Here is a 144179-nt window from a genome sequence, read left to right on the forward strand (position 1 = left end):
GCATGTAGCCAGGTTCTGAGCTGGGATGGTGCAGTGAGCTAAAAAACGGTGATGGATCAAGCCTTGATCTGTTGACTGGGTACGAGTGTTCTGTTTAATTCAGACACTCTGTCCATCACCACCCCCTTTTCTGAAACTTTTCGAAGGATGGCATTTTTCTGCTCTTAGCCAAGTGTGCCTGCAGCTTGTCTCTAATACACATCTGTGGTGGGTGACAGCTGGTTCTTATGCATTCCCTCTAGACAGCCTCACACAAAGGGAGCTTAGGTGTGACTAATGGGCCATCAACATCCTTATGGGCTATCCTGGACAGGATGAGAGGGAGGATAGGATAGGTAGTGTCCTGTCCCCACACAATAGACCCGGTAGGCACCGCTGGGTATAAAAACTGGACTTCTGACCATACCAAGTTAGTACATTTCTAGACCTGTGGATATTCTGACTGGAAGAAGGACTGCTGTGCTGCTGTAGGACTGCCACTCTGCTGGAATTTGTTGTGCTGATCTGCTGCCTTCCTAACCACATCACTTGAACCCAGAACCAAAGTGACTTCTAGAGCTTTCTGGCTTACCTCCGGTTTTGAAGTCTCAGGGACATCAAAGACTTCCAACTCACCCTGCTACAACACCTGGGCTCTTCCATCTGTGAGCCTTTACCTGCCAAGTGGTGACAACCCAGTCCTAAACCCTTGGATCCTTGGAAGTGGGTATGAAGTGCTGCTCCAGCAGAAATCCTCACCGCCGTTATCTCCATCAACGACAACTTTACTGCGCATTGCCTCCATTTCAAAAATATCTTTGACTTTGCATGGCTTGGATCTGACGCATGGCCTTCATCCTGCGGTTCAACAACACATTGCCTCTTTGCTTATCACATCACCGCTCCGTTGACAACACAACTAAGGTACTTTGCAGCGGGCCAAGCCTGGTCTTTGTATTTGGCCCACGCTCCATTGGCTAGATCAACCAGATAGTCCATGTTAGAGCTTTAAGGGTTTTAAGCACTATAATTCAGTAATTTTGTTACAAATTGATAAAGTTGGTTCTATTTATTGGATTTTAAATGTTGGTCTAGTTTTGTTCATCACATTAACCTCTATCTGTTTCTCAGGAGGTGCTGTATCTTTTTGTGTGGTGTTGTCACTGTTCTACCCTTTGAAATATTGCCCAAATGCTTTACACATTGCCTCTTAATTTAAGCCTGACTACTCTGTGTCAAACTACCAGGAGATGAGCATAGGTTTCTTTGGGGTGTATTTTGTGACTTACCCTAAGGGATTCTTGCTTGGACAGAGTGTATATATGCAGCCATCCTGAAACCCAATGTGTTACACTGCAACTTAAACTGCAACATCATTTTCGACTGTTTATAATAGTGCATATACCTAAAGTTGGTTAATGGTTTTACCCCATTTTTATCTGGACCTACTGGCCAGACTACTATTGTGACACTTAGATGATTATTTATGACATTGTGGCACAGCACAGCAAGTCACCTTGCTGTGCTGCGCCACACAGAAACAGCAGGAATGCGCTGTATTTAAAATAATACAACACATTTCTGTCCTTGTCCTGCACTGGCACCACTTTGGCTGCCTAGCACCAACACAGGCACCTTTGCACCATGGTGCAAATTTCCCTGTGTTGCATACAGGATTGTTTTTCTGAAGGAAGGGGCACCTTCCTGCACAAAAATAATCTGAGAGGTAAATTCCTCTTTTTATGTGTGCTGCAGAATGCAGAACACATAGAAAAAAGAAGTAACAGAGGGGAAATTGAGCTATTTCTTCCGTTTACGCCTCTCCTCAGAAGGCATATCTTTTTAGAACATTCTCAGGTTTACCAGTTCTGATAAATCCGAGAATTCATAAAAACCATGGATGTTGCATAGGAACAACCACGCAACACCCATGGAACAACCCCCTTGCGCAGGGTAAGGCAACGCAGCGATTTGCACTGCGTTGCTCTTCTCAAGATTCATAAAGCCACTCAGGGTCACACAAGGTGGTCTTGCAAGGCTTTATAAATCTAATTTTTGAGTTGCATTATTCTTGCTCCACGTTGCAGGGGACAAGAGCACAACAACGGGACACATAAACTTGCCCCGTAATTCACTGCCTTTGGACAGACCTTATTGCTGTTTACGGTTGCTACTGCTATTGCCCATTTACTTTGCCTTATTCCCCATTGCATTGAGACTCTTCCTAGTTTCTCGAACTTCTCTTCATGGGAAGTTATGCTTTGACCGATCATAACGTTTTAATTTAATTTTGACCTTTATGCTTGCTCTCTCTCTCTCACTCTCTCTCTCTCTCTCTCTCTCTCTTGCTCTTTCTTAAACCCTTTCTGGGTTCCGACTAACACCTTTCACCCAGTTCATAGGGATTCTTCTCTTATGGAACACACTAAATGCATTTTATTATAATCTCAAATTAACAATTTTTTCAAATTCTGATAATGATTGTATATTGAAACTCATAGGAATAAAACTTATGATTTTGAATAAAGATTATTTACTAAACTTTGACTAATAAAACCCTTAAACATTTCAATTAACTCTCATTATTGACTGAACTAAAAGGAGAGATTGTGATTACAATGTATGTGATGATTTGCTCTTGATCTTCTCAAAAACAACAGCGATGATTTGCTCCTGATCTTCTCAAAAACAACAGCGATGGTCCGTGCGACATCATTATTCAACAGAAAGTCAGGATCAGCCTTGTGTTTGTCCTGTCCATGCGCATGGGAAATTAAGTGATTTGCCTAGAATTGCAGGATGTTGCACCAATGTTGAGGCTCGAACCTGTATCCCTAGCTCCCAAGTTGTTAGCTCTGGCCACATCATCTCCTGTGTAAGATGGTAAACCCATTTAATTTAAATTGATTCCCACACCCGAAAATCAGGTAGCAGAGGGTCAGTTTACGTTCTTAGAAGAGAAGCCATAAATACTTGCCCAAGTTAGAGTAATGCCCGAGTACCAAGCCCCATTGCCCAGAACTTGAAGACTGACGAGGTGCAATTTTCAAGTTTAAGTTGCGGTATTAACCCCTTACCTGCTGCTGTCGGCCAACGGTCGTCACAAGCACTACCTCCCCAGTGCTGCGCACGACCGTTGGCCGACGGGCCAGCATTCGTTCTTTGAACGTTCAGCACTGGGCGCTGAACGTTCGACGCTCTGATGAGGTTAAATGTGGGTTTATTTATGTTTGTTTAAAGTTGCAGAATTCTGTGTACAAGAGAAATTGTAAAAGAGGGTTACCAGCTAAAAGGAGTGAGATCATATGTCATAGTGTGTTGTGGCTGGTTGGTAGGTGTACTGCCACATTGTGAATGGTTGATGATGACACAGAGTGCCACGCTGTGATAAGTCAGTTGTTGTTTGTGTGCTGCATTGAGATTCGTTATTGAGTCTTGAGGAATTTAAACTGTGACAGGATTGGAGAAGGCGATATTATATTTATAGAATAGAATCAAACAATTGAATATGGAATTGAATTACTGAACCATTTGTTGTTAAACTTGAAAATGTCTTATAGGATTTAAGCATATTGTGGGAGGTAATGTTACAATTCCAATATGGGAAGATGAAGTGGCACCTACCAAGTATACACCTGCACATTATATGACAACAACATTGGGATTGGATACACATTTGTGGCATCATAAAGGGTGCAAGATTACTGAAAATGAGAGTACTTTGAGATTTCTAAGAAATGATAGATTTGAGTTGTGAATTATTGACAGATTGAAGGAGAAACTGTACGAAAAAAAGCCACCACCTATACCCACACAATATGAAGCATTTCACATTTGAGAAAAGACTAAATGAGAAAGAGAGAAATACCAGAGTAAGACTAAAATAGCAGTGCATAATTATGCAGATCCTCCATGTGATGAGGAACAACAGACATGGAAATCCATAGTCAGAACTAGACTATACCCAGCTATTTTTAATGAGAAGCAGAAAAAGAAAAAAAAACACGTTCAAAAGAAGATGAAAAAGATGAGAAGAATACTGATACACATAGTGATTCAAGAGATGACATATTGGATGTATTGTTAGCTGGCATCCACCACCTTACTTAGGGGCATATTATCAATAACAGCGTTAAAATTATTGCTGCTTTAGCGGCAGGAAACTGCAGATAAAGCGGCGATAATGAGCTTAATAATAGGCCCTTGTGAATACCCATAGAAGCCCAGGGTCTGGTGTGAACCTCTGCTTCTATGGGAAATCACAAGGGCATATTATCAAACCCATTATTGCCGCTTTAGCAGCAGTTTCCTGCCGCAAAAGCGGCGATAATTGTAATGGCATTCTTGATAAATTGCCCCCAAGTCCCTACAACTAATGCTGATAATAATAATACAACAACTAGTACTATAATAGCTAATGCCCCTGTTAAACAGAGTGTAATCCAGATTGAGAGAACATTTCAGACATTCCATGTTGCTCCTACACCTGTTGGTATAACATCAACTGTGCTTACACCACATGTTACTGCTTTGATTGTGAGTGTTCTGGTACAAATAGCACAAATTATGACTTTATAGACAGTGACATGACCTGTTGCGACTGCCCCAATAAATATTGCTCCAAATTTAGGAGATCAAGGAGCTTTAGGAGTCACTGCAACAGAGTTCATCCCGATTTTTCAGAATTCACAGATTGTTGCCTAGAAACCACCACAAACAATTCAATCATTGAGAGAAGGGGGAATGATTGTCTTTACAACACTAATAACCCAGAAAAAGACCGATATATTTGAAGATGGGATTTCTGCACCATGATTTGAGGAAGCTGCAAGACTTCAAAAGATAGAGAGTGCAGAACAACATGTTATCCCAGAATCTGAAAAGGAGAGACCCCTAGGTGTATCGAAATTAAAATTTGAACTGGAGGAGATTATTCGGGATGTTTAGGAATTTGACCATTTGAACCAGTATCAAGAAAACAATTGATTCATCTGCATAAAGAAATTGCAAGGGTGCAGCAACTGCACATGATAAATTAACTGATTTGGCCCAAAAATATGATGTCAATCGTTTAAAACGTTTTCTTTTACAGAAAAATTACTGGGTTCAACTGGATGATGGAGTTATTGAGACAATGCGTTCTTCAGGAATGAGATCACACATAATAGAATAAGTCAAATGAATACATAATTGGGGTGATTTTGAAAAATGATAGAGTAAATGGTCAAAGAAGCATGAAAAGAAAAAGAACAATTTGAGGTAGATGGGGGAAATAAAAAAAACATGAATCTGTTACCATTATGAGTATGAAGCTTTAGCTTATCCATTGAGGAGATAGAAGGTGTAGTGTATGTTCACGTACCATGTAACAAAGGTGATCTTGCAGCATTTAGAAACTATTTTCTTTTGTTTGTCAACAGATAGTTTTGGATGGTGGCGAGTTCCAAAAGGGTATATTAGGAATCCTTTCATTTTAAACAAGTTTTATAAAAGAATCTGTAGCCACCGCAGATGCCTTAAAATCTAGTTCTTTTGCGATACATTGAAGACCTACTCATGGCATCAGAGACACTACAAGCTTGTAAACAAGATACAATTACATTATTGGATCACCTGTCCGACTGTCACCAGAATGAGTGAATGTGATTCTGAAAATGAATCAACGTTTTGAGAATGGCTGGCTACTGCATGCAGTGGATACTGAACATTATTCTAGCAGCTAAATCTCTACTGAGGATAACACACAAAGATGTGCCTGAACCGCTTCCTGGGACAACGATTGCTTGAAAGCTTTCCTAGAACTGAAAGTCTGGAATGCCTGAGTACAAAAATAATGTTACATTGTTTTGTAGTGAGAGGGAGGGATGTGCTCTCTCAGTGCTAACACTGATGCACAGTGATGCTCAAAGACCTGTGGTTTATTTCTACACCACATGTGACACTATAACCACAGGACTTCCAGCTGCCCTAAAGCAATTGCGGCTGTTGGTGTCAGAGTAGTGAGAACATAGTGATGGGACGTCCTTTAACTGTCATGGTCCCTCACTCTGTAGAAATATTGCTTACCAGAATGAAAACCCACTACATGACCCACAATAGGTTCACTAAGAAGGAGCAGCAAATATTGGCATCGGAGAATGTGAAATTAGAGAGATGCCTAAGTCTGAATCCCTCAACACTTCTGCACATAAATGACATTGTTAGTGATGAAGTTTACCATGATTGTCTGAATCTCATGGATTCATGCACCTAGTCAAAGGCTAGACATTAAAAATGAACCACTGAATGAGCCTGGCTGGGTAATTTTTGTTGATGGCTTAAGTCTGAGAAACCACAAAGGCACCATGGGAGCAGCTTATGCTGTCTGTAAAATGAATTATGTTGTGGGAGCTTCATGGCTTTGTGGTGTTACCTAAGCACAAGTTGCAGAATTAATTGCCCTTATAAGAGGTTGTAATTTAACAGCCCAATTGAGGGTGACTATATTTACAGATTGTCAGTATGGCTTAGGTGTGGTCCATGATTTTCGACAGTTTTGACCACAAAAAGGTTTCATTACCTCATGTGGAATGCCCATATGAAATGGGGAAAATATGGGAAATTTGCTTTAGACACTTCAGTTGCCAACAGAAGTTGCAGTGGTTAAATGTGCAGCTCACAGAAGTTGCAACTGTTACACTGCAGATGGAAACAGAAACGCTGAAGTTGCACAGTAATGTGCACTATTGGCCTGCACATTTAAAGGAGGTTACACAAGTGAACCTGGGGTGTACCCTGTCTTTTCGATGTCGTTGTCAGAAGCTTATAGATGGAAAGAGCTCAAAAGAGTGCAGGAAAATGTTTCAGCGCCTTCAATGTGGTTGGAGCAGGATGTTAGAAAAGTGCTGATTATATTTGGATCTCAGCTGATGGAAGACCAGTTTTATCTGACAGTTTGTGCTTCCTATGACACGACATTCACATGGACACACAAATCAAGGGAGAATTTGGTTTATTTCCAGATTCAGGATCTAGGGAGAGATTGGTTTAATCCCAAATTGAAGATGCTTGCAAAAGACATGTCAATTAATTAACGTAGTGAAGAAACACCTGTCACAGTGAGTCACATAGAGATATCAGGTGGTCCCTTAAACCGTATGTAAATGTACTTCATTGAGATAAGTCCTGGTTATCGTGTGCATTTTCTCTTGATGAGTGGAAGCCTACCCAACAAGGAGAAATGACAGTCTCACTGTAGCAAAACAGTTATTGAGAGAATTAATAACCAGGTACGTTCCGAATGCCGGTTTTTCTGGAGTCAGTACATGGGACTCATTTCATAATGAGGTCCTGAGGATGCTTTGTGCAGCATTACAGTTTAAGCAGAGATTTCACTGTAGTTATCAACCTGAAGCTTCTGGTACTGCTGAATAGCTCAATCGAACCATAAAGTTTCATTTAGAAAACGTTTGTGCTTCTACATCACTGAAATGGCCTAATGCTTTGCCTATGGAGTTAATGAGTATCCGAAGTATCCCTGCAAATAAAACTGGATCATCCCCTCCTGAGATATTGAAGGGGTATGTGATGAGACTGCATGCTGTACCTACAAATGCACTTGTGAGCATTACAGATGGCTGATATGATGCTTTCTCTTTCCCACCAATTTGAAGCTGTTACACTAGATCTGCATAGAGAACAGTGCCATAACCTCACTCCTGGGTCGTGATTAAAAAGCATGTTCAGAAGACTTGTCTGGAACCAAGATGGAAAGGCCCCTTCCAGGTGATCTTAATCACAAGCACTGCTGTTAAATGTGCACGAGTAGCGAACTGGGTGCATGCTTCATAAACCTGAAGAGTAAGGAATCCAGGTGAAAAAATTGTGTTCTTTGTACCAGAACAGAGATCACCACCAGCTTAATGACTGCAAGGAGCAGTATCACAAGAATCACCACAACAAGGAGAACAAAGGGATGAAGATTTGCAGATAGTTACACCAATCCAAGTTGCTATGATTTCTCAAAGTGGCATAGAAGTCTCTGACGAAGAAGAGACCAAACCTCAACTTGATTAAGCAGTTGAGAATGCATCAGAACAAACAGAGGACCTGTGTGAAGGAACAAGTACTGAAAGAAGAAGAATCACCCACAATGCTGAATGGCCACAGAACTCTAGTCAAAGGAGACTGAGAGCAGGTGTGTTTGTTGATCAAATACCAATGACTATCACTGAATAAACAGTCCAGTAGTGCAAGTGACACAGAAAAAGCTCAACAAAGACTGAGAAGATCAAAATGAGCTACAGTGCCTTGTCGAAGAAATTCAACACCTCAATGGACATACTTTGTAAATCAAGTGCCAAATGTGTCAGCGGATGAACTGTGTGATGTGAGATCTGAACTGTTAGAACCCCCATGATATCATTTTATAAACAAAACTAAATAAATCTATTTAACAAAAAAATTCTAAAAAGAAAAGAAAGGCCTGAAAGACATTTGAGATGATATTGATAGAGAAAGGGCAAAAAACTGAAATAAATTATTACATTTTTTGTTTTAAAAAGATTTATCAAGGCCTAAGGTTGCTGTTGAAGAGTAGGGATAACATTTAGAAGAACACGGAGTAGGGTTAAGGTTGACTATATGAACATTGCTGAAGAATAAAAGAGTGTGTTTAAAAGAGACTGCTTAAACAAACACATCACAAAAACAAGACTGCTTGAGAAGAATATGAACTGAAATACTGACTTATTGCTGTATATTTCTGCTTAAAGGATCTGACTACAGACAAACATGTGTTGCCTTAGAAATAGAAGCAAGATTTTTATGGGTATTGTCATTCGGCAATATTAGTAATAATAATAATATTAGTTGGATTTTACTTTACATTCGATAAGGAGATTACATCTACACATGCACCTATGACATTTACACACACAAGAGATAAAGAGCAATTGAAAGTATCATTTTTGAATTACAAAAAGGAGGATTATTCAACTAATATTTACTCTAGATTAGTGCAAGAATACACAAAGGCTATGGACGCAAAGGATTGTTATGTCTTCACCCACTAACCTTCATCAGCTGCTGAAGAACTGACTTATCACCACATACCTTTGTCATACGCATTCTCATGTAGAATATTGCTTAATTTAGTTTAGAGACAAGAACATTGTGCATATTTTTATTCAAACTATGACTTAGTGCTTTCTAGAGTACTGTTGCAGCAACACATGAATTTTCACCCATAGGACACAATTTTTTTTTTTTTAAAACCTTTATTGCACTTGTATAGTACACAGCGGAATGCCTACAACCCAACGGGTCGGCCGCTAACACAGTTCGTGATTCAAAATGCAGCATTTCAAAATAGACATTAAACCATCAGCTCTGTATAAATCCAAAGAAGGTCGCTGCGAAAGAAAGGTGCATCTCAGATATCTGTATTGACGCTGGATGAGGTTTTTGATTTAACTTTTTTTGAAAACAACAACATTCAACTTCAAACGTTAGGAATAGTATTATGATCTTGTATGAATCAACACAGTCTGAGTTACAAGTACCTCTTGGGAGAGGCCTACTCTAGTTCCATATCCATGTGCTCGATCGTTCCCCACTAATCTTACCCTTACATCCACCCCCGCCTCCCGCTTAGCAATTCAAATAGGAGATCTCGTACAGTAACCTTGGCTTCCCCACTCCTCGCTATTCTCCCTTAGTTTTACCCCTCATCCTCATCCTCGTCGGAGACATCCTGATCATCTTCCAGCAGGGGGTCACAAATTTCCCCCCTGTACACATTCCATTTAGTCCAAATCTTATTCCACTTCCCTGGGCAGGCCCGGTTAGAATATACTGCCCTTTCTGTTACCATTACCCTGTCCATATTTAGACACCATTGTGACTTGGTCGGCATTTCTGCCGCACCCCAGCGCTGTGCGATGTCTCGTTTTGCCACCATTAATCCTACCGTGACCCAGAGCTGTTCATGTCTGGAGAGGTCAGTAGGCTCCCATACGTTTACAAGCACCTTCGTGGGTCAGGCAACAGCGACAGGTCTAACGTTTGCGAGATTGTGCGGAGTATCTGTTTCCAGTATTCCCGAATCTTGGGGCATTCCCATATGGTGTGAAAAAATTTTCCTTCCTCCCCACACCCACGAAGGCAGTAAAGATGTGGTATCCTGTGGATGCGGTGTAGCATGGTCCTGGTGTAGTAAACCCTGTGTAGTATCTTGAGTTGTACTAGCCGCAGTCGGGCCGAGATGCCTACTTCCTTAGGGGACCCAAGCGCCTCATTCCACTCATGTTCGTCCATTTCGCTAGTGTCACCCTCCCATTTCGCCTTTAACAGGAGTGTCGGGTCTGGGAAGTTATTAAGCCGTTTGCGGTATGTGAGTGATGTTGCCCTTTCCATCATAAAATCAGTAAGGAGGCAGTCTTCTAACGGCGAAGACTCAGGCAGCGTCGTGTCAGGGGGCAGGGCTGCGTGCAATGCATGTTGTATCTGGATATACCTGTAAAGTTCCCTGTCACCAAGGTCGTATAAGTCTTTTAGCCGGTTAAAGGGTATCAAACCGTTCCTCTCCCAGAGATCACCCACCGTGGAGATCCCTATAGTGTCCCAGTGTGTAAAACCCTTACTGTTTCTCATGTTGCCCAACATCCGAGAATCCCACAGCGGGGTCATTTTGGTGATCTTCCCTTTCCGAGTGCTGCTGTTGCTGTATGCCACAATTGTACTGTCAGTCTAGTGGGCCCTAGTAAGGCATGAACTTTACGGTGATCATATAATGGACCCACAGGCTGTTCGTGCCCAATTGCGCCCTGTCGGTCTGGAACGCTGGCTCAGTTTGAGGTGCGTGAATCCACTGGTTGATCGGCTTAAGGTGTGCTGCCCAATAGTACAGTCTTAAGTTAGGTAATGCGATACCACCGTCGTACCAGCCTCTGTGCAGCTTGGATTGTGCAATGCGTGCAGGGAGGTTCCCCCATAAAAGGTTAGAAACCAGCGCTGCCACTTTCTGGAAAAACCTAGGGGCTACAGGATAGGGTGTAATCTCGAGGACATATAAAAAACGTGGCAACGCCATCATTTTATAGAGTGCAGCTCTGCCCAGGAGTGTCAACGGAAGACCCGACCAGAACATAACATCTCGTTTAAGTCTATCCAGGTGAGGCTTCAGATTCCTATCCATGAATTCCGTTGGATCCCTAGTGACATGAATGCCCAGATATTTAAACGACGAGCCCACTATCGCTAGTGGGCACGCCTCACCAAGGTTCGGGGCCTGCCCCTGCAAAACATACAGTTCCGACTTATTCCAATTCAGCGTATAGCCGGAAACGCTGCTGTGTGTGTCACAAATGTGCAATAAAGTCGGCACTCCGCATTCGGGGTCAGTTAAATAAATCAACATATCGTCTGCATATAAAGACAGTCGGTCCTCCCATCCCTCACTCCATGATATGCCCTTGAGGAGAGGTGAGGTCATTATGAGGGTCGCGAGGGGTTCCGAGGAGATAGCGAACAGCAGGGGTGATAAGGGACAACCCTGCCATGTGCCCCTCCCCAGCGGGAACGTGCGCGAGATATGTCCATTAGCTACCACGTGTGCCATCGGGTCAGTGTATAATAGTTTGACCCACGCAATAAAGCGGGGCCTGAATCCCAAGCGCTTCAGTGCCTCAAAAAGATATGCCCATTCCACCAGATCAAATGCCATTTTAGCGTCAAGCGCCAAAATCACTGCTGATGCGCTGATAGAATCTGCTCTAGCCAGCACACCGTGCAGCCTTCGCAGATTCAACCCTGTGTTTCTGTGTGGCATAAATCCGGATTGATCCGGGTGTATAATCGACGACAGATGGGGCAGGATTCTGGTTGCTAAGAGTTTAGCCAAAATCTTAACTTCGGCATTTAGCAAGGATATGGGGCGATAAGAGGAACACTCATCAGGTGGTTTGCCCGGTTTAGGAATAGTTACAATGGTCGCCGCTCGCTGGTCCGGCGGAAGGGAACCCTTCTCTAGACATTCCCTAAACATTCCCAGTAGATGTTCACTGAGGGTCCCAGGCACTGCTTGGTACCATTCAATGGGTATGCCATTGGGTCCCATTGCTTTGCCCGGGTTTAGTGCCCGAATCGCCAGTTGGATTTAATCGGCAGTGATGTCCGCTTCCAACTCATTTGACGCTTCCGGTGGCAATGTTTGGACCTCGATCGGAGCTAGGATGTCTTTGGCCATCTCAGGTGTGATCACACGTTCCGGGGTGTACACCCGCTCAAAGTGGGTCGCGAGTAGCTCCGTGATACGTCTTGGGTCTGTGTGTACCGCCCCATGTTCGTCTTTCAAGCGTTGGATCCCCCTGGAGTTACTCTCCCGTTTATCAAGCCATGCCAACATTTTCCCAGCTTTTTCACCCACCTCGTAGATTCTATTTTGAGTGTTGGTTATGTGCCCTTTTCCTTGGATGCGCAGGTGATCGTTGTATAGTTGTTGTTGAAGGGTAAGTGTGTGAAGGGTTGATGGAGATGGGTGCTGTTCATGGGCAGTGGTCCGTTCCTGTAAAGACACCTCCAGATTAACTAACTCCTGTGATAGCTGTCTTTTATGACCCGTGATGGAGTTAATGGCTTGTCCCCGCAGGACCGTTTTATAGGCTTCCCAAAGTGTCTCGGGGGAACTTACTGGGTGTATGTTTTCTTGGAAGTATTGCTTTGTTGTTCTTTTAAGGGCCTTGCGAACCTGTGGGACCCTAAAGTAGGTAGCATGAATGGGGTAGATGCGTTTGCGTGATCGTGCCTGAGAAGAAAGTGTTAGCGTGAGTGGCGAGTGGTCAGAAATCCCTCGAGGGTGAATCGCCATTGTGTCTATGTATTGGAGGCCGTCTCCCAGCGTCAGGTAGTGGTCAATGCGAGAGAGACTGCCGTGCACAGCGGAGTGAAAAGTGTAGTGTTTCGTACCAGGGTGCAAATGTCTCCAGATGTCAGTCAATCCCATGGCCGTTGCAAACCGCTGGAGGTAGGGGACTCCCCCCCGCCTGCACCGGTGTGGGGTGTCTATCAAGTTGTGTGTCCATGATTGCATTAAAGTCCCCCCCCCAGGATGATCTCACCCTCGGGGAGAGTCGGAAGGAAGTCTCCTAATTTTGGGAGGTGAACCGAGTGCAATGCCGTTGGGATATATACTGAGACCAGATTAAAAAGTTTCCCCTCCCACTGCCCCTGCAAGGCCGCAAAGCAGCCCTGGTCATCAGTCTTAGTCAGTAAGGGGATGAAACGTGCGTTTTTCTGTATCAGGATACCGGTCCCCCTGGAACCAGACGTGAATTCAGAGTGGACCAACATTTTATATCCTCGCCTATCCAAGGCCTTGGTAGCCCCCCCCCCCACTAGATGGGTTTCCTGCAGTAGGGCTATGGTTGGTTTTTGTCTTTTAATTGCAGTCAGTACCAACCCTCGTTTGACCCTGTCCCCAAGACCTCTCACGTTCCACGACAGCAAATGTAAGTGAGGGCACTGTGACCCAGGGTCCACCACCCCCCTTACCGGGACAGAATTATCAGCCATTAGGTACTACGGGATGCATGGTGTGTTGGCCAAGAAGTGGACCCGGTATGGTGGCTATGCCGGTGCATAGCAAAGAGCTAAGGGACATCACGGGGGCTTACGATCATTGTCCATCCCACCCATCTTGCATTGACTCATGCAGAAATTCCAACATTGTCCTCGACCGTATATATACATTCCTAACTGTAACAATACAACCCCCCCACACCCCCTCCCTGCTACCCTGCCTAACGGACTTTCAACTGCCCGCCCCCCCCAACTGAGCAGAGTGCTTAACCCATCCCGCAACCAGAGTACTTGCGTGTAGGGGGGAGAGCGTCTCCCCGAGCAGGCGGCATCCCTGCGTGCCGTTGGGGTCTTTCGTGCCAGTGTCCAATTGCAGCTATAAAACAGTGTGTAAATGATCAGCGATTGCCCTGTTCATGAGAATTGGAGTATGGGGTTCATTCTTCACCACCGGCCCCCGCAAAACCACGGGAAGGAGAGCTCTCCGCTCCTCCACGCCCTGACGTTTGTGAGCCAGTTCTGCTGTCGCCTCTGCGATCCTGGTTAGACCTCTGTCGCCTCCGCTGCTGGTCCACATTATGCCACCCCTCAAGTCAGTCCCGGGCCGCTTCTGGAGAATCGAAAAACCATACTTTTTTGTTCGCCACCACTCGCAGCCGGGCCGGAAAAAGCATCGAATGCGGCAGTTCCTTTACCCTCAAAGTTTTCTTTACCTCCAGGAATGTTCTGCGCTTTCTAGAGACCTCTGCCGTGTAGTCTGGGAAGAAGGCAATTCTTGAGTTCTGTATTTGGATCGGCGGCGCCACCCTCGCGGCCTGCAAAATGGCGTCGCGGTCCCTGAAATTGAAAGGTCTTGCCAGTATTGGACTAGGCGGACCACCTGTCTTTGGCTAGCCCCCCGGCACTCTGTGGGCCCGTTCCACTGAAAAAAAGTTCGAGAGTCCTTGGGGCTGGAGTCTGGTTTTGATTATTTCTTCCACATATAGGTCCATGGCGCCCTTGTCTTCGGATTCCGGCACTCCTAAAATTCGAACGTTATTGCGCCTGGAGCGCCCTTCTTGGTCATCCAACTTTTCTCTGAGTAGTTTGTTATCCGTTTGTAGCCTTTCCATCGCCGTTTGTAACTCAGACACGTCTTCGACCGATGATTTAGTGACAACCTCCACCTGCTTTACCCTTTCGTTCATTTTCTGGAGGTCCGCCAGTATCAGGGTGACTTCCGTGGCTGTCGCTCCTACCGTTGCCTGCACCTGAGCCAGCGCCGCCAGAACGTCCTCTAGTGTGGCCTTCTTCGCGCCCTCGGATTCCGACGTTTTCCCCGCATTCTTGCTCTGTTCTTGGGGAGGAGTTTGTCTCTCATAAGCGAATTTGGCCAATTTGGCCTAAGTAGTGCTATTCCTGGGGCCTCTGTTGGACATGGCTTTGGTCATAAGATCCTCTCGGACCAACGCAAGTCCATGATCAAATCAAGGAGGGCCGGTGCTACGTTATCTTGCCGTCGTCTGTGGGAAGTCGCGTTAGTCGACCATTGCAGTAGTAGCCACCTGGAAGGTCTCCAAGACCGCAGGTCTTTATCGCTCCGCCATGGCGGGCGGCTCCGCGGGGCGGTTGCTGGAAGAGCCCGGGGCACGACGTGCAGTCAACGCCCAAGATGGCGGGTCCGGCCGCCCGAGCCCCGGCGTTATCTGCGGTGCCTCCGGGCGTGATCACACGAATATCCACTGCCACAGGCCGTCTCGGGGTCCCGCTTGTATTACCGGGCCGCCGGGGGATGCTTACGGATTGTCCTGGCAGTGCGTCCTGGGCACCGGTACATCCGGCCAACCACCGCCGCCAAAAGGTTACTTCCGGCCGGGTCCCAAGTATACGCGACTCTGCTGCCTCCAGGAGAGCGCTAGGCCCCACCTCTCGCCGCTCTCTGCCAAGCGATGTCGCGCTGTTTCAGGGTCTTCGCAGTCACAAAATTGGACCACCGGGTGCTGCACGGCCTCTGGGTCCGATCCACCCCTTTAAGCACCTCGAAAATCAGGATAAATATGACGGATTTCAGTGGGAACCGCACCGTCACAAGAGCCTCTCTAAGCTGCGGCCGCCATCGTTGGCTGCTAGCCACGCCCCATAATAATGGACACAATTTGATAATATTTTAGACCATCCATACATAGTGTTAAGGCTTATGAAAACAATGTAACCTGTTTTATGAGTCCTTTAGAGAAAGTATTTATTATGACATTAGACTAACCTATCACAAAGTAGGAATAGAGAAGATGATGTTTTGAAAAATGTTTGGAAGAAGATGAGCTCAATAAGAAAATTGTTTACCCAAGGCTGAAAACAGACGACAAAAAGGCAACATTTTGTGGTTACAGAAGAAGAACTTTATCTAGATCTAGAAATGTAGGAATTAGCAGTTGCGAACAGATATTTGGACTAATGGGGAGCACATGGCAAATTTTACATGGAGAAGAAACTGCTATTCTAGCAGTTTATTTCATTTGTGGACAAGACGCTTACTTCCAGTTACCTGCTATTTGGGAGGGTAGTCGCTATTTAGTTGTATTGTTTCCTAAGACCTTTCATGTATATGAAATGGATGCATTAGCAATGACATCATCACACAGACACACATGTATTACAGAAGAGGGAGCTCAATTAGTGGGAGACATTTTGGGTGCAATCATCTTACCAGTAGGAGCCATACGAAAATACTCGAAAGCTTTCAACAGTTTTTGACAAGCTGGCAACCAGTACCTCTTGAGGTTTATTAGCTGGAAACACAAAATTAGTAACCATTGGATCAAAGGCTTTGAAAAATGGCTCAGCATTAGACATTTTACTCTTAGAATAATGCGTGTTCCTAGAGTATGTCAATGCTTTTACCCCATTTGTGCTGGATCTACTGGCCAGATTACTTGCGAGACATTTATTTATTTGCCTTTTCCCAGACCTTGTTGCTGTCTGTGGTTGCTACTGGACATTTACCCTGCCTTTTTCCCCATTGCTTTGATGCTCTACTGAGTTTTGCGAACATCTCTTCATGGGAAGTTCGGTTTTGAACGATTATGGATTTTTAATAGAATTGTGAGCTTCATGCTTCTGTTACCCAGTTCATGGAATAGGGATTCTTGGCTTATGGAACACGCTAAAAGCATTTTATAATAATCTCAAATTAACCATTTTTTAAATTTCTGTTAATGATTGTGTATTGAAACTAATACACACAAAACTTACGGTTTGGAATAAAGAGGATTTACTAAACCTTCACAAGTAAAACCATTAAAAACCTTAAATTAACTCTCATTATTGAATGCACTTAAAGTAGAGATTCATATTACGATGTATGTGATGATTTGCTCCTGATCTTCTCAAAAAAATGGCCAGGGTCCATGGGGTTGTAATATTGAACAGAAAGTGGGGTTCAGTCCTGTGTGAGATGTCAAATCGAGTTTATTTAAATTGATTACTGCCTCAGCAATACAGTATTAGCATCAGCTCTGGATCTGCTGGGCTTTGAGTCCCAGCTTAAAACATTTGTAGATATGCCTGAGGTCAAAACAACTGAAGCCAATATTTCAAAAAGGAGAGTAAAAAAACTCTTTACTACAAAAATTACTAGTTACTCCTGTCCTGTTTGAAGAAAAGTTGGTAATGCAACATTCTGAGAGAAAGTGGCAGCTATATTACACTAAAGAGGCAAGGGGACCGATTGCTTTTAGCAAAAAAACTTCAGAAGCGCACTTCCTTTAAGCAAAATGGTGTTTATTGGTGACCAAATTGGGCAGCCTGTCAACTCTGCAAAGGCATTGTTTCATGGGGTAAAGAATTGCACTAGCCCAAATTGACTACTCCCTCTATCCCTCTTCCCAAAACAGAGTTCATCTGATTTATGACAGTATCAGCGCTGCGCCTATTTAACAGGTGCTAATGGTCGGTGACACTCAGTTAATACATAAGTAGTCGGACATGATACATTTCCAACAATTATAGAGAGTAAGGTCCAGGCTTTGCTGTACTACTGTCAGGATCTCCTGCTGACATTATCTTGGGTTCTGATTTACAGGCCCTTTGCCCGCAGTAATACCTGCCATTAGTACTCAGTTGAATTCATCTTTTTTATCAGGTATAGTCCTGCAGTATTGGGAGGAAGGGTTTATTGACCATTTGTATAAATAAAATACTGAACATCAACGAGATTCCAATTATGAGCCTATTGCCCTCCACCTGGCCATACCTAACATTTTGGGAAAACAGATAGCACAGGGGAGGCTTCAAGACAACCTTGAAACCCAGAGGGGCATATTATCAAGGGGGTTTATCTCCGTTTTTTTGGCTTTAAAAGCCAAGAAAGCGGAGATAAAATTATCTCCCTATTACCTAGCTGCCGCTAACACCAGTTAGCGACAGCTAGTAGGAGATAGCGACCATCTTGGGCCCCACTTTGCATGTCAGTGATATTTATCACTAATGAGATGCAAAGTGGGCGTGTCAAGATGTTAGAGACTGAAAACAGTCGCTAACATCGCTATCTCCTATTACCAACTTTTGGAGATATTCGCGCTAAGCGGGAATATCTCCAAAAGCAAACACCTGCCCTGAGCAGTTCTTATCCATGTTATCCAATGGGAGGTGGATAACATGGCTAAGAGCATTAGCTCGCTAATGCATGAATATCGCTGACTTTTCAGCGATATTCATGCTTTGCGGCGATTTTTACCGCATTTGTGTTAAACCTTGGTAATACCAAGGTTTATTTGCGGTAAAAATCGCCGCAGCGCTGCGGTAAATTTTTGTCTCTAACCAAGCAATAGCGATAATTATCGCTATTGCTTGGTAATATGCCCCAGAGTTTCTTGGATGTTCCACAGGGAGGCCTCCAAAAAAGATTAGGAACGGAACATGTTTTAACAACATTTCTGAATGTGTTACAGATGGGCTAGGATACTAGCCACCTTCCCATTATCTTTTCCCTGTATATGTTCAGTATTTTTTATTTGGCTAATATGCATGGGTGGGGCTTTCCTGGTTCACTACTTTCTTATCTAGGCTAAATCAATTGTTGGGCCTACCATCCAGAGCTGAAATGATGCTAATTAGAATCAGCCTATTCAGAAGCCTTGCTAATACCGGGTTCTACCCTCAGTGCCTGGCGTGCTAGCTCGAATGAATAATAGCACAAAACATGACACTGATATTTTGTACTGCAGGAGGTGTTTGTTGTTGAGTTTTGTTTTCACTCTTCTGTATATTCAATTGATACGCATTAAATATGCCTGTAACCATGTCATGATGCAAAATGTATTGCATAAGCTGTATACAATAAAAAATCAATAAGTAAAGTTTTTAATATTTTTTTTAAAAAACTATCTGTTAAAAGAATTCAATTTTGTTACTTTCATATCTGCTGCTTGAAGCAGCACACATAAAAGTGACCAAATGGAATTTTAGGATTGTTTATGCGCAGAAAGGGACACCTTCCTACACATACACATTCTTCCCCTGCACACAGACACCCTTGCACTATGGTGCAAGGATGCCTGTGTTGGCGCTACACTGCTACATGGTGCAGCCTTGTGTTTCTGAAGTGGCGGAGTGAGGTGTTAAGCCATGATGGCTAACGCCGCACTCCGCCACTTTCTTGTACATATGCCCCAGAGTTTCCTATGTTTACATACAAACACCCTAAGCACAAACGTTTTTCAGAGGAAAACAGTCAATGCAATCTTATGGAGAAAAATGTGGTTATCAGTTTGTAGGTAAACAATCGGTGTTTAGGGTTGAGTTTCTGGGGTTAGAACCAGGGTTCCCCCAAGGGTCAGGGATGCACTCAAAAAGCACCCTCACCAGCAGCCAGATGAAGACTGCTGAGGCCCAATGTTAGCCTATTGGGTTAGAGGGCCTTCGGTTGGTGCCTGCTCTCGGGCAAGCCACAAGGTTGAGGTCCCAAAGCTAGACAATTATACTATATCAGTCTATTCTATACATGTTTAATAGAGTGTAAAATCAAATTTTTCACTTTGATATTATTGCACGAAAATATACATGTACAAACATCTTTAACACAATTACCGTAGATAATTGCTGCTTCATTCTGAGGGAATGTACATTGTTTGATCAAATAAGAAATTCCCTCGACCCCTGCAACAAACTCAACATCCATATATACCAACCAGGTTGAAACATCAACTTTACATAAGTGGAAAGACAAGACTTCAAAGAAGAATACTTAGAAAACATGAAAAGTAGGATCAAATGGAGTTGAATTCCATCTTATGTGAGTGGATCTTTCCCCACTAGCCTATAGATTTCTCGTGAGTCGTGCTATCACTATTGCTTTTTCCTTCTCTTATCAGTAAAGTGAACCTTGTACAATCTGCTATTTATTTTGTGTGCTCATGTTCCGACTGGTACTCTGGTGTCCCCTTTTTCATATAAAGATTCAGTTTCCACAAAAACGCTTATTTAATGATTAACAGGACATGCGGTAGCACACTTGATTAAAATCATAAATCCACCAAGAACAAAATGAAACTAAATAAACATATGATACACAAATGAAAAATACATTTGAAAACAGAACAAGTGGGTAGATAGTAAAAGGAGCAAAATCTGTTTTTTTGTCAATAAAAACATAAGATTATGTACCGTACTGACTCATGACGTCTAGAAATAATGCATGCAAAATTGTGACTTTAAAGATTTTACATCTGTAATTACGGACACACATAAAGCACCGGAGGGTGAAAAGTAAGAGAGGAAAAGCAATTATTTGCACTTTAAAACTTGGGTTACTGACTACAAACCTGCAGAGTGAAATTAGACCTAATGAAATTGACCACATTTTTCTGCTTGTTCAAGATCCTCTGATAATGATATCAGTCTATCCTGTAGTTTTGAAGAAAATACAAAGCCTGGAGAACTGGAAATTCAACTTTGAGATTGAGGAATGAGACCCAACCCAGTCATAGCCCTCAATATGTTAATTAAGCGGTGTGGTTGGGGCAGAGTTACATTTCCCATAACAATATAAATTATCATTGACACCTTACTTAGATGTGCAAGATGTGTTAATGGAAATCATTCAAACACAATTGTTTGAATAATAGTGATTATGTGCAAACTAAACATCAAATGATAGAGATATTTGAGTATAGATGACATGATAGTAAAATTGTGTCTAAAGCATGAATCCTGGAGGTGGAACATGTAGAAATCAGCCTGTAAAGGTGGATTATAAACTCTTGGGGCCTTATTTATTATGCATCGCTGCAACAAAGCAGCGAGGTGAAACTTCACAGTGCGCCCTCCTTGCTACACCGTGAATGCACCGTATTTACAGTACTGTGCATCATGTTGCAAGGAGTTAGAAATTCTTAAGGATTACTGACTTATCTGTACGCACAAAAGTGACGCATTGTTGGGGTATGTATGAAAACAGACGCAACTCCAGCAATGTGTCCCTTCAAATCGGGCAAGCCCTATGTGAAAGGGCCTGCATCAACCTTACACCTGCCATGATGCAGGCATACGGTTCTGAGACAATGCAGAATGCAGCACACAAAGAAAACAAAGATATTTCCCCTCATGTGCCTCACTTGCGCCACATGTGAACATTTTTGGCACTGCCTCAGATTTACGATTTCTCGAAAATCTGGGGCAGTGCCAACAAGCCATTGATGTTGCTTGGAACGCACCCAGCAACACCCAATGCACGCCCCTTTCATGCAGAAAACTGTATTAAAGGGAATCATATTTAGAAGGCAGCATTAAGCTCTTTGATGCATCGTAAATGTGGAGCAGGCTGCTGCGCCAAGAAACGTCACCAAAATTGACGTTTCGGCAGTGCAAGGAGCCTCTTAAATGAGGCCCTTGATGTTGCTCACATGCTCTCATACAAAGGCATGTCTTGCTTTGTGACTCTGCCTTTCAAGAGGATGTTTCAATCAGCAAAGGGAGTAGATTCTAGAGTTTGCAAATGGTACAGGCATTGTGCTATGTGTAGCAACAGTTAATCAAATGTGGAGATACATCTCCCAGTGTTATTGTTCTAGCCCCTATCATAACCCTTAAAAGGAGTATTTGGAGGGATATTTAGTAAAGTGTGAATGAAAGAAAATTGTTGGGTGTACTCAGCAGGGGTATACATCTCAAAACGCAATGGCGCCGGGTCCCTCGGTTGTGAAGGGCCCTCTTCATTCCAATTATAGCTTTTTTCACTACATTGCATTGGAGTGGGGTCAATTTCCCATGCTCGCTTTAGGGCCCATCGCATTCTTGTAGACCACGGATATGCAGGATAGCTCCAAGAGAAAGAAAACAAACTGAAAACAAAGGAAGAGTGGAATGGAAGTATAAGGTGAAAAAGAAACACAATTTAACTGATAAACCCTAGAGATGGAGACAATGGGCCCGATTCACAGAACTAACTTAAGACAAAATCCTAAACTTACTACTTTTGGTATTCACAGAAGTTAGGATTTTGTCTCAAGTTTGTCTTAAGACAGACTTAAGACAAAATCCTAACTTAAGTCTGTCTTAAGTTTGTCTTAAGACAAACTTAAGACAAAATCCTAACTTCTGTGAATACCAAAAGTTTAGGATTTTGTCTTAAGTTAGTTCTGTGAATCGGGCCCATAGTGAATTAAATGTTCATGAAGAACTTCATCCTTAGATAAAATGTGACAGAGCACCCAGACAGATGGGATGAAAAGATGGCATGAGAATATCTTTTACAGCTCTAGCTGTTAGGTGGAGTATCCTGTCTAGCTATTCATACTAAGGGGTCTTAGTTACAAGCCCCTTGCTCCACTCCTACGTCACTTTTCCAATGTTAAAAATGACGCAAAAGTGGTGCAAGGGACTTTAAATAAACCCCGGAATTCTTTAAACAAGTGCAAATGCTGGTCTGATGATGCTCCGGATGAATCACATGTTTTAGCACACTGTAAAATCTCGATATGCTCCTCCACCTTGCGGTTGTGTAAGTTCTCATTTGGTAAAATCAAACTATAGGTTAAAGGTAAAAGTGGGAGAAACTGTGCAGATATTTCCATGCCTAGCATGCGCACATCTTTCATGGTGCATGTGGATAAGCCACAGCTTGAAAATCTAATGCAAGGTATGGCTTCATGTATGATAACCAGGGGTATAACACTTGCCTCTGCAACTTCTACTGAGCTGGGGGGGGGACCGCTTCAAAGGGCGCCCAACCCTTATGGGACCTGCATACACATCTGTGACACATTGGAGACTTGTTGCCGCTCATCGAATTCTGCAAGGGTGCCCATTTTGGGGGGCGTGGCTTGGCGCCCGGCGAGGTCGGAAGCGCAGATGTGAGCGCTCCCGGTCGCTTGGGGTTTTCGCCAATTTCCACATCGTACCTGCACTTGCAAGACGGCTTCTCCATGATCGGAGACTGAAGCGGACGGAAAGCTGCCGTTTGGGAACCCTTTCGAGCGCCGGAATGCCCGTTTTTGGTGTTTTTGCGGCGGACGCGGCTGAGTGAAAGTCGTGCCCGCCATTTTGGTTTTTTTTTCCTCCTCTCAGCGCGGACTGCGGCGCTCACGCTTCAGAACATTGTGACTTTGCCACGGAGCCCTGCACAACGATATATCTTTCAAATGAGGTATTTCCTGCTCCTGCACCTCCTCACTACAAATGTCTCCCATATGCTGCCTATTAACGACTTTTACTGAGTTTACCTCGCTTTTGTATTGCATGGGCGGCCATTTTGAGTAAATGGACTTCTATCTCCTCAAATATTCTGCAGGTGCATTCAGACAACGTTCATTTTATGCCAATATGCGCTGCTTTGTCTCCTGCTTGTACCTCTAACAATATTTACTATTTGAAGCAGCTTTGAGCAAGGTTTTTCTTCGCTTTCCTTCAATTGCTCCCCTTGCACTCATGATGTTTTCTCCTTGATGGACTTCCTTTGCTTTACAAAGTGCCATCTCTTTATATCTCATCACCAAGGTAGCTCTCAGCTCTCGGCATCATTCTCTTAACCCCTTCAATTAAAGAATTGGTCGCTGCTTCACCTACTCTCCTCACCTCAGGGCATACTTGCATCCTGCGCAGTTTTTCATTTTGAAGCTTTAACGCACATTTTTCATTGCCTCTGGTCTTGTACTGGATAATATTGTTCTTCATCTTTATGGAAAAAAAGGCACTCTCTAGCACCTCCAAGCCTCCACGACGTGTCTTCATTAAAAACTCTAAAGTCTTTTCAGCGTTGGCGCACCTCGAGGCCTCCCAGGAGTTTCTCACTCAAATGTCGCAGTCCAACACGGAGCGGCCCATCCAACCTCCAGGAAAGGTCACGTCAAAACGCCTCAAAAAGGATCCTCCATCGCCAACGGGGTCCACATCGGCTGTTTCCATGGAGCTGGTATTGGAAGAAATTCGAGCCCTCAGACCCTTCATGGAGGAAACTAATTCTAAATTGCAGGTTCTAACTGACAATTGGTCTCAGATGGATGCCAGAGTAACCACAGTAGAACATTCCTTAACCGCTTTACAAGAGTCATCCTCCAAAGTAACACACATGCAATCTCAAGTTTCGTCTCTTCAGAAGCAGGTTGAGGAGTTGGAGAATCGTAATAGGCGCAACAATCTCCGCCTTTACGGCCTGGCGGAAAATTCTGAGGGGAATGATCCCATCGCCTTCTTCAAATCGTTTCTACCCAAACTTCTCCATCTCCCTGAGGACACCACGCTTAACATCCAGCGCGCACACCGGTTGGGTCGCCTTCCTTCTACTTCCTCTCCTTCTTCACGACCAAGGGGTGTCATCATGTACTTCTTAGAATATACTGACCTCCTCAAAGTTATTTCAGCAGCTCGTGCCTCATCTCGCTTACAATGGTCTGGTTCCAATCTTTTCTTTGCGCAGGATTACGCAAAAGCTACAGCTACTCGCCGCAAGGCCTTTTTGGACATGCGACCAGAACTTCGTGCCATTGGAGCCAGATACGGTCTTTTCCATCCTTGCCTATTCAGAGTAACCTACAACAACAAAACTACGACATATGAAGATCCTATTCGCCTACGGAGCTTTTTGAATGCAACTCAAGCCTCCGGCATGGACTTCTCAAGCTCCTCGTCAGCTTTCCCACCATGATTCCGACGTGATGAAGCATTGAAGTTTCATTCATTCTGCATGCTTGTCGTGCCTTGTTGAATGTATTTTTGTTTGTCTCTGCCACGTTTTTCGGCAGCTTTTGTTCTAATGTTCTCTCGCTCTTCCTCTCACATTGCTTTCCTTTATCCTTGTTCGTTAGTTAATACTGTTCATTGCCGTATACTTATGTACCTTTCTGTTCACTCTTTATTGTTGAATTCTCCCCTTCTCTCCTTTGTCTCATTCAATATTGTTTTTTCTCCCTCTTCCTTGCAGGTTTTATGATATATATGGCGTCATTCCCCCGACCTGTTGGTTCGTTTGCACTGGACGCTTGCCTCCTCTGCCTGGTGCTCCCCCCTCATTCATCTTCTCGCGTACCCCTACCCTGGTGATCAACCCTCCCCATCTTTACCCTCCGTAAGTATGTTTTCCCTATCTTCCCTGTTCCTCGCCTCCCTCCTTGTATCTTTTTCACTTCTATGTTCCCCGATTTTTTGTGTTTTACAGGTGTCTCTCTTTCTTGGTTTTCGAATACTCTTCTATTACTGCCCTCCGCCTATCATTCTAACTACTTCTTGGACTACCTTATCCTTTTCACTACACAACTCGCTTCTACATTCCTTTCCTTCACTCTTTTTCTCTCTTACTCCTCCTTTCATTCTTTATTATACTACGCTGACTTTCACCGACTCCCTCATTCTTCTTGGCTTTTTATGCTTTTCTTACTCATCTGGGCCCCTTTCGACTTTTCTTATCTTCTTCTGCTTTTCTTCTTTTTCTTCCCTCTTTCTTGATATGAAATGTCTCTTAAAATAATCACCTGGAATGTTAGGGGTATCAACTCGCCTATCAAACGACAACGAATTTTGTCTCATCTTTCTCGTTTAAATGTGGACATTGCTTTTTTGCAAGAAACCCATTTGTCTGCTGAAGAATCTGTTAAGTTGAAAAGAAGCTGGGTGGGTGATGTTTATTTTTCCCCTGGGGATGGCAAACGCAATGGAGTTGCTATTTTATGTCACAAAGCTCTCTCTCCTTCTATGATTGCTCAAGAATCGGATACTGAAGGCCGATGGACTTACGTTAAACTCTCTATTAAGAATGTTCCAATTTCTCTTCTAAATGTTTATGCCCCTACCGCTGGCGATCCCACTTTTTGGCACTCATTTTCCCAGCACGTCACCAGACTCATTGTTGATAATTTCATTTTAGCGGGAGACTGCAATCAGCCCTTAGATCTCTTTTTAGACAGAAACTCCAAAGCACATTTCATTCCTAACAAACCTCACAAATTCTTCTCCCAAACCATTTCCCAACATAAACTCACTGATGCTTGGCGTCTCTGTAATCCAAGTCTCCAAGAATTTACCTTCTACTCCCCATGTCATCATTCCCAATCTCGAATTGATTACATTTTTGTTACCCACAACATTGCCCAGACTCTCTCTTACGCAGAAATAGGTCCAATCTTACTTTCTGACCATGCCCCTACATTAGTTCAATTGGACCTTTTGCCCAAATTAACAGGCCCTAAACACTGGCGTTTCAACAATTCTCTTCTCCTGGACCCCAAATTTACTACTGCCTTCACCTCCTTCTCCCATGAATTCTTTGCCCTAAACGATAACTCTCCTGTTCCCAAGCATACTATTTGGGATGCTTTTAAAGCGGCAGCGAGGGACTTTATCATTGGCTTTGTTGCTAAAAAACGTAGAGCTGCTCGAGAAGCCACTAGAACCATCCTTCTAGATATTAAGAAATTGGAGCATTCTTATTTCACCTCCCGCTCACAGCAAACCCTAACCGCCCTTATCAACGCTAAGATGAAATTTAACAAAAAATCTACAGATGATGCATCATTGTATTTATTAGTCTCGTGCCAAGTTTTATGGGGGCAAAAACAAAGCTGGCAAAATCCTGGCTAATTATCTGAAGGTGAAACACAACAAACTAAACATTGAATCTGTCTACGACACTGACTTGAACCTTAAACACACAGACGTAGACATTCTCACTACATTCTCCACTTTTTATGAGACCTTATATTCTTCTGAAACTCACCCATCTTCCCACTCACTGGACGCATTTTTTTCCACTATACAAAAACCATCACACTTTCCACTTGACCTTTCTCAATTAGAACATGATATATCCCAACAAGAATTACTTAAAGCACTTCAAACACTCCAAAAAGACAAAGCCCCTGGGCCTGACGGCTTCACAGTTGAATTCTTTCTCCACTTTTCAAAGCTTCTTATACCCAGGCTCCACTCTCTTATCGGCACTTTCCTCTCCTTGGGCTCCTTCTCAGACGCCCATATCTGCCTCATACCCAAGGAGGGGAAGGATCCTCAATATTGCAAAAATTACAGGCCGATTTCCCTGGTCAATATTGATTACAAAATTTTCGCAAAATCTCTTGCAGTACGACTCGACCTTCTCCTCCCAGACTTATTGGGTGAAGAACAGTCCGGCTTTGTCAAAGGCCGATTTATCACTGACAACACCAGACTCTTATTTAACATTCTCTCTAAATCCCAACCTTTACCTCACCCTCTTGCGGCCATTGCTTTGGACGCTGAAAAAGCGTTTGATAGGGTTGAGTGGACTTACCTGTTTCATACCCTCCAATGGTTCGGTTTTGGTCCCCTTTTCACATCCTTAATTTCACTGCTTTACTCTAACCCGCGCGCAGCGGTCTGCGCCAATGGTCAAATTTCTTCATTTTTTGATTTAAAAAGAGGCGTTCGTCAAGGATGTCCCCTATCCCCCTTTCTTTTTAACTTGGCTCTGGAACCCTTCCTCTCCAAGCTTCGTCAAAACCCCTCCATTCAGGGCTACCAATTATTAGATTCCCACATCAAATTAGCGGCTTATGCGGATGACATTCGGTTATTTGTCTCCAACCCCTCTCTCTCCATTCCTGCTTTTCTTACCGAAGTCCATGCTTACTCCCAAATCTCTGGTTATAAACTTAATAATGACAAATGCGAGATCCTCCCTTTAACTAAATTTACATTTAAACCAGATTTTGCCACCTCCAACTTCACATGGAAACCTTCCCACATCAAGTACCCCGGAATGCATGCTGCCCCCACCATCCCGGATACCGTTTCCCTGTGCATGTCCAAATGTATTCAAAAATTGACAGATCTCACGTCCAAATGACATCCTCTTTACCTCTCCTGGTGGGGCCGCCTAGACACTATAAAAATGATGCTATCTCCCATTGTCTTATACACGCTCTCTAATATTCCGGTCCCCATCCCATCCAAAATTTTTAAACAGATTAACTCCATTCTAATCTCCTTTCTCTGGAACAAAAAGAGACCGCGAATGTCCTTGGCACGCTTGATTCGCCCTGAATCAGAGGGTGGGGTTAACTTCCCTGATTTCCCAGCCTATCACAAGGCATTCCAATTGAGACAAGCCTCTTTTTGGCTCCAAGATTCTGATACCCCATGTCCATTATGGGCCAAACTCGAACGCCTTCTTCTATCTCCCTTCTCTTTTTCCGAATACCTTTCCTTCTCTCGCAAACCCACATCTATTTCTACTCCGATTCATAAGTTTACCACAAAATTACTCCTCTCTTCCTCTCATTCACCCCCCACCACTATTGCTGATTTCCTATCCTCCCCCATATGGCATAACACTTCCTTACTCATCCGGGACAGACCCTTTTTCTGGAAATCTTGGCATACTCGAGGTCTGCAATGGATTTCCCAACTTTTCTCTAACTCCTCTTTCTTATCTTTTCATGAACTTCGCAGCCTTTATGACTTGCCCGCCTCCTCTGCACGTCAATATCAATCCCTTAAAGACACGGTTTTACTGAAATACGGTCTCCTCACTCAACCCAACCCTTCTTCTCCCCCTTCCAATCTCACCTCCTCACTCCACTTCTTCTTACGCACTGCACCAAGAGCTACCGCTATTTATAAATACCTTCACGCCAGCGAGGCTCCAAGACCTAAATCCAAAATCGAGGAGTCCTGGGAGCATGATTTGTCTGTCTCTTGGTCAGTTCCCTTCTGGGACAAAATCTGGACCAAACTCCGCAAATCTTCAAGGGCAGCAACACTCACTCAGACTTTATTTTTTATTTATAACAGACTCCTCTTCACACCTTCTGACCTGCACAAACGCTTTCCTGATACTCCTCACGCATGCTGGTCTTGCTCATCTCCACAAGCTGATTTACTCCACATGTTATTTTTATGTACTTGCGTTCGCAGTTTTTGGTTGCAGGTTTGGGCTCAAGTTAATGTGATTTTCCACACTTCTATCCCTTTTTCCCACACACATATTTTTTTGGGTAGCCTTTCCCCTTGCTGGGATGATGTTGACTTGCAACCCCAAATTGTTGACCTTTTACTTGCTGCTGCTTTCCAACAATTAACAGTTAACTGGAAGGATTTTTCCAAGATTTCTTTCAAAGCATGGTGGTTTAATGTGTGTCATAACCACAGGCTCGATACCACTCATGTTTTCCCGGCATGTTTGGCTGTCAAACGTATGGACTTATGGACTCCAGTTACGCTTTATTTGGACTCCTGCAGTAAACGTTTGTTTCATCCTCTACCTCCACAACAAGAGGTTCCCAAGCCCCCTTAATCGCCCGATACATTCCATTTCTCCTTCGATGTATTATTTTCTCAAAATTTTCTCAACGTTTTTATGATTGCCATATTTTATGTTCATGTATTTTTCCTATATCTCTTCTTCATTTATCAATTTGCACCCAGATTTCTTTTTTATTGCTTAAAAGTCTTTAAATTTGTATCCCATTGTATTCTGTTTTGACACCTGATTTTCTCATTTTATTACTATCAAATTAAATTCTTTTGAACTTAAAAAAGGGTGCCCATTTTGCCTTACACCACTGATATTAACCTCTCACGGGACCAGAACCGAGGAGCCATGAAGTGAACATTACCAGGGCAGTGTATGCAACTTAATCACAAATCCAGTTTCACATTTTCTGCTCCAACCAATGGCCTGCTTTGGGTGGATACCCAGTCTTATTACAAGTGCAGTATATCCTGTGGCCTTTGTAATAAGGCAGTCGGGCTATCTGTCACGTTTCTGATAGAGTACCTGTCTGCCAAACTCTAAAACAGGCCCCAAGTCTCCAGTGCCGAAAACATGTCTCATTAGTGGAAGTGTAAAAGGACAGGACATTACAGAAGTGAAAAGTAGCCCAATAATCTGGGTCAAAATGAAATTACAATTCGGGAGGAAAAATGGGAATAGAACCTGTAAAAAGAGAAATCATATTTTTATGAACAGTTGATTAAATATATTTCATATCTCTATAATAAACTCTCCAAATTCGGGGATAGCTGAGAATAGGAAAAATGTTCACTTTCATGTGGAAGAGTGCCAATTTTCTTAAAAAATGAGGTTGCATGTAAAGGAGCACCATATCCCTAGGGACAGCTCTGCATCATTCCTCAGAAGGATGTGGTTGCACCTTGCTAATCCTGCTTCCATGGTTGTTTAAATAGCATAAATGGGTTGTAAATCAAATATTACAAATGTTTCTGTGATGTAGATTTATTACGTCACAGAAATTCTATGAAGGGTGTCCTCCAGCACTGGGATGATGGGAAGAAGTCAAAAATACATGTGCAAGCACTTGTAGCAACATGTTACACCTACTTTTTTTGTAGGAAAGTAACCTTGTGGCATGGTTACTCCCCACTTTTTGCCTGACTCTGATGCATCTTTGACTGAGTGTGCACTGGGTTCCTGCTGACCACGGTCCCAGTGCCTGTGTTCTTTCCCAAAACGGTACCTTTGTTTCCACAACTGGCACACTTCTGGCGCACATATGAGTCTCTTGTAGGTACCAGTGGTAACAAGGCCCTTGTGACCCCGCTAGGGTCCCTAAGAGCAGCAACATATATCTTGCCACCCTAACAGACCCCTCACTAAACACAGGCATATTGCCACAGCAGCCTGCGTGTATTGGTGCAGATAAAGTGAAAAGTCGACCTGTGTGCCAAGCCTGCCAGCACTGCAAGAGGCATAGGTAGGCCACCCCTACAGTAGGCCTTACAGCACTATGGCATGATGCAACTATACCTCATGTGAGGGCATAAATGCATGAGCAGATGTGTCCCTGTAGTGTCTAAGTGCCAGATGCACGACCATTTATTGTGGTCACAAATGGACATTTGGCCCATTTGCGACCACAAAAAAACAATGCACATTCTACTAATAATATACTAACCCTTTTTTGTGAGGCGCTAATCTGTCAGCGACTCGCAAAATAGGGTTAGCGTCCTGCTGTTAGAAAGGGGTGTGCCAAGGGCGTCCCCTCCTAATAGTGAATGCAAATGCCATGTATGAGAGTTTTGAGACTGCTTTTGAGGCATGCAATTTGTGACCTCATTGGGAATCACAAACAGTTTCTGAGACACTGTTGTACATTGAATTTTGCGACTTTCAAATTGCAACTCGTTATTTGTCCCAATTTGCGAGTCGCAAAATTCAATGGTCGGATGTCTGGCCCTAAGTCCATTCTTTGACATTATGGGCATAATTCACAAAGGCAATCAGAGACAAAAATCAAACTTCAGGACTTCTGGTATTCACAAAAGTAATTTGCGAGTCATATCTTTACATCCGCAGTTGGTCTGGAATTTTTGTCTCGGTTAGGAATCTCTGACCTCTGGCTGTAATCTCCCCACTTGGGGCAGAATCTTCAGCTCAGGCTGGATGAGATGTAATCAATGGGCTGGAACACAATTTTTACAAAAAGGAACATTAGGAACATGAGATAAATGGTAGAAGAGGTCACGTTAATCAGTTTGATCAGGGAAAAGGGTACGGCCACACACTACATCACATCCCAGAAACGTTTGCTGTATGGAACATGCAGTACACAATTTGCGCTCCCCTCAGTATTGACCATAGTGTTACTCCAGGGTGCAAGTTTAGGGTGTTGATCATCTTCAAGGCAATACCATTCACAGGTGGGTGGATCATTCTCACAGCTGCACAGCTGTCCTCTGAGACTTTGACCTGATTGACAGTCGATTATATCTTTGAATGAAAGGTGATAATTTCCATGGCGGTAACCAGTTATTACGAAGTGGAGGATGGGCTCTGCTATTGATTGTGTGCCATCAAGGGATCAGCACAGGTGTTTAATCAGAAGCTTTTCCATGGTTGCAAACCAGCCTGGAGGGAGCAATATCATATAAAAGTGTCTCCTACACACAATACAGAATATTGTATTGCTCTTTGGTCAATTGCCGACATATATGGGGGATGCCGTTAGTTTTCTCTCACAACTCAGTAAGTGTTATTTTATTTTCTACAAATGTTTTAATGTTAATTGTTTTAATCAACCTTTGTTACACTGAATTAAAAGAGATTAGCTTCATAAAGTTTTAGCCATGCAATATTTAACATAACTATTTATATTTTGGCAAACATACATGAAAAATCATGTGGTTTAGAAAAGTAAACAGGTGGGTGATAGAATAACTACAAAGGAGAAGGTGTGGGTAGAAGGTGATCCAGATTCAGTAATATCTCTTCAACTAAGAGGGTCTGAGCAGTGGGGGGGGGGGGGGGTGGCGAGTGTGTGCAAGTGTTAGTCACAGAACAGCGGAGAGGACATCTGAGCACACATAGAGATAGACACTATCAGAGGGCCCAGCACAGTCCTTGCAGTCAACTAAAGTCCTGCCTGCTGCTTTGGTTTGTTTACCTGGAGTCAGCACACTTATGTGACATGATGTCCTGAGGTGAGTAGGTAGCTGTGAGACCCCAAAGGACACAGAGCCTGCATCTGGACACTTTGGAGAGCTGACAAGCCTGCAGAAGGCTTTTCAGCTCTGTCCCCTGGCAAGGAACAGAAGGACTGAGAGCATCCCTCATTCCTCAGTGCAATCCACATATCAAGAACAGGCAGAAGAGAGATAGAATCAGAAGTTGTACATTCGGACATTGAACTTTTGATAACAGAGAGCCTGCATCTGTGTATATAGCCCCCTACTGCACCCGTGTTTTCAGTGGGGCTGTCAAAATTACAATGTATGGATTTAGGGTGGATTCTTGTACATGTCACAGAAAGACAAGATCTATCACAAAACATTTAAATTTACCCACCAATACTACACCCGTTCCATCAGAAATTAATATGGATCACAATTGGTGAATATTAAGAAATTAGTAAATACAAAAGTTATTTATCATTACTATATCTGCAAGATACTCTCTCCTTCCTTAATGCACTCTGAACACACTTTAGGCAGATGTTTGATCATTTTTTGCTGTTGCAAACGGGAAATCAGCCCGTTTGTGACTGCAAAATAAGACTGTGTAATGTACAAACCCTATTTTGCTAGTTGGTAACCTATTACCGACTCTCAAAATAGGGTTTGTGACTCACTATTGGGAATGGGTATGCCAAAGGCGTCCCTTCCTAATAGCGTGTCGCACTTCTATATACTATTGTTTTGCAACAACAATTGCGGTTGCAAATCACTCGCAGTTTACCACCTGCAAAGGGGTGGTAAGCCACTTGCAAACTGGAAAGTGTTCCCATGAGACTCCTTCCCCTTTGTGACTGGCAGCGAAAATATTTTTTAGGAGCAGGCAGTGGTCCCACAGACCACTGCCTACTCTTATGAAATGAAACAGAAACGTTTTAGTTTTATTTTTGAAATGCATCCAGTTTTCCTTTAAGGAAACTGCATTGAAAAAACAAAAAATGTCTTTATTTAAAAAGCAGTCACAGACATGGTGGTCTGCTGACCCTAGCAGGCCACTATCCCTGTGGGTGCCAGCCATTCCCAATGGGGTCGCAAAGTGTGACCTGCCTCATCAATTTTATTGTGGCAGGTTGTTTGAGACCCCATTGGGAATCGCAAACAGTGTCTGAGAAACGGTTGTACATTCCATTTTGTGAGTCGCAAAACAGATCAATTTGCGACTCGCAAAATGGAAGGGTCGTACATATGGCCCTTTATATTTGGTAAATATTACCTGGAGTACTGCTGTTTTGAATATAGAAGATTGTATTGACTAAAATCTTGACAGGAAAAAAAAATTCTTCTCGAATGTGGGTTGATAAGAAAAAAATAAGTTTGGAGAAAATTGCAAAAGTTGAAACATGGGTAGGAAATAGTGAGCGTAGAAACACATTCCTACCGCATAACATATTGTGGAATTGGATTTCTAAGTATGTGCTTGGTGATTAAATGTTCCGATTAAGGGAAGGTGAAATGTCTTTATTTTTGGCTGAGGCGAATTGTGAAAACAAACATAAATCTGAGCCACTTTTCTGTAATTTCGACTGATCCCTATGGCAAATGCTAGATAAAAAGTAAACCTATGATGAATGAATGACAGATTAGTGGAAAGTTTTTTGAATGTTCATTTTCCATTGGAGGAGTCACAACTCTTTGATATGAATAATAATTACTGATCCTATTCCGTGGCTCCACTGAGCAACCCCAGTGGCTCAATGGGTCTGAGGTGTCCTTTATGATAATATCAAATGTCATCTGGTGTGGCCACCCCCAGCCTGGAACTCTCCCCCCCCTCTCAATCTCGGAACCCTGTCCACCCCACCCACCAACCTCTTGAAAAGCCCCAACCCCCGCCCCATTGGACAAGACCTAAATTAAATCTTCAAAGGACTTTCAGCTCTCCAGCAAGTTAACCAACTGTTTGATCGGATTTTTTGGAAGATGTATCATATCAAATTTCACTTGTTAATCCATATATATTTATGGCATAATCCGAATTTACTCACAGCCTTTGGTATGTTAATATATTTGATGAAGGTTCCTCCTTGTCATTTGAATGTATACTGTTGCTATATAATATATCAAGGCAGGGTTTTTTTATGTATGGAAAGCTGAGACGCTATTTTTTCATCTGTCTTTGGATTTATAGTGCCCATAATGAGGACCTGGTCACTCCTATTCATTTACCAAGTCGAAGCATCATATCGATTAGTTCTTAGCGATCCAGAAGATATATTTAAATGTTTAAGCTAACAAGTGGTCAAAAAGTAGGTTCAAAATATATCATTTCAGTATATTTTTTTGACTAATCAAATTATCTGTACGAGTTGAGAACACGTCATTTTAAGGTTACAGGACATAATCTACACCCCATCTCGAGGACTTTGAGAGTCATCTAATTGCTTAGGAGGGACACAGCTCACATATTTGTACATTGTCCTAAAATCACCCAAAATTTGAATGGGGCGTTTGTTCATCGGACTCTACCGTCTATTGGGCACGGCGATTACGTAGGGTTTAAGGTTGGTATAGCTCGGCGTCTCTTCCTTCAACCCCGGAAGATAAGTTAGGGTTAATACTGTTTGCAATATGATGCACGATTAGGTATTGCTCACTCATGACTACAGCCGCTGCCCCAAACAGTGTCTTCTTGGTGGCTGGAATGTGTATTTTTTGAGGTTTCCATTGTAAAGAGGTGTCTGAGTCATCAAAAGTTACGAAAGATCTAAGACCCAATCATTGACTGGCTCCACACAGGGATTCCTGGAAGACTGCATGAAATTATGGAAAATTAATTGCTAATCATAGATATAGATCCTAAATTAACTGTTCAATTAAATAATGTTTATGGCTGCTATCATCATGTGTGATTGCCAAAAGTTCAAGCCCTAAACTAACATATACTACGCCATGGATTATGCAATCAATAATGGCATTCATTATTAAAGAGCTTGATTCATTCTTGTTTCACCCAGGGAATTGACATGGCCATAATGTTTCCAACTGTATGTTCTGCTAGATATGGGTTGTTCAGTAGGAATTGGTGTGAAGGACGTTCACTTTACGTACCACTTACCTTTTGTCTGCTTTCTCTAGGCCCTCTGCATGCAGTCAGAAAATCAAGATTTAAGTGATTTTCAGTGAAGGAAGCAATATTTTGTGGACTATAAAATAAGTGAGATCTCACTAACAGAACAAAATGCTCTCTCATGTATCTCAGCCAAGGGGTATTATGGGCACTCTCTAGTCATAAACAGTCATTAATAATGTCTTGGTTTACAAAGGTTTCATGTTTAGACCAAACTGAATGTCACAGATTAGGCGGCGCTAGCTTAATGCGGTCTTCCAGTTTAAACAAGCCTCACTCCACATGGAAATCAAATATTGGTAAACTGATAGGTACAGACAAGAGCCTTCTCACAAATGCTTTTTCATAAGCATGTGAGGGGAGGGGGGGGGGGGGCAATGTCACAATATCCCAATAACCCAGCTCCATATTTCATAGCGGCCCAACAACAAGCAATATAGATATTAATCATGACATCCAATGGCTTAGAACCAGCAAACCTAAAAAGGGGTTCTATGGTTTGATCAAACTGGGCTTTTAGTACCTTAATTAATTGTTAGCAAGTGATTTTATGATCAAATAGAACCCTAAATAGATCAAAGTTGGAGCATACACAAGTTTTTCACTATCAATAAAATGTGTCCTGGATTTAGTGTGTGTTTGCCTTATGACCAAGAGCTGGGACTTGGCAGCATTTGTCATTAGTCCCAGCTCACTCATAAATGAGACAAATCTATCTACCAGCTTCTGTGCCCCCTCCTCAGTTATCAACATCAGAATACAAGTGTCTGCATATAACAATGCAGGGAGTTTTTCTCCATCCTACCCTAGGAGTGTCAGCCTCCCCAGTGGTCCAGAAGTGTCCAGCTCATTAATATATCAACAAAGGAGAAACGGGGCCAGCATACACTCTAGTTTAACATCACGGTTCATTTTAATGGGAACTGCACACTCCCCATTAGCTACATAATGTGTACAATCTGTCACGTTCTTGTGCTTCTGGACCTAAACATGATCCAAATCTGCATCCACACCCTTGTCTAACATTTTGTTCATGAGTTCCCCTCTGCTCTTACTGTTGAAAGCTGAGGTGAGATTCAAAAAGGCTAAATACATACAGCCCTTCTTCACCTGTGTATATTTTCTCATAATTAATTGAAAGTCCAAACATTATTCAGGGGTGCCAAGGCCCTGTCTAAATCTATACTGCAGTGGAAAAAATCCACCTGCCACCCAAAAAAAATATTGTCTGCCACCCAAGTCCACAGTAGATCCAACATAATCCTACCAAAAAAGTCACTTGCCGAATCAAGTGATGAAATAGTGTATAAATCTTTATTTGCAGATTAATAAAAAGCATTGCAAACAGTAAAATACAAAGAATTTTTAAGATTAGCTTGATGTACAGTGGATATACAATTGATCTAATAAGTAAAAAAAGTATTAATAATAAAATGTAGTGAGGCCTGAAAGACACGGTGCGGGGGGAATAAAGTGCAAATGTTCATTTTCAAGTTTCAAGTTTAGTTTATTATGTTTTGGCTCTCAGTTGAGAGCCAAAACATAATAAACTAAACTTGAAACTTGCAAATGTTCATTGCAGATTGGAGAGGAGTGCTCTAGCATGTGTGTAAACGTATATCTGACTCAAATGAAGGGATTGTGCGGTTCCTAAGGATACCTCTGAACTAGTAACTGTGTTTTAACTTGTAATAAAAGTTTGTGGTCATTAATTTCTTACAAATCGCAGTAGCTACGGTAAGTAGAATGAAATTTCCATGCTCCAAGAATAACAGGGGCAGTCTCCACAGATCCTAAAATATGGCAAAGAGAAAGACTATGTGACTCCAGAGGCAGCCTCTTGTACTTGTAGCAATCTTTTTTCTTATAATAGGAACTTTGTAGCCCTGCAGGAGGCCTGGATGTTGCGGTTATTTAGGAGAAGAATCACGGCCACATAGAAGGATCTGATCTGGGTGGCCCTCAGGATGGTCTTAACCATTTCCATCTTAGATGTATGACGGCTGGGCAGATGCACAAAACATTTAGTACACTCTCCTCCAGTAAGGGTTCGACCAAACTTGCTCACAGGAAGGGCTCTGGTGTTTTGATAGAAAAGCGCTCATGGGGTTTAAAAGAAGAGAATGTTGGATGGTATGTCAGATATGATTTGTTAGGTAGGGTTGCGGAATCAATTTGGCAAAGGTGCGTAAGATTGGCCAACCATGCTTCTTGCGAGCTATCTCTGCTTTATCAAGTGTCCAAGAGTGTAGTTTCACAGTCTTGTTGGTGATTTTCTTGAAGATAGTGAAGCTAATGTTTGATTCCCAAGAACTGAGCAGATTTAAGGTGGTTCATGCTTGCTGGAGCACAGCTGGACGGTTATTTTTGTGTATTGGCTGGTTTTTTTTCCGACCAACACAGAGCGGCCAGTGAGTCAGGTGGGGCTGATCTCCTTTTCCAGCACAGTTTGAAGATTGCTGCTATCCTAGCCGAGGGTTAAATAAATAGCCCAAACTCCAATCACACCTGGGCCTGTAAGATATATTGCGGAAGTCGGAAAACGCATTTGAAGGGAAGGGATTGCAATTGGTTAAGAGTGGTAGCGTCGCTTCCCTCTGCTAGTTCTGAGCCATAAGTGAGTGAGGGAAGGAACTTGGCTCCAATGACCTGTAGGAGGTAGGACTGCAATGTGCTCTCCATCCTTTTTTACAGCAAGTTGAAGGCAAAACATAGCTTTTTTGGCCAAGGCCCTCCTTTTTTGTAAATGATCCTTGAAGGATAATCTGGAGTCCATTACTACTCCTAAGTATTTTTAGGTTTTAGCCTGGTCTAAATTCTTTCTGGCTGCCTTCCACTTGTACAAGACATGCTGAGGGGGAGGTTTTGCTGAAAAGCAGATGACCTTTGTTTTGGAGGCCTTTAATTCCAGGCCTCATAATTCACTGTATCCCATGAGGCTTGTGATTTGGCACTCCAGGCCAATGGGTGTCTGGCTGCAGTTAACGATGTTGTTCACATATTGCAGACAAAGCACTGGATTGTTGGCTAATTTGGGAAGGTCGCCAGTGACTTCCATTAGGAGCACATCCAGGTCCACCATAAGGATGTTGAGTAAGCAGGGGGCTAAGATGCACACTTGCTTTAGGCCAGTATGGGCGCGAGGATCTCGCTGGTTGTTCTGTCGCCTTTGCTTATTTTTACTCTGACCCATTTATCCGAGAAGTGATTAATTATGGGCTCCAATAAGTTCGGAGGTACACCCCATCTGGCCATCTTTGCCAAAAGGCGGTCTCTTGGTAATTTGTTGAAGTCTGTTTTTAGATCAATGAAGCAGGTATTTAGTTTTATCCTTCTAGTGGTCAGCACACATAGAAATGTAATCAATATATCCATATTATTGGGAATTAGGTGTGGTACTGTTTACCTCGATCCTTCTATTTTGATTCCTTAGGTATATAGTTTAGCGTGTTTGTTTTTGGTCTTTTTCGACTAAGAGAGTAAGTTGGTGATTGTGCACATGTCAGTTCTAAATCCCATCTGAGTTTTTTATGTAGGTTATCCAGTCAGCTTTGGAAATGGCAGCATTGTGGTGACAGATTCTGCCGTTTGCAAAAGTGTTTTTTTAAGCCAAGAATTGCTTGCTTGTTTCATTTTACTAGTGTGCAAAGGTTTAGCCAAACATTCTTCTGGTGTGTGTTTTGGGCTGTCCAAATAGCCTTTTTGTATGTTTGCCTTATGGTTGTGATTTGGTTCTTGGTGGTGTGGGTGAGTTTCGGTCCTGTTTCTGGAGTTTTCTGATTGCCTTGTTTAGATCTAAAGTTTCCAGTAGCAAGGATTTGGTAAAACAAGGTGTGTCATAGTTGAAGAAATTTAGGTGCTGTGAGAGTTTCAGGGAAAATGTGGCTGTAAGCGCAACTGACAAGAACTCCCAGTGTTGCCACAGTGACGACCTCTTGGTACGGTTCTTTTGGGATGAAAAATGTGATGGTTTAGTCCATTATTTTTGATGCCACCATTCCATTCCAAGTGAGGCATTTGAGATTATAAGCCCGGGGGCCACCAGAAGATCTTTGGCCCAGGGTGCTCTCGATGGACGAATCGTGAACTCCACGTGCTGGGGGAAATGGTCACTTTCCTCTCTGGCTGGAATGTAGAAATGGGTGATCGTGTGGAATAGATCTATGTCTATGAATGTGTAATCCATAGTGGGGCTTATTTTGCTCAATGTCCTGCTAAAAGCTGCTGCTTGGTCTTGGGGGAAGCAGCCGTTGAGAGAAAACAGGCTGATCTTCTTGAGGGCCATGAGGCATGTTTAAAAAAAGGGTCATCTCTGGAGCGAGTTGCAATGACAGGAGGGATAGGGCAATAATATCATGGGTATCCTCTATTGCCTTTTGTAAAGATGGGAACAATGATAGAGTTTGATCAAGTTCGGGTGGACCTAAAATACCTGCACTCCTTAAAACAGAAAATTGAGTGGTGCCCATAAATCAATATTATTATAAAAACTGTCAATTGGTACTTCATTCAGGCCAGAAGCATTGCTTTTTGCACTCCATTCGATCGCTAATCTAACTTCTTCTATGGTGATGGATAGCATCTCAGTGCGAAGCCATTGAGGATTGACAAATGCAATTTCACAAAAACTATCATGTTCAATTTGACTATTGTATACCCTGGAAAAATGTTCCACCCATTTATAAGGTGGGATAACAATGTCCAAAGTAGTGTAATAATTATCTCAATTTTCCAGAATAAACTAATGTAAGTCTTTATACTAGCTTCATGCAAGTCTTCCTAAGCTGCTTGTCTAATTGCAGTTTTCCTATTCAGAAGTGCTTGCTTATAATTTCATCGGTATGATCTTACCACTTTCCTCTCTCTGGGTTCCAGTTTCAGGGCAAAAAGAAGGTATTTTTGGGCCTTTGAACCAACTTTATCATATCATTTTTGTAATGTCAAGAGTCCTTTATTAGTTTGACAGATCCCATTAAATGCCCCCAACATTCGCCTAGGGTCCAACTCATTATCCAGACAAACTGATATCTGTTCCCCATTTCTCACTACAAGATCTTCTAACAAAAGCCCTGTGTCCACCATGGCCTTCTTTAGAAGGATTCTGTTATTTATATTTAACTCTATTGGGGCGGTAGTGAGCAGACGATGAGGCGTTTCTTGACCAGATCTAACGAGATTGGCAGCGGATTGTACCAGTCATGCAATTCATTCAATGAGACTACCGTAACCTCTGCCATGTGTAAGTAAAGGCTTATAAATTGTGTATCCTTGCGCGGGCCGATAATGAGATCCATTGTAAGGAAAAGAAAATATATCATGTCTTGGTACCTTAACAATCAAAAAAAGAAAGGGAGGTCTCCTCACAATTCCAGTGACGGGACGAGGAGTGAAAGACAAGCAAGAAATCAAAACAGTCCCAATCATCAACTCAAAAAGGGTAATCCTATCCGTAGTGTACCACCATAACTCAAGAGATCCTTACAAATAAAACCACATTATCAAAGTATATACACAATGAAAAAAACAATTTTTGTAAAATTTGAACAATTTATTGCAAATATACAGTATCAAATATTAATTACAGTGCCACAATATAAAATAGTTAAAAGAGTGTCAGCACCCTTCCAATGGTTCAGTGGTGCAAATGTTTTAAACACACAAGATCAAGATTAAAAAGCAAATGGCTATTAAAAACAAGTTGTCGACGCAGCGTTTCGGTTTTTATGATGACACCTTCATCAGGACAGGGTTCTATACGGTATACAGAAACTCATCGATATAAACTGCTTGACGGGCCCATATCTCTTGCAAGCAGATTATGAGAACATCTTTAACTAAATTGAACCAATCTACATTCTCTACCTTATTTTGAATGCTAGCCACATTCCAGGGCACATTTTTAAAATTATATTTAAGTGCACCAGATTGTGAATCAGCATCTAAAATTACCCCAAAAGTGTAGCCACATTTGATACCACAGCAGGTTTTGCATTATTAACAATTGTCTCCTCAACTACCAAATGTATTGGCTCCTGCTCCTCACAGATGAAAGGGTCTGTTAGTCTTTCAGTTATTGACACAGGGACTTTTAGACCCCAGGACCAGACACCCCTTCCCAGATGGCAACCATCTACTATCAACTGCCTTATGATATATTCTTCAAATGCAATCAGTTTGAGGAACAGCAAGCTACATGCAGATCAGTCTTGACCCTGTTGCAGGGGGAACAGTGTAACCCAAAATGCCAGGCCAGTTCCTTCCTGAACCCGAACACAAGCAACTTAAGTCCTGTTTCTCCCATATTAGGGCTCATCATTCAGGTATAGCTTAGTTCAAGAGGTGTTTCTTGAACATAAAATACCTTGAAAACACAAGAGACAAGAGAGGGGCTGGCCAGCAAACAAGTTATACACGGGGCTAAAGTGCATTCACACAACCTATATAGAGTGTTTTTTTTAAAAATACAATGTGAAAGAGAAATGTAATCATCATGAAATAAGACAGAATTTTGTTTGTTATAAATGACAAATCTTGTTTTAGAAATCAGGAGGCTTTTCAGATTGTTAGTATAAAATGTGTATGTTTCCTTTGCACTTGCATAAAGGGCCCATGCGCATACCAAACAAGAAACATTCTAGTTTTCCAGATAGGCTACAGGAAAAGAACACAAAGATGAATAATAGAAGAACTGTGATTTGAATGATTGAATGAGTAAATAATTGGTATTATAAATTAGTTTTGCCCTTTTGCGCACTTTGAAATGCTCCTGGCTACGTTAATATTTTATGTGAATACCAAAGGAGTAACTTCTATGCCTATGATGATGCACATGATCATGTGGGGATATTTATTCTTGAAACGTGTTTGCAATATGCATGGTTGTTTACTGTACACGAAAAGGAGTTTTTAATCTGATATAATCAGATTTTTTTATTATTTTCATCCAATTGAATGTTATCCCATTGCCTTGTCCAGTATTGACACATTGATCTTGAACAAATGAGACATGTAAATTTTTTTGCATTGCAAGATCCTTCCTTGATGTTTTCAGGGTAACAAATGGAATTTTGAATGAGATTGTTAGTATGAATGGGATGTGAAATTTACTGATATATACCCAAAGGGAGTCTTTTTAACTGGTTAGTCTGTTTACGGTACCCTGTCCCTTTGGGATTGGGGGTCCCTCTCAAGTTTTTGAGATGATATTTGGTAGGCACAAATGCAGCCAACTCAAATAGGTAATCACACATGTTCTACTATTCTATGCTCCCACATGCGTAACGACAAAAATGGTACTTCATTTGTGTTGGTAGGCCTAGTGCCTGCGACAAAACACAACATGAAGGCCCTACATTTTTCCACTGAAAACTGACCCTTTTTTCCAAAGTGGGTAGATGTTTTTTTGTGCACTAGCTCAGCTGGCACCTAGGCAATGCTAGCAAATTTGCAATTTGTTTTAAATCTCAACACCTCAGTGGTGGGGTGACTTGCATGGCTCTCGCAAGTTTTTTTTTTACCCCAAATCCCTTGCAAACCTGAAACTTTGACTAAAAAAAACATTTTCCTCATATTTCTTTAATGGAAAAATCTGAGATCTGTGGGGAGCCACAAACTTCCTTTCATACTGTCTCCAGATATAAATAGTACCTAACTCATGAGGGTAGGCCTAGCGCCCACAACAGAAAACGGCCCAAACCTCAACATGAATACATCACATTTTCCCCCTCAAAACTGACCCTTTTTGTACAAGGTGGGTAGCTGTGGATTTTTGGCCCTAGATCAGCTGCCACCTAGGGAAACCTAGCAAACTTGCACTTGTATTAAAACTAGACACCCGGGGGAAACCAGGGTAGGGGTGACTTATGTGATTCTCACCAGGATTTTTAGCTAGAATCCCTTGCAAACCAGAAATTCTGACAAAAAATTCTTTTCTTCACAATTCTGTGATGAAAAGTTCTGGGATCCATGGGGAGCCACAAACATCCTTCTACCCAGCATTTCAAATAGTCTGATAAAAATGGTACTTCACTAGTGTGGGTAAATCTAATGCCCATGACAGGAAATGGATCAAAACCCAACACGGATACATTATATTTTCCCACTCAACACAGACCCTTTTTTTTGCAAAGTGGTAGCACTGGATTTTGGCCCATAGCTCAGCCTGCACCTATGGAAACCTAGCAGACTTACACATTTTTGAAAAATAAACAAGTGGAGAATCCAGGGTGGGGTGATTTACGTGACTCTCACCAGGTTTCTTTGCAGAGAATCCCTTGCAAACTTCAAACTTTGACTAAAAAACACATTTCTGTATTGGAAAGTTCTGTAATCTGCGGGGAGCCACAAACTTCGTTTCACCCAGCATATCAAGTATGCCTAGAAAATGGTACCGCAAGTGTGTGGGTAGGCCTACTGCCCGCATCAGGAAACAGCGCAGAATGCAACATCGATGCATCACATATCAAAAATTCCAAGAGAGCCTGCTTGAGTTGAAAGTTCATTCTATAAATACTCCTTTTATGGTATTTGTTTTGCGATTTCAGCATGCTGCCCAGGCATAGTTAAATTGCCTTGATAGTTTTTCTCTCTCACGGTGTCTCCGAACACACAGGTGGGTGCCACTGTGGAGGAAAAAGAATACTGCTTCGTGTGACAGAAACACTGAATGATGTTTATATAACGATGTGGTAGTCATTTCCGTCCAAAATAATGGTGGCTTGTTGATCTGAATGCTATTGCCTAAATTTTACTCTGCTTTACCCTTATGTAAATAAAAGTTCTTAGTTAATATTTTTCTTAAATTATATAGCATGGACAAAGCCTTTAAATATTGCTATTTTATCCATACTTTGACAAATCATTTGTTATATTTTAATCTATGTTTCTAACTTGGTGTGGGATATTTCTTGGTTTGTGTTTTTACTTTATTTCTGTTTGTGTGCTGCATACATACTTTACACTTTGCCTCTAATGGGCCGATTTCGATGTCGGACGAACCTGAGTTCGGTGGTCCAAAACCAGCGAGCAGGATGCAATCCTATTCTTTACAGTGGCTCCAGAGGTGCCCCCTCGGCAGCCATCCGTATGCCTTGCACCCATGGGGGCCCTGCTTGGGGCACAAAAGTCATATTCTCACAGCATTTCTATGTCGGAAAGGCCGGCACAGAAAGGCCGTGGGAATCTGCCATCGTAATCTCTTGGGCGGAAAGAGCCGTCCTTGGGATTACTGGAGGCTTTCCCGAATGGCAGACGGGCTCTCAGAGGCTGTCGTAAGCCATTCAATAATCCTGTTCAGATTCATTTCCGACCAACTCCATCAAAATGGAGGGTCAGAGTTGTTTCCTATGGCATCGTAGTCGGCCCCTAAGTTAAGATTGTCTGCTTTTGTGCCAAGCTTCCAGAGAGTTAAGCAGAGGATAACTTAGTGACATTTGTGGTTCACCATGATAAGGATTTTGGTTGTTGCTTGAGAAAGATCTTTACCCCCACCAGCAAAAAAGTTATAAACACAGTAACCTTGGAAAAGCCCCAAATCACCCATTGCCCTTTACCTATCATGCATGTCAAAGATTCAGATACTAAGATTAACATACACATGTTTATAGCCCCTATCCTTACTTTTTGGGTCTATAAATGTTACCAATCTTCAACTGATCACTTTTCCCAAACCTTCTCTTTTTAATTTAATTCATCAGCATCCTTACTTTACATGTATGTTTCTTGTAGCAATGTTTTGTGAGTGAGTGTATTGACCGATATTTAAATTGTGTTTTTTCTTCATTATATTATGGGTTCGGTAATTTAGATTTTAGAAGTGCCTTTCAAGGTCGCCCATATTTCTTCCTAGCATCTTTAGTTTGCTCTCTTTCTACTTTGCTTAAAAAGATTGTACAGTTGGTTCTTATGTTATGAACTGCGATTTTGTGCTGAGGCTGTTCAAGGAAGGTCATAACTATGAAGGGGGCCTCTTGCTATGGATTTATTATCATTCTTTTCTGATGACTGTGTCCTAGAACCTTGCCTGATATGAGTGCTTTCCAATCTTTCAGTTTGACATGTTATTGTTAAGTCAGGTTTTGTATATTCATGCAGAAGTAGCGAAGCAGTTATTTGGATGTTGTCGAAAGTTTGTATTTTCATGTGATGCTTAATTTTTTATTTTCTTTGTTTGTACTTTGGACAAGCACAGTTCATTTTGTCCTAAATATCTTCTATTGGCACAGTAGGATCTTTCCATTGTTTTGTGCTTAGTAATTTGTCATGTTCTGCATGTTGTCTTTATATTTCAGTATCTAATTGGACTTTACTTCCTTCATGTGGTCTAGCCAATACTCTAGCTAAATTGAACTTTAGGTCAGTTTCCAAAGTATATCAGGCTCCCATGTCAAATTCCTCTATACATCTGACCTTACACTTACAGTAAAAAAATATTGCTGCCAAGAAAAGAGGGAAGATTTGCTCCTCACCACCCTCAAATGCGAGTCAATAAGGAAATAGATATTTTTTCCATAAAATCTCTTTAAAGGCCACTACATTACGTTGCATTAACTGTCCACAAGTCAGTTACCTCTCCTAACACTTAATGACTTTATACTTGTCTTTAGTCTTGTTCAGCAGTTCTCTGCTCTTTGGCTAGGTTCATGTTAGAGAAATGCTATATACATACATACGAAATACAAAAGAACAATGTACATGACAGCCTTTCTTTTTAACTTCTGCCCAACTTTATACTCACTAATATATCTCTTTTCTGTATGAAAATGATGTTGTAGTTCTTGTATGACTCATCTTCTTTCTGCTAGTCCAACATGCTCATAGTGGTCTTCACAACAGGTATATTTATAGCAAAGCTTCTTTGCACCTCTTAAGATATCACCGAAGGCAATGCTCGGTAGGAGACGCAAAGCAGGAGCAAATGTTCACAAGTAAGAGAATAATTCACTCTCACGTGCTAACTCATGTAATTTGTTTTCATCTCTGTGTTGCCTCCAGACTGTGGAAAATGATATCGGATTGTCAACTAGTTCCATATCTTGGAATGGTCCTGACACATGTAATTATCAATACATGCTTGTGGGAACCTTCATATGCTGCAGCCGCCATGGACCAAACAACTAGCTGTGGGCTCTTCACACCGAACATGGAATCTTATTCCAAGGAAGGGGATGTGTTCTTTGGCATTCTGGCTGCAGTTCACCTGGAGAACATCATCCCTTCTACCAACTTCTTGTTCAGAGAGCCTCCTGCTCCCAGCCACTGTCTAAAGTAATTAGACCTTTCTAACTGTGGGCAAACTGCGAAGATGATTGGGATGACTGAGTTGTTGGAACTGTTAAAAGTGTCTTGATAACACTCTCCTTTCTAGTACAGTTTGTTTTTAGACATATAGATGATATGACTCCAATGGCCTGCCTCCTAGAAGGCAGCATTAGTGGGTGGATGGTGTTGGCCCGATTTCTCCTATTTCCAATGGCCCACTAACGATATTAATGTAGACCCCCAAAACCCCTTCAGTATAGGGGGGCAACCCTCAGGGCACCCTGAACACACTCAGGGGGCCCTCAACCATTCAGGGACCCTGTTCAGCACAAGGCCAATCAATACCTGTGAGATATGTGAGACTCAGTGGCCCCGCATCACATTCTTCAGGGAGTTCCCATCATTTTAAATTACCCTACTGGGCCCACCATATCTAGTGATCCAATCTGGACTAGATGTTTAAGGCAAAAGGGTTCCTGCTAGACAGAGGGGTAGTTTCCAAAGTAAAAAGAAATACAAAGAACCTGAATTTCTGAAAGTTTTTGTTCTTTTTTTCCTGATCCTGTCTGCCAAAGCTGTCATGGCAGTTGGCAAAGGTAATATAATGCTGGAAGACCACTCTTTAAGAGAGCATACATTCTGATTCTCTAAAGCTTGCAGGCCATTGCCACCCAGATAAAGGTTTGAAAGGAGAAGCCAGCTGAGGCGGCCCCACCTTCTGAATATTACTGGTCCCTTTATCTCTTTGCATGTGGTGCTGGTCCTTGGGATTGGATAATGGAGCATCTGCCTCGTTTTGGCAGTCTTCTCTCAACTGCCAATCACAAAAGGAAGCCCAGAATCATGGGCAAGGTAATAGACTGTGAAACAATCAGCATAAGTCACATTTGGCCAAAACCTTACAACATATGAAATGCCATAATAAATAAAAAACTGAAAGGTCAACATGTGGTATAGGCCACAAGATGATTGAGACATGAATTAGTTCCAATGAACACAAATTTGTACAATATTTACAAAGAATTTTGACATTAACTATTTCTATGATGTTTAGTCAACAATTACATTAGAGATTGAAAAGTTACTTAGAAGTGATAAAATATGAATTTGTTTAAAAAATTAATTCTCTTATATGGTCAGAAACATCGAGTTTTACAATCTAGAGTCAGAAAGTACTTGGAGTACCAAAGGCAGTTTCTGTAGTCTGTAACATTATAAAATCTATAAAAATATTTAATTGAAGCTGAAACAAATCACCTAAGACAGAGGCTACTACCCCACACAGTCATTCAGCTATGATTAATTGGATTTAATTGGATTTACTCTTGGTTAGTAAGGTTTGCCTCTCATTTCTGCTTTTTGTCTGTCTTGCACAGTTTCAGTTTGCAGCTCAAGAGTGGTGGACTTAAAAATACCCTTAGGCCCTGATTACGACATGTAGGCAGAGCGGCCCTTCCTCAACAGCACTCTGTCAAAGATCGCACCCCCACCCTCAAATTACTACTTTTTTGTAGTCTGGCAGGCGGTCGAACTGGTGGTTCAAGGGCGGTGCCTTTCTAATGGCGGCAGTGCCATTAAAAAGGCACCACAATGGGGGTCTCACTAGAAGGTTCCTGCAAGGCATGGACTCGAAAGTCCATGCCGTGCTGGAACCTATGTGCACACGCTATGTCCCCCTGTATGCACCCACATATGTTTAAGGCATAAGGGCTCGGTAGGGCCTCCTTTGTTTCCTCTCCCCCAGGGTTTTCATAGCAGTGGAATCGCCAAGAAATGCCTCCTGAGAGGAAACTTGTAATATGCTTGGAGTGATGGTGGCGGTCCGGTCAAGTATATTGCCCCTCTGACCACCATTCCTATGCCAGCGAACAGTGGTTCCCTGCCAGAGCCAATGGTCCAGGGCGGTCCGACTGCCAGAGTTGTAATCAAGAAGTTGGTCCTTCCAGTGAGGCAGTGGCTTGATGCGCCACCACCGCGCCAGGACGAGTCGGGCAGTCCTCAGACCGCCAGACTGGTAATTAGGCCTTTAGTGGCCATCTGTGATCTGCCCTGGCTCATTTATATTTTACAGCCTACTCAGGAGTGACTCCACTTTCTCTGGAGATCACTACTGATAAATTTAACTCCTCTAGTGTGACTTATTTTTATGAAAATACCAGGAAACATTATAGTCTGCTGGGTATTTTGGGGTAATAATCGGTGGAACTTATGTTTTCCCTGGGTACTTCCTTCAGTCACTTAAAACAGCAAAAGGTTACCAGTACACCTTCCTCAGGACCTGCAAACTGTTATGCCTGTTTCTAATGCTCTTGAGTGGAAATCTTGTCAAATAAGGAAATGTTTTGTCTCTCCAGGGCATGACCGATAACTTCTTTTTGAGGGGGTTATTCTTCCTTGATTTTTTCCCACAATATTCCAGCTGACATGTGCCTCACTCCATTCGACCTTTCCAAGCCTTTCCTAAGAACCTATGGCTTGCAACTATTAATATGAACCTAGAAGTGGAGGAGAGAGTTGTTTCCCTTAAAAATGCACACTCTTCCTCACTTCCTGTAGAAAAGGCTAATAGGCACAGTTTCACATTGTGTTCCATAACACATCTATGAGAAAGGGACATTGGAAAGAAATAATTGTTAGCTGAACAAATTTGGCAATTAAGCCATGTACAAGAAGAAACAGCACATAAGCAAGAACAAAACCTGTAAGAAATTGCAAATTAGGAATGCAATAAAATAGGACAATAAAGAAAGTGTATTAGGTCAATATGTTTAATTGATCTGATTTTTGTCATATGGAGTGACTAGTTCCACCAGCGCGTTCGAACAACTGACATAAATGTAACAGCCATGTTACACCTGTATGCTCTTCTCTCCCCAGGTGTGCAGGGAAATAGAAAATAAACATCTGGTTGCTAGGCCCAATGTCTACACATCTATTAATAGTCATTGGCAATAGTTTAAACATCATTTTGCACTTTATGTTCACTTCGTGGTGCTGTCATGCTCCGTACCCAGCCACCTTTGGTGGAATTTTGGCCACACTTTGAGAACAAAGTTTGTGCCCAATATCAATACTACAGATTGCACTCAAGCACACACTACTTCAATCGTAAGATGTCTCATGTTTGTTAGTCCAATATCAATTCCAGTCCACGGAGATCAAGATGTTCCACAAAGTTTTTTCTACTCCAAAAGCAAGTTTTCCAAACAATGTTGTCCAACAATGCAGCAGTCGACACATGTTTCATCCACCTGGACTTTTACAAGGTGGTAGGTATGGTAATATGTGCAAAGTAGATTTGAGGTCTTACATAAAATATATTTTTTGCAAAGCGTAACCAAAGAGTTTTATCTATTTGGGACCTCACAATTTTGATTGCCCCATTGCTGGGCTGACTAGGAAAAAGTCTGCAGAGATTTATTGTCTATGCTTCTGTAGTTTTAAAATAAACAGATGGATGGCACCACCCTGATAAGTGTGCCGGTCTGTAGGTTGGTATTGGACTAACAAACATGAGACTTATCTTAAAATTGAAGAAGTGTGTGCTTGAGTGCAATCTGTGCAGGGAAATAGGTAGGGGATATCACACTGTTCTCTCTTCTTAGCATTTGTAGAAGATAAACCATAACAAAGCCAATAAATATAGAAACACAATGAATATCAGCTGGAAATGTGTTTTAGAGCTTGAAGGATGAAAACTAAGCTCATTCAATATCACGTGTATTGATGCAGGAGTAATCTACTGACCCCCAGCAGTCTACAGATTTTAGACTAATGTGTGGGCTTCAGCCAGGTTAGCGCAGTCATGGTCTCTTTGCCATCGATGGTGCCTTCTTACCTGGCAATAAGGGCAACCAACATAATGAGAAGCATGTGTGCATTTCGGATTATTAATAATTTTATTTCACTTTTGAAAGCCTGTTGCTAGACTTTGATTGGTAGAGACCTTTAGAAGCCCATGTTATTTTTGTACATATATTTCTTCAAATCTATTTTTCCTCTTATTTATATGAGCTTGTGGCTAATTATAATAGTCTGTAGCATACAGGTGTTTGTTTTAACTAATTCATTAAATTGTTGACTCCCCCCTTCCCCCACCTCCTACTACACACTTATCAGAAATGAAAACTTAACCAGCAATTGTGTTGAAGCATGTTTTTCTTTATGTACAGGATTCATACAGAGTTCTACCAAAGTGTCCTTGCCATGGTCTATGCCTTCAATGAAATCAATGGAAGCCCTGATCTCCTACCTAACACCACACTGGGGTTTGGGATTTATGACTCTTGTTACTCAGAGGTGACAGCTATCCGGGGCACCCTGCAGCAGCTGTCAGGTGGGAAGGACACCACTCCTAACTACAGCTGTCATTTGAGGCCCAAGCTGGCTGGTTTTATTGGAGATGGTCTGTCCTCAGGAGCTCTTCCTATGGCAAGAATACTTGGGATCAGCAGGTTCCCCCAGGTATGCTATGGGCCTTTCATGTTCAACTACTGTTCATTTTTTGCATCACTCTCCATGGAACATGGTATTCAACTGTCTGGGCACATCCTTTCTAATGATGAAGGCTTTTCCCATATGCCCTGGGTCCTCCAAATCTATGTCCCACTACCCCACCCTTGACATTGACTTTGCCCCTCTTGACATTGCAATCTTTTGCCCTGATAGTCAGCTATTACCTATCCTGGATTGCTGTTCTGTTTTACTGTAGTATTCACTTTATCACAGCCTTATGCATTTACCACTTTGGTTTCCAATTGCAAGATATGACTGTCATTGTTATTTGTGCTAGCACAGGGAGCACTATGTATTTTCTAGCATTTATGTGACCAAGAACTGGCCTTGAACTTAAAGATGTTACTCCAACTGTGATCCACAGCCATCACAGCATTTATAACATGTTCTATAAAAGCATTGTATTCCACTGCACACAATGTGAGGGCTAACATTTATTAACGTGTCCCATCCTGTATTTTTTATCAGCTTGTTCAGTCACAGTCGTTCCTTTCATATGTTTTTAGTTAACTGTTCCATATCATCACATTTACAATATGTGGTTCTCTACTGTCCTGCTAAATCAAGTCCCCATCCTAATATCATCAAAGTAAATGTTTACACTACAAGACACAGATGTGTATGATGGACAGAAATGATTTTTGGAACACTCAGGCAAATTATATTTTTCCAAATTTAGTGTGCATCTTCCTTTACCAAGTAGACCCTGTTTGTGGTTATTAATTGCGATCTACTGACCCCATGTAGTAGCCCCTAATGCCGCTGCATACTGTTTCTTTAGGGTTGTGGTGTGTTGGCCTATTGCTGATGCAGAAAACAAGTCTCGTCAAAGTCAACAGGTCTGACCTTTTCACATGTTGACTGTTGTGGTTGTAATTCATATGTTCCTCTCCTAATACTGCATTTATCAGTTGCTGTGCTTTTTGTCCATGGTGTGTGAAGTAGCCAAGCCTACAAATACCAGAATGCATTAGCATGTGAACCGGGAAGGTTAGAGTTCAAACACAGTTAAATCAAATATGTTGGAAATGATCATCTTTTGCATGGTATTCCACTAGCTTTTTGCCTTCTCTTGCTGAATCCGTTTTTGTTGGCTATATAGTTATGCACACTTTACCCTTGCCAACAAGTAAAAAAGTGCTTGTGCAATTAGTATACATCTAATTTTCTGTTAGGTCATAGTATATGGTTCTACCTGTACCCAGGGTCAGTAAATTAAATGCTCCTAGTGGGATGCATCGCTCATTGTGCTACCCACTGTAGTAGCCCCCTTAAGCATGTCTCCAGACCTGCCACTGAAGCCTGGTTGGGCAGTTTTTAAACTGCAAATTCGACCTGTTTAAAATAACCCTCTTGACAGGCCTAAACCTTCATTTTTCATACCTATACGTCACAAGTAATTATTATTTTCTAATAAGACAGGATGGATTGTACTTTAAAGTTAGGCATGTAGAGATTAATGTCGTTTTTCACTGCAGCAAGGCTGGCTCTCACATAGAAAAACACTGGGTTACATTGTAGCAACTTATAATACTTTGTTTCACATTGAGGGATGGAAGGAGCTAGAAAAAAATTCAAGGAGTCAATTTAAAATCAAAATTAATTGGAAAGTCAGGTTTAATACACATAAATTACTATTGAGGAAAAAACACTTTTAGAAATAGGATTTTTTCTATTGAAACCTAAAGCGGTAGTGAAATATGGATTGCTCCCAGACAGTGGACAAAGGACTTTGTCTGTGGGAAGTGTTTTTTCTTCCTTTGGCAGGATTGTATGGGGCTGTCGTTGTATATCAAGTCATCACTTCTCTACCACCATTACGCCCTATTTACGCTTTACAATAAGTCAGTCCTATACAAAGGAATATTCTTCTTTTGCACACCTAAAGATAGTATTTAAAGAGGCTTCAATGTTAAATTTTTAGTTTCATTTGGCTTTTCAGTGAAGCATCCATGAATCAGTGTGAATGTTTAATGCAAATCTGCATAAAACACCTTACAACCACTATATATATCACCAGGACCATCTCACCTTCAGGAAACACCTCAAGACCTGGCTATTCGAGCAATAGCGGCACCCCCCACCCCTCTCCCTTCAGCGCCTTGAGACCCTCACGGGTGAGTAGCGCGCTCTACAATTGTATTGATTGATTGATTGATTGATTGAATGATTTGCAGCCTGACAAAATACCCCCACTTTCCCATAAATGCTCTGATGGTACCAAGCAGGTGATGCAAGTGAGCCCACACCTCTATCTTCCATCTATCTATTATCCTTTCAACCTTCCATCCGCCCATTGATACCCACTATTTCACCCTTACATTCTGTCCTCTGTTGATGTTTTTCATATCCTTTCACCTGTAAACCCACTTATCAACCCTCTCACATATCCATCCAGCCACTAAGACGTTCTTTCACCTGTCAATCCACCTACCCATTTGTCGTAAATATTTAATTTACCATCTTAATTTCTATGCAGGTAAGTACTTAATCAATAATAACTCAATCGGAAAGAAAGAAAACAGAGTCCGTGGTGTTAGAGTTCTTAGGGGTTTTATTCCTTAAAAAGGAATCGTTCCGGAATTGGATATCATGTTCCTGCAACCACACAGGGTTCAGGAAGGGATAGAGCAATGTTTTATTGACAATACATAGCTTATATACTTAATTTACATCATAGAAAGCAATATAGTAGGCGTAACAGCTGAGAGTAGACAAGATAACAGCATCCACGTGTTACTAGTACGTAATCATAAGGCGTGGACTAGGCGTAACTGGAGGTGTGCTCTAGAAACGTCACTGGTAGGTGTCACATGTGGGTGGCACTAAAACAGAAATGTTACAATGTCAGCAGAAATCGGAGGCTTGGATGCGCGCGCAGCTGCATGACGTGTGATTGGCGTGAAACTGGAGGGTGCAGGGGGCTTGACATTTACACTGACGGAAAGAGACAGAAGTCTGGCATGTCAGATCAACTTGTGCTTCTATCATATCTGATATCTGATGTTTAGGAACTGAGCTATCTGGGCGGAAAGGTCTCTGGGGCAGAAGCTATTCTATACTGACTGTGAGTGCGTGTATAAGCGCCTGAATGTCTGCATGAGAAGCGTGGGGGCATGGGCCTTCCATGGGAGCATGGTAACAGAGGCTATGAATTACTTGTACGGAGACAGGCCGGCCCTTCGGCTCTGCAGCTGGGGAATGTTTACTGAAACTAGAAGGCAGGAATGTATCTTCGAGGAGCGGAACAGATAACTCGAAGGTTGTAGTCAGTCTTGGCAGGCAGCAGGCCGAGCCAAGCGTGGCGGGCCGCGCTGGAAGTAAGGCAGAGTTCACAGGTACGGGGGCAGCCTGGGCTTTCAGAGTCAGAAGGAAGAAAAAGGCTCGATGGCAGAAATTCTGGGCCTACTTTGCCAGAGCTGAAAAAACATGTAAAGTACACTACAAAAAGACGTTGGCATAGCATACTTAGGAACGGACTATCCAACCCATTCAGGGTGGGTCTGAAAGAGGACATGTTAACGTTGGACGCAAATGTATTTGCGTCTTCATAGCTGGCACAGGAGGGAAGTTACATGCACTTTAACTCGTACATGGAGACGGTGGGGTACACGATAGGGAACATAACTTGACCAAAAATTTATATTTCCTCATTCCCTCCTTGTTCCCTACGGACCCTTCATGATATATCGATCATCATGAATTGATCAGTTTGTTCTTGTAACATAATTTGCTCGTCTCTCTTCCGTTGTCTGTTTGAGAGAAAACTGGAATGTTCAATACACGATGTGGCACACAGTCCACATATCGCCGGCCCACACTGTAGGCACAGGCAGCAACTGAATATTATGACAAGGCCAACGCCTAAGAAGGATAGGATCTTCCATCCCCAAGCGGACAACGTTGTCCAGAACCAACCGGACCAAGTCCAGGTGCCTGGATTCTGATGTATTAAACTTGCAATTTTGTGAAGACGTGTAATAGCTTTGTATACAGATGGCGCGTTTTCTGGAATGAAAACACAGCAACTTGACCCGATGACCTTACAAGCTCCACCTCTATCTGCCAAGATGACGTCAATAACAAGACGATTCTGAAGGACAACAACCCGCATGGCAGATTGCTCCTCTGTTAGGTTACCTAAGACGGAGGCAGTTTCATGTACTACAGCTTCAAGGGTTCTAGTTAATCTACGTATTAATTTACTGTTTTGGACGGGGCCTAAAAAGAAAAAGAATCCTTTATTAAAATCGGTGTACTGTTCCCATGCCGTTTCTGTATAGTCGACAAGCGGGAGATCTCTTCGGAGTCTATTCTTTACTAGATTTGTGTTTCTGTGATAATCAGGAGGGGCTAGAAAAACAGGTGGCAGAAGGAATGCAATATAACAGGTACCATCCCAATCTGGAGGCAGACGTATGTATGCGGTATGACCACAAACAAAATAAGAATGACGGGTAGCTTTAAAGGATGATTTACCATGATCACTGAATTCGACCACAGTAGTACATTTACTATGACCTAAGTGTACTGAACCTTTCTTCCTGACACATAATTCACCAGTGACTGGTAATACTGACATAGCGGGCAGAACTGGTGCAGCTTCGGATTCAACAGTAAGAATCATAAGGTTAATTGTGTAATTACTTAATCCATATACTTCATTTTCTAGATCAGTTCCTATTCTAATGGGGAGTCCCTCCTTATCAGGGTAACAGACGTCGAGCAGGACTAAGTTCAGGTTTCCCCAAACCCAGCTCCCGTCGAGAACAGCAATATCAGGATCTAAGGAATTAATTATTTTAAACCATGCACCACAGGAGCCGTTGTGAGTGAACGGGTACGGGAAGAGGGGCAGAGCTCCCTTGTAATTCTGGTAGGGAGGGAGTCGGCCACATATCCAGCAGTTTGTAGCGTTATTAGTCTGATGGGAATGATGTAACATATTAATGAATGTGTTGTTGCGTAGCGCAAGTCTATAAGAAAGTTCATGTGGAGGTAACTCACTAAAAGAATGTTCAGCAGAAACATTGTAAGCAGATTGTTCACGCTTGAAAATAGGGCAATAGATTGGAAGAAGTATACTTGCAACAATAATCAGAATACTTAGAAAAAACATAATTTATAATGTCACTATACAGTGACTACGCAGTGATTTGCAGTATGTACGTTTCTTGAATTGTCTCTCTCTCTCTCTATCTCGATCTAGGGGATACATGTCAGAAACTATTTAACCGATTCACCTAGGGGAGGACTTAAACAATTAAACTGTCTGACTTGCTAGATCGAAGCTTTAGTCGGTACTCCTCTTGGGGAGTTTTCTCTCGTTCAGGTATTTTAAAGTCACTAGGTTTAATACAGTCTTTGGTGGTGGTGGGCGAGTCAAGGTCTGGTTTCAGTTCGTTGCATAGTTTAATATGACTCGTGTGGACCCACCCCTTTCTGCCCTCCAACTTCACTGCGGTCCTCGTAGTAAGAAGGACGGTCTTCGGCGCTTTCCAGCGGGGCTCCAGCGGGCTTTTCCTGTCAAAATTCCTCACTAGGACCATGTCGCCAGGACGGACATCATGCGGCTTTACATCAGTGTTGTCAGGAAATGCTGCGGCAACCTGTGAACGACATGATTGGAGTGCAGACATCAAGGAGGCAAGGTAATCTGTCAACATGTTACAATCAACATCGGTAATTTTCTTAGGAATGGGCATCCCCCACATATTCGGTGGTCTGCCAAAGACCACTTCATACGGGGATAGTCCTGATCTCGAATGTGCAACCATTCTCATATAGAACAGTGCAACTGGCAGGGCGACTATCCAGTCGACCCCTTTCTCCTGGCATATTTTGGCAAGGCGGATCTTAAGTGTCTGGTTATGCCTCTCTACAAGGCCTGCGGCTTCGGGATGTCGGACACAGTGGAATTTCCACTGATATCCTAGCAAAAGGGAGACATGTTTCATGAGTTCGGATGAGAACGGCTGTCCGTTGTCTGAGTACACGACACGAGGCAGGCCGTATCGTGGGAAGAATTCTCGAACCAGCTGCTTGGCAGTGGTCGGGGCAGTGTAATCTGAGACTGGGTATGCTTCGGTCCAACAAGAAAGTGCACAAACAACTACGAGGACATATTTGAATCCTCGACAACGGTCCATCTGGATATAATCCATCTGGAGGACTTCAAAAGGGTGATCGGGAGGATGAAATCCACCTTGCTCTACAGGGACGCTTTTACCTGGATTGAACTGACAACAGATCATGCAAGTACGCACTTTCTGTTTTGCTGCTGCTCGTAAGTGTTTGTTGTACCAGAGATTCTGTAAACTGTCTAACATAGCTTTTTCTCCTAGATGTGCAGGACTATGTGCTGTATTTATCATGATTTGAACCATTGAGTCGGGGAGGAACCATGCAGGTTTTCCCTTTGTGACCCATCCTTGATCTGTCTGGATCCCTCCTAGTTCAGTCCATTTCTTTATTTCATCTGAAGTGGCATGTGTCTGAATATCGATTACGTCTAGGGTGGGATCCCTGACTGACATACACTGAGTTGGTACTATTGTCTTTGTCACATCAGTAGTCTGGGTATGAGTCAATGCTGTATGTTTTGCTGTCTGGTCTGCCAGGTCGTTACCCTGGGAAACAGAATCTGTAACCTTAGTATGTGCTTTACACTTCATGACTGATATGCCCGAGGGCAAATGTATTGCCTCTAATAATGCTTGAATGAGGGGACCGTGTTGGATCTTGGCACCATGAGAGGTCAAGAAACCTCTTTCTTGCCATAACATGCCGAAGTCGTGTACGACTCCGAACGCATAGCGGGAATCAGTGTATATGTTAACATTTCTGTTCTTGGCTAGAATACAAGCTCGGGTCAGAGCGATGAGCTCCGCCGCTTGAGCAGACAATGTGTCAATACGGTGTGTTTCTCTAACTTCAGTTTCAGTGGTCACTGCATACGCGGCCACTAATTCTCCTGTACTTGTTCTCATGCATGAACCGTCCACATAAAGTGTCAGGTCTGGATTTGTCAGTGGAACATCTGTTAGGTCTCGTCGAGGTTTTGTTACTGTATTAATGATCTCTATGCAATCATGCGGTGTTGGATCTGTCATAATTGCAGGTAACAATGTTGCGGGGTTCAGAATGCTACAGCGTCTGATTTCTATGTGTGGCTGGAATAGTGTCAACTCATAACCTGTCAGTCGTGCTATAGTCAAGTGTTGAGTCTGGGTTCTGTTTAAAAGAACCTCTACAGAATGTGGAACTTGAACTGTTAATGGATGTCCTAAAACAATTGAATCGCTCTGTCTGATTGCTAATGCTGTTGCTGCTACTGACTTTAAGCACGCAGGGAGTGCCTGGGCTACTGAATCCAATGTGCTTGAAAAATAAGCTCAAGGCTTATGTGAACCTGCTTGGTCTTGAGTGAGGACAGACAGTGCTGTACCCTCACGTTCTGTAACAAAAAGTGTAAAAGGTTTGCTGTAACATGGTGTCGCTAGAACTGGTGCTTGGCATAATGCTTTCTTTAATTCCTCAAAGGCTTGTGTATGTTCCTGAGTCCAGGGAAGGACAGTCGAAGTCGCTGCCTCCTGTGTTGTTAACTGAATGAGTGGTTTGGCTAGAAATGCATACTGAGGAATCCATTGTCTACAGTACGAGGTGAGGCCTATGAAGGCCCGCACTTCCTTTTGTGTCTGGGGTTGTGGCATATTTACAATTAACTGAATGCGATCGGGAGTGAGCTGTCTCCCCACTTTGGACAGCAAGTGACCCAAGTACACAACTTGCTGAACACAGAATTGTAGCTTCGAAGGAGACACCTTGTGTCCCTTGTCGGCCAGAAAATGTAAAACTGTCAGTGATGCTTGTTCACATTCGGGCTCACTTCGTGCGGTGATCAGCAGATCATCGACGTATTGCAGTAAAGCGGTGTTAACTGGCATTGTGATACAATCAAGTTGTCTTTTCAGTGCTTGGCTATAGATGCTGGGGCTTTCTGTGAATCCTTGAGGTGCGCGTGAAAATTTGAAACTTCGTCCATTTAAACTGAATCCGAAGAGACATTGGCTCTCTGGATCAATAGGTACACTGAAGAAGGCGTTCTTGAGGTCAATTACAGTAAAGAACGTCGCTTCTGAATCAATAGCAGTCAATAAGGATGAGATGTCGGGAACCACAGGGTACTGTGGAATAATGCATTTATTCAGTTCTCTTAGATCAATCACCAGCCGATATACTGGCGGTGCATTGGGATCAGTACGTTTAAGAATCGGAATGATGGGTGAATTACAGATATTGGAGTCGGTCTCTACGACCACTCCCTGGGTAATGAGCTCTTCAATGATTTCCAGTAAAGCCACTACAGCATCGGGTGGTAACTTGTATTGTCTGATTCTGGGTAAAACTACACCTTGTTTGAGTGTAACACGGTATGGGGTAATGTGCATACAACCTACATCAGTTGGGCCTTTTGCCCACAGGTGATCTGGTACATTTTTCAATCTGACATCAAACTCACGTAACATATAATGACCCTTGAAATCCCGCAGAAAGAGTCTGACTCCCTCCGGGGAACAGCATATTATAGCTCCTAGAGCCTTCAATGTTTTTATTCCTAACAGATTTTCTGGACATGATTTCGTAAGTAACAAGTCTGTAACACGTGATAATGGACCCACAGCCAGGGGAACTGGTTCTGATACCTCATTTACAATGGGCTGTCCTGAAAAACCAAGGGAAACATTCTGTGAGCCTGAGAGGGGTGCCCCTGGAACTTCATCATGACTGATTGTGGTGCGACTTGCCCCTGTGTCAATTAAAAACTTTCTGTCTTTTCCCAATACTTGACTATGTACATAAGGACCCTCTTGATCTACAGGAATCTCAATAAGAGGCAAGCCACCCTCCCTCTCTAGGCTGTTTCATGTATATCGTGGATAGTCGGGGTAAGCGGACTGGGCATACTGGTACATCTGTTGTGAAACCTGCTGAGTTGCGGCAATGGGCTGTGGCTGTGATACCGCTACTGTCTGTGCTGTATGTGATGAAGCATGCGTAGGCTGTGCATTCTGCATGGGCTGTATATTCTGTGAAGACTGATGCTGGTTATAATCCTGTCTAGGCAGATGCGGTCTTTCTTTAGTTTTACCTGTCGCTATGTTATGTTTCAGAACTGGGCATTCATGTACGTAGTGACCTGGCTGCTTGCAATAATTGCATGTCCCTTTAACGGGAGCTGCGGTGTGACCTGTCTGGGTCGTACCCTTTCTGTGGCCGTCGGTTGGGACCGATTGGGCTACTAGCATTTTCATTTTCGTGTCTTTCATACGTTTTTGTTCCTGATCCTGCTCTTCTCTAATTCTGTTCTGATGATATTGTAACATTTGTAACATCTGTGATGGCGTATTGGCTTGCCATGTACTCTCGACCTTGTATACACGGTTTTTAACTGCTAACAGGGAATTCTCGACTAACTTTGATACAAAAAGATGCGGGTACGACTCGCTACTTGGTTTAAGACCACTATTAATAATGAAACATTTCTCGAATCTTGAATAGAAGTCACTAGTATCTTCGTCGGGTTTCTGTTTACAGGCTGATATTGCATCCCAGTCTTCCTTTCTAGTTGTCAATAATCTTGGCAGAACCTGTACTATCAGACCTGGTAATGCTTTAGTTTTCTCCCCAAGGCCTACCCCTGGGACACGTTTGTTCTCTTCGTCTTCTATTTCTGCCCATACAATCTTTTTCTCTCCCACCTCCCATTCCTTTTCTTTTAGTTTCTCGTAGATGCCCGTGGGCAGCAGTACCTTTAACATTTTCGTGATATCTTCGTACGTATAATCCCCCATCAGTAACATGTCTTTAAGCTCTCTATGAAAACCTGCAGGGTCTTTATCATGGCACGGGACTAGTTTCTTCATTTCTAACAGTTCTAACTTAGTCAGAGGCGTGTGTACATACACTCGTTTCAAGTTATGATCGTCACCCATAACTGGGTGCACTTCTCGTAAGGGGTTCTGACTTTCAATGCCATGCCGACGTTCTATATGATACATTTTCCTTTCTGGGGGCGGGGCGGGGACATATTCGGAGCTGATGAAAGTGTCATATCTATGGCGTTGTTCTAGAATTATTTGAATTAATTTGGTACTTAAACCTCTCCATCTGTCCATGAGTAGTTCTTCTAATGTTTCGTGTAAGGGACCTGGATCAGAATGTTGATTTCTGTATTTCGTGAGGAGGTGCTGAATCATGTATACACCTGCTAATTTCTGCTCGTCTGGGGAAAGGTTCAGGAATGTCTGTGCTACGGTGTCATCATTGTATATATCCGGATTGTCAGTCCATAATATGGCTGACCGGGCTAGTTCTTGTTCATCCATAGAATTGAGTACATGGTACCCTACTCGATCTCGAAGCCTTTTATCAGTCTCCTGGAACTGATGTTCAGCAGAATTTGGGTTTGTTAAGGCAGAGAGAAAAACTCTCTTGCTTTCTGGACGGATGCCTTTCCTAAGGTAAGTTCCCTTACCTACATACGCTATAGTGTCTGTAGTCTTTTCTGGTTCTTCAGGTTCTTCTTCCCCCTCGGAGGAAGCCTTTTCTTTCTCTTCTTTGTGTACGTCTATCACTGCTTTTCTTATTTTCCTATACATACTGGCTATACACGTCCCCTTGTCGTGTTTTCCTTCGGATATATTTTGACCCCACTTGCTGAGGGCATCTAATTCACCCTGATTTGTCTCGGGCCTGTCTCGTTCTCCTATTAGGCAATTTATGAAAAAACGTAGTATCTGTCCTTGAACGTCAACTTTCTGATGCTCCATGGCATCCTTAATACTGTCGGGGTCTTTCCCAGTCTGAATAAACTGATATATTCTATCTAGGTGCTCTTTCATTCCTGGAAACATCAGCAGGAAATCAGTAGCAGATCGTAACCGTAGTGATGCCATTATCATTCTATCATCTTTGCCGGGTACTGGATCATATCTGTAAACTGTGTTGTCCTTTGAGTATGTCAAAGACGGGGTGATTTGAACGTGAAGGGACTCTGCAAGTCCCCGAGCTGTAACCTGCGTGTTAATGGCGGGGTCCGGAGACCCCCCATCGCACCTCCTGAGGCGGAAGCTTGGACATTATCGCTCTGTGGAGTCTGTATCTGTACTTGAATTTGTCCTTTAGTAGGGTCAGGTAGACGTAGCTTCGGTAGATTAACTTTAGGTATGGGAAGTGGTGGAGGGGGTGGAACAGGGGGGATCTGTTGTGGTACTGGCGGAATATGATCTTGGGGCGGGTTACCACCCCCGTCCCTGTCGTTAGGCAGGGCGCGGACAGGCAGATTGGTGTAAGCGGGTGCTACATCCTCTAGATAGGAATTCAGGAATATGTCTTTAGTAGTCCTGTGAGTTACTTTAGTTGGAACCAATGGTGACGGCAGATTTTTCGGTATTTCTGACATGGCCTCAGGCGAACCCTCGGCCGCGAGATACATACCGTTTACGAGGTTATTTCGTGCACGGTCTATTTGCTCTGATTTTACTCGGATCCCCTCAGTAATTAATTCGTTTTCTTGGGCTTTCTCTGATTCTTTAAGTCTGTCCTCTCTACGTAGTTCCTTTTCAGTATGCTTATGTGATTCCTTACGCCACAGCTCTATGGCGTCTTTCTGAGATTGTCTGGCTTTCTTTTTCCATAATGCTTCTTCTACCTTCATGATGCACTCGGCATCCCATGTTCCAGTAACTGGCCATCTGTGTCTCTCGTCTAGATGCTTAGTATAATCGGCCCATAAATCTAGATACACTATGGCATCTATGCCATGCTTGTGGTACATAAAGTTTCCAGGAGTGTCCCTAGGGGGGATAGGAATTTCTTCCTCTAGTATCCCTTTCCTAGTTCCTATCTGCTTGTTGAAAAACAGCATCTTGTTTACTCAGTACTGAACGCTCAATCCTTGCTACTTAATACTAGATACAGCTAGTTATACAGGAACACAATAATGCACATTAAAACAGCCACACTCATACCACGACATTAATCACATAAAAAGACATTTGCGACATATATGACTACCCCCTATATCGGATGTACTGCTAAACAGCACAGATACACTGCTGAGAACAGTGCAAGAACTTGAATCATCAGATGTACTGCTAAACAGTACAGATACACTGCCTAAAACAGTGCAGACCGGACTTGTGTACCCAAACCCGTCTAGATACGTCCCAGCAATGGTACTCACCGGGAAGCACGGAAACAGAAGGCCTCGGAAAACTCGACTGGACTGGACTGGACCGGACTCGACTCGACTCGACACGTGGATACTTCGGAAAACTGGTGGGCCTCTTGACACCTCGGACCTTGCTTCTTTCGGCTAGGCTCTGGTCGGGATCCTCCGCACTCCTCACCGCCTCGTCTGGGTACTGATCGCAATCTTCGTCACCTCCGTAGGCCAGAGGGAGATACAGGAAATCCTGCCGGTACGCGTAGTTTCCTTCTAACTGATGGCAGGGGACAGAGCTTGCAACGCACCAACCGGCGCGTGAGGTGGGGGAGGGGTCCCTGTTCGGGCGCCAAAATGTCGTAAATATTTAATTTACCATCTTAATTTCTATGCAGGTAAGTACTTAATCAATAATAACTCAATCGGAAAGAAAGAAAACAGAGTCCGTGGTGTTAGAGTTCTTAGGGGTTTTATTCCTTAAAAAGGAATCGTTCCGGAATTGGATATCATGTTCCTGCAACCACACAGGGTTCAGGAAGGGATAGAGCAATGTTTTATTGACAATACATAGCTTATATACTTAATTTACATCATAGAAATCAATATAGTAGGCGTAACAGCTGAGAGTAGACAAGATAACAGCATCCACGTGTTACTAGTACGTAATCATAAGGCGTGGACTAGGCGTAACTGGAGGTGTGCTCTAGAAACGTCACTGGTAGGTGTCACATGTGGGTGGCACTAAAACAGAAATGTTACAATGTCAGCAGAAATCGGAGGCTTGGATGCGCGCGCAGCTGCATGACGTGTGATTGGCGTGAAACTGGAGGGTGCAGGGGGCTTGACATTTACACTGACGGAAAGAGACAAAAGTCTGGCATGTCAGATCAACTTGTGCTTCTATCATATCTGATATCTGATGTTTAGGAACTGAGCTATCTGGGCGGAAAGGTCTCTGGGGCAGAAGCTATTCTATACTGACTGTGAGTGCGTGTATAAGCGCCTGAATGTCTGCATGAGAAGCGTGGGGGCATGGGCCTTCCATGGGAGCATGGTAACAGAGGCTATGAATTACTTGTACGGAGACAGGCCGGCCCTTCGGCTCTGCAGCTGGGGAATGTTTACTGAAACTAGAAGGCAGGAATGTATCTTCGAGGAGCGGAACAGATAACTCGAAGGTTGTAGTCAGTCTTGGCAGGCAGCAGGCCGAGCCAAGCGTGGCGGGCCGCGCTGGAAGTAAGGCAGAGTTCACAGGTACGGGGGCAGCCTGGGCTTTCAGAGTCAGAAGGAAGAAAAAGGCTCGATGGCAGAAATTCTGGGCCTACTTTGCCAGAGCTGAAAAAACATGTAAAGTACACTACAAAAAGACGTTGGCATAGCATACTTAGGAACGGACTATCCAACCCATTCAGGGTGGGTCTGAAAGAGGACATGTTAACGTTGGACGCAAATGTATTTGCGTCTTCATAGCTGGCACAGGAGGGAAGTTACATGCACTTTAACTCGTACATGGAGACGGTGGGGTACACGATAGGGAACATAACTTGACCAAAAATTTATATTTCCTCACATTCACTCATCCACCATCCATCATCTATCCATTCATCTCTTATTCTCTGCCATCCTTGCTCCTGTTTACCCACCCATCCATTCACTTATCCCTTCATTCAGTCATCCATCTATCCAATCATCCATCCACTCATGCATCCATCCTTTTTTCCTTCTATTCAATGTTTATTACTTCCTTCCATTTCCTATTTACACATATTTTGTTTTTCTTTGCTTCCACTTGCTCTTCTATATTTTTTATAGTGTTATTTATTAGCTATTGTCTGCCAAGGTGTAGTCACGAGAGGCTCTTAAAGAACCCCACCCTGCTGTAGCTGATAAAGCAGGGGCTCACAACACCCTGATCACTATCATTGTATCGTACTGTAGAATATTGGAATTACATTTGTGTTAAACGGACTACTTGCCCCTATGACGATTGAAAGCCCATTATGCCAGTAAGGACGCTGGTCCAGAATCTAAGGTCAGTGCTGGGGTTATGGTTGGCTATTGAGGACACATCAGTTATTGGTATTCCTGACCCCTCTGCAATGGAAAGGTCTAGGTGCCTGAGGAATTAAACGAGTAAGGATCCACCACAATTTAACAATGTTAGTCTAACCCATTTGGTCACAAAGTAAAGGTCAGAGTAAATTGATGGGATTAAGTATGGATTTATTACAAATTCAGAGCCAATCTAATCTAAATCAGTGGCAGAACCATAGTATAAAAACTCACAATTACCAAAGGGTGTCTGAAGCAATGAATAAAAACCAATCCTCAGTAACAGAAATCAAACAAGGAATTCTGTGGCTGCAATACACAAAATAAGAAATATAGTCTGATGCCGTCATTGAAAATGTAGATCCTTCTGCCCATACATGAGGTTATACAAAGAGACCTGCTAAACCCTATTCTAGCTGGGATTCATGGAAACCCTATTAAACCAGGAAAAGTGTCAGAATAGCAGAACGTCTGTAGACTTTGTCAAGTAAAGTATATTTTGTAGCCTCAAGCCACTCAATAGAGATGTCATAAAGAGGTCTGTACCTCTTAGAGTCTATAAGGGAACAAAGTTAAAGTGCAATGCCAAATTATACCAAACAAAAGAACCTCAAGTATTTCAGGTCACTTGACTAATTAAATCTCATCTTCTAATGACCGTTTTGGCAACTACACTGGAGATTTATTTTCCTTTGGTCTATTCAATTCCTGTGGTATTGAATTTTTCCTGATATCATATACCACACAGACAGTAGTCCTTCCTTGCTTCATTAATTCTCCTTACCTTTGCCAAGAGATACTCCTTTCACACCTTGCTATCTCTTTCACAAAATGTGCCTTTCTTTGACAATTACATCATTTAACTGCAACTGCAGAGGAAAGAAAAACATTGCATCCAAAGAAAGCAGTCCCAGTAAACATTAAACATTGTAAAATCCCAAATCTTAAGGCCTTTGGTCAACATTAGTAGGCAAGTATTTCAATACACATTTAAAAGCATAGTTACCAATACATGTAGAGTTACAATATGGATGTAAAGCACTATTCAAATGTATACATTTCTACTTGTAACATACATGGAGAGTATGATTTTAATGAACATGTAGATATATAAGAATTGACGATATTAATCAAACCACACAGATGTAGACATATGTGAGAACTGCAACTCGTTGCTACTGTAAGTAAAACATTCATGTATTCTCATATAAATGCTGTTATTACACAGTAGATGCACTTTATGTAACTGTTCAAGTGCACTGCATCATGCACATCACACGGTAACATCACACGGGTACATAAGGCCTTAGGTAAACATATATGTGTTCTATTTGAACACAAAAGGGTGGAGGCAATATTGCACCACTCCATTAGATTAGCCTTTCACTCTCAAGGATACCATTTTATACATTTACTTCAATGTATTTTTGATGTCTTCAATTGTAATGAGTAAATTATGATCATTTGCGCAGTATGTGAGATGATTGGTCGGATTAGTAGTTGCGCTTGAGGCGATTTGGTATTGCTATGTTGCAGTGATTGACTTTCAAAGAAGGACATGTTGAGATCTTTGGGATGATGTGTGGACAATTTGCAGAGTTAAAAAAATGTAGATTGAGGCAAGCATGCTCGTTATTTAGAGATTGTGTGGACAAAATATCAAGTTAAAAGAAATCAAGATGCATAAATATGGAGTTTTTAATATCGTCATGCACAAATATTGGCAGGAATATCGTTGACAAGAATATCGATTTTCTATGGTATGTAATATCAATGTCAAAAATATCTCTGTTATTGATATTGTTTACAAACATATCTATGTTGTTTATATCGATGTTAAAAACATCGACGTTAATATCATTTACAAAAATATTGATGTTAATGATTTCGATTTGTCATTATTTTTAGATATGCAGTATATATTTTAATTGAATATCTTATCAAAAGTTTGAATAGTTATTGGCAAGAATTTTTAACATAGTTTGCACATTTGTTTTACATTTAATGTATTTGTTTATTGTAATTTTTAGTGTAGTGCCATAGAGGATTGTGGAGTTTATAGGGGTACACGGTGGGAAGAAATGTAATTATAAATAATTAATAATTACTTTTTGATTATTATTGATTACTTAATTGAAAATTAATTATGTAAATTATGTAACTTAATTTAAAAAAAAAAATTTGTGTGGTTTGTGAGGTTTTTGATGTAAAGGGTGGGAAGGTAAATATTTAAAATAATTAATGTAACAAATAATATTTTTTTAATTGATCATTAATTATGTAAATTGTGTCATTAACAGATGTTTAAAGTTATACATTAGATGTGGCTTGTTGGGTTTGTAAGGGTAAAATGTGGAAAGTGAATTAAATATAATTGATTTATGTTTATTTAATTGATAATCAATTGTGTAAAATGTGTAATTGGTAAAAATTTTAAGATATCATTTAGGTGTGTGTGTTGTTTAGTTTGCAGGGTGGAAAGTCATTTAAGTAATAGCACATTAAAAATATTTTATAATTTATTAAAAACTGTGTTCATTATTACATTATGGCCCTCATTATGATGGTGGATGGAAAGCCATACAACTGCTCGTCGGAGACCTTCAGAGGTTTCCGTCCAACTGCCGTAGTATGAAACTGGCAGTCAGATGGACACCTGTGGGGGAATACGGCTCTGCTCCTGATGGGCTCACGGAGCACGTCGTGGTGGTGGCCAGAAATGTAATCCACAAACGGCAATGGTGCAAGCCTCGCTCTGGCGTCGGGAATACAATTTCACTTTCTGCCTGCCATTTCATGGTGGTCTGCTCACCATGAAAAGGCAGACAGAAAGTGACTTTGGGGCTTCTAACCCTCCCCTATGGAGCCTGGGGAGTACTTGTGGTGCCTCCCTAACATCCCTGCACTATGTGGCAGGGTGCCTGCTACACAGTGCAAGGATGTTAAAACTCTGCATTTTTTTCCATTACGACTTGTGCTGCGAGCAGCAGCACAAGCCGCAGTGGAAAAAATATGGGATCCGACTGCCAATACAGTAGTCAGATCGTAATTTTGGAAGCCGGACCTCTGACTCCTTGTGCCCTGCTTCCACAGGTGCGATCCCACTTCCTCTACCATGCTGGTCCGACCGGCATGGTAATCGGCCCCTATGTGTTAATTGTGTTATGCTTTTTCAGATCATTTACATTTTATTGGTTGGTTGTTATGATTGTGAGAATATAGGGCCTGGTTGGGATGGTGGTCAGGCTTACGTCCAACCACGATGCCTTCGGAAATGGGACCACCCAACTAGCTGTCTGCAGTCCAACACCCTGAATCACGATTCAACCGCCTTGGATGCAACCGCATATATATATATATATATAAAGCGCTCAAAACCTCGACCAGTTTTTCGAAGGAGACGACACAACGTGGTGGAAAAACCTTTTCTTTATTTTCTTAGTCGCTGTCGACGCGTTTCGCCTGACCCAGCAGGCTTGGTCACGATAAAGTTTGCTTAAACACATACATACATTCAAAGTACTCGATACTCACATGATGCATCACGTGACTAACAAAATCATAGAACTGGAAAAGTTATTTACATAGATTCTCTTCGTGCACAGTATTAAAGTAAAATTTCTTTACGGGGCCATTTAGATGAATGTTTCAAAATGCAATAAACATAAATAAAGCCTCTAGTTTAAAGTGGTAAAAACAGTGAAAGAATGGGCAAGAAACAATAAATGATTCATGCTTATTTGCTCAATCCTCTATCCCAATTAAGGACCTTGTCACAGTTTCTTGGAAAACTTATTCAGCCCAAGTGGGCTTTTTTGATTCACCAAAAACCACTATACTGGCAATTATATTCAGTAATTGACATCCAAAACCAATATGGCCCGTCTAGTACTCTAAATGTACATAGAAGAATCAAAAGATTTTATCAAGAAATAAAGCCCCAGTGGGCAAACCCAATCAGTTCTATTTGATATCTGTGAAAATACATATCTAAAAACAGTTACATATATTTCTACAACTTTTCTCCAAGAGAAAATGAACTTTGTTATGCAGGAAGTTGAATAAACCACAAAAAATGACGTCAAGATCATAAACAATTCATAGGTGAGTGTATAGATCTTCTTCAATGTTCAATCCATACGGGCTTTTTGTATTTAATTCAACTATGTACCACGACTCCAGTTTGCGTAGTTTTTTCACCCTATCCCCCCCTCTTTCATTCAAGGGCACTGAATCAATTACATAATAGGATAAACTGCTCACATTTTTATCATGGAATTTTTCGAAGTGTCGGGCGACTGGATATGACCTGTCTGCATTTCCATATATATATATAGTGTATTTTTGTATTTTGTATTGTGGTGGGTGCTGACGGCTGCAGCACATGCTTCAGTACAAAATATGCACCCTGTGCATATCCCTGAACTAAGTGGCAGGCACCATGCGGTGCCTGCCACATAGTGCAGGGATACATTGGGAGGCACCATGTGGGAGGGCCAGTGATGAAGGAGGGCCCACAACAGGCCCCCAACACCCCTTTCCATCTGCCTTTTCATGGTGGGTAAATCACCATGAAAAGGCAGGCGGAAAGGAACTTGTAATCCCTATGGCGGTGCCTGGCAGGTTCCTCCAATGTTGTAGGGATACAAGTCCCTCTGACAGACTGACAGGCTCCTTGAGCCCGTCGTATCCGTGGCAGTCGGGTGCTCCAACCACCAACCATCCCCCCTGCCATCCTATTGAGATGGGCGGTAATCAGGATTACGATGGCGGTGAGACTGCCACCGATGAGATGTCGGTGGCGGTCCCACCGTCATCATAATCAGGCCCATAGTGTGGTCTTTTAATTACATTAGTATTATTATTTGTGTCAAATTGTCTTAATTAAAAAACATTGTAATAAATATGTAATTTGTTTAATTTTTGGTGAACGTTAGATATGTCATTTTCTAAATTTAAATATTTTGTTATTGTTATTTATTAGAGTTGTTATTACATGTTATTTGTTTGACATCAACTACTCTCACAGATTTGAGTGTGAATATTAGATTTACCCCTCTATAATCCAATGCTTTCCCTATTGCTACACCGACTGAAGTGGAAATAATAATTTTTTGAGTACAACTCTTGCACAGACTGGAGTGGGAATAGTGAATATTACCTGTCCTGAGTCCAACATTTTCCCTACTGCCACACAGACCTGAGTGGGAATAGCATTTTTTACCCCTCCACATTCCAACTCTTTCCCTACTATTGCACTGATTGGAGTGGAAATAGTCCTTTTTACCCCTTCTGAGTCCAATTCTTTCCCTAATGTTGCACAGACTAGATTGGGAATACCACAGTTTACCCCTCACCAAACCAGAGCTTTCCTTACTGTTGCCCCAACTAGAGTGGGAATAGTAAATGTTACCCTGTCTGAGTCCAACATTTTCCCTACTGTTGCACAGACTGGAGTGGGAATAGAAAATTTTACCCCTCCTGAGTCTAACGCTTTCCCTTCTGTTGCACAGATTAGGGTGGGAACAGTAATTTTTATTCTGTCTGAGTCTAATGCTTTCCCTACATTGGTACAGAATGGAGTAGGAATAGTAATTTCCACCCCTCCGCAACCCAACGCTTTCCCTACTGTTGCCCAGAATGGAGTGGGAATTGTAAATGTTACCCCTCCTGAGTCCAAAGCTTTTCCTACTGTTGCCCAGAATGGAGTGGGAATTGTAAATGTTACCCCCCCTGAGTCCAATGCTTTCCCTACTGTTGCATAGACTGGAGTGGGAAATAATAAACGTTACCCCTCCTGAGTGTACCGCTTTCCTTACCGTTGCACCGACTCGAGTGGGAATAGTAGATTGTACCCCCCCTGAGTCCAAGATTTTCCTTACTGTTGCAAAGACTGGGGTGGAATTTTATTTGTGTTGTTTTTCTACCTGTTATCTGTTTTGGTCTGGATAAGTGCTTTAAACATTTCTCCTAAGCTAACCATGTTTGCCCTGTGCTACAGCTACCAAGGGTTGAGCTCAGGTTTAAAATAATATAATAAAGCTATCTAGTAAGGAATAGTGCCAATATTATGAACACTCAATTTTCTCACAGTATGTATGCATGTATAAACGTACCTATATATGTATCACGTAGCTGTACAGAATGAACTTATCCAAAAGAGGAGAGCAGTAAAGATTTAAAGATAGAGAGACATTTAAAGAGTGAATGTAGGGCTAATGCTGGATTCTGAGAGGAAAAGTAGACTATTTACAGAAGATCCTCAGCGTTATGGCGAAGCCTCTATAGTTGTGGCAAAATCATTGCAGACCCTGAGTGTTGGTGTAGTATTCTGTAAAGCAGTGTGAAGAAAGGCATGAGTGGTCCTGTTAGATACTGGAATGTTATTGTAGATCCACAATGTGTAGCTGGAGACGGTATGCTGGCTAGCATTTTCTTTTCTGCACTGCACTTTGTGGCTGATGGTACTCTGTGGTAAGTAGGATTCCCTTAAAAGACTCCATTGTGGAGTTGAAAGCTGTGGACCAAAATGTTGTCATCTTCTAAATGCAACAGTATGTGGGATTGAACAGCTGATCTGAAGTCACTTTCTGGGAGGAATGCTTTCACTTTGTTTCGAGAGAGAGCTGGCATCAGTTCACCTTAGTTTTCTTTGTTATTTGTTCCTTGAGAGTGAGGCCAGTGTTAGGGATGAATCTGACTAGCTTGGCATTGGTCAAAACTTGGGTTTTACTTTTATCCAGGTTTATGCCATCGAGCTTGGCTTAGACTAGTTTTTGTTGGCAAATAGTAGGAACTTGGTTTTTGGTGGGGTTAGGTTTGGGTATATGCAGGACAATCAAGTCTGGAATAGGTGCATGCAGTGATGACAAGAGAAATTGAGGCTTCCATTTAGAAATATGTGTCTTTGCCATATTGATATATTTTGATGCTGTTATCAGTGAGTCGAGCTCCAAATTAGAGTGTGAATACAAGACGCAAAATGGATCTGTGGGGAACTCTGAAGGCAATGTTGAGCTTCTGGGATCCTGAGGAGCCCCAATGAATAAACTGGTGTCAGATGAAAATAGAAGAGGTAAACCAATGGAAGACATCACCAGAGAAGAGGGTGCAGATTAGGTTGGGATAGTCAACAATGTTGAAGGCAGACACCAGATCCAGCAGTACTGGGAGACATGTGTCATTTGTATCTGTGGTCGTCAGGGGTGTAAGAAATTGGATTTCTGGTTGGCAGAGGTATGCACCCTCTCCAGGCAGGAACCATAGTCCTAATGAGGGTAAGCCAGAAACAAACCTTTAATTAACCTGTGCTCACACTCTGGTAGCTTGGCACAGAGCAGGCAGGATTAACTTAAGAGGCAATATGTAAAGTATGTGCACAGCACATCAAACATTAGACTGTGAAAACATCACAAAAATACTGCACACCTGATTAAGAAAATACAGAATAATTTTAGACATATGGCATGACCAGAATTACAAAAATCCAATAAGTAGATGTTGACAAATGCAATTTTAAAAATGTATGAGAAAATAGTGTATAAAAGTGAAAAGTGCCAACTGTGGTTATCTGGTCATGCCAGACAGGGACAAAGTCAAGAGTTCAGGCCACCCGTGATGGAGTGGGGGCCAGATACATGAACCCACTTTGGCCCGCTGAACACAATACCTTAAATCCTGGTGTGTGGTCTGTGCAGCATTGCTTTGTGAGGCCTCACGGCAGTTCCGATGAGGAAAAAAGAGGGCAGAGCACCATAGGCCCACTTCCAAGGGTCCAGGGCTGGGGTGGTACCACTTAGAAGGGCAGACTCAGAGATGGCAGAGTCCAGGTGCTGGCACAGGTTGGTAGAAAGTCTTTTGTGTCCCTGAGACTTCAGAAAACAGGAGGCCAGTCAGCTCTTGAGGTGTAAGTGAGGCAGATCTTAGCTCCACCCCATCAAGCAAGTAATGGCCGATTAAGGCCAATAAAGTCACACCTTAGCTCCCATAATGTGTGGCTATCTAGAGGGAATGCACAAAGCACAGTTGTCACCGACCCTAGATGTGTATTTGGAAAACAGAAGGCACCAAATGGCTGAAGTAAGAAAATACCAACTTTCTGAAAGTGGTACTTTGAGAATTGCAATTGGAAATTCGACTTCATCATAAATTGTGATTTAAAAATTGTGAGTCCATAGACGCCAAACCTGAAAAGTCTATATTTTCCCAATGGAGAGCTGCACTTAACCCCTTCGATGCTCATGACGGAACGGTTCCGTCATGAGCATCGGTTGAGCTGTGCTCATGACGGAACCGTTCCGTCATGACCACACCCATTTTAGAGGATCCAGCACTGGAGGAAAATCTCCGTAGCAGCGATGAGGTTAAAAGATGTAGTAAGGTAATGCCAATGTTAACCTATTGTAGTGATACGCATTGCAGTAGTGAAAAACTAATTTCATAGTTTTTTACTACCAGGACATGTAAAACTCAAACGCACATGTCCTACTTATTGAATACACTGCACTCTACTTTGAGGTGACTTTTATGTAATAAAATGAAGCTTTGAGCCTGGCAATTATGTTGTCAGGTCAAAATAGCAGTCTGAAACTGCACACACAGGCCCTACAGCGGCCGGCCTGAGACATGTGTTAAGGGCTTCTGAAATGGGCAGCACAATCATTGCTGCGGACTACTAGTAGCTTTAATTTCTATGTCCTTGGCACATGTAGTGTACTTTACTAGGGACTTTGAATTAAATAAATATGTCAATAGTGTATAAGCCAATGTTACCATGATTAGAGTACAGAGCACATGCATTTTAGCACTGGTTAGCAGTGGTAATGTGCCCAGCATCCAAAGAGACAAAATCGAAGGAGGGCAGAAGGCAAAAAATCAGGGGAAACCACGTCAAGGAGGCCAGGTCATGGGGCCTGTGCACTTTTTGAAGGGTGGCTTCTTTCTATGCTGCAGCATGATCTGAAGCTGGATTGGTAGTAATTCAGGAGATGATTGGCATTGTGTGATCTTGAAGTTATGCATAGGGTCCCTTTTCAACAATGTTGCCAATGTAGGATTGTAAGAAATCGGCTGGTTGTTGGTAATATTATCACGGTTTACTGTGGGTTTCTTGAGAAGAGCGAGGATCTAGCCTATCTGGAATGATTCTGAGATGATACCTAAGTCAGAGTGGCATTGACATTACTGAGAAGCAGTGCTTAATTTGTAAAATAATAATTGCCAGGGCTCTGACCAGGAGGCCACTGCAGCTTGCACCACCCATGCAGCTTGCACCACCCATTGCCTTTGTCATCGCTGCCAAAACAGCTACTAACCATCTCTCTTTCATGTAAATGCGACAGTTCAGAATATTCCAGATCCCCAAAGCTGAAGGAATGGCTTGGGAGGCAGGTATGAGCATTATTTTAAAGTAACTTGTATTTCTAACCTACAGTTGTTCTGCTCATCTCTAAATTAGATGAGCAGCACCACCATGTGTTGGATTGTTCTAATTATGGTGTTGACAATTAGGTGTTACTGCCGAGCACCGGAAACAAATTAAGTGGCGGTGCTTAGCACCGGAAAGCTCCGGCTCAAATTAAGCACTGCTGAGAAATGGCCAGAGGCTGTCTCTCTTGAGAACTTTGATGAAAGAAGTGGTTAAGAACATATAAGGTGGCTTTAAAGGAGTCGACATTGTTGGCGAGGTCAGCAAGAGACAGACCTCAATGACTGTGACCATTGTAGGATATATTGCCAATTGGTGGGTACAAAAGGAGCCCTAGTGTAGTAAATGTGCTGTCATAAGCCACAGTCTATGACATTGCACTTGTCTGTGAAGTGGGGAACTGGAGAATGAGGTGTGGAGTGGATGCACTGCTTACAGTTTTGAAAAGCATTTCTCTGTTTCTATTGACATCTTGATTGATGGGGTTTGTATAGTATTTGGCTCTAACTAAGTTGTCTATCTGTTGAGCGCAAGGACGTTAGTAAATTGAAGCCTTTGAAAGCTCTAGTTTTCCTACATTCTTCCCTGTTTGTGGATAGATGGAGCATTGTTGTATGCAAGGTCTGTGTAATATAAGAGCCCTGAGTGTTTTGGCTTACACTTGCTTATATTAGATGGAGCATGGGTGTTCACGTTGACACTTATAAATTAGTTAATGTTGTAATGAAGGGATTTTATGTCAGACGTTGGGGTGCAGGTGCCAGGCAAGGTATTAATTAGTGCCATATTTTCTTTCCTTCTTTCCTCCATTCCTTTGTTCATTCCTTCTATCATTAATCCCTACCTTATTTCTTTTGTTACTTCCACTCCTGCAATTTACTTCTAAATTTACAAATATTGTCATAATTTTTATTTTATTGTTCTGTGATTAGTAGCTTGTCACAATGGGTGCTGTACAGAAGTAAAGTAAAGCAGAATATATTTCTTGAGTGTTGAGAAGCAGGAGCAGCATTTCATTGAAAATATCTGAATTAATTATTGTAAATTGATATGGCAAAAGTGTTTCCTTTTACAGATCAGCTATGGTGCTGGACTCCCTATACTAAGTGACAAAGTCCAGTTCCCATCTTTCTTACGAACAGTGGCAAGCACCTCCTTCCAGGTGGATGCTTTGTTGAAGCTACTGCTCCACTTTGGCTGGACATGGATTGGAATACTGGCCTCCAATAATGACCTTGGTCTACAGGGTAGCCGGCTGCTTGCAGAAGAGGCAGCAAAGAATGAGATTTGCATTGAATTCTTTGAAACTCTCCCCACACAATCTAGCATGGCCTCCTTAGCCCATGTCACTGACACTATCCATACATCCTCTGTGAATGTGATTGTCTGTTATGTGTTTCCATTGGATATCATTCCAGTCTTAAATGTGATATCTCTTAGAGGAATTGTTGGAAAACATTTTATTGGTCTTACAAGCTGGTTTCCATCACCGGTGTTTTCTGTGAGGGGACTATGGGAAACACTGAATGGCACAGTGGGGCTGACAGTGCACAGAGGAGAAATCCCTGGGTTTAAAGATTTCCTCTACAGTATCCACCCAATCAAGGACTCTGAAAATATCTTTATGAAGCAATTCTGGGAGCAGGTTTTTAGTTGCAAATGGATGGACACATTTAATGAAACAAAAGTTGGAAACATGATAGATGGAAATCGACTCTGCAATGGGACAGAAAAACTAGAATCTCTTGATGCTTCAGTGTTTGAGGTGAATGAACTTATGCTTCCCTATAATGCATACAAGGGCATCTACGCTATGGCCCAAGGACTGCATGATCTGCTTCATTGCAAAGATCAAGAAGGCCCCTTCACCAACAAGTCATGTGCAGATCCTGACAGTTTTCAGCCATGGCAGGTAAGAATCTCCATATAGTAAAACTCCATGGCAAATCACATCAGTAAAAGTGTCTTTATAGAATCAAAATAGACTAGGCTATGCTCTTTAAAATTCTTCTGTATCTCAATGCATATATAATTGTCTGCTTTTTGTGCAGATATTGCACTATGTGAAGAATGTTCGCATGGAGATCTCTGCTGGCAAGGACTTATTTTTCGATTCTTATGGAGACTCACCACCATTGTTTGATTTGTTATACTGGCACATGACATCCAGGGACACCAGCAGCTTTCTGAAAGTAGGAACCTACAATGGCAGAGCTCCTTCTGGCTTAAAGCTGGTTGTTAACAACAGTGCCATCTTATGGGGTGGCAAACACACTCAGGTGAGAAAGTATTTTGGTTTTCCTCACAGTAAAATCAGCATTAGTGATCCACCAACAGGGAAGAGGGCAAAGATGAAAGCATCTCTTCTGCAACAGCAGAACATAGATGTTTGTGAAGAAACAATTTGACTTTTGCTTGATAATTTGTACTGTCCAGGCTTTATTTTGTAGAATACTTCTATTAATCAATGGAAGAAGGCTTAAACACCTAACTTATTAAATGAAGAGATCTGTGTTCAAATGTAAATGCCTTTTCTCAGTCCTCCATGCAAACCAGGTGATTATAATGACTGTGGTTAAGTGGAAGGAAACTAACACCCTTTTTATCTTCTGGCGGTGAGTCTGTGTGCTTATTTTACTGTAAAGTTGATTAATGATCATTAAAGCATGAACATTCTTTTCATTTCTAGAAAGAGATGACTTCAAGTCAATCATTGGCGAAATGTGTGTCTTCTTGTGTTCATACTTCTGGTGTTCAACCTGAAACCTCATTCTCATCTTTAGTGCCCCTGCACCATTTCCACCCACTATAACTTACTAACTTAGGGCCTATTAGGATGGTAGGAGGGACCGTCCGCAGGGGCAGCGGCGGTCCCTCCGTGCAGATTAGGATGTGACCGCCACCTTGGCGGTCACATCCTGTATATTTAACATTGTGGTGGGTGCTGCTTGAAGCAGCACACGCCGCAATTTAAAAACAACATGGTTTCCTTTGCATGCACGAAGCTGCAGGCACCACGTGGTGTCTGCCACTTTGTGCACGCAAAGGCAGGGGGGTACCATAGGTACCCCCCATGTGCACCCCCCACCCTCCCTTCACCCCTGGGGGCCCATAACTGGCCCCCAAAGAAAAGTCTGTATGCCTTTCCACTGCAGAAATGCCGCAGTGGAAAGGCATAGTTATGTCCAAATCAGTGGTTTGATATAGGCTAACTGGCGCCACCTAGACAGTCTCACAGTTTTATTTTTAGTATGGATTTTTATCTCTCACGGTGCTATAAGGTAGAAGGAACCACCTAATCCTTCCAATAATGAGCCAGCGCTTCAAAACAGAAACAAAACTCCTTAACACATAAAGTGTTAAGGAACATCTATTTGATACTCAAACAAATGTGATTTTAAACTAAAAGATATGTGGGTATTTGAATACTGTCATTATGACACCTTATCAAGATGTGGATCATACTTGTTCACTGAAGAAAAAGAAATGTATATAATATGGCATTTATTCTATGAAATTGAATACTTGAGGTGCATTCTGCATGACAGGGGCCACAAGACTGGTGCAATTTTGAACAAACAGCACAATGTATAATATAGAATATGTACAAGAAATGGCAACATATTTGTTTATTTTGAACTTCTACAGCCTTGAAAAAGTCGTTGGGTTATACTCCCGGTCACGACGAAACACGTGTCGGCTGTGTGGAGAACTTGCAACATTCAAGAATAAATTGAATATCTGTATTATCAAGGACTACGTATTGCAATTGTGTTTAACTGGTGGCAACACCTACACTCTACTATACTTTGATATACGTGTGCTAAGGAGTTTTGTTGTTGTTTGTGTTTGTGGAAAGGCATAGGACCGCCTCCATCCTAATATGGCTGGCGGTGTCTGATAGACACCGCCAGCCATGTTAGAGCTTTCCCGCCGCGGTCGGAAGGCGACCGCGGCGGAAAAGTGGCGGACGGAAAAAAGATCCCCTAGCCATCCTAATCTGGCGGGGGTCTTTTTTCTGTCCGCAGTGGTTAATACGCATCCTCCGGGCCGGCGGTGGCTTCTGCCAGCCCGGAGGATGCGGATTAACCGCAATCCTAATGAGCCCCTAAGTTTCATCCTCACCATATCTTCACAGTCAAACCCGTATGAACACTGTTGTCCTAGCAACATTAAATTATGCAACAGCTCTTGACCACTACACACCTGTAGTACTATTGGCAAAGTCATCAACTTTGCCTCCCACATACTATTCAAAATACTACGCTATTCTTGACCTGAAAATATTCAGTGATGCAGATATGATGCAACTTCTCCTGATCCGTTAGGGAGTGCTGATCTCATTCCAGCCAGGAGATTTTCCCTACAAATCATGTCCACCTCTGATCTGGGAATTGAAAAATGTGGTCTGCTGCTGCACCATCATAACAGAGACACGATTCCAAATGTGAGAGGCTGGAGGGCAGGCCATGTCTGTGCACTGTGGCATCAAACAAAGTCAAAGGCTTGCAGCTGTATCAGTGTCCTCAAGTGCAAAGTTTACAAGGTCCAGGGCCCAGAGAACCGAGGGGTAATTAGGTGCAGAAGACCTATCTTCCACTTCACCCTCTGCAAGGCCTCATATTCCCTTACTAGCTCATTGTTTAGTGGGGGAGTGAACCCCCCCCACCTGGTTGGATGGCTATATAAGCCCTTTCAACAAATAAAGGATAAATGAAAGCATTCAGATCTGGCCATATTTTCACCCTACTCATCCATTATTGGTGGCTACAGGAGAAATATCAAAGGAACTGCCAGCCGGGACTCACTGAAGCACTTGCAAGGAAGCCTAAGAGCTCCACCCACAGATAACATCTTCCATCTGCTACAGCTTCTTTTGATTGAGGCAGTTGACTGTGATGTTATAGAACCACTTTGGCGGGTTTGTGCCTGGGCAAAAGGGTGCCTTTGTCATCAGAGAACAGGTTAAACAAGAAGGTGGATAATGCAGAAACAAAAATTGCAGCAGAGGAGACCAGACTAGATGACATTGTGACAAGAGATGTAGGGCCAGATGTACAATATATTTTTGCATGAGCAAACGGGTTTGCGAACCGTTTGCACAGGCAAAAAAACCTAAGGGCCATGTACCAACCCTAATTAGCGAGTTGCAATTTATTTGCGACTAGCTAATTAGGATTTGCAGCTCGTTATTAGGAAATGGCATTTCAAGGTCGTCCATTCCTAATAGCGAGCCTGAGCCCTATTTACCATCTACCTCAAGTAGGTGTTAAATCATTCGCAAACAGGAAGGGGTACCCAGGGGACCCCTTCCCCTTTGGGAATCCATGTGAAAATATTTTTTAGCGGCAGGCAGTGGTCCCATGTACCACTGCATGCCCTTAAATAATGAAACAAAAACGTTTAATATATTTTTTTATGCATCCGTTTTCCTTTATGGAAAATGGGCTGCATTTAAACAAAATACCTGCCTCATTGAAAAGCAGTCCCAGACATGGAGGTCTGCTGAGCCCAACAGGCCACCATCCCTGGGAGGCCAGCCATTTCAAATGGGCTTGCAAATTGTGAGTGGCTCATTATTATTCCTGAGCCTTGCATTTTGCGACCCCATTAGTGTCTCTGACACTGTTGTACATGTAATTCCTCGCAATTGAGCGCAATTTGTGCACCGCAACATTACATGGTCATACATCTGGCCCGTAGTTGTTACCTCTGCAGTAAAATCACTGGGAAAGAGGTCTAGCATGGATGAATAATGCCCCACCTTCAAGCCTGTGCCATTACTTTGCAGGAAAATAGGTTTGAGAAGCTTGAAACTTTTAAAATGTCTGACAACCTTAGGCAGATTGGATAGCTATAGCTGAGCTCCGAGGCAGAAGGTGCGCTACTTAAAGGATATGGCCTCTTGGATGGCCGTCCCACGTTGAAGTTGAGGAAGGCTACACCAGTGTCAACAAGAGGCAAATATGCAGCCCAGGAGGCTCCCATGACAGTGTGTTTGAGTTTAAATCATTTCTAAAGCGCGCGTACACCTGGCGGTTTCATTGCGCTGTGGTTTACTGAGCCTCAGAGAACGGGGACAGTACTTGTGACAGTTCAAGACAAGATTCAATGAGAATTTTTACAGGATTGGGTGACCACAAAGAAATTTCCTGCTTGTATTGGGAAGGACGGGCTGGATCAGATCAACATTCTCACTCTCATGCCTCCTATGTCAGAGAGATAATCATTGTTTGAGTAGCAATTGAAAACAAAGTTGTAGTAAGAGGAAGGAACAGGACAGAAGCAAGAGCCAGAAAAAGGTAGTGATTGCATGTGCAGAAGTAAACATCTGATACATCAGGCAGAGGCACAGGCAGAGATGAAGCTGAAGAAGGACAGAGAAAGAAAGAAGTGAACTACAAAAGGGAAAGAGAGAAATAATTTGCATTCAAGAGACTTAAATTCACAGAGAAGAAAGACAGAGACAAAAAGACTAACTGGCACATGCATCAAACATGTCATTTGCGATTCCTTATTAGCGAAAAATAAGGATTCGCTAATAAAGAGTCGCAAAAACCTATGCATGTAGGAATCGCTAAAAAAATAGTGATTCCTACAAATTCCTTAATTGCGACTCACAAATTCTGACTCACAATTAAGGAATGGCTTCCCATTCATTCCTATGGGCCTACAGGCCCATAGAAATGAATAGAAAATTGCATGAGCAATTTGCAAGTATCCAAAAGGTACTCGCAAATAGTGCATGCAATTTCAAGGGTGCAAGGGTGTCAAAAGGACACCCTGTTGCACCCCTGAAATTGATATGTGCACTCATGGTGCGCACACACATGCCCCAAGGGCATGTGTGTGTTTAACGTGGGACTGTGAAAAAAGCACTTTGGTGCTTTTTTCAAGGAAATCACAATTTACCATCACCTTTCATTTGACAGTAAATTACAATCCTTAATACTTTATTGTATTGTATTTAAGTAATTGCAATATTGGGATTTCTGATATTGCCATTTTTGTATTTGAGATGATGCATCCCAAATGCAAAAGTACCGGTCACATAGGGGCAGATTCTGAGAATGTGCCCGTTTGTGACAGGTTTTTCCTTGGATGCATGTGGGCCTAAGAGAGTTAGTTGAAATTTGGGAAAAGCAGAAACCATGAGGAAAAAACACCAAACTCATGTTTTCCTCTTCACATTTAGAGATGGATAACCACACAGTACCTGATAGATCAGTTCAGTTGGCTCTGTTGTGGGAAACCTTTGACGTGATAACCAGTCTTTCACAGGACCGTCAGGTCACAGTGATGATTATCTAATCCTGTTTATGGCAGAGCAAACCTCATTAGATATTCCTATAAGATGCCCCTATGTAATACATGGCAGTCCTGGTGTAACTCATTAACAAACTCATGCTTAGAAAGCTCGTTTTTGAAAAACAAAACTTTGCCCACACAACACACCAGCATAATTTTCTAACCAGTGAATGCAATTGAGGCTTCTGGGATTCCTGACAGGAAGCAAGGATGCATTTTGTGCTACAAAATGGTGCAAAATCACATGTGGTTTATCCCCAAATTAAGCTGGTTTCAAGGTGCCATCGACCATTAGCCTTAAAACATTTTATCACCCCTTTATTTATCTGAGACATATAGTAAGGTAGCAAATGCTCATGTATTTTCCAAACTAATGAATTTAAAATGGTAAATTCCAAATAAATATGACACTTTATCCTCTGATGGCACATTCGTACTTACATCTTAATCTTTTTGTACCATCCTCTAAGTTATTACCCCAATGGTTGTATGGACCTTTATTAATTGACACAAAGAGCTGTAAAGGCGCAAACGTCCAAAGTACATTTCACTGTTGTGAAGTCAATATGGATCCGCAACAAGGACTAGAAACCAAATGTTAAGATTAAATGGATTTAGTTTAGAATATTTATCAATCCAATAAATTGACAGCATAGGGCTAAATTCACAAAATACAATAACATAGTTTGCACACTGAAATTATCTCATTATGTTGAGGCATATTAATATGAGATACAAGATAGCAATATCCACAACAAGAATACAAAAAATAATTGCAAACAGGTCTTTCACAAAGAAACTGCTCCTATTTATCTTAAATACAGATAGAGAATTGATTTGCTAAATGGAATTCCTATCAAGGAAGCATAGAAGGTGTCAGGATTGAATAGAACTTCAGTAGATGTTTGACAGAATAGAATGAGTGTTCCGCATAAAGCTTCACACGTTAGGGATAGACCAACAAGCGAGTGCTCAGTTCTCTCTAAGAGTTGAAAAAAGTATTCCAAACTCATTATGAAAACACCAATTAAAATAACAGTAGCTTGAAAAACATCCTTATCTCTCCTAATGTCACCAGGAACCAACCAAATTGTTGACAGTGGAGAGTATCAGCACACTCCCTTAAATCTTCTATCTTATCAAAACTGGAACTGCGGCATTCAATCTTGAACATCCCTCCATCCTGGTATGCGATAAAGTTCTCCCCACAAGGCTTGCTATCAATTGTTTAATACAAATAGTGAGTCTTTCTCTAGCTAACAAGAAGCATGATAGTGCACTCGGAAATGGAAGGAAACATTCTACTTGCAAGGTTAAACACATACTTCAATTGAAGCCTGTTATCAGGAAAACTTCATATAAAAGAGAAAAAACTTTGGTTAAGTGATTATACAGTTTTTATGAATACGTCTTTAATGGCATTTGAATAGCATATATGCAGTCGGCATTAGTAAAGATCAGCATTTAGTTACAGCATCTGACAGTCCCAGTAATGTGGTTGAATGTGGTTTAGCAGAAAAATACAGACATATACGAGTAATCTCTAGTAAAAACTACTGTGTGCAAAAATGTGCGGTTGCTGACTTCAGGCATTGGATAACCATAAATTCACATACCAAAGAAAGAAGGAGCAAGTGGCTCAATCCGTTATCAGTGTGCAGGTATAGGCCACATTTCCATGGGGGGGGGAGATCCTGCGCACCCTGCGCTATAGAGGGGGGAATGCTGTAGAAGGTGGGTGGGACCTATATCAGGCAGCAGAGGGGAATGAGCAGGGGACAGTGGACCAGCCAGGATGATACGGCAGTGAAAAGACAAAGGATAGGGCATATCAGCAGTGCAAAGGGCAGTATACAAGCGGATGGGCGACGGCACCCCTCGGGTCAGAGGAGCCTAATTGAAAAACTAGCAACTCCCATGAATCCTACAAATCCTTCCGCAGCCGAAGGGCAGCACTAATGGCCTATCATTTAGGGTGGACTCTTGTACGATTTGACTTCCACTGCAGCCACATGTGAATCCTGGCCTTGGGGCCTGGTCATTCCACTATGTCCCATAGCCAACCTGCACAGCCGGTCCCGGCCAGTATTCCAGAGCGCAGATCAATGAGACACAGCTGTGTAGGAGGAGGAAAAGAAGAATTCCAACCCATGGTTCCTCTTGGTCAGAACATGGGCCAGGTGAATAAACATATTGGGGCTTCACATTTAGCAGCTCATGTGGTTTTCCAGGTATACAATGCACCTGTTTGGTAAGCGGTAATGCAATATCTCTGAGGTATGGAAGAGTACCTCATCCCAAAATGAGCTGATGGAGGTGCACTCCACAATATGTGTATGAAATCCGCCTCAGCAGATGTACAGCGTGGGCAAGCCTCCCGGTCCCCAGGTACATTTGTTCTATCCTAGCAGGAGTGAGATAGGTATGATGAAGGTAGTTAAACTGTGTATACTTAAGTTTAGCATTGGTAGAGATTTTTGGCCATTTCTATTTATAGTTTAGATTGTGTGTCCACCACTTGCATGTCTAGTGTTGTCTCCCAGTAAGTCTTCAGTGATTGAAGTGGCATGGCTTTGTTCATACGTAAGGTACCATATTGCTAAAGTGCACAGGGTCCTAAGGCCAACAACTTTTTATTTCAGCAAAAATTGGAGGTAAGTGGGCAAAATGTTTAGGAGAACACCAGTCTAACAACATTTAAACTTGAAATCAAGCCCTATGTGTTTTCCATTCTGCTTGTACTGGTTTGTAACCACCTCACACCCAAACTGCCTAGACCATTTTTGTGGCCATGTGAGGCCTCAGTGGTCTGCATGGAGCTAATGTGTAGTTCTGCACAAACGTTCTGCTTTTTTCCAAAACCATATTTTCAGTTTTGCTTACCCTAATATATTAGTCCTATTTATCTGGCTGCCCCTTTTGCTCTACTGCTATGAATTACTGGAGCGCCCTTTGCTGTGTATTTGGTAAACAATACCAGTGGGCAATCATTGCAGAGAGAATACTGTATCTCTTTTTTTCTATTTTGGGTCTAATATAAAAAATCAGGGTAAAGATTATTGTTTTGGAGCTCAAAACATTTATCTAAATAACCAAGAAGGTTTGCAGCTTTAAAGGGTTGAAGTTTAACCAATATTGGGAGTCGAGCTATATCAATGGTCCAACATTTTCATAAGAAGCAGCATGACACCTTTAATGTACTGGCTACAGAATTATCCTACCTCTGTTATCATTCTAGGCCCCTCTATCAGTCTGCAGTGAAAGCTGTGCTCCAGGATACAGGAAGTCTGCCATTAAAGGACGTCCCAAATGCTGTTTCCTCTGTGTGCCATGTCCTGATGGGAGCATTTCGAACCAAACAGGTGGGTTCAGAAAGACTGCAAAATACCATATCAGAGAGTTATCACCAAAAATGGCTAAAGATGTTAAATTTATGCTATACTATTTCCTGAATGAGACATTCAAAGATGGAAAAAGTACAACAGCTTCAGATTTTGAAGGGGATATTTAATATTGCAGTTTCACACAGTAAGTTAATTTCGGGCTTATCCTGTGCGGTGGGTCAAGAGCAAAGATAAAGGGGAAATATACAGTGAACAATAAAAGGTAATTGGGATTATTTGCATATGCACACACATGCTGTCAACCTGTAAAAAATGATGGTATCTCATGTAGGGCAAGTGTGTACATGTACACAGCAAACTAACAACATTAAAGTACTAAAACATGTAATTGTAGTGTGTGATAACAGATGTTTATTGTAATGCATTTCAGGGGTATATTTACTAAAATTATCATCATAAAAGTGACAGAGATGGACACAATTAGATTTTTTCAATTTACTTTCCAGCTGAAAACTTTTTTTGTGCTGGAAATTCACTTGCAAGTAATGCAAATCAGCGCCTAGCACTGCTTTGCATTAATTAGCGCTGAGGGGATATTCCATTTGTGGTGCATGGGTATTCACATCCAACCACCCATAGTTTAAATATTAAATCAAGCTTCCTTTACTGCAGTTTACCTACAACTACTACATTAACTTGGAGCAACACCCTGCACTAAAACCCAACCTATTATTTAATTACGTTTTAAATTAAATACATTTAGATATTTTTCTTTTAATTTAAATGAAAGTACATTTTCATTTTACTCTTTCACCCCCTTTTTTTAAATAGTGAGTTATGAATTACGATAGATTTGAATGTATTATTATAAAGTACACTGGAAATTAAGGTTTAATTTAAAAATTGAATATTAAAAAAAAATATTTTAAAACTATATTTTAAAATGTATTTAATTTCGTTTTTAATATATTGTACATTTTCCTATGTGTTAGTGTTAATCCTGTCATGAATGATTCTTATGGGAGTGTTTTGCAGTATCAGTAGCTGGCAAGGTGTGGTTCTTAACTTATTCTATCTCTGAGCCGAAGTAAAAAAAGCCTTTTTTGTCAGTACTCCTAATTTACTAGATGTAAATGAACATGTTGTGAATTTCAATTGTCTTACTCTTATGTGGGTGTGTGTTTTCCAATAGCACATCTCTCCCTAAATCCCCCTCTTGAACTTTCCTTAAGCTCACCTTTTTAGAAGTAAGTATTCCCCATTTTCTACCCAAGTTCATTTTACCCATCCACATTTGCCACTAAATTGTATGCATCACTTTGTGAAGATTTCCACACTGACAGAGGTCTTCATATTGAAAACTAGGAGTGGCAGAGGAGATGATCTCCAGCAGGAAGTTTGTCAATATATTTTTGGAGAGAAGAAAGTATAAATAATTCAAAAAAGATTTCCCCTGAAGTAAGCAGTTCAAGTTGTGAATTTCAGTTCACAGAAGCCATAACCAGAAATAAAACCATAAGACACGCACTAAGATATGAAAGTATGACTACAGTTAAAAGCGGACAAACTACATAACGCAAAGAATATTAAGATTCTATCTGTGATTTCAATATTAAGAATTACCAGATGTCCCAGTGCACACAAGAGTCAGAATCATCCAAATAATGCGAATGTATTTCATCTGCTGGAAATACATTATTAACTGCTGTTCTGACTCCAGGGTACCCACTATCTACAAAAGGGAGCAGATGGGGTGGGAAGATAGATCTAATTTTGTGTGTATATTAAATTATGTGTAAATTTAATTGGGTGCTTAGCCAAATTCTCTATGGGGCACACCTAATAAAGGTAAACACTAGAGCAGTTCTGAGACCTTGCAGTGACAAGTCCACAAATCTTGGAACTGGCACAACTTAAAAGTTTTGGAATCGTGCAACATTTTACAATATTTGTAAACTTTTAAAAAATGTTATTGGGGGAATGTGAATTACGCCCAACTCCAATTTACATATCACCTTTTTGGGATTAAAAACCACCTTCCTGGTAATTACAACTCCGGAAACTATTCTGAGAAGAGATCCACCCACAATCTATGCCAAAGTATGTTTCAACAAATCCACCTCAACATATATTGTGCCATAGTTCATGACAAAACAGGTTCTATTTATTGCATGAGGGAGTTGAAGACTAGAGGTGACAACATCCATTCTTCTTTTCACAAACAAAGAATATTAACCACTGAAAACTTAACAGAGTGAACCTCGTGCTGTCCACTTTACTTTAAACTTACATGACAAGTGGGATAGTCCCAGGATGACCTATAACTTGCAACACCCATGCTGCACCAGTAGAAGTATTGAAAGAGCTGTTCTTTTGTCGACTTAACCCCAAGTAATTTCATGTTATAGCTACAAAAGTAGGTGCATATGTAGTTAGTGGAAAAACAATTGATCACTAGCTTGATATTCAATATTAAAGGTGGAGCAGCATAGCAGGGTTCATCTTCCTAAGCCACTAGAAGCCAAGCACCTCAAAACCCTACAGCTGTGCCAGATGCAACATGCATGGACCTTTGAGACGGAAGCATTGTCAGGATAGCCTGCATTTTGCAACATTTGCAGCTTTGATAGATTCCTTATGCATATTGCCTGAGCAACTGCAGGCATCTCTCCCTCTATTGAAAGGCAAGAAGATCTGATTGCTGCATTAAAGACTTAGGGAGTTATTTTGAGTTGGGTGGATGTAGATTGAAATGAGGTGAAAGTCCTGACTGCTGTATTAAGACTATATTGATGTCCATAATAGTTGGAATATGATGGACATGGCATCAACCCAGTTTTGGTGGATATTGTACGCAGCCAAACTCTAAATACGGCCCTTAGTTGTGATACATCTGTCTGAATGTTCCCCTGTTCTGTATGGAAGTCTTTTGTGATGTATCACTGAGGCTGCAGATGCTCACTGTTTACCCTTTGGAATGGAGTCAGGATCTCCTGAGCCTATCTCAACTCCATAAGGATTTCCCCAGCAAACAGAGTATGCTGAGATAATCTTTTTAACTCACTTAGACATCCTTTTTCTTCAGAACCATTTTTTTTTTCACTGTGCAAATGCTGTATTACAAAGGTAACTTTTTTCTGTAAGGTCAGTACCAGAGAGCCCCCCGATGATACACAAGAGATCAATAGTTTTGTGATGTAACATAGTGACAGTGGCTTCACTCCGCTACGCAAACTCTAATGAATATTGTGTTTAAGTATTCCAAAAAGCATTCTACTTCTGAGCACTCTTGCGGTTGGTATACCACAGGATTGAGGCCATTCCAAAATTCTATACTACACGTATTTAGTTTTTAAAAAAAATATTATTCTCAGTCAGATCCATTGTTTTCCATCTCAAAAACCTGTGGGAGGCAACACATTTTTGAGCCAAATGCATTTCTCTATAATATAATAGTATACTAGTATAACAGGACCTGATTCAAAACAACCATCAATGCTCCTATGCCCCTGTTCAAAAGAAATGTGTTTCGGTCATTAAAATGTTTTAACTGTTCAGAGCAGTCTATAATGTGTCTCAAGACCTTGATGGTGGTACAAATGGAAGCAAGATATTGAACATTTAGGATATAGATGAGCCTGTGTGTAATAACATGTGTATTTATCCTCAGATCCATGTCAATTAAACGGCACTTTTAACTCTGAACTCAACCATATTTGCTGAGAATTTAATAAAATAAACATGCATGCTGTGCCCTGCCGTTGCCACACCATTACTGTGCTATAGCCAAGCTTTGTCTTGCCTGCTAGTTTAGGAGGTAGCACCGACGTTAACGTAGAGGTGGTGGGCATCAGCACATTTAATATTGCTGCTGGCCAAGACCTGTTCTAATAGGTGTCTCTACAGGGGCATAGAAAGGAACTAGAAATTTGGACCAACACAATTGGGCTAGGCACATCAATTTATTCAGCAGAGAAAGAAATGACAAGATATCTTAGGATAAGTGTTTTGTTTAATCTAGAGTAAACATTGCAAGGGCTCCTCACAACATATAATGCAACAAGTCCAAGGATTTGCTAGACATCCCCCTTTCTTGGAGGGTGTCATTGAGGTAATTTGATATCTCTGCTGGTTTTTATGTAACAAGGTTACTGTCTCCCATATGGGATCAGTGAGAGCCTCCTGGTAATCACCCCCTGCAATCTATTGTGTATGCACCACAGGTCAAAGGGCAATGTTTGAGAAACTCAGAGAGGGGTAAATATTTGACAATGTGTAGCTCTGAAATGGTACGACCCACTGCTATCCTTCCATAATGTCAAAATCTGGCAGTGAGTACTGCTGACAAATTCTGGCATTAAGAGTGGTGAACAACAGCATGGGTGGAGCAGAAAATAAAAAATTGGCAACGTTCAGATCTCCTGACCTATAAAATGCATGTGCAGATGTTGAATGGCAAGACCTCTCATTGCTGTGTTGTGTGTTACAATGGTCACCCATGCAGATATATATTTATTCCTTCAGACCAAAAAAGAGTTGTATTCAAAAGTTTGTTGACTACTGTAAAAATGCCTCCTCTCACAGAAAAACACACATATTAAGTTACAAGTGGTGCATGTGTTATGTTAACCGTGGTACATATATTTTTTAAATTTTAATTGATATATCTGCTATTGTCCACAGACTTCTTAGAATGTTTGAAGTGCCCAGAAGACCAGTGGACATTCAGTGGAAAAGACAAATGCATACCAAAGGTTATTGATTTCTTGTCATACGAAGAACCTCTAGGTTTCATCCTTGCTTTAGTTTCAATTCTGTTCTTCATTAATGCTACTGCAGTTTTGTGCGTTTTCATCAGGTATCGTCACACCCCAGTTGTACGAGCGAACAACCTTCATCTCAGTTATATTCTTCTTGTTGCCCTTATGCTGTGCTTCCTCTGTTCCTTGGTTTTCATTGGTCGGCCAAGGAGAGTGACCTGCATGTTCCGACAGGTGATCTTCACAATATCTTTCTCAATTGCTGTTTCCTGCGTGATGGCTAAAACCACCATGGTGATAATTGCTTTTAGGGCTACAAAACCCAACAGCATGTTCAGAATATGGATGGGCCCCAGGACTTCTTACTCCATTGTGCTGTCCTGCTCCTTCATTGAGTGCAGTCTTGGCTTTATCTGGCTAGGGACGTCACCGCCATTCCCACAACTTAACAATGGCACTGGCAATTGGAAAATTGAAGCTACATGCAATGAGGGTTCAATATTGATGTTCTATTGTATGTTGGTGTTTCTGGGGTTCTTGGCTAGCATTGGTTTTGGCATTGCTTTTCTGGCTCGAAATTTGCCAGACAGCTTCAATGAAGCCAAGTTCATCACCTTCAGCATGCTGGTGTTTGTCAGTGTCTGGCTCTCTTTTATCCCTGCTTATCTCAGCACAAAAGGAAAATACCTTGTAGCTGTTGAGGTTTTTGCAATCTTATCTTCTGGTGCTGGTCTTCTGTTCTGTATCTTTGCACCAAAGATCTACATCATCTTTCTGAGGCCAGAGATGAACACAAAGGAATCTTTAAGAACAAAAGCAGAAAAGTGAAAACTGGAGAAGAAGATTTGTTGATTGAGGATGGGGGCTTTTTATGTTATTATACTTCTAATTGAATTGATACATCCTGAACTCAACTGTTAGTCGCTTTTAATTTCAATATGTACAGATATAGGACCACTTTGAAGGATTTTTTGCAAAAATCATATAACGTACAAATGAAAAGGATTGCGATGTATTAAAGTTCATTTTCTACACTATAATGTATCAATTGCAAAAATATGCTTCAGTGCAGTTCTTCAATGCTGTCAGACTTTACCTAATGTTATATAAGGGATTAAGTACCCCTACCATATAGTCTAAGGATCCTGCAAGCCATCTCGGAGTTCTGGGACCATGTAAAGGAACTAGACCAAAAGTAAGTTTCTTTACATGGTGACAGAACTCCAAGATGAACTGCAGTATCCTTTACTGCTCAACAGAGGGTGTTTTATTCAATATAATACATGTTCATACCATGCATTTCTCTATAAGTGCATTTCTCTATAATATAATAGTATAATCGTATAACAGGACCTGATTCAATACAACCATCAATATTACTATGCCCCTGCTCAAAAGAAATGTGTTTCATTCATTAAAATGTTTTAACTGTTCAGAGCAATCTACAATGTGTTTCAAGACTCTTCCCATTCACTGCTTAAATCTACAGTGTCTTGCTCTTTCATATTAAAGAGATAGTATGGGGACGTCGTATGCAGACTGTAATGAAGATTGCAGACCACTACGTATGATTAACCACGTCTGATATGCCCTCATGAATACATTTCTTTAGATGAATAAGCTTCCTATTCTTTGGACATGAGTAGTTATGGGAAAACTTTGGAGCAGTAAAGCTATTTTTTAATGCAGGTACAAGTTAGTGCTTCATAAAAGCTTTGTAGAAATATGAAAGTCGATTGAGCCGTCAATTCAAAGCTTTTGGGTATTGAGAAGGCATGAAGCAAGTTGCTGCCATAAACAACTGTAAGGAGAAGACAACCCTACTAGGCACTAGTTTTTGCACAATCTCTCACCATGCACTTTCTGCAGAAATCACTGTCTTTTGTTTCATCACCCCATTCTGTATTTTGTACATTTTAAGGTTTTGGTTGTTTATGCTGCTCACAAAAGTATATTTCAGACTGAAACTGCTAAATACAAACATAAAACTTTGGCATGAAAAGTATGCTCTCTGCTGGGCTCCAAATGTTTTGTTGTATGGAGTACCATGAACACTACTGTGATATGTTTGAGTTTTTGGTCTGCTCTGTATAGCTGATATGGTTTCCATAAAAATAAAAATATGCAATTATATTTTTCCCGCCAGCTATCTTTTGATTTCTCTAAATGTGTGAGGTTGCAGAAGAGGTAAATTACTTTTAAAATTGATGGTTGTATGCTGCTTCTTACAATAAAATGTATTCAGGTGTCTTTTCAAGTGTCATCACCTCATATGCTCAAATGACCATGCAACGTGCTCACAGGAAATTGTCCATGGTCTGGGCTCTTTCCCTTTGAGCCTCTCTCAGCAGAACAAATATATGCAGCTTCATCTAACCAGAACTGGAACTGAAAGAGCCTCAAAGAGGTAGAATACAAGAAATATTCGAAAATAACACTTTTCAATGCCCTTTTTTAGGAATGTATAGGATGTTATGAGAGGTTTCTCTTTTCGTCTTAGTAGCACCAAGTTTAGGATACATGGCGGGAAGAACACAATGAGTTATTGAGAGGACTTAGGGATGAGATTTTGAATACTTGGACATAAAGTAAGGAATTGATCTGATAAGAAGATGTTACCACCATCTCATCTACCTTCCTCATTACTGTGCATACTGTTTAGAATGAACCACTCGTGACTACGCCAAAGACAATGAATTGGAACTACTTAAACTTGATGTGCAACCTCTTCAAATGTATTCAAGAAGAATAGCACAGTCCTCACTGTGAAAATATATTCAACACGTTCTCAATAGCCCGATTTTCCACCTCATTCATGTGAGGGCTTGTGAGCGGGTTGGCAAATATGTCTGTCGTAAAAATACCACTCATGGACAGTCCAAGTATTTGATGGAACATCTTCCTCTACCAGCAGACCATCAAAATGTGGAGTCCCGCAGGGCTCCTCACTGAGCCCGGCGCTCTTCAACATATATATGAGGCCACTGGCTGAAGTTGTTCATCAGCATGGAATTAAGATCATTTCATATGCTGACGACACTCAGCTAGTGGTCTCACTGGCACAGGAGGCCAACCATACCTCGAAAGGAGGGCTGAGGAAATGCCTAGAGGAAGTCAAGGACTGGATGTCCTCCTCCTCATTAAAAATGAATGGAGACAAGACAGAGCTTATGCTCCTGGGCCCTGCCAACCCTAACTCCCTCAGCACTCTATGGCCACCCTGCCTGGGTACCCCTCCGGCCCCAAAGGACAGCATCAAGAGCCTTGGGGTGTGGCTAGACAGATCTCTGTCCTTCGGCACCCAATCCACCAAACTGGCAGCCACCTGCTTCGGCCTCCTTAGAGTGCTAAGGAAGGTACTCCATCTTCTACCGATGGAGGCAAAACAAGTAGCCATTCAGGGCCTTATCCAGTCACGACTGGATTATAACAACGCCCTTTATCTCGCCGCCCCAGAGTACACGATACGGAGACTACAGACGGTGCAGAACTGTGCCGCGCGCACTTTGCTTCAGATTCCTCGACGTCAATCAGTCAAAAATGGACTGAAAAAACTGCATTGGCTACCCATTCCCCAAAGAATACAATTCAAAGCCTTATGCATTGCGCACCAGGCGTTCTGGAAAACGGGCCCTCTCATCACTCGCAACCTAGTGTCACACTACCTTCCCACTAGGAATCTGCGATCCAATCAGACCTTCACGGCCACAATTCCCAAAATAAAAAAATCCAGAACTGGCGGTAGGACTTTCACCTACAATGCTTCCAAGCTATGGAACACCCTACCCCTCCACCTAAGGAAAAATCCTAATCTTACCTCATTCAGGAAACAGCTAAAAACATTCCTCTTCAATACTGCCCAATAACGCCCTGGCTACCTCCTCTTGTTCTGTTGGTTTCTTAGCGCTTGGACACCCCCGGGCAGCAATCGCGCTCTACAAATCGACATACAAATACAAATACAAATACAAGTGGATTAGCACAGTACGCTGTCATTCGGAAACACCAGGAAGAAAGACCTTGTTCATCGCCAATCTGATTATGTGGGATAAAGATAGAATGATTTTTAGCCATTACTGTTAAGCTCAACATGACAAAAACGTAATCAGAGATCCAGAAATATTGGGAGTGATCCAGGGTGTATGTGATTTTGCCCAAATCACATTAATAGTATGAAGACAAGCTTTGTCTTGAAAAAAACTTTGCTTAAGGTAACAATTTAGTACCCCTGGGCCCAGGAGAATGATCACTCCATCAGGGAGAATTTAAAGGCCCAATTTAGATTTTGACAGATGAAGTAAAGGCAGTAAGGGTGGCGGAGTAATTGACGCCGTCCATCAAGTTTTGAATTCACAACTGACCCTGCTGTAAACTCTATGGATTTGTATGAACCATCGCCAAAGCTGTTTAAAAGTATGGTGAGGATCAATCATTACTGACAAAAGCTTACACCAACTTTAAGTTTTTTCATTTGCAAAAACAAACCTCCAAAGCGGGAGTTTGTTTTTTAAAAAAAAGATTATTGCCCACACATATTGGTAGCTTTCTTCCAAGGTGTAAAAGGCATTTTTTCATTCTTACTGTCTCTGACCGCTAAGATATTACTGCCAATAACTGATAGTAAAAAGAAAAACACCTTTTGTGAACAGGAGCATGGAATGATGGCTTATCTGAGGGACTGTACTCCCTCCAGCTTTGAGAGAAAGATTTACATTGAAAGAGTACCTTTTAATCTAGTGGCATAAGCCTGCCTTTCTGCCTGACTCTAAATATGGGGAGTGGACCATGAGTTTGATGGACAGGGGTACTACATTACCATTGCAATAAAGTACTCTGACAAACTCCAACTCAGGCCTTTAATTTTAATTACATTAATTATCAGAGACTCTGCTTCGTCAAACAAAGCAGAGACAGTTATAATAAGAAAGCTTAGTTTTGCAAAGAGTACACCAAAGTAACCTCCAATAATTCCTCAAATGGGGAACCAAAGAATTCTGTAATACAATTTAATTATGTGGTGCGCTGTTAAATTTTGTGGCATGATGTGGAAATTGCGGTGTGGTTTGAAAATGTGTGGAGTTGAATTGTGCGGGGTGGAACAGTAGCGGTCAGAGGTGGGAGTGCTGCCGGGCAGTGACGTTCAGGGGGGAGGGGCAGGGTGGGGGTAGTAAACTAAGGAATACGGCCAAATACAGGTAAGTAAACATATGAATAAATAAAACAAATTTTGTTGCACGCACTGCATCGCATTTGAAGAGGGGGCCCTGCGGCAGACGAATGTGCACAATGGAGCAAGACAGAGGTTCGGTGCCAGAAGAGGGAGTCACAGCAGCAGAAGAGGGGGACACAGTGGAAGAAGAGGGTGGCACAGAGGCCGTGGAGCTGATTTTGCGCAATATAAAATGTTGTTTTAATGGGATATAGGGGCTAGGGGATGTAGGGGAGTGCAGCTCCTGTGACATAATTAACAACTACAGTTTCATTGATCTAACCTGCTTGTTTCTTATGTGTTTGATGTTTGTTGGGTTTTTAAAAACTTTTTATAACCCAAGCCCACTGTTCTGACTGTTTGAGAATTCTTACATGAGAATTATTACATTAACCAAATTAAATCATAAGTCTTTTAGCTCCTTAGAGTTTACAGTGACACATTTTAAGATTATGAAACAATAAAAAACAGGCATTTTGTTCGGTTTCATGGCTGAAATCAGAAACATTTCCACTGCCACCTGTTTGGGAGTATTTGATTGGATTCCATGAAGGTGCTGCTAGTTTCTGTTTTGAATGCTAAGTGACTGTGCACTGCCTTACTGTGATGCTTTATTCCATGCAGCACCTAAGAACATTCCAGGGGATATCAGAGGAAAAATACTGATGTGTTTGTGAGTTTTTGCTGTTTCTTTAAATACATAGGGGCAGATTTACAAGTCCTTGCATCACTTTTACGCTGTCGATGCTTCACTTGTGTGATGCAATGGCAGTTTCAAAAATGCTTCAAACTTACAACGTGGCGCATCTAGGGAGAAGTCTATAAAGCGTGACTAGAGCATTCTAGTGTGGTGATGTGGACACCAGCACTAAAATGAATTTGTCTGACCCATGTTGCATGGTACTTGGCAGGTCTTTGCAGTTAAATCTATTTTGCAGTCAGACAGCTAGACCTAAAATGCTGGCGAATGTATAGCGCCACCAAGATGGCGACTATAAAAACAAGCATTTGCAATGCAATAGGTCTTACATTAGTGTAATTTTGAGCTATTGGCATTGCAAATGATAATGTCTGTTAGATTTTTTTTGTCAACAAAATATCTCATCAGTACCTAATAAAATCAAATCCATAAAGCATGGCAAGGGTGCAGTACCACAGGCTGTTACTAGATGTCCCTGTGGAGTTGTAAGGGGACCTGTATTAGCAACCTGTGGAATTGCACCCTTTCCTTGATTTGTGGATTTCTTTTATCCCTTATGTTACTGCCGGGATATTTTTTGACAAAATAAATTCTAAAAAACATTATTATTTGCAACTAGCTTGCAATATATCTGTACAACAAGAAAACTAGGAAGTAAAAAAAACAGAAACCGAGTGTGGTTCCTATTAAATACTTTTAACATATTATCCAAACTGCCATTTATACTGTATGGCTGGTGCATTCTTTTACAAAACTCCTGTAATGCCATACCCGGAGCCAACTGGATCTAGATGGCTGCCAAATATCTGCAAGTCACTAGGCTGATAAAAAATGCCAATTGTTGTCAGTAAATACAACAACTTAAAAAACATAGAGGGCCCGATTCACAGAACTAACTTAAGACAAAATCCTAACTTCTGTGAATACCAAAAGTAGTAAGTTTAGGATTTTGTCTTAAGTTAGTTCTGTGAATCGGGCCCAAAATTCGGACCCAATATTTCCCTAATGTGGTGGAGAGAGGTTTTCTCTAGCCGCTGGCACTGTATGTGCGCGAGGTGTACAACACTAAATAGAATCCTGACTTACGCCTTATGGACATGCGCGCTGCATAATCCCATCAAGCGTATAGGTTTAGTGAAAGCCCATCCCGGCACAGTTCATGCATCTCAATTAGTAGAAGAGATGCTGCAGCTTTCACATGGTTTCATACTAACATGGGCCGGAAAGGTAGCCTCTGAGTCCATCTGTGCCTGAGATACTGCTTGAGTCAGAGGAAGCCTTCCATGGCAGAGACCTTGATATTCTGCAGTTCATACGCTGCTTGATGACCCCTGCCTGCCACACCACCACGCCACCTTGTAACACCAGTTTACATCAATGCAAGATTTGCTGAGAAGTCCTCCCTTAAAGACAAACAGACCCCTGCTTATGGATATGTGGGCTAGTCCTAAAAACGTCTGTAATTTCACGATCTATTTTGGAGGTCTAAGTACGTCCACATAGATCCTGTTTTCCCTTAAACATACTTTTTGGTATGTCAGGTAAGTGAATATCTTCTAGATGAACTCACCCTTGTGGAGCAAACACCATCTCAATGGGCTTACTCGCTGCAAGTGCCACTCAATACAGAGGGAGCTGCAGACTCTGCTGGCTCCAAATTGATCTTAATGGGTGGACAGATCATTGATTTTGTCTGCATCTTAGCTGGTGAGAGGTGCAGGAGCCCTGGGAATTTGCAGACGTAATGCTGGCTTGCATTGTTACCTCATTAGTAGTCCAGGTATGGAGTGTGCTATCTGCACTTTGCCAAAGTCTTAGACAATGCAACTGCTAAAAAGTAAAATGTTCTGGTTTATTTCTCCTTTGCTTGGAGAAAACCAGTGCATTCCATTTTCTTGCACATTGTACTCAGTACTGTCATGAGCTGGCTGCCAAGTGCCTGCCCTCCTGTTTCCCAGACCCATGCGTGTTGGAGGTCCTCTAGGTCAGGTTTTTACTTTCCACTACTGCCCTTGAAGTCAATATTTTATAAAGGTGTAAACAAGCCTACAAGTCTCACAAGGCACATCTAAAACTCGGACAGGCTCAACTTGTATCACACAGAGCTGGATAACTTGAGATCTGTGTGAATCTTGAGCACACTGTGTGAGCTTGTGGCAACGACTACAATTCACGTGCCTCATCTCAAAAGCTGCCCGAGTCGTGCTTATGTCCGTAAGAGTTGATGTGCAGCAATGCAATGCTCAGCTCGCAGGCACAATGCTCATTCCCTGCCTCCGCAGGGTGCACATGATTCTTCAGTAACCCGTAAAGATTGGTTGTTCTGCAAGGTTTTCCAGCAGCTGCTGCCTGTACATTCAGGTACCCTCCCCTGCACTATAGCCACTGCTCTTGGGTGCCATTCCTGGAGCAGACACCGACACAGAGAATGAACTATCGGAACATAAGGAAGCCCAGCTGCCATTTTGGAATGTCTGATTAAAACCAAATGCTCACCTTTGCTAAACACATGTACGCCTTATACATTTAGAACATTTGAAATGTAATCATTTTACAAATGTTCTTAAATGTGTGAACCTGCTTAAGATAATATTTTCTTTGTGTATCACAGTACGTTTAACATCATTATTCATCCTAGTTTACATTAAGTCAGCGCAGAATGTCTATTATCACACTGTCAACATCATGCCAAAACTATTTCATTTGCCTATTCGGAAAAATGCAATGCCTGGCATGCACAAACAGAGAGAACCAGAGGCTGAGTCCTGAGAGTGTGTTTTGTTTACACGCTCTTTCAGTGCTTGTTCAAACTTCACTTTTTCTATGGCTACACTAGTGTAGTTATCACATTTGCAGGTTGTTACTTTACTGAATGCGAATTTTTATGTTAATAAATTACATAAACAATGGCAAAACGGAAACAAAATTACAAATGACAATCATCAGGAAGTAAAGCCCATATCATCGAACCAGCAGGAAATAAAAGAAATTGTCCCCAAAGGAACATATACACACCTACAGGGTAAGAAAACTGTAGTGGGCCCGTCCCCTGAACGAAAAACAGAAGTTATGTATTGGGAGCAACAACTAATAAGGATCCAGCAAAAACAACGAAGCAGGAGTGAACCAATGGTAAGCAGCAGGCGGGATTTCACTCCGTAGAGAGTTTACAGCAGGTCTTGTAGACTGCACATACGCATTGGCTAGGCTTGACCTAACAAAAACAGGGCTAAAAGGGTTTGGGAAATTAGACTCAACAGACTTTTCACTACAGTTCAATCATAGACCAGTGCAAAGTTAGCATTAAACTTCACATTACAGGGAGTTATCAACAATAAGAAATGGATCATTGAAAGAATAAAAATGTAAACACACAAAACCTAAGTCATATTAGCAAGGAACCTTGTTAAAATTATCGCAGTTTTGTCGGCAGGAAACTGCAGATAAAACTGCGATAATGGGCTTGCTAATATGCGTTATAGAATTCCTATAGAATCCCAGGTTAGATGTCCTGCACATCTAACCTGGGATTCTATAGGAATTCTATAATGTATATTAGCAAGCCCAATATTGCCGTTTTATCAGCAGTTTCCTGGCGATAATTTTAACGAGGTTCCTTGCTAATATGCCCCATGGTTGTTTTCCCAAGATGGTGACTGTAGAAACAGAAAGAGGACTAAAATCTTATGAGATTGTTTCAAGGAATGCCACATAGGATACACCACGCATGTTGCATTGAGAGAATCATGCATGATGTTTTGGTACAGTCAATTTTAGACTGTTTGCCAGGCTCTGTGATGGACCCTTATCCACCTCATATTTTAGCAAAGCAATGTAGATTCTAAATCCAGTTAACAACAATCTATGTAATCGATTATAGCAGTGGTTCTAAAGGCTTGGAAGCATGTGTGTGCAGGTGGTAACTGTTTTAGATGAAACCCACTGATGATCATACGTATTAGCAAGCTTTAGACCAATTGTACTACTTCTGTATCTATCAAAAGTGCTAGAGAAATAAGTTAACAGACACTTCAAGTAAGTAAGTAAGTACAATTTTTATTTGCACAATTAATTAAAATCATTGCAAAATACACGTACAAAATTGGCAATTATAGGAATTGAATTTTCAAATCAGTTTAAAAATCAATGGGTTTGTTGATTTAAAAGAACAGTGAAAATGTCTCTTAAAAGGAACAAAGCTCATACTTGGTCAGATGGTAAGGTCAAGGAGTTAATTTCTGTAATGAATTTTACAAAGCGTGTCGCCATCTGAGGTGAGTCCCCCCCCTCATGCATGCATCAAGTGCTTCTTGACATGTCCTGATGCCATGGAGAAGCCAGATTGGTCTCAGCCAAAAGATTCTTTGGGCTCGTAGGCGATGACAAATACACAAGATATAAATGAGATTTTCCTCTTCCAAGTTGCAAAAACGGCATTGGGAGGAGGCTTCTTTCTTGTATCCTTGACCAAACTTGTATGCCTTCAGCGGTTTTAAACCGAAGCGGAATATCATTAATTGAAGTTTTATATAAGGATTCATTGGCGATGCGAGATAAAACAACAGAGATTTTTGAGGCGTACAGTTTAGAAGCCCAGGAGCCGTGGAAAGCTCATTCGATAAGATTTTTGCTTGTTTGACTAAAAGCTTCGATTTCGCCTCCATCGGCAAGGTAGCTGACCATATGTCCTTTGCTTTGAGAGATTCAAGGAAGAATGTCAAATATTTATTCCACAATGTTTTTGGGTTGTTGACCATTGACCATATGCAACTCTTTAAAGAAAGAGGGCTAGCTTGTTTCGCTTTTAGGCAGTAGGAGGTATATCTCGCACTCATGATCCATCGCATGGAAGATAGGGAGAATTCTTTCCGGATTTGGGTGTGAGAGGTCGAGTTTGGCAATCGAAAAACCTTACGATAGCATGATGATTGCACTCTATCTAACCAGTTATTCATTTTATCTTTACAAATTATGGCTCCAAAGGAGATTGTGGGGAGAAATTTTGCAGTTATCAATTTTGTCAGTGGGACTAAATCCGGAGAGTCTAGAGCGCCCTTCGTTCTTATAAAAGCCCCCTCCAGGCTGCGGGCAACTCCCTGCATCTCAGTTGTATGGGAAGAAGATCTCCCTTTATGATCAATCCAGACGCCCAGATATTTATATGCAGTGACAGTCTCCAGTTGTTTCCCGTCAATAAACCACATATACTTTTTTATTTTTGTAGAAGATATTGCCATTGTTTTAGTTTTAGTAACCTTTATCTCGAGCATATTGGTGTTGCAGTAGTGGGCGAGGGAGTTAAACAGTCTTTGAAGACCCACCTGGGTTTGATCTAAGAGAATGGTGTTGTCTGCATATTTCAGGGTTTGAATTTTTCTTTGTTCAATTCCAGGAGGAAAGGCTCTGGAGCGAGACAGCCATTCGGAGAGATCTGCGAGGTACAGATTGAAGAGTAATGGTGCAAGGGTGCACCCTTGTTTCAGGCCTCTACTAGTATAGATTTTTTTAGAAGTAGACCACCTCGATGTTACTCTTATTTTAACCCAGGTGTCTGTGTGCAGGGCTATCAGTGCATTCAGTAAACACAGTGGGATGCCCCATCTTACCAATTTTTCCCACAGTTTAGGTCGGCTCACGCTGTCAAAGGCATTACAAAAGTCGACGAATCCCAGGAACAGAGATTTGCCTTTTGCCGCTAGGGTGGTTTCCATCAGATGAGCCATGCTAATCAAATTATCCACGATGTGGGTGCCTTTTTGAAAGCCAGTTTGAGTAAAAGGAATAAGATTATTATTTTCTGCCCAATTTGTAAGTTCCTTTAAAAGGACACTGGTGTATGCCTTCCCGTCAACATCAAGCAGGGCTATCATTCGATAATTGTCGGGGTTAGAGCGCAAGCCTTTTTTATGAAAAGGGACGAGGAGTGATCCTTGCCAAGAAGTCGGAATAGAACCACCAAGTATTGCGGCCTCAAAAAGAGGGGGCAATATCATGGCCCATTTCTGGGAAGAGGCTTTGAATACTTGAGTGGGAATTCCGTTAGGTCCCGGTGCGTCTCCCGAACGCATTTTCATAATTATTCCTGCAATTTCATCTGTTGTTATCTTGATGGAGGAAATTATGTCATCCCGAGGAATTGATTGGTCGAACAAGGACGGGCTACTACTATAGTTATTTAAAGCGCACGGAGCAGTATAAAGTGTTTTGACATAGGTCTCCCAATCAGCGGGCGAGATATTATTCGCTGTTGGCGGTTTAAAACCTTTGGTGGCCTTATTTACCCAATTCCAAAATTTTCTTTGGTCTTTAGTTTTTATAATCTCAAAGACTGTTGCCCAGTGTAGCTCTTCTTCTATTTTCTTTAGGGCGAACCTGGCCTTTCTGTAGTCCTTTCTGGCGGCTGATATATTGCTCTTCAGAGTTATGTATTCACTTTCATTATTTGTGTTGGTACGTTGCAACTTATTTAATTTGCTTTTTGTAGTGATTATAAGTTGTTTTTGCACTGTCAGAGATGTCGAAGCCAGAAGGACCTTTGTAAGGCTATTTATTGGTTTTAAGGCTAATTGATCTCTGAAGTTGATCAGTGTGTTTTCCCAGGATGATAGTATCGAAAGGTTACTACTAGCTGGAGCCCATTTGGACAGAAGATTATCCACTTCAGCCTCTATTGCTTTGCGGTTTCCTTCTGACCATCTCAATTTTCCTACATTCTGGAGATCCGATTCTGTTCCAATCATAGGGATATTCAGGTGGTGTAGTTTCCCAAGGGCAATCTTGCATGTTAAAATGGCATGGTCGCTGTCAGGGGACGGTGTTATCAGGAGCTGGCATACCCGATGGAAAGCAGTGAGTGAAATCCATATGTAGTCTAAAGTAGCCATACGGGAGGAGGATGTGTGGGTATATGCAGCTGGTTGGTTCAAAGAGATCCTTCCACTAAGGATACGCAATCCAGATTGATTTAATTTTGTGGCTAGTTTTATTCCACTTGCATCCTTCCGCTGATACTGAGTTTGTATCTCTGGGATTGCCCACATTTCATTTGCTGATAATAATTGAGAAGAATTGGTGGGCTCGATGTCCATTAGATTACAGTTGAAGTCACCCATAAGCAGCCACAAATCATTTGGGAATAGGGTTTCCAAGTTGTTCATTATAGGTAGTATATTCCTTAGTGTGGTCTCTCGTTTTGTTTTTGTAGGATGCAAGTAGACGCATCCCAGAATAATTTTTTGTTTGATTTTTCCTTTTACAAGACTCTTGATTTCAATGCAGATGAAGATATAGTCGCACTTGCCGTTATAGAGTATTACTAATTTTGCGACCAATGTGTTCTTCACTGCAATCAGCACGCCCCCTGATGCATGGCCACCTGCTGTGGATGGTATGGCAAAGGATTCCAATACAGTGAAATCTTCCCAGATGGTGTTCTCCAGGGCCCAGGTCTCTTAGATGGCAAAGATGACATTGGTGTTCCGGAGGTCTGTAGTTAATCGTCCGATTTTCTCTCTTGTTAGACCCCGGATGTTCCAGGAGCATATGCTTAGACAGTGGATTGTGTCATAATTTAATTTATTTTCGTGCGAGGTTGTTTGAGGGCTACCCTAAAGCCTGGGAAAGCCAGGACCAGTCTTGGGATTTATTCAGCTTGAATACGCATTTACGGCTGTCGCCACTACCGCTACTGCCATCTGCCATCCCCTCCCCCCCTCCACACCAGCAGCCCCCCCGCTTACTCATCCCCTCGCTTACTCAGCAACTCGCTATTCCCCTATCCCGCCCGTTCCGCCTCCTCTCCATACCGAGAGTAGTAGGTCACCGGGGGCGAGTCATACTGCAAGGGAGAGTCTTTGTGGAAACCTCGGGATACGTTGCGCAAATCTCCTCACAAGCCATTTCAGACGTCATACAACCAAGGGGCTGCTCCAATACCGAAAAATAGGAACAAGGAGCAGGGAGTAAGGACTCTTGAGACTGCCAAGACTGCTAAGACTCAGCAGTGCCCCCGTAAAGGAACTTCAGCCACGCTAGCAAGCTGCACCGTGTACCGGCTCCTAATAACCCTGCAGTCAGTCGTGTTGCAGCACCATAGTGACCCCCCCACAACTGGGTGGCAACCAGAGGAGACCTGCGCCGCCTCTGCTACCTCTTGGTCGCGAGGCTTCACAGAGCAGTATCGGGGTGGGGGGCCAGCGCCTACATCCAAGCTATAACCAAGGCTAAATTATCAGGACTTTACAGTGCCAACCCAAGGGAGCTCAGTTTGATAGAGTAATTGAGCGCGCGGCTGCTGTTAGAGGCAGCTGCGAAGTAAGAGCCCGGGGTGGTGGTCGAGGCTAGTCTGACTAGGTCCGACTCCGCCAGTGGCCCCGCCCTGTGTGCTCTGCTCGCTCACGCTAGTCCTTTTGCGTTTCCCTATTAGAAGGGCGCTGATGCTGGGGGAAGCGCCAGATCCACTTTAAACCGGGAGCATTAACTCCACTTCAACTTACTACAACTTACTACAACTGCTCCGACAGTAGAAGAAATTCGTGCTCTAATTACGATCCTACCACAATGCGCACGAGGAGCAGCCTCCTACTGCAACCCACACATCGCCCACATAAGTCTGCCAAACGCCAGAAATCGAAGCTGTTGTATCCCCAGGAGGCCGGTCGAGGTCACCAATCCACATCCTCTTTACTCCGGCTTGAACGAATGGAAGAGGATTACGAAAAGCTCCTAAAGGCCCCAATGGAACCCTCCAAGGGCGGAAAAAAGTCAATCAACCTATCTGTGCAACCTGCCTGTCCTTCAGATTCATCACAATTCAACATGAAAGGTAGTACAGACATCAGAGATCACGTTCTTCGGATTACCGAACTAAATAAATCTGTTCCTCAACTGTCACGAGACAAAAGCATAAAACCTTCACACCCTTCAAAAAACTCTTTAGCCTCCTCTAACCCAACTACTCTCTACCCTGAAATAACTATCTGTCGCAAGACCATTGCTATTGACGCCGCCACTGTACCAGACAACCCATTAGCCAGTCAACCCCTTTCCCACTCGTCACTACCTTCGCCTCTCCTAGAGAAACAATCTCCACAATTAAGTCTAAGTCTAAGTAAACTGTCTGATGTCATTCAAACTGCATCAATATAGGCCTCTCTTGCCCTGCCGCAGGCCAACAGCCCCGACATTGTCATTGCCTTTGATTCCGAGAAAGAAAACCTATCCCCCTATTTGGGCAAAGGCACAGACAAAGCCTCAACCATGGCACGCACCTCAGCTGATTCCATAATTTGGATCTCATCGACTCATTCCTTGACTCAATCATTAAAGTCTTCACTCTTGCAAAGCTCACTGTTATATGCAAATACACCAAACCCGCGTAAGGTTACTTCAAATGACTGCATCCAAAAACGCAGTTTCGACCCTCGTCGCAAACTTCCACCCCGATTCTTAACGGAGTACCTAATATTTCTGTCTACAGCAATAACGATCCACTTGAGGGGTTGACGAAAGCAAGTCCACCAAATGTTCGATCTGCAACTACCAGCAATTTTAAAGCTGGAATCAAAGACTGCAGTGTCAACCAAGCCCTGAATAAAACCCCCCAAAAGGATCAAATCACTTCACCTGTTAACTCATCTTCCGTTCACAAACTCCCTACAGAAAATAACCATTCGTCAATAGGCCTTAGCCAAAGCTCCTCTCAAACTTACCCAGGAATGCTTAAAGTTGAAGCACTTCTTGCAGCCACTAATCAAGCTTTGAATTCCATGGCTAATGCTGCCTACATGCACGCTGATAAACTCGACATTCAGATAACCATCCTTCAATTATTAGCAGACTCCATAACGGGAATTGATTTAAAACTAGACCAGCTAAATTCGCTGATACAAAGAGCCCAAAAAAATGTGGCTCAAAATTACATTCCCATGGCGAACTCAAATCGGGAACCTACTGTAAACACAAACTATGCTCAAATCCGCTGCAATTGCGAGCCTTTAATAAAAAAACTTGAGTCCTTGCCAGAAATAATGTCCACTTTATTCGAAGATTTGAGGATAAAGTCTCAGACCAGATCAGAGAAGTCAAGCACCCCGTGCCAACCGCAAATTCTAGAAACTCGCAGACTACCAAAACCAAGCTCCAGTAATCAAAATCGCTCTAGTAACAACAATAGTTCAAAACTGGATCAGCCACGACTTGCTGCTACAATAAATATATGCAATGATCAGCCTCTCCACGCGGCTCAAGATCCCATTTTTGCTTTCTCAGGAAAAATCAACTGTCAAGACAATGTCATTACTCCTCCCCAACAATTACTGATTGAAGGAGACACGGCCATGCAACCCATTAGTGAAGACACGCCACTTGCCACATCAAGCTCTCCTATTCCCTCAATTGAGATCAAACAAATGGTCCCTCTTTGTCCAGAAAGAACAAGAAGAAACTGAAGAAATTAAATAAAATAAGAAAAAAGGGCAATGCATTAATACAATGGCTTGGAACAAACAAGAGGGAGCCGCCCACGAACTTGCCTGAGCAGGCAGAAAAATCAGCCGATTTAAGAAAAGAAAAAATGGAAAATCCGAAATCGCCGTTAAATCACATGCAGAAATCAACAGATCTAAAGGAAAATAATACAACTAAAAATAGTATCAATAACAAAAAAACTGATAGCATGCATCCCAGCCAAAATGATAAACCTATTAAACTCACCAATATAAGCCCCTCCGTCACCATTGGTGAAACAAGTATACCTACCATTCAGGGCCTGCGGCAAATAACAAGAACCTATACTGCAGAAATTCCTCAGTCAAGTATGGAAGAAGATCGACCTTGCAAGGAAGTTACAATAGATGCCATTAGATCGGAAAACAAGATGCCCTTAGCCCAAAAACCGACTATGGGAAGCGATACGCCAACAAGCATTGGCTCCTTGACTTTAAAACCGTTTTCTCAAATAAATCTAGAGTATCCACGTAATGAAAAGCCTATGACAGATGCTCTAACCCGTAGCCACAACCAGGTTCAACTACAGTACTCGAATCCCATACAGCAACAAAATAAAATATGACTATACCCGGAATACGAATCCCAGGGTCAATGGGATATTCTAAACAGAGGAAACATCCTAAAGTTATGCTCGCAACTCCCAGGCTTAGAAAGTGCTAAAACATCAGATATCGAAGCAGTAGCCTTCATAGACCCGGCTCCGGGCCAGAAAAACGAGCCAACTGTGGTAACCTTTCACAATCAAGACAAGGTAGCAATATTATTGAAGAATGTAAAGCAATTGAGTGAATGGGGCATCCAAGCTAGCCTTTACTTTACTACCAACTACCCAACCTTCTTAAAAAACACTTTTGAATCTCCTATGGCTGGCAATATTAGACCAGTCCTAAATCAGGAAAGGAACAATCAGCAGTTAGCCCAGACGTTACGTGGCAAAAGACAGGAACAAAAAACAGCGCCATGGATCGAGACCCCACTTCAAGTAATTACCACGACAGCAGGTGGTCCCCGTAAATGCGCATTCAAGCTGAATAAATCCCAAGTTAACAGACACATCAATCATTACCTTGAGGCCAACAACCTTTTACATGGCATGGCACAGCATGAAATTGAACCTGCTTTAAGTAACTACATTTATGAAGATGAGTTTATACCATGGAACAGCATTGGCAGTGGTATTTCTAGAAGTCTCTGCAGTTCTTTACGCTAAGTCTCAATCATTCTTTTAGAATGACTGGCTTACAGTGGTATATTTGATTTTGCCTTGCTCTGATTCAAGTCTTTTCTATCCAAATGCAACCAGACTGATTCATCTTCCACTATTTACCTCTACTCGAAGGTTTTTAGGACATGGTGTCCTCCAAGGCTTTGCCTTAAGTCCCACTCTGTGTTAATGTCTATATGGCTCCTGTGGCGAGTATAATTCAACCATTTAGTTTGAAGGGGGTGTTATATTCGAAGGGCACCCAGCTCATGTAGTCTTCCAAGAGGTCAACAGTGAGCCACAAAAAGTTTTTAATTCATGAAAGTGGTCCAATTGCTTATGAACTGCTGTTTAAAGCTTAATTCAGATAAAACTGAAATAGTATTCTTGAATTGCTTGAAATCCATCTGTCCAACTGCATGGTGGCCACTTGAATTATGGGAAGTTCTGACCTCTGAGGACGAGGTGAGGATTTTAGGAGTTCAATGCCATAAACATTTTTTCTTTCTTTCCAGGTGAGCGCAGTCACTGGATCCTGTTTCAAATTAAAATAGTAAACATTAACCTTAAAATACTACCAGAGTACACCAGAAAGATTATTATTCCCGCTGTGATCACCTCTTGATTTGATTATGCAAATATCATACATCTTGCTCTTCCTGCCCTGTTGATTTTAGGCTGTACAGAGCATAACTGCTATGTTACATGTTAGTCTTCCTAGACTGGAACCAATTTCCCCACATCTGAGGAACTTACATTGGCTTCGGATGCAAAAATAAATTCTGTTCAAATGTTTACTGTTGAAATTCTGAGCATTCCACAAAGAAGGTCTGAAATATTTGAGGGAAAGATTTTCTCTAAGTTGTCCCGCCACATCTCTAAGATCATTCTGTCATTTTCTGCTGCAAGTTCTGCCTATCTGGGTTGTACTTCTTTTTCCTTTCTGTCCCCCAAAATGTGAATCACTCTCCCATACTGTATCTGTGTTCCCCCAAATGACCAAGTCTACAAAACAATTGAACGCCTGGTTGCTTGAGTCTACCTGGTAGCTTTCTGTTGACTTTCCACTTCTAAGCTACTTTTAGCACAGGGATATCTTTCTGGTTTCTGTATAAACGGTTCAATCATCCATTCATTCATTCATTCATTCATCCATGCAAGGAGGCAAGATGGAAAATATAGTTGGCATTAACAGGATTGGATAGAATTTTAAATTTACCTGCACATTAATCTTGCTTTTCAGTATAAATCATTGATATATGGGTTTTACTAATGAAATCCCCCATTAAAATGAATATGTTTATTACCCCAAAGCCTAAACTTTCTCTTTTAATCGTAACTTTTCAACCTTTACAAAAATATACAAAGTGTTATTAGAAAAAGTAATACAACTTTGTAGTCCCCCAGTATCAAATCAAATCAAAAATACTTTATTCGGTTACCAAATTCGAAGAAAACCATAAAAGTTCATAAAAATACAGAAATAGCAATATAATTATCGCACATCATAATACAGATTAAAATGGTAAAACAGTGTATGGTACAATAAAAATGTCCAATTCATCAATTTTCTTATATATAACCAAGTTCTTTTGAGGAAATAAAGACTACTTTTTACCAAGGTTTACCCTGTGCCTAACACAAAATCTAAGAAAACAAGCAACGCTTTTTGTATACAACTCATCCTCAGCAAGTTGGAGAGCTAAAAAGGCTGAACGGCAGGTACATAGTCCCATCATTTTTAAAATTGGGATTATCCAAGTTTTTCTAGGCTAAGTATAAAATCTACAAAATAAAACAATGTGTATCAAAGACTGGGCAGAAACATCATCTCAAGGAAATACCGGAAGATTCTTAGACCAGTCGTTACCTGAGGGAATGACACCAGTCGATGAAAAATATTGAGTCTAAAACGGGTCAATAATAGTTTGTCGTAATAGCTCATCTTTAATGTTAAATAAGGCTGGATACAAAAGGTAGTCTGGATAGTTAAAATATGCTGGACTGAACTCTTTACAATGTCTGTATTTAATCTTAGCTCTTCCAGGTGTGACATACAAATCTTCTTTAAGGCACTTTTAGAAAGTTCAGAGATAGTTGAGGGAGACAGATAATATTTCTCCTGGCATAAATCATAGAGGACGTTTTTTACATAAGCAAGCCAGCTAATTTTGTGTTTGTTTTCTAGGAGAAAACAGTCACGGAGAATGTTTCGAGTTAGGTCGTTTTTAGGGGACGTCCAAACCTGATACCATAAAAGAATTGGTTGCAGTTTGATGGTGTCTGAGATATAGGCCATACCCAGTTCTAAGTGGCAGCAGTAAGGCGAAGAACTCTGCGGTAGTGCTAACAGATATCTCAGAAAAGTATTCTCAATTTTCTGAAGTGGGTCAACCTTCCCATGACCCCAAACCCCTGCTCCGTAACAGGCTACATTTATACATTTGGCTTGGAATATCTTAAGCATTTCAGGAGCTGACCTTTTGCCCAACCTTTGCGCAAATGCTATCAGTGCAGTCGTTGCTCTGAGAAACAATAATTTCCTTGCCTCTATCGCCTGCTTCCATGAGGACTTGTTGTCAATTAAGATCCCCAAATATGGATATGTGTGTGTTATTTCCAGCTTTGTGTTATCAATAAAAACGTCCATTGTTTTCTTAGATCCCGAACCTGCGTACATTATGAATGTTTTTTTGATATTAATTGTAAGGTCCAACCCTTTCATGAAGTTCCGATATCTTTCTATGCTACGTTGGAGCTCCAAGGGCGTTCTGGCTAAAGTCATGGCATGATCGGCGTAGAGAAGAGCTGGGATCGGCCGGGATCCAATGCAGGGCAAGTCCCGACCCCCCTCCAACATAGCTTTTTCCAACCCATTTGTATAAAGGGTGAAAAGGCAGGGAGCCAGGACACAACCTTGCCTGACCCCCCTCTCCACTCCGAATGACGCAGTGAGTTCGCCTTTAAGCCCATATCCTACTCTTGCCGTTGCCCCAGAGCAAAGTTCTCGAAGGAAATTAACTAACGGCAAGTCGATTCCCATTTCTACGAGGATCGACCAAAGTTTAAAATGCCTCACGCTGTCGAAAGCGGCTGTGAGATCGACGTAGGCCATATATAATTGTCCACCTTTAGCTCCAACGTATTTCCCCATTATAAGGGACAAATTGAGCTCTTGGTCCACCGTTCCCAATCCCTCTCTGAATCCGTACTGGAGGTCAGAAACGATATTACTATTTTCTGCCCAGAATTGAAGTCTTTCCAAGAGGATTCGACCTGCCACCTTACCAAGGGAATCAAGGAGAGAGATGGGACGGTAATATGAAGGGCTATGGTGGTCACCTTTTTTAAAGATTGGAACAAGAATTGAGGCAGACCACGAATCGATTAGCCCTACTGTACAAGCAGCTTCAAGTACTTTAGTCAGGATTGGGGACCATAGTTCTGGATTATATTTAAAAAGATCGACTGGGATCCCATCGGGTCCTGGTGCTTTCCCACCTTTACTGACTAACAAGTTTTCTTCTACTTCCTGCAACGTAAACATAAGAGGGATTGGGAAAATTGATACCCGCCCTTCAGAGTCAAGTAAATCTATATGCTCGCTTAAATCATGACCAAAAATCTCGGAATAATGTTTGATCCACGTGGTAGCGCCAACAGCGACGTCTATCAATGGATGCCTGGTTTCACCCCGTAAAAAGGGAGTTTTTACAACCTTCCAAAAGTTAGCACTATCTTTTAAAGTGCAACTTTTGTGCAATTGGTCCCACAGTTCAGTTTTTTAATTCCATCTTGCGAGCCTTTAATGCCTTATTATAGATCTTTCTAAGTTTAGTAATTTCGTCCTTATCCCTGGGTGAGCTATGGAGTGCAATTTTCAAGGTGGAATAGGCTTTTGTGTATGCTTTATTAAACCATCCCCTCACTGATTGCTCTTTAGCTTTCGTCTTTTGAAATAGTACTTCTTGAACAGTTTTAGTAATACTAATATAACTAGCCAATATCTCATTAGGGGTGGTGTCAGAATTTAAACATTTTTCCATCAATGGCAACGCTTTTCTCACTATTTTAGATGATATTTCCATTGGGTCCATTTTTGACCATTTTAGTGAGAAACCGTTTAGTCTGTCCAAGGTTAACACCTGTTGTCTCAAAATTACTTAGTGAAGTCCATATTGCATATTTAATAGATGTGGATATTGTTATAGTATTTTGGAAGTGGTCACTTGTGGCGTTGTTAACTGTTACAAAGTCATGAACACTTTGTTCCATGCTACTAGCTACCAAAATGTAGTCAATAACACTGGAGGAACCCCTGCCATTAAATGACGCAGAAATTGGGACTGGTGGAGCCAGCAGTTCATTTGCAAACCCCAGCTCCAGGGCCAACATGATTTAATTCAGACGGGTGCCAATAGGTGAATGAGGGAAATGAGTTAATGCATTATTATGCTCATCCAAAATTCCACAGTTTTTGTTAGTTTTATTTTTGCAAAGTAATAAATTAAAATCACCACCCCAGATTAATTTGAAATCCTCTTTAGGGTGCTTGTTTCTTATGTCCTGTAGAGTGAAAAGAAATATCATTCAAGGCTGTTAAGAGTTCTAGTTGCGGTAGGTTATTATAGAAGTTTACCAAAAAATAATTAACCACTTTACTTATTTTTAAATTCAAAATTTGGAAGTGGGGTTCTGATCTTAGGGAAACTATTTTATCAGTTTCTATGATGTTTGAAATAAACACTGTCAGCCCACCTCTTGGCCTACCCGAGGTTGACGGGAAAGCGTACGAGCAGTAGGTTTTATACCCCTCAAGATGTATTTCTGTGGTTGCCCATGTTTCCTGGAGACATAAGATGTTATACTTTCTTGCCAGAACTAACCAGGCATCATTTGTTAATTTGGATCGGAGACCAGCCACGTTCTAAAAAATGATGTTAAGTTTAAATATGCCTGAATTACTAGGAACTTTTATAACTTTGGTGGATAATAAATCTTTTCTGCTTTTACCAGTTGATAACACTATGAGTGTCTCTGTTATCAAACCACCTCCCAAATCACCACCCAAATCATCTTCATTCGTACCTTCTACTACATTGCCAGCAAGGACTGTAGCTGTGGGGAATGAAATTCGATTACGCATTCCAATTCTTGTTGGTCTTGATCAGAAGGTATCGGCCCTTGCCCCAGGAGAGAGGAATGGCTGTCAGTCCCCCAGTATCATTATATATTCCTGTAGAGAAATTGCTGTCTTTAGTTAACTCTCAGTAGAAGATGTAACTACATGCAAATTGGAGCAGCATGCCAATGGTTCATATAAACTAGCATCACAAAGTACCGACAGCAAGCTTTCTCATGATCTTGTCTCTACAGTCAAGATGTTACAATTATCACGTTCTTGAACTTATTGTGAGCAGCAAGAAAAACATTTGAAGAAATGCCTGTAGCATGTGTGTGACTAAAGAGCAAAGAGGTAAAAACAAACTTTAAAGAAATAATGAACATAAGGCCTAAACTAAGCTCTGTTAAAAAGATTACCATTTAGTAAAATCAATACCATTGAAGGCATGAAAAATGCATTAGGGATCCAAATGTTATTGCAGTTAAAAATGTGCTACTGGTTACTATCAGTAACAAAAGTCTTCATTCCTCAAAGGATCAACAAAATCCCCTTTTAGAACTTCTTAAGGGCCTATGGAGCACATGGTCCTAAGCCAAAAGTGATAAATGATAATCCCAGCAGTTCAAGGGAAAAGGCCATGTATGACTGAACATGTAGGACTTTACATACTGAATAGAATCCCTCTGAGAGCTAGAGAGACCATGAGGGAAAACCTCTGGCTGGGTTAAAGATGCTTATGAACCAGGTTTCTTTGGTTGGTTCTCCTTTTAAAGGTTACCACAAGCTTGTGTCTTCTAAGAGGATATATCCACAGAGCGTTCCATGACATTACTCTGTGGTTCTTGAATCTCACACTGGACCACATTTCCTGAGATGGCTTTTGTCAGATCGCTACAAGGCAATTCTCTTAGTAGAGGTTACTGTGTTTTTTGGAATTCATTTCTTCAGGCCCCCATTGGTCCTCATAATGGAAGTCCACAGAACAACAACAATTTACACCAGTAATAACATGGAGACTCAGGGGAAAAGGATTGGAAAGGCAGATTTGACAAGGATTTTGAGAAGATTCCTCAAGACTGGCTTGAAATAAGTCAGTCCATATTCTCACAATGGTACTAGAATCTGAATATTAGTCTAAGAGTGTTTGCAATTCTTCAAGGCAAGACAAGCTACATGGATTTTTTTTACCATGTCGTCAAACTTCTTTGTCTAGGTTCCCTTACCCATCCTTATACTTCCAAACTCAAGAGGTGAGATCCACAGTGTAAAGTGGTCTAAACAAAGAGCCATATTATCCCTTTTATATTTATTGTGGGCTTTGTCTGAAACCTTCGAGGTGCAGAGTTCAAGACAATTCCTCTGTTTTTGTCCTCCAGAAGATGAAGCATTCCCTCTCCCTTTTTCTCAATTTTTTATGTTTGAAAAGTGTATCAATGTGTTCAGTATTGGTTTGTAAAGGGATGCTAGCTAGTATGCCATCGGTAGGTACTGTGGAACCAAGCCTTAATACCTAGATGACTAATGTGTCTAAATCCTATTATCACAGCAAATCAAGATCAAAGTCAGTGAAACTTGCATCAATCAAAGGAGTTCGCACTGGCTACCTTCTAAAAGGGTGAAGGCTTATCTTGCATGGGAAGATGTCACGACATGTGTATCAAGCCTAGCCTTTATTTATCTTTATTGCATGTAGATGATGGTGTGTAAAGAGAAGAGTATCTGTCTATGCCCAGGTATCCAAAGATACTGAAATAGACACCTCACTTACTTTATCATGGCATGCTTCATCATTGGCGCCTAACCACACTCTGGTAGGGTGCTACCATGAGAGCGGACTCAGCCAATGAGAGGGGAGTTCTTAGATAAAATCTTACTGGATAAGCAGGGATCCAGATGAAAATAGAAAATCTAAAAATACCTGTCATGTTAAAGTGAGTGAGGCATCTATTTCAATATCTTTGGATACCCAGGCATACCCAGGAAGTAGCATTCATTCTGGACCACATTTGTAAACTTCCCTTTTCTTTCTCTTATTTTGTTCAATTTCTCTTGTGTGTAAACAGTGAATTTGGGAGAACACCGCTGGGCAGGTGTCTCTCGGTCTCCTGGTTGTGAGAATAACAGAAGGATCTCTGTAAGGCCGAATTTGTATTTCCTATTCTAAATCTCCATCAGCTATATTTCTGATTAAGTATCTAATCACTTCTGGCTTCTGGCTATATCAGAGATTAAAAACCAAATCTGTCCTAAGATTTATCTGAAGAAGATATTAGGATCTCTCGAGCACCCCTGAGATGCCCCTGAGATGGCTCCTCTAGGGGTTCTGTTAACAGTTTCTTTCTTGGCAAAAACACAATATGATCCACATGAATGGCCAGTGTCATCAGTGGTGGTACTGTTGGGCCACCGTGGTTACCATAGACACCGGATGGTCATGGTCATGCAGGTGGTGTGACCTCTCGGTTAAGTATATACTTTGTATAACATTGTTCCAAGTTCAAAATAAATTTAATGCAGCCCTAGAGAAATCTAAAGAAATAAATTGAATGGAACATTTTTCTACCTATTCTAAAGTATGGTGGCTGTACAGGACAAAATTCTAAAAGATTTAAAGTAAGCACAACACACTGTCCTTCTGTGTATTTCTCTCTTGCCTAATGCATATTGATCTGTTCGCAAGACTTTTGCAGCTCGCAGGCCATTGCCACTGAAGTGAAACATTGCACCTCGAAGAAAAGTAATCATGGATAAAGATGCATGTAAAACAACACTTCATTCACTACTGGCCACTCATTGTGATGCTCATTATGTGGATTCATATATATATTGACCAAACTATCAATACTTTACATCTTCCTCCCACTTACCTCTGGTTATTCCTTAACTTATCCATACCTCTCTTAAACTCCTTCCACTCCCTCTTTCTCTCTAAACCTGTCTCCTCAATAAGGCAACATGGGTACTATACCTTTATGCGATCTGTTCGCGTGTCTTCTGCGGTTTAAACCCTATGAATATTTGTAATAACTTAATACCAAACGTTTGGGAAATGTGCATCATTTGAATTTTCTTTATTTATGATTTTTTAGAAACTGCACTTTAAAAAGTTTCCGTGTGGTGTTTGTAAACACAGAAACTTTCTTCCCTTTCTATTATTTTCCACTATATAAACAAGGTTGAACAAAATGGTGGTCATGTGACCAAGAGCCCGTGAGCTCGAAACGCGTCTGTTTATGCCCTGAAATAACCAATCTTTCCGGTACCTGGTGGTGTGGCTTGTCGTCCTTTTTCCCGTGGATGTTTTTGAGCAGTGGCGCCCGCTCGAGAGACCAGCCCCGACCCGCTTGGAAGGGCGGGGAATAGCGCAATCATTTCAAATTGACGCGGAATCAAGATCCCCGCCCGCCGGCTGCCAAAAGCTGCTATGCTGTATTAAGACTTTGAATTTCTCATCTTTGCACTTCTGACGCCGTGGGGCTGACCGCGCCAACCGCGCTTGACGAGAGGTGCAACACGCTGCAGCAGCAGCAGCAGCCAGGGTACGCCAGACAACTATTGTCGAAGACGCATCCAGGTACCAACACGGTCGGAAGACCGAACTGCATTCTGGGCGATGGAGTATCTGAAGGGGCGGGAAGCCTCGGCAGAAAATATTTTTAGAAAACAGAAAGGACCCGATGGAACTGCAGCTACCGGGTCAGCTGAAATCACTCCCCCTGGTGTGGCATCACTGAAACAAAAGGGGCATACACTGGAACGCCTGAGAAAAAAAGAACTAAGCCGCTGGTGGGAGGCGACATCTCTACAGAACTATATAGAGATGGATCGTGTCCCTCGCGGTTTGCGTATCTTTATTGTTCCAACTTTAAACAAACCAAAACCTGAAGTTTTGAAGGCATGGTGGGAGAATACCAATGCATGCTTGAAAACAATGATGCAAATTTTGGTCAAAAATGCTTGGGAGGAACATGAGGAACTGTTAAAAGAAATACAATTGCTCCTTGATGAATTAGCAAAGGAAACAGACCAAACAGAGGTATCAAAAACCCTACAAATTGTGGATGACAAAATACAAAAATTTGAAAAAGATTTGATTGCGAGGAAACAACGCAAATTTGAGCGTGATGAGCGGGATTATAAGTCAGGGAGAATCCTGACATTTGCTAAAAAGTTTAACAAGGCACGCTCTTCACTACTAAGAGACAAAGCACTTGGAATGGCGGATAAAGACCGGTGGCAATCTGGAACCAGCCTGAGCTCTGAAGCAAGTTCAACCGATACAAATACACAAGATAACTTAAATGTAACGTTTTTTTCCAACGAGATGCGCCTTGTGATAGAAGCCAACGAGCAATCCATAAGGGGGAGAACCCAATATCAAGGCCGAGGAGGCAAGGTAAAAGCAAGAAACGACGGCAACGACGCAACAAACTCAGGAACTACTGGAGTGGGAAACAAAAGCCAGACACAGAAGACCAAGTAATGGATGTACAGACTTCAGAGCTAACGGTAATGAATTTATCAAATAGACAATTAACTGATGATGACAAAAAAGTTCTTAGACTAGGATTAACATTTTGTCCTGACCTTCATTTTGATTATACGCAGACGCGTATAGATATGTACATGTTTGTGAGAAAACTTAAATTACATAAAATACACTCGCATAAGAAATGTGATCCAGAATTGTCTAGTAATACCGCTGAAGTTGTAAGCCAAAACAGTGATTTGCAAAATGTCTTAGTTACCCTGCATGAGGAAGGTAGGATAGATCTGACGCAATCCCAGATCCTGCCACCCAAGAGGGTACTGATTTTGTCTCCGCACCTGATGATTTATCATCCACCAACTTAGAAGTAAATGTTTCTACTGTAACCACACCGTTCAGACCCAAATCTAGATACAGACCCCAGTTACCCAGGGACAACATAGACTTATTTCATGACCTAGTCAACAGTGACATGTTGAAACTTCTCAACCGACCATTGGGCAAACAGAATATCACACCAGGAATGAGGGTGGCATTAAATGAGTTAAAGAAAGACGATTCAATCGTCATCAAACCCTCAGATAAGGGAGGAAATGTAGTTTTGTGGGATAAGAAAATGTACATAAAAGAAGCCATGAGGCAACTATCTGACACCACATGCTACAACAGAGTGGACCACTCCTATTTGAGTAAACTACTGAATAGGGTACATCAGAATATCCGCGATTGGGAGAAGAACAAACTACTGAGTTGGGATGAGACTAAATTTCTCATCAATGAAAATCCCACCACTCCCACCTTTTATCTGTTACCTAAGGTCCATAAAAACCAGACGCAACCACCTGGAAGGCCAATTGTGTCCTCCATAAACAGCCTTTTAGAAAATGTTTCGCACTATGTTGACCACTTTCTCAAAAACTATGTCAAAGATCTGACTTCACATTTAGAAGACACCAAAGACCTTCTACAAAAAGTAGAGAATATCAACTGGGAGTCACATTTTTGGCTTGTGTGTTTAGACGTAGAAAGCCTATACACTTCCATTCGACATAGGGATGGCCTGAAGGCTTGCGAATATTTTCTTAGAACCAGAAGTAGACATTTGGAAGCCCACTCCAAAATGCTACTCCAAATGATCGAATTGTGTCTTGAAGAAAATGTCTTTTTGTTTAATGGGTCTCTGTTTAAACAAATCCAGGGCACTTCGATGGGCACCTGCTTTGCCCCCAGCTACGCCAACCTACTGGTGGGCTGGTGGGAGGAGCAGGTGCTCAGGAGTGATGACCTGGAACATTGGACTACATGCGTGAATGTCTGGCTCCGCTACATAGACGACGTCTTTTTTGTGTGGGAGGGGAATGAAAATGAGCTACTCAACTTTGTGGATGCACTCAATTTGAACAACTTGAACTTGAGATCTACAATGCAACATAGCCAGAAAACAATCGATGTTCTTGATATAAAACTCAATATCGAGAACAATAAGATTGAAACAGAGATTTTTAGGAAAGCAACAGCAGGAAACTCTGTGCTCCACTCCAAAAGCTGTCACCCCCCAGTTTCAGATGGGCAATCCCTTTCGGCGAGTTTTTGCGCGCCAAGAGAAATTGCAGCACTGATGAAACATACACGAAACACAAGAAAACAATGCATGAAAGGTTTAAAATGAGAGGTTATCACGCTAATATGCTGAAAAAAGGTGAAGATAGGGTAGCCCTCATTGACCGGAAGGATGCACTATTTAAAGACTCCACAGCCAGACAACAAAGTCCCAAATCTCCTATAAGACTGATAACCACCTATAATACACAATCCTCTGCGTTCAGTCAGATAATAAGAAGGAGGTGGGATATCCATTTACAGGACAAAGTGTTAAAAGAAAGATTAGACCCACACCCCTCCATAACATACAGAAAAGGCAGATCCATCAAAGACCTTATAGTGCAAAGTCATTTAGACAAGAAAAAAATATGGCTGGCAGCAAAAGGTGGATTTTTCAAGTGTGGAAAATGTAAGGCCTGTAGCCACAGCACCAATGTAAGGGAGGTTGAACTCAAAAGAATAAAGAAGAAATGGAGAATCACCAAAAACATCCAATGTACCACTGACTATGTCATATATGTAGTAACCTGCCCCTGTGGCAAATGGTACATCGGTTCAACTACCTTCCCTGTGAAGAAGCGAATCTTGGAACATTGGCGTGCAATCACGAATAAAGATTTTGCATATAGCACGGCCAAACATTTCCATCAATACCATGATGGAGACTGGACTAAGGCGAAATTCTTCGCTCTTGATTCAATCCCTAAACATATCAGAGGAGGGGACCGTCTAACAGCATTGCGCAGAGCAGAGTCCAAATTCATTTTACAAGCAGGATGTATCGTACCTTTTGGGATGAACATTGACGAGGAGATGTATGTACACCTGTAAATAAATAAACTGTGAGCTTCCTAAACCCCCTTCACTGATACTCCGATTCTATGACATATACCCCCAAAATTTTCTAAAATTATGATTTTGATTCTAATAATGTTTGGTTGACACAATATCTAATATAATTTGATCAACTATGATATTTAGACAGGTTGATATGTTGAGAGAGGAAAACGATGCGAAAAATGCTATTATGTCTAAATAGTTTATATCTGTCAAATTTGCATTTGAACTAATGATTTTTTTCCATTTTCTTACTTTCCCTCTAGTGATATATTTCGTCCTGATAAGAAGTGATAAACCACAAATAATGAATACTGTTATGAGCACTACTGCTACACGAGAAATATCAAATTACGACTATGCGCACGGGATAGAGTATTTTGGGAAGATATCAACCATGAAATAGTTTATTTCACTCTTTTTTGACCAGATAGAGACTATAGCCACCCACTGATTTATACTGAATCATGATATGGCTACTTAGTCATATGGAGGCAGTATGAAATGGGTACTAGACCCAAGCGACTTGACCAAACTATCAATACTTTACATCTTCCTCCGACTTACCTCTGGTTATTCCTTAACTTATCCATACCTCTCTTAAACTCCTTCCACTCCCTCTTTCTCTCTAAACCTGTCTCCTCAATAAGGCAACATGGGTACTATACCTTTATGCGATCTGTTCGCGTGTCTTCTGAGGTTTAAACCCTCTGAATATTTGTAATAACTTAATACCAAACGTTTGGGAAATGTGCATCATTTGAATTTTCTTTATTTATGATTTTTTAGAAACTGCACTTTAAAAAGTTTCCGTGTGGTGTTTGTAAACACGGAAACTTTCTTCCCTTTCTATTATTTTCCACTATATAAACAAGGTTGAAAAAAATGGTGGTCATGTGACCAAGAGCCCGTGAGCTCGAAACGCGTCTGTTTATGCCCTGAAATAAACAATCTTTCCGGTACCTGGTGGTGTGGCTTGTCGTCCTTTTTCCCGAATTGAAGAGGAATCCGTGGATATATATATATATATATATATATATATGTATATATATATATATATATATATATATATATATATATATATATATATATATATACCGCATAACCCACGGGGTGGAGACAGACTTAGAAGGCTCCGGCGCCTTGAATCAAGGTACATCATTGATTTGTCCACCAGATACCCGAAAGGTATGAATAGCGGGGAGGAAATGGCAGTACACTTGGGAAAATAATGATCACCAACTATAACATCTCCAGTGTACTGAATCAGGCAAGTTGAGTGCTCAGCCCTTACCCCGTTATACAAGATAGTAAGCCCACCATATAATCTATGCTATTTTAGACCTTTGCCTTTTTATGAAGATGTGATCTTATGATAAGTACTATTCACTGTTAAACGAACGGATCTTCCTTTATTAAGTATCAATACAGTTTATCTGATGAATTGATGTATCTATTGTGTTTATGAACAACTATATATCCTTCTCTCTAGTTCCATTATTGAAATCTAATTGTGAACATTAATGCGTTTATATATACTTTTGGCCCCCAGTATTTGTGTTTCTCTTTTACGGTTTCGGTGGTATGATGGCCCTCGTTTTGAGATGGATATTTCATAATTTGTACGATTTAGAAAAGGGGGTGGTGATGAACAGAGTGTCTGAGTTAAACAGACCACTCTTACCCAGTCCAAAGATCAGGGCTTGATCCATCACCATTATTTATCTCACTGCCCCATCCCAGCTCAGAACCTGGCTATATGCAAATCAGTCTGTCCCTGGCCCAGTGCATCATGGGAACAGGGCAGACTAAACTACCAAGCCAATTCTTCACCAGAAAGGAGACAAGCTACCGGGGACCGGTTTCTGGCATTTCAGCCTTCTTCGGCCCGGCTTGCTTGAATCCTGATGGAGCAGTGAGAAAGGGACTCATGTCTGAGTATACCCTGCCACACCTATAGTGGCCAAAAACGATTTAGAAAAGGGGGTGGTGATGAACAGAGTGTCTGAGTTAAACAGACCACTCTTACCCAGTTCAAAGATCAGGGCTTGATCCATCACCATTATTTATCTCACTGCCCCATCCCAGCTCAGAACCTGGCTATATGCAAATCAGTCTGTCCCTGGCCCAGTGCATCATGGGAACAGGGCAGACTAAACTACCAAGCCAATTCTTCACCAGAAAGGAGACAAGCTACCGGGGACCGGTTTCTGGCATTTCAGCCTTCTTCGGCCCGGCTTGCTTGAATCCTGATGGAGCAGTGAGAAAGGGACTCATGTCTGAGTATACCCTGCCACACCTATAGTGGCCAAAAACGATTTACAAAAGGGGGTGGTGATGAACAGAGTGTCTGAGTTAAACAGACCACTCTTACCCAGTCCAAAGATCAGGGCTTGATCCATCACCGTTATTTATCTCCCCGGTAGCTTGTTTCCTTCCCAGTGTAAGAATTGGTTTTTGTAGTTTGGTTTGCCCTGTTCCCATCATGCACTGGGACAGGAACAGACTAATTTGCATACAGCCAGGTTCTGAAACTGGGATGGTGCAGTGAGCTAAAAAACGGTGTTGGATCTAGCCCTGATCTCTTGACTGGGTGAGAGTATTCTGTTTAATTCAGAGACTCTGTCCCTCACCACCCCTTGTTGTAAATATTTTTGTCCACCCTAAGCGTGGAAGGGTATACTCAGATGTGAGTCCCTTGCTCATTGCACCATCAGGATTCAAGCAAGCCGGGCCGAAGAGGCTGAAATGCCAGAAACCGGTCCCCGGTAGCTTGTTTCCTTCCCAGTGTAAGAATTGGTTTTTGTAGTTTGGTTTGCCCTGTTCCCATCTTGCACTGGGACAGGAACAGACTAATTTGCATACAGCCAGGTTCTGAAACTGGGATGGTGCAGTGAGCTAAAAAACGGTGTTGGATCTAGCCCTGATCTCTTGACTGGGTGAGAGTATTCTGTTTAATTCAGAGACTCTGTCCCTCACCACCCCTTGTTGTAAATATTTTTGTCCACCCTAAGCGTGGAAGGGTATACTCAGATGTGAGTCCCTTGCTCATTGCACCATCAGGATTCAAGCAAGCCGGGCCGAAGAGGCTGAAATGCCAGAAACCGGTCCCCGGTAGCTTGTTTCCTTCCCAGTGTAAGAATTGGTTTTTGTAGTTTGGTTTGCCCTGTTCCCATCATGCACTGGGACAGGAACAGACTAATTTGCATACAGCCAGGTTCTGAAACTGGGATGGTGCAGTGAGCTAAAAAACGGTGTTGGATCTAGCCCTGATCTCTTGACTGGGTGAGAGTATTCTGTTTAATTCAGAGACTCTGTCCCTCACCACCCCTTGTTGTAAATATTTCATAATTTGTAATCACCTACAATTTAACAATTTAAGAAAAATGAATTTGTATAATAATGCTATGAAATATGCTGAACACCAATGTGCAGTTCCATATGCCATATTAGTTGTGTCTGCTAGTAGGTATTCATCTTTGAAAGGGACACAAGCCGATCCACGGCTCTATCGTTTTGAGACCCTTCTGTCTCGAAAATACTCCGATTTTCGGAGGTATCTAACCCATTCCAAGATGGCGCCCATTGTGGTGTCAGGAATGGACAGTCCCTTGTCGCTGTTTACCAACGCTAGCGAACTTGCATTTAAACGTGAACTGCATGGTACCGGTAAGAAACACCGAGGAACGCTATCGCCAAAACGTTTGTTTGCTGAATAAAGCTGTGTCCTGTTAAATTGCCGGAGTGCTGTCTTTCTTATCGAAGCGGATAAGGATTTGTGAGCGCTATATATATATATATATATATATATATGTATATATATATATATATACAATAATGTTCCTGCTCACCACTCCACGGGGAGGAAAACCAGGTAAGGACCTCTTACAAACGACTTTTTAGACAAAGCAAACAAGAAAAGGCAGCAAATCTTTTTCCAGTGAAGGCAGGATATTTAATTCACAAAAAATAGAGTGAAAGACACAGTGTCATCCATGACGCGTTTCGCTCCTCAAGGGAGCTTGTTCACATAACGCGCCCTGAATTTTAACAACAATTTATAGGTCGGACACAGGTGATTTGATTTGACACATGCCAAAAAATAAAAATAAAGAACAGACTAAGATGAACGCCATATTGGATGAGTCACAACAATTCAATGCCTAAAAGGATTTCCATTGATGAAATAGACCTTACTTTGTAGCGATTGCTCAATGACAAAACGTTACAACAAAAATGTATATATAAATATATACAATTCATAGGATTTTTCGTATGTACATGTATAAATGCAAACGATAATCGACAAGTGTCTCGGTGAATACACTGTAAATAAAATGAAGAACAGAAAATGACAAGTGTCCAAATATAATCCATAGTTGTAAATGTCCTTCATTATAAAATTCAAATAAATCCCAATTTGACAAGGTCGACAAGATTCCATTCAAAATACATTTTGTTGATAAACGCCCCATCCCTCAAAAGGTCCTTGAAGAAAATACTGCACTCACGGGGGTTGCTCAGTTAAACTTTATTCGGCAGAGTGGGAAACAAACGTTTTGGCGTAGAGCCTTCCTCTGTGTTCGCAATTTGTAGGGATGCCTCATCAGAATCACAAGTAGAGCACACCCGCATATAATCATTTGTTATATTAACATAACGTTTTGGAAGTGTAAAATGTATTAGCTTGGAAAGGTGATGTATTTAGGCAATTGAAAAGTGACAGGGAGATTTAACGTAGAAAACTAATGTAACTAGAAACATTAACATGAAGAATGTGTGTTGTGCAACTGACAATTATTCAGGTACTATATGTGTTTGTCAATCATTTCATTTTACATATATGTAAATGCATTAATTGAAAACGCCTTATTTTCCATGCACACTCGTAACGCTCACATGATGCTTTCTTACATAAACTCAATTTGGAGGCATGAAATGCCAATCCCTGAAATCTATTGCATTAGAATTACCAGTTTGAATTTCCATGTGTTCTTTTTCGCGTTTTGTGTTGCAGGTGAAAGAAGAATTTTCACTAGAATAATGTCTTTGATTTATTAGTCAGGCAAAGAGAGAAGAACTTACAAGAAGAACTTACAATCGAGAGGATTGAGTCGATAAAGGAAGGTCTTTGTATTTTATACAGGAGAAGGCCTGGGAACCAAGGAAAAAATGTAGCAAGGAAAGAACACCGTTGGCTCGTGAAAAAGAACTTCAGGATTATACCCACAGCAGATGGGTGTGATTCAAACTGGATTCTGGGAACATTGCCTACAGATAATGTGTTGTTCTGCATAGGGAAAGCTGCCAACTTCTCTTTTGCCTTTGGAGAGAGAGCATCTTAGAGTAAGCTCCGTCTCGGTAGCTTCATGTTACTTGACCCATTGATTGTGGAGAGGATTCTAAGGAAGACCACAGATGCTGAAACCTTTTATCTTTCTTCCTGGAGATGCATAAGTAGGGATGTCATTTTACTGCTAGTGAAGGGATGGATGTAATGCTTTTCACTCACCAATCCTCCATGCACGGAAACTTGGACTCATGCTTTCTGATCCTCTGCATTTTGCTGCTTGAACTAAATGCCTTACTTATGCTGCATCATCTGCACTAGATGTGCAGGTTTGGCTTCATGTTAATTCCGATGTATTTGTACACCCTCGTATTGAGGTGTCTGTATGTTCAGTTATTCTTGGCTCTATAATCAATTAACTAACCATACATCGTTTCCTGTGGTTACTGTGTGTCCAAAAGTATTAATAATTTGTTGATTGGTCACCTAATTACTTTTACACCCCTTTACACTTTCATGCTGCGAAAAACAATCAGCGGGTTGTGAATCTAGAACAGGTCTAGAACGTATGGGCCAGGCCCTTTCAAGGGTCTAACCAAGTCCTAGTTTCTCCAATATGTGTTTGATGATAGATAAATTATAATGAAATATAATGATATTTCACACCGATGAATGCTATTTGCATTCATAATCCACCAGGAGTAAATTTTAGATATAATTGCTACTTCAGAAACTGTCTGACTGACACTGTCCATAGCTGAATATTCCACTGAGTGAAGGAGGCCCCAGGGTCTGCAATGGGTGGAGTTGTCGAGGGAGCACCAGACACATTACTGCAATCAGAAGCTTCTGTGCTCATGGGGGCTGCTAAAGAAAACTTGGAATAAAAGCTCTCCCCAGGCTGGGGACAATAAAGGTTTCTTTCACTGCAGAAGTACAGACATGCCCTTCCTTCCTCGCTCACTTTCTCTCTGTCTGCAATTTCAAGATCATATAAGCCAAGGAGGCAATGCATGAGGACAAACTGAAGGGAAATTCTTGGTAAGGGGTGCCACTGCCGTCTGGGACTGGGTCAGCTGTGGGTTCCAAAAATCTGTGGGTGTTTGGCACAGGTGCTTGATTTTGAAAATGAATGCACAGGGCTATTGCAGCGTTAAGGATGCTTCTGACCATATTTGCAAGGAAGTAAAACTGTGTGACCTTAAAATGCCTTTTTTCTATGCAGAACACTGGGTCCTGGGCTCATGAAAGTAATGTCTACTGTCTCATGAAAAATGTGAAGGAAGAGACAGAATGTGACAACTACGGGTTTATTTGAGCTCTTTGTCGAGATGTAAGAGTTGGGCAGTATGATTGGTTGCATGGGGGCAGCACCTGAGAGTCTCGATAATTTTGTAAGTTAATTGAAAACATCAGCGCCTGTCTACAAACCCTTCAACTTATGAGCAAGTCATGGTGATTTCTCGGGCCTATTTAGTACTCGATTCTTGAAAGGTTTAAAGGTAGGTCTGCTTCCCTGTAAAGTCTCAGCATTGAGACCAGCCAGCAATTTTCAGAACATGCTTTGTTATGTTTCTAGTCTGTTACTGTTAAATGTTGTCACTCCCTGAAGAAGGAGAATATTCGGTTCATTTGTTGGAGCAAAACATTGTCAAAATGTCAGCTTCCACGGAAAGTTGGAGGCTTTCTTAAGGAAACCCAGTAACATGAACAGAATGTAATTTAAGTTTCTGTCTTTAAACAATCTTTGTTCGGCCACATTTGCACTTTATAGTTCGCCCTTCATCACTGCACAGTCAAGTTACTCTCAAATGATGAAATCCTATAAGACAAGAAATAACAAAAAAGTACTTCTGTTGAAAACATTGGATCCAATGCCCTTTATTGTGGGTTTTAAATATATCTAATTTATCTGTACAATACGGAAAGTTCAAAAAATCATAAACCCTACTTCTTGAGTCTCCATTGACTTTCGTTGTCCACCCTGTTACATGCTTCATTTATTTACCAATGAAAAGCATCTGTACACAGTTTTCTTTGGGACAACAAGCAGTGACTAACTTACTCCTGTTCATTTTTGATTTTTTTTCTGACCAGGCAACGCCTGCGTTGGTCTTGGCCACCTATCTGGGGCGAGCGGTCATCCTCCCTCTGTACTGTGAGGATCTTTGTGATGTCCAAGCTGGGTCCAGGTATCCTGACAGGTCTTTCATTCCTCTGGGTTTGAACGCCCAGGGATGCTCCTGGTGGCTCTGTCACTCTCACCAGCTCCCCCAGGTTAAGTGCTGCAGGCATGGAAGGCTTCATGAAAGAGAGAGAAGGCAGGGAGGGACTGGGATGGTAGACAGAAATTGATTGGAGAGAGAGAAGAGGGAGGTAAGAAGGAGATAAAAAAAGAATGGATGGAAAGAGAGAGATTGTGTGAGGAGATGAGAGGGGGGCTGGTATTGTTTCCAGGGCTACTTTTGGTCCCCAGTCTAGCCTTGTGGACTGTGTTCTTCAACATAACAGACCGGAGTGTAGACCGTTCAATGCAGAAGGATGTGATCAGAACGAGGTATCCCAAAGGCGCTGCTGGTTTAAGAAATTCTAAGCCCCCGCCTAATGTGTAAATATTCCAAGGGTAGGAGGCCTCTGCAGATGGCATTGGAATATTAGAGTTGAGATAGAGTCACTTGAGGATCTGGGCTATGCTGTGCAGCATGGAGTCAAAAGTGATAGAAGGACTCTTGGTGACTACAAATATTCTGTGCGTCTGATTGGCTTCGATGACTTTTCCAAATCAGTGTATCACACAACAAGGGTCAAAAAGGAAATCTGTAAATACCAAAACAGGCATTCCAGCCCCCCTACACATTTCCAACTAATATTTAACTCACACTATGTGTAGGGCAGCAAGGCTACATATACAAAAAGGGGGAATAAGTGGTCATGGCCATTACATGGACGTGAACCCTCACTCACCCAAGAGTGACATGCTTCATCATAGGGTTCCTCCAACACAAAGGGACCGCAAGGTACCCAATGTGGGCTACAACTTCCCAGCCGGGAAGGAGCGGAGTGTTCTCAAAACAAGCATGTTGATTACAATAACCTCAAGAGGTGTCAGTGAGGGGCAGAGTGCAAAAAAAACAAGAACAATCGTGAAAGGAATTAAAACTCTCTCAATAGGAATAACCAATCTTTAATTTTTACTTCCTATTGGGGAGATTAAAAATGGCAACGTGAGACAGGGTTATGGATGTCTACCCTGTGGGTCAACATTATTTGTAAATTGCTCCCAGCCAATATCCCAGACTGTGAAGCCGCCTCCTTCCAAATCACCCTCAACCCGAATTTCACTCTGTCTGGTCTGCTTATATATAGACCACCCGGAAGCGCCAACTCCTGGACAGCCAATTTAGCAAACCATATCGCCCCATTGCTGTTAAATTTTAAAAATTTTACACTCCTAGGGGACTTAAATCTGCACCTCGAGGATCAAACTAATGTGGCGTGCTGTAATCTTATAGAAGATTTCACTGCTCTAAACCTAACGCTTCTCAATAGTGGTCCTACACACAGGGCAGGTCACCTATTGGACCCTGTTTTTTCTAATACCCCTGACCTAAAGTGGACCCAAACCAGCCCCATATGCTGGTCAGATCATCATCTCGTCAGTTTCAGCCTAACTAAACCATTTCCTCCCAGGAATACTACCTGGTCTGCACAACCCATGAAAAATTGGAAACTATTAGATATGCATAGACTGAACAACGTACTTACTACTAGCACCCCCTTTTATGACCAAAATATGGAAAACATTGCGACAACTACCAACCAGTGGCTGGATACTGCAGCCAACCAATGCCTTCCGTTAACGGGGGCAAAAAAAAATCTCCACCGCCCCCCTGCCCCTTGGTTCAATGAATCCCTCAAAAATGAAAAATCTAAATGCAAAGTGTTTGAAAGGAAATGGCGCAAAAACTACATCCATGAAAATAAAATAATTTACAATAATGCAAGAAATGCGTATCATACCTCTTGTAGGAAAGCCTGAGCCCTTTATGTAGCAAACACCGTCAACAATGCCACAAACAAAACAAAGACCCTATTTAATATAGTAAAGGATCTAGCGGGTGCGCAAACAACGGCTACAGCCCACCCGTTAACAAAAAAACAATGTCAAGACCTGGCGACCTTCTTTAACGACAAAATTGAAATCATTGTCACTAATTTCGCAACTAGTCCTCAGGACATTGTTTCAAAGCAGTACATCCAAAAAACTTTGGAGAAAGGAAAATCTCTTGAGAAATGGCCCCCCATAACTCTGGACTCCCTAAAAACGTCTTTGAAGTCCATCTCCTCAGGCTCTCCCTGTGATCCTCTCCCAGTTCGATTATTAAAACAATTAGACACTTCCCCTTTAACTACTATAGCAAACGTGCTAAATACTTCTCTTCTAACTTCCACTGTCCCGTCAAGCTGGAAACACGCTATCGTGACCCCATTATTGAAAAAACCTTCAGCTGACCCCGCGGTCCTGTCGAATTATCGGCCTATATCCTTACTCCCCACCTTTTCTAAATTGATGGAAAGACATATACATGCCACCCTCACCTCCTTTACGCTGAACAACAACCTCCTTCACCCATCGCAGTCAGGTTTCCGTGCAGGACACTCAACGGAGACCGCTCTTTTGGGTGTAACAGAAAAAATCCGAAAGCTCCTGGATGAGGGTCAGACTGTCGCACTCATTCTTTTAGATTTGAGTGCGGCGTTTGACACCATATCACACAAAATCCTCCTGACCACACTAGAGAGATTCGGCATCCGCAACGAGGCCCTTCAGTGGATAAAGTCTTTTCTAACCGACAGATCCTTTCAGATCAAATCTAGCATTGCATGCTCAGATACGTTCCCCACTCCATATAGAGTCCCACAGGGCTCTATCTTGAGCCCGCTGCTTTTTAATTTGTACCTGAGACCACAGGCCGATCTAGCCGACTGCGTTGGCCTTACCTTAATGTCATACGCCGATGACTCTCAGATTATTTTTTCTCTATCTGAGTCAAAGCCTTCAACCCCATCTGCTCTGAAAAATGGTCTTCAGGAAATCTTCAACTGGATGACCACCAACCAGTTGAAGTTAAACGGGGATAAAACTGAGGTCCTCCTTCTGGGAAGAAAAAAAGAACTTTGGTGCCCCTCACATTGGCCAACAGAGATGGGCAACCTTCCCATTCCAGCCACACAAGTGAGAAATTTAGGAGTCATTATCGACAATACTCTGTCGATGAAACAGCAGGCAAATAAAGTGGCTGGCCTTTGTTTCACCATAATAAAATGGTTAAAAAAATTATCTGGATGTTGCCCCAAAACACCCAAAAAACCGTAGTCAATGCACTAATAACATCCCGCATTGACTACGGTAACATTCTTTACCTGAGCTCAAATCTAGCAGTGATTAAACGACTGCAACTGATCCAAAACTCTGCTGCACGACTCCTATGCAAGATCCCAAAGTTTGACAGAATTTCAAAACACATAAATGATTTACACTGGCTCAGGATAGAACATCGGATTAGTTTCAAAACCTTGACATATATGTTCAGAATTAAAACCAAAACTGCACCCGGCTACCTACAAGCCTTGGCCTCCCCCTATCTCCCAACAAGGGATCTCCGATCTCAAACTGCAGCAAATTTCACTGTTCCAAGATTCAAACTGCAAAAAACGGGAGGGCGCTCTTTTGCTGTGAGAGGGCCCACTCTATGGAACTCACTCCCCCCGCAGATTCGGAAAGAAGAAAGCTATATTAAATTCCGAAAATGCGTAAAAACCTGGCTGTTCCAAAAGCAATTGCAGTAATTTACCACAATTAGCTATCTTCCTTCTATCCAATCGAATGTCACAGGCGCCGGGAAACCCTTTTTGGGCAGCTGTAGCGCCGTACAAATGCAAAAAATAAATAATAAATAAATAAATTTCTGCCCTAGTTGACAATTCAATGTTCAGGGGCATTCATCAGGACCAATCTCTAGTCCTCTGCTCAATTACGTGTGTATGAACCAAATTTTAACATTAGGAACAAATTCTACACCAACCATACATTTCAATCGTACTTCAATTCGGATGGTCTGAAGTCCAACTAATTCAGTTAGTATATTGACTCTACCTAAAACCAGAGTCGCATCGTGTGTAGATCTGTGTGTTCGCAACTCACTTCCCTTCACGACTCTGGACGGGAGCCAAATCAGTACCTTCTCTCTTGGTAATGAATTAAGGCCCATCATATGATTGTACTACTGAATCGCTACACCAAAAATATCGAAATAGATGATAAACAAAGAAATCATTTAAAGAGACAATACATCAAAAAGGTAAGTGCATATAAGGAAGTATAGATTTACTATTACGAACTCCACATCTACATAGGCTAAAGAAGTATGTAACATAGGGGTACATATATGTGGATTAGAAAATATGAACTTTTATACCTATCAATTTTTTTCGATATTATTTTGCATCAATACTGTGGTGTCCATATTCAGGGGCACACACATCCTGTCTGGTACTTGAATTCTGAAGGGGCTGATTGGCTCGAGTATCAGGGTGTCAGTTTCAGAACAACTGAAACAAAATGTATTGAGCTGTTTTAATATCTTCACAGGGGATAGAGAGAACAATATTTTGTTAGTCCACATATAATATACTAAAGCTCTGCATTGGTGCTCATACAACACAATAGATTCATTTAGAAATGAAGATAAACAAAGTAAGGGCATTCTCCGGTACTTGACACCTCGCAAGCTGCCATAGTGTTACAAGCTGTGGCTAAGTTGTGCAATAACATGCTCTTCCCTTGGGTCATGGCACTGATGGCTTCATCCCTTGTATTTCTCTGGGAGATGCTGGCATCTGAATTCGAAGCCCCTCGTGGTTCTGGCTGCGCGGGGCGCCTGTAATAGGCTGTCTGTGACAGGTAGAACGGAGAGAGACCAGCAGTGTTATGGAGTTCATGGGGCTGTTTAATAACTCCTGTGAGATTGCACAGGGTTAGGACTACTTTGTGAGATTGTGCCGTGCATCGTCGAAACCTCCCGAATCATCACTGCACACAGTGGCGGCTGGTGTATTTTCCAAATGACGGGGCCCCCAAGAAATCACAAAGCACACTCAAGGACCCATCCTCGGGCCTTGTCAACAACCCTTTCACAGGCTTTAAAATCTCACGCACATATAGAAGACAGTTACACAGACATCCTTATGCACTGCCTAGCGCCCAAACACACACTTAGGTTCCAAAATACAAACACTGACCTGGGGCCGGCCCACGATTTTCAATCCCTCCATCTGCCTGCAGCATACCAGAGGCAGGTCCACAAGCTTCCTTCCAATCAGATGCTGGAATAGGTTTTAAGATACAGAGGCAGACCTTTTTTTCTGTATTCTAACTTCCGATTGGACTAGAGGGCATTTGATTGGCAAACCGTGAAGCTCCATTATCTTATATCCTGCACTGTCTGACACTAGGGCAGAATGTTGGCTATGGGTTTTGCCTGTGTGATGCCAGGCTGTAATGGCCCCTCCTCACACATATGCAATCCAGCTAGTGGAGCCTGTTTCTGCTGGCAGGGTAATATTTCGCCTTATGATACGTGAAATAATTTCTTTTTATGTAAAAGAGGTAACATGCCGAGCAGTAGTGGCTGAGAAAGAGACGCGGTCAACGCTCTGGAGCCAGGGCTTTATTTATTTTTAGTTAATGTGATTTTATATAGCGCAAACTTTACCCGAAGGTGTCAGAGCACTTCACATAAGAGCCAGTTGCAAAACATAAGGATTTAGGATTAAATGCGTTACATAAAAGATACAAACAGAAAAAATTGCAAATGTACAAGATGCAAAGTCTCATAAGGAAGAGATACAAACAGAAAGAGCAATTGCAGATGTACAAATAGTAGAGTCACTCAAGGAAGAGATACAAATGGATATACTTTAAGAGTCACATAGGAATGGTAGAGAGTACAAAGGTCTACTGCATATACTAGTGATTAGAGTAATCTCTATATACATAAAGAAGAGATACGAATGGATATGCTCTAAGAGTCACATAGGAATGGTAGAGAGTATAAAGGTCTACTGCATATACTAGTGATTAGAGTTCTCTATATACAAAGGGAAGGGATACGGATGGATATACTCTAAGAGTCACATAGGAATGGTAGAGAGTACCAAGGTATACTGCATATACTAGTGATTACAGTTATCTCTATATACATAGGGAAGGGATACGAATGGATATACTCTGAAAGGCACATAGGAATGGTAGAGCGTACAAAGGTCTACTGCATATACAAGTGATTAGAGATATCTCTATATACAGAAAAGCAGAGTTCCAATAAGTGGGGTCGGAGGGGGGATGCAGTCACAGCACCAAGGGAGGGTATGGAGAAATGGCAAATCTGAAAAGGTAAGAAACATTTCAGGATCGCCAAAGGGAAAACGAGGGAAAAGGGTTAAAGGACGAGGGAATGGACAAGATGGCTGGTCAGGGTCCAGAGAAAAGCGGCCGAGAGCAGCAGCAAAATGGAAGCCAGGACAAAAGAACAAGTAAGGAAGTCCAGGAGAGTCCGTGGCGTAGTTTCTTTCATTCGAATGTGGCTGCAGGGCTTCCGCCTGCATCTGGTGTTTTCACGGCCCGCTGAACCACAAGGAGCATTGGGAGGTCGTGTTTCTAAATAATATCACCACCCCAAGAAGCCCAATCCATTTTCTGCAGTATGGAATTTGGATGAGAGAGTGAGGGACTTCTAGGAGTGTGTCTGGTTTTTGGCCTTGCCTTAGTGGGTCTTTCAGTAAACGTTTGATCTGCTATGGTTCTGTTCCCTTCAGTGTTCTAGTGCTCCTCTGTTAGGCTTGTATTTTACCACTACTGCATATATAGAATATCTCTGAGCCAGTATTTTTGCATGGCGCAACACTGTGAGGATGAAGGTTAAAGAAAGTGTCAGTATGTTGCTATCAACTCACCTTGTTTATCCTTCTTGTGTGTACTCAGCTGGTCTTGGGGACATGTTGAGTCAGTGGGGTTTGCATAAACTAGAGTGTTGGGTCTTGTTAAGTGGTATGTTGGCAATTGGCTATCAGCAAAAGCATAACAATTGAGATGGAAAGTAAGTGCTTCTGAGACATTCACAGGTGGTTTAACAGGAACAGTCCATGTGTAGACTCGGGCAATAATTGAATAATGAGACTTCCATCTTAAATGTTACGTTTTTAAAACCTCTGAAAGAAGAGGAGACAACCTTGAGGACTTTTGAGCATTTTAGCTAACATCAGCGTGATGGTCATTATGGGCCACAAGTAGGGCCCAGACAATGGATGCAAGTGCTGCATGTTCCAGATGTCTTGACCGACTTCACATGACCCCAAACATATAGGCCAAGAGTTGTGATTGCAAACACAAAAAGAAATATCACTGGCTCCCCCCTGGACTATATCACAGGGAGAAGCCTGTCTTGAGACTCCTTCTCATCTGCCAGAAACATAGCAGGATCCTTTTAAAAGGAGACCCAGCACTTGGTACAACAATAGTACAACTAAAGTACTATAAAATGCATCTACAGGGGAGAACCATGTGCACCTTTACCGGAAGACGAGGACTTGGACTCAGAGGAGGAGGAGGAATAAGGGGGGCGGGCCTAGGTGAAGGGCTCCTGTTAGTGCTGGGGTGGCGCATGAATGCAGCTATACCACTGACCACATCTCAGTCCTGTGTAGTGGCTAATGACTGGATTTGTGATGATACCTACTGATAAGTGATGACATTAGTTGGGTTTTCTTGTCTCTTAGTTAGTATTTAGTAGAAACAGTTAAACGTATTGAAGGTCGACAGGTCACAGAGTGAATAATGGGTTAGTTATGTTGTGATCCGCAAACTGCACTGAATGGTCACTAGAGGCACCCATCCGTGTCTCTGTTAGGTCAATACTTGCACCATACTAGAATGTGATTTATCTACCCGTTCCGCTTGGCAATAACTGCAAATAATGTGATATTAACCTCTGAATTTGATATTGTGGATATATTTCTGTCTTCATGTTAATAAAGATTTTCAAAAAAAAAAGTACTATAAATGCTATTCACAAACCTGCAAACCTCTGTCTCTCCTATCTTCACTTTAGGGAGATCCTTACACATCTAAAGTGGCAGATTGTTGGCAAAAAGGGAAGTCTGATGTAACAGCAATGGATTTCCCTACCCGCACAATTTAGATGTGGACGGCTAGGGCAGCAACTAATCCCTCACCGCCAGTTGCCAAATTTCTCTGATGGCCCAATGGAGTAAGGGCTGCTGTAGAATTGACTACATGTCTGTCCGCCCAATTAGGATGAGTAGACATATAACCTTTTTTACTGTCCATCACCACCAGGCAAAACCTGGCAGTAAGAGACAGTAAAAAAACAAAAAAAAAACTGCTCACGAACTGCACTTCTAATTCAACTGTAGCTATAATGGTCCCAAACCAGCAGTAAATGTATTCAAGCTCAGAGGTGGAGTAAGTACAGCACAGCACAAAACAAACATGGTTACCTGCAAGTACTGCAATGTGACCCACAGAAATCAATAAAGGTAAGAACTTAAAACAAAACCCCATTGGAAATAATGTTAACAAAAATAGAATATTTAAATTATTTAAACATATAAAAAGGTAAAAAATGATCTTAGTGACAATTTTTTTCAGTTTAAAAAATAATTTAACACCAATTATGTTTTTTAAATATAATTTTATTACATTTTGTTAATTCTATACAACACTTGCAATACATATTATGAACAAACACAAATATATATATATATATATATATGTATATATATATATATATATATATATATATATATATATATATATATATATATATATATATATATATGATTATCAATCCGATTCCCTCTGATGAAAGGAAGGCACTGACTCCGTGACTTTGACTCAAGAAAAGATTTTAATCCGACATGCTGCACAGATGCGTTTCGGCGGAAGCCTCCGCCTGGAAAGGGGCGACCACTCGGTCCCCCCGAACGTATGGTGGAGTACCCCGATCCCCCCGGGAAACCATTTTGGGCGGGAGGCGCGTCACGGCTGGTATGCCCGAAGCGGCGTAGCTGGGGCGCGCCTTTTCCCGCCCAAGAAGGGGTTGTCCTAGACACCAACACCGCCAGCCACGCCCGGGGGGCGGATTGGAGGAGGGTCTACGCCCGCCCGACGAAGGATAAAAGGAGCGACAAGCCAAGGAAGCATCCTCTTGTTCCTGTGCTCTGAAGCTGCACCCCCGCGTTGCACGTGAGCTCGAGACGGAACGAAGAGCCAATTTTGAAATTTGTAATTTCTCTTTTTTCTCTTCTAGCGCTGCAGGTCTTGTCCAGGACCTTTCATCTACGTGGAGAGAATGCCGGGCAAAAGGGTCGCAAAGAAGGTTAGCACCAAACAAATGCTCCGGATGCTGGTGAAAGACATGGCGGAGATGAAGAGGAAAATGGCGGCCAGGGATGGTAAAGGACGGCCAAAAAGAACCATCCCAGTGGAGGTCCCTGCCGGGAGAAGGAAGAGGGCCAGGAACGGGGCAAATGAGGACGAGGTCCCAGTTCCGGAGGCTCCCCCGGCGAGCCCTCCCAGACCAGTGGAGGCTCCCGCGCCGGTTCCTGTCGAGGGGCAGCCGATCCCTGTGGTGGTTACCCCGGTGAACGAGGGGGACATGCCTCCGGAGTTGGCCGCCCAGCTGGCGGCATGGTTGGGTAGTAACAGCGTGGGTTCCGTTGCTCCAGGGGACACGGCCGAGGAGGCCAAGCAATTAATGAGGCAGTTGCGGCAGTCACGGGAGGCCGCAAAACCACCTTGTCCTTTTGTTTCCCCGCAGGCGCCCGTGGGTCACCCAGGATCAGGCGTTGGTACGGCAGGGTCGGCAGTTGCAGCGGCATCTTCAGGTAAGCCATTGCCGATGGTTGGGGAGGGATCGGTACCTTCAAGGAGGGAAAAAATTGTACAACATATCCCGAAGGAGGTGAAGGAGAGGATATGGGCAGATAAATATGTAAACATATTCTCCTTGTTGACCGATCACTACGAAATTGAGCATGTAAAAAACCAGAAAGAGTTTTTGCATCCAAGTGTATGGCGAGCCAAGATGGCCGGTTTTAGAGTTGATGAATTGATAGGCAATTGGGGCAGAGCGTTCGGAATGTTCATTGCAATTATGGGGGAACGTAGGCCCGATTTGTTGGGAGAATTGGCTGTGTATCAGACGCGTATCATGGGTTTTTATGAAACATATGGAGGAAATCAATGGTTTGCCTATGACAATATATTTCGTAAATCCAAAGAACATGATGCATCCCTGACATGGGATTGTTTTGACTCCATTTCATGGCAAAATATGGAAGTGGGGAAGTCACCAGTAGTGGGGAGTGAGATGGCCGGGTATTCCCGCCATTCGTCAGGGACGCCCTTTTGAGCAGGTTCCAGCAACGACCGGAACACAAAGACTAGCGGCAGCACGGGGAAGAAAGGGGTCTGCTGGAGCTTTAACAGGGGCAAATGTACTAGGCCTCAGGGTTCTTGTAAATTCAGGCACGAATGTTCGGGTTGTGGTCAGTCCTCCCATCCGGAGACCACGTGCAGAGCCAAGACTAGTGAAACGGGGAGTAGGGGTAGCGCCAAACAGGTCTGAAATGGTCCAGGGGGCACCGCTACCGACCCCGGTTGATATCATGGCAATGATCCCTTGGCTAAACGAATACCCTGATCATATCTCCGCTGGGGTGTTGCGAGATGGTTTCTCATATGGTTTCCGCATCCCGGCGGGGGATTTTTGGGGTGAAGCGCAATGTAAGAATCAGCTATCGGTGCAGCAGAATGCGGCGGTGGTGCAAGCAAAGATTGGTAAGGAGGTGGCCCGAGGTCGGGTCGCTGGACCATATGATAACCCGCCAGTTGCTAATTTTGTTTGTTCACCCCTCGGCGTAGTCCCCAAAAAAGATCCGGGGGAATTCAGGCTGATACATAATTTGTCAGCTCCAAGGGGTCTTTTGGTGAACGATGCGATTGACCCGGATGTCTGTTCAGTACGGTACGCATCATTCGATGAGGCCGTCGCCATGTTGAATCGCCTAGGGCCCGGAGCGCTGATGGCTAAATCAGATATCGAGTCGGCGTTCCGGTTGCTCCCGGTACACCCAGAAGATCAGCGTCTCCTTGGTTTCATGTTTCAGGGTCGCTATTACATGGATAAATGTATGCCAATGGGTTGCTCCATCTCTTGTGCTTATTTTGAAGGTTTCAGTTGTTTTCTGCAATGGGCCTTCACAAGAATAACAGGGTTTACTCATGTGATGCATTATCTTGATGATTTTCTGTTCCTGGGGGCACCTGGGGACATAGAGTGTTCACGAGCTTTGAATGCATTTTGTGATCTCATGAGGCGCTTTGGCGTGCCATTGGCACCCGGTAAGACAGTGGGGCCGTCTACTTCACTCGAGTTTCTTGGAATAGAGCTCGATTCCGAAGAGGGGTGCTTCCGCTTGCCCAGGGAAAAGGTGGCGAAATTCGAGGCATCGCTCAAAGCATGTATTAGCGCGACCAAAGTGAGATTACATCAGTTACAACAGGTCGTGGGTCAACTGAATTTTGCCCTGAGGGTGATCCCAATGGCGCGCCCATTTTCCCGCTCAATTGCGCAGGCCATGGTTGGCCTTAAGGAAGGCCACTACCGCACAAGGCTCTCGGCTGAGGTCCGACAGGACATGCTCATATGGTTGGCATTTCTGGCGGATTTCAACGGTCGGGTCGTGTGGAGCAAACCCGGGGTCTCCTCGGAGGAGTTAGGGTTGTGGACAGACCCGGCAGGGAGTGTGGGATTTGGCGCCATTTTTGGCAACCACTGGTCAGCACAAACCTGGCCGGCGTGGTGGCACGAGAATGGGCTCACAGGTAACATAGGTTTTCTGGAGCTGTTTCCTATTCTGGTGGCCTTGAAAACATGGCCCGAGGGTTTTCGTGACCGCACTGTGGTGTTCTGGTCTGATAATATGACTGTTGTTGAGTGTATCAATAGTCAGGCTGCCCGCTGTAAATGGATCTTGAGATTGCTGAAGGAAATTGTTTTGCTGTGTATGAGACTAAACGTCCACTTTAGGGCAAGGCATGTGCCAGGGGTGTTAAATCAGGCTGCTGATGTGCTTTCTCGTTCCCGTATGCAGGCCTTCTGGGGTTTTCTACCCTCAGCGGACCCGGTGGCGGCACCTTTTCTCGAAGCTCTCTGGTCTCTCGGTGCCCCGGACTACAAGACCTCGTGGGAGAGAGTCTAGCTCCCAGAACAAGGAAGGCATACGAAGGGGCGTTCCGTTCCTATTGGTCCTTTTTGGGTTCTGCTGGGGGGGAGCTATGGGGCCAAGAGGAGTATGTCCTGAAGTTTCTGTTATCATTACGTCAGGCAGGCAAAACAGTAGCCACGGCACAAAGGCACCGGGCCGCCATTTCTTTCATGGCTCGAGCTCATGGTCTCCAGGACCCCACAGCGTCGTTTGTGGTTCAGAAGGCGCTACGTGGGTGGCAACGCCTTGAGGGTCGCAGAGTGGATGATAGGCACCCGATAGGTCTGGAAAGGTTGGCCCTGTTGATGTCAGTCCTCCCTGCAACATGTTCATCACGATATGAGACAGTACTGTTTAGAGCCGCTTTTTCATTAGCATTTCACGGGGCTATGAGGGTAAGCGAGCTTGTAGCAAGGAATAAGCAGGATACGGGGGGGGGACTGTGCCGAGAGCACATCCGCATTGCGGGGGAAACAATGGTAGTCTCCTTTGCCAGGTCCAAGACCGATCAAGGAGCAAACGGCGAGTGTGTAATAGTCCGCCGTATTCCCGGATCGCCCATATGCCCGGTAGCCTGCGTGGAGGAATATTTGGCGCAGAGGGTGGCAGCATGGGGGGGAAGCTTACTGAGGCACGCCGATGCCACCCCGCTGACGAGGTTTCAGTTCCAACGGGTGCTTGCGATGGCAATTACAGCCGCAGGGTTAAACCCGTGTGAGTTCGGGACCCATTCCTTCAGGATAGGGGCTGCAACAGAGGCCACAGCCAGGGGTCTGAGTGTTGATAAAGTGAAACAGTTGGGGCGTTGGTCCTCGACTTGTTATAAACGGTACGTGCGGTTGCACATGTTATGAAGCTAATATCATGAACTCACGCTTCTTGTTTTTGTTTGGTTTTTTCAGTTTCGCATGCTTACGAGGCGGGGCAGACTGTGCAGTCGACCCGACACCTGGGAACCAGCGGTCAAAGGACACCGGCTGTGGACAGAGTGGTGTGGGTCGTGGGCCACTCATACGTGAGGCGTGCCGCAGACGTATTCAAAGCAGGTGACATGATTCACATGGCTGGGGAATACGGGTACAGGGTGACCTTCTACGGAAGGGGCGGGCTCTGTATTGACCAGTTTCAGGGTTTTATGGAGGGTTTGTTAGGGCGGACGAGGTCACCGCCATCTATACTCATAGTGCATCTTGGGGGCAATGATTTGGTGACCATTGGTCGGCGAGTTCTTCTCGAGGTAATACTATCCACTGTAAGTTGGTTAGCAAAGAGGGTCCCTGGGTGCACAATTGCATGGTCCCACATGATCCCACGGAAGGTGTGGCGGGGGGCTAATTCTGTGTCTGCTTTAAATCACTCTGTGAAGAAAGTAAATAACAAACTTGGTTGATTGTTTCGTACAAATACATTGCATTCTATTCCACATGGGTGTATCAGGGGGGATCAAATGTATTTGGAGGACGGGGTTCATTTGTCCCGGGTGGGGAATGATTTACTCATAGGAGACTTCATAGCTTGGTTAAAGAATTTGTAGCCATGACCTTTAAGTAGGAGTTTTTGGGGGGGTCCGGATAGCCGGTCAACTATCCGGGCCTGTGGCGGTAAGGTCATGATCGGTGAGCAGTAATTGGAAGATCCCTAGAGGTTTGGGCGTCACCCATTACGGATGGGAGCGCCCGGGGGGAGGCGGCCATTGGCCCCTCAAACGGGAGGCGGTCCCATCTAAGGATGGGACGCCGAAAGGGAAGGCGGCCATAGGCCCCTTCACTGGGTAGGAGGGGGTACGGACCCCTCCTTGGAATTTCCCGGGGCCCGGACACCTGCGACGGCAGGTGTGGTAAGTTGTTTGGGGTGGGAGGGGGGTCTACGCTACCTTCTAGACACCTCACACGAGTCCTCGGACGACCACTAAGATGGCGTCGAGTTAACAGGGGGCCCCCGCTAAGGCAAGGGAAATTGGAAGTTGGCACAGAGGTACAGTCCTCTGTGCGCCCGCCCCTCACAAGTGAGGGGGGAATTGGTAGTGGGGATCTGACACCGGTTACGACCTTGCCGTTGGCCCGTAACGTTAGGATGTACAATTTCAATGTTCAGAAATGCATTTGCAGGATGTTTAGTATCGGCTAGGAGAACCTTTGTATTAGAGATGTGTTAAGGTCAGCCAAGAACATCGTACTGTATAACTGAAATTGTACATGATATGAAACTGTTATTTTAATGTTTTAATTTTTGTTTCATATTTTAATAAATACGGGAAGGGTAACTCCCTCCCGCCTTCCAAAAGCTCAGAACCGTTTCCGTCTTCCCATCCTTGGGGATTTGTGTTGAGAGGGGGTGGCGGGTATCTCAGCCATATGGAAAGGGGCGACCACTCGGTCCCCCCGAACGTATGGTGGAGTACCCCGATCCCCCCGGGAAACCATTTTGGGCGGGAGGCGCGTCACGGCTGGTATGCCCGAAGCGGCATAGCTGGGGCGCGCCTTTTCCCGCCCAAGAAGGGGTTGTCCTAGACACCAACACCGCCAGCCACGCCCGGGGGGCGGATTGGAGGAGGGTCTACGCCCGCCCGACGAAGGATAAAAAGAGCGACAAGCCAAGGAAGCATCCTCTTGTTCCTGTGCTCTGAAGCTGCACCCCCGCGTTGCACGTGAGCTCGAGACGGAACGAAGAGCCAATTTTGACCCACCCACCAGCCCCTGTTGACAGCGATTTGTTTGAATAAAATTGATTGACGTGAATTGGTTTCGCTTACAGGTTGCCTTGGAATAAAGTTGATAATGTGTGTATAATAAAGGATGATTTTCGTTTTCAACATGTTTTCTTAGCAGAAATGTTTTCGGATAGGTTTAATGATGATGCTCAGTAGAGTGGGTTTCTCTGACAGGTTGTCTTGGAATAAAGTTAGTAATGTGTATATAATAAAGGATGATTTTCGTTTTAACATGTTTTCTTAGCTGAAACGTTTGCGAATAAGTTTAATGGTGATGCTCAGTAGAGTTCTACGTGAAATCGTTTTGAATGTAATTTCCTTTTCGTTAGCTTAGTTTGAAATGTCGTATTTATTTCTGGTCGGGCGGTAAGGTCATGATCGGTGAGCAGTAATTGGAAGATCCCTAGAGGTTTGGGCGTCACCCATTACGGATGGGAGCGCCCGGGGGGAGGCGGCCATTGGCCCCTCAAACGGGAGGCGGTCCCATCTAAGGATGGGACGCCGAAAGGGAAGGCGGCCATAGGCCCCTTCACTGGGTAGGAGGGGGTACGGACCCCTCCTTGGAATTTCCCGGGGCCCGGCCATCTGCGACGGCAGGTGTGGTAAGTTGTGTGGGGTGGGAGGGGGTCTACGCTACCTTCTAGACACCTCACACGAGTCCTCGGACGACCACTAAGATGGCGTCGAGTTAACAGGGGGCCCCCGCTAAGGCAAGGGAAATTGGAAGTTGGCACAAAGGTACAGTCCTCTGTGCGCCCGCCCCTCACAAGTGAGGGGGGAATTGGTAGTGGGGATCTGACACCGGTTACGACCTTGCCGTTGGCCCGTAACGTTAGGATGTACAATTTCAATGTTCAGAAATGCATTTGCAGGATGTTTAGTATCGGCTAGGAGAACCTTTGTATTGGAGATGTGTTAAGGTCAGCCAAGAACATCGTACTGTATAACTGAAATTGTACATGATATGAAACTGTTATTTTAATGTTTTAATTTTTGTTTCATATTTTAATAAATACGGCCGGGAAGGGTAACTCCCTCCCGCCTTCCAAAAGCTCAGAACCGTTTCCGTCTTCCCATCCTTGGGGATTTGTGTTGAGAGGGGGTGGCGGGTATCTCAGCCATATTGCTCACTTAACTCTGCTGTAATTGGCATACGTTTATATAATACATTGCATGCTGACACATCACGAACAGACCTTACGTCATGATTGGCTATTCGTGGTTATGGCAACCAGTGAGTCATGGTTGAACACACTACTGCATAGACACAGAAGAGTCTGTAGTTTTAAGGACAAAACCGTCATGGTTACATGTTATTCCACCACCGGCACTTGACACATTGCAACTGTTAATGTTATCATCTCCATTCTATTTACATAATATACCAATAAGAGATATTTGTGTCATACTGGTTTGCGTTCCTTCCAAAGTTAACATGACTGCGAGCTAATGCTAAACAATTAAATATCATTGTGCATTGTGTCAAAAAATATTGCAATTCATGTTGGTTCACTCCGGTGCACGTGCAATTTAATTTAAATAATAATACTAATTCATAGGTTTACTACCTTTTACATTATCTCCAAGTGGACTTAATTGCTACGGTGCATGTACATATCAACGTTTATGCTCGTGTCTGCGCCTGACATTTGTATCAGTTAAATGTTTCTGCTGTGTCTACCATAACACGTAGTTATATTGTGTTAGTTTGTGTCATACATGTTAAACCATAATAATAGC

The 144179-nt window shown here is 42.4% G+C and overlaps 1 protein-coding gene across 1 annotated transcript; it reads left to right on the plus strand.

Moving 5' to 3' along the window:
- Positions 1–46520: 46520 nt before the first annotated feature.
- Positions 46521–91240, plus strand: LOC147684537 (extracellular calcium-sensing receptor-like). Its single transcript, XM_086939697.1, has 6 exons — positions 46521–46783; positions 50950–51241; positions 76076–76912; positions 77052–77279; positions 85547–85670; positions 90336–91240. The coding sequence occupies exons 1-6, from the start codon at positions 46521–46523 to the stop codon at positions 91238–91240; spliced, it is 2649 nt and encodes an 882-aa protein (XP_086795823.1).
- The last annotated feature ends 52939 nt before the right edge of the window (positions 91241–144179 follow it).

Source organism: Lissotriton vulgaris, chromosome 10 (genome assembly GCF_964263255.1).
Source record: "Lissotriton vulgaris chromosome 10, aLisVul1.2, whole genome shotgun sequence".
Classification (NCBI taxonomy): domain Eukaryota; kingdom Metazoa; phylum Chordata; class Amphibia; order Caudata; family Salamandridae; genus Lissotriton; species Lissotriton vulgaris.

Coding starts and splice junctions, on each gene's coding strand:
- LOC147684537 (XM_086939697.1), top strand. CDS start 46,521: ATGATATCGGATTGTCAACTAGTTCCATATCTTGGAATGGTCCTGACA. Junction 46,784..50,949: donor GCTCCCAGCCACTGTCTAAA/GTAATTAGACCT, acceptor CTTTATGTACAG/GATTCATACAGAGTTCTACC. Junction 76,913..77,051: donor ACAGTTTTCAGCCATGGCAG/GTAAGAATCTCC, acceptor CTTTTTGTGCAG/ATATTGCACTATGTGAAGAA.